This window comes from Podarcis cretensis (genome assembly GCF_951804945.1).
Source record: "Podarcis cretensis genome assembly, chromosome: 7".
Taxonomy (NCBI): Eukaryota; Metazoa; Chordata; class Lepidosauria; order Squamata; family Lacertidae; genus Podarcis; species Podarcis cretensis.
The window spans coordinates 63,207,744-63,339,766 of record NC_137176.1 but is presented as its reverse complement, the minus strand read 5'-3'; the positions used below and the strand labels follow the sequence as shown (position 1 = coordinate 63,339,766).

General features: G+C 42.4%; 3 long non-coding RNA genes across 3 annotated transcripts; 1 reads left to right on the top strand and 2 right to left on the bottom strand.

Annotated features, from left to right (window-relative positions):
• Positions 1 to 50,729: 50,729 nt before the first annotated feature.
• Positions 50,730 to 93,026, bottom strand: LOC307219795. The gene is made up of 3 exons (XR_013840567.1): positions 92,988 to 93,026; positions 51,198 to 51,294; positions 50,730 to 50,749 (listed from the first exon to the last, which is right to left on the bottom strand). It is a non-coding gene; the product is annotated as an uncharacterized lncRNA (long non-coding RNA).
• A 48-nt stretch (positions 93,027 to 93,074) lies between these two features.
• LOC307219787 lies at positions 93,075 to 123,348 on the top strand. Its single transcript, XR_013840557.1, has 3 exons — positions 93,075 to 93,878; positions 94,213 to 94,584; positions 121,126 to 123,348. It is a non-coding gene; the product is annotated as an uncharacterized lncRNA (long non-coding RNA).
• LOC307219790 lies at positions 108,660 to 110,347 on the bottom strand. Its single transcript, XR_013840561.1, has 2 exons — positions 110,259 to 110,347; positions 108,660 to 110,210 (listed from the first exon to the last, which is right to left on the bottom strand). It is a non-coding gene; the product is annotated as an uncharacterized lncRNA (long non-coding RNA).
• Positions 123,349 to 132,023: the final 8,675 nt, after the last annotated feature.

The following is a 132,023-nucleotide window of genomic DNA, read 5'->3' as shown; positions in this document are numbered from 1 at the left end:
AGGTAGCTATGATGAAAATGATTGGTGGGAGGGATTTTTCAGGCACCCACTGTGTGTGTGTGTGTCATGTTAGGATTTTCACTCTCTAATTTTAAAACACATCTCACCTTTGTCTCACTTGAACACCCAAGGCAAGTTGTAAGAATATCAAAAAGCCAAAAATGCTAAAATCACATTATTATGATTTAAAACAACATCATCCCAGAAAATCCAGTAGAGAACTAAAACACTATTTTTTTTAAGCATCAGGGCAGATTTCATTTGTCATACTCCAAAAAGCCCCCCAGAACACCTGTGCCTTCACAATATTCTGAAAACCAAGAAGGAGCAAAGCCTTCTCAGGAAGGGGGTTCCAGAGTCTGGATGCAATTGCTGAAAATCCCCGTCCTTCTTTTATTATGGGCTCCAAAGCACAAAAGCAGCACTTTGAATTGGGGCCGGAAGTAAATTGTAAGGCAGTAAAGATGATGTCATATTGATGTTATAGGCTCCATACAATGGGTCCCAGTTAAGATCCTCTCAGGTGCATTTTGAACCAATTAAAATTTCTAAGCAGCTATTACAAGCAGGCCCACATAGACAGTAATCTGGTCTGGCTGTTGCCAGGGCATGTACAGCTAGGACTAGGTGAGATGTTCCCGGAAAAGGCACAGCCAGCATATCAGCCAACACTGAAAAAAGGTGTTTGTGCATTCTAGCAGAAGCCCCAAATTGTAGTCACTGGTATATTGGTTAAATCTTGCCCAAATGTTCAGACTGGGACAGCAGTTTACAGTATGATGTGAGGACCCTGGAATTTCTCTTCAAGGCCTTGAGCTACAACACTGATGGAGAACCCTTTTCAGCCCGAGGCCACATTCCCATCTAGGCATCCATATGGGAGCCACATGCTGGTGGTATTCCCTGGTGGGGAAAGGATTGCACAGCCAACACTGTCCTCCTGCCCATCAACTAATATCAGTGTATGCATGGTTTGGGGGGCAATGGCCACATGATCCAAATTGGACCCTCTGGTGGGCCAAGATTAGCCCACAGGCCAAAGCTCCCCCCCCACCATGTAGCAGGTATGATTCTCATATCATATCCCCACTAAGATGTTGAAAGTCCCAGGTTATTTGAAACAAATATTAAAACAACCATTATGGTCTTGCTGAGAGGGCAGATGGTTGATATTTTCCAGACCAAAGACAAGGCTTGCTGATGCACTGCGAAGTCTTGCGGGAGAGCACAGGTGCTGCTTGACTTTGAATGAGACAATGTTAGCTGTACTGAAGTGAAAAAAGGGATTCATGTGTTGAAATAAAAGGACAGCTCTTGTAGCAAGAGCCCCAGACACTGATAACTTTCTTTGGATTTCCATGAAAAGGTTCTAAAATCTAGGCTAAGAAACAGAAACCAACCCACAATGAGGATGCAGATCAGAATAGTCATAATTATCAGCTTGTGGCTGCCTCGCACACAAGCTTTGTCCAGGACTTCGATGCTCAGCAGGCAAGCAAGAACGCAAGTGAGCAGCAGCACTGGAGCTGTCCTTGGTACTGAAACACTCTGCAGCTTTCCAGACTGTTACATTGCCAATCGAATCACTTAGCTGAATCATAAGAAAGCTTCCTTCAACCACAGCAATGACTGGAACTGGGGGGGTGGGGTGGGAATGAATCAGGGTCTAGCTTGGGGACCCCCCCCCGTGTGTATCTGTTGCTTCCTTTCTTTTCTTTTCTTTTCCTTTCTTTTGAGAGCCAGTGTGGTGTAGTGGTTAAGAGCGGTAGTCTGCTAATCTGGGGAACCGGGTTCGCATCTCCGCTCCTCCACATGCAGCTGCTGGGTGACCTTGGGCCAGTCACACTTCTTTGAAGTCTCTCAGCCCCACTCACCTCACAGAGTGTTTGTTGTGGGGGAGGAAGGGAAAGGAGAATGTTAGCCGCTTTGAGACTCCTTAAAGGGAGTGAAAGGCGGGATATCAAATCCAAACTCTTCTTCTTCTTCTTCTTATATGATATTTTCTCCAACATAAGAAATCAGTAGTTTCTGTCAGTACCTTGCCACTTTCATTATACATTATGTTTCATTATATTCTCACTCTGTTCCTTTTGTCTGGCTATAAAGCATGAAAGCTAAATCCCCCCTCCCTCCCATCGGAGCTGGATTAGGATTAGGAGATGGGATGTAGAGGATGAATGGGTGCAAATGGCTGACTTCAGTTAACTCTTTGTGTAGCACAATGTGGCCTCTGTAGATACAGCCATAAAATAATCTTTACTTTTTATCTTAAAAAGCAGATTATCTCTTCTGAAACAATTTAAAAAGCAAAGCTCAGTAGAGAGGGGGTGTGGGGAAGGGGTTGATCTCTCTCTCTCTCTCTCTCTCTCTCTCTCTCTCTCTGTGTGTGTGTGTGTGTGTGTGTGTGTGTAGTTTTCATTTACAGAGAAGAGAGAGAAAGGTAATGGCTTCCTTGAGTCATACTCAGAGGGGATACAAGAGCATTAGGGTATTGTCTTTTCTCCAGTGCAGGAAACAGTGGTTTAGTGGTAATTTATGATGTGTAGGAGCTCATCATGACAGGTACACACACACACACACACACACACACACACACACAGAGAGAGAGAGAGAAACCTATAGTGCTTGATCAGTCATGATGTGTACTGGGTGACTTCAGGCCTGAGTCTACCCTAGGCTCATGTGCCAGATGAGATCTGTCTCTGAATCCCCACAAATGCCACTCTGGCAGATGACATCATAGCTCCTACTGTGAAGACGCACATGCATTGCCCTTCCACTACACCATTGCTAGGGACTCCTCCTTCAAGCATGAAGTCCACCCAGCCCTAGGCCAATCCTTTCCTGTTAGTCAGACACTTTCCTGAAATGAGGCAATATGTGATGGTCACTTCATCTGGTGCATTTATTAAGTATTAGGGCTGGTAGAGTGGGGGACATCATGATGTTTCCACAGGATAACTTCCTGTTGGAATTTTCCTGTTGGTAATCAATGTGTCTATGCCACTTGATTTTTCTGCATAAGGCATCCAAACATTTAGGAACCTTTTGGCTGTTACTGTAGAATCTAGAAGGTAATTTTCTTTGCTGGCAGATTTCCTCCATTGCACATCTGTGAAGCAGCTTGAGGCTGAACATTTACAGAAGAGCATAAATGAGTCTCTGTTTGACTCATTCATTTCCCTCTTTCCCTTACTGATGTATCTGATGAGTCTAACCCCAGATAATGCTAGTGGCCAATCACTGCACAGTAAATCTCGTAAGTTAATGATACATTGTATGAAGAAGTACCTGATTTAATGTTTCCTGAATCATCCTTATTCTAAGAACACAATATGTAACATTATTAAGGTATGTAAAGCAGAGCACTCTAAGACCACTGCTATCTGCAAAGCCTAATGCCATTCTGTAAGACTTCATGATGATCCATAGACAGCTTCTTTGTTCTCTGGGATTTCACTGGGAGGAGTAGAAAGGGCAACTTGAGCCAAAAGGGGGAAGGGTTTCTTTCATTGTGGCTTGCTGCACAGATCGAGCATTTCCATATTTGAAAAGAAAATGTGGCAGAGTAACAGGTCACATTATTAACTTGTCAGGGACATAAAAATCTGCCTGCCCCCAGAGGGAACAGGGAGGAGACTGTCTTGAGTACCATAGAGATTTCCATCACCAAAATCTGGGCTCAAGAAATTACATGACAATCAATGTCATGTCAAACCCTTGGCATATCAGTTATTTATGGGGAGCAGTTATCAGGCCGTCAATGGAGCACTCGGGGCTACAAATTTTTTATACTGTACTGAGTTCACACAAATTGTAGAGAAAAGTTGGGGGGATGGGAGGAAGCTTAAACCTTCAGGATTTGACATTAGAATTTGCCTCTTTTTAAACGTTCTCTTCTAGTAATTCTCTTCAGATGTTTCAAGAGCTGAGGGGCTATATGAAGCGTTTGTTGAGTTGAAGTACATATATGACTGCCCCTGAGTTTTGCGTACATTGTCATTCATGGAAATATAGCTCTCTCAAACGTTTGTTCCTGAACAGGGTAATATCTAATAGCTTTTAAGATACCACATCCTTAGTCAATACACTGTAAATGGCATCTCACACATTGCATTTTGCAAATGGAGAGCTGAGAAACCTCTTGCAGGTGTAAATATTTTAGCATGCTAGATGATTCTATGTACGCTAGAAAATAAGAAATTGAGATAATTAGGAATACATGATTGTATAGACACAGAACATATTAGGGATTATGTTGCTGGTTCAGATGATCAGAAGGTTTGAATCAGGGTTAGGTCTGGCTGAATTATTAGTCCCACTAGCACAATGCAGCCTTTCCTCCTCTGCTCCCCCTGTAGCCCCCCCATCAGCTGGGGAAATCAGGAGAATCCCCAGAACAGCACGGGGGGCTGGGGGCTGGGAGGAGATGGGAGAGTATTCCATCAGGCAGGCAGGCACGCTGCCTTGCCCCTGCTACAGAGGGTGCCTGGGGTGGTGACTTGCACACATTGTGGGCCATGTTGAGTGACATGCAGACACCCCATATTGTGTGTGCCCTGCTGCATAGAAGTTTGAGGGGTGGCCCCCTTCATTGAAAAATTGTGGGTGCCTGGGCCCCCACAGCCCAACATCTGGCAAGCAGAGATGCTTATGCTGATGGACTTGCTGAGATTTCCATTCCACCTTAAGGAGCAGACATGGAACTGTTGCGTGTCACATGTCTGTTTACATACCAGCACAGCTTGCTGGGAACTTCTATTGTGAATATAGATTTTGCTTTTCTCTGTCTCTCTGGGAAGACAAAGAGAGAGACGACATGTTTCTTTGTCCTGATTTATGATTAATAAATCAGTAGTTGTAGTATGCTTCCACAAACCTCATGCCTATTCTGTGTGTGTAGTTCGCTCTGCTGAAATAGTGTGCCCTGGCTTTGTACACTGATGTACATCGGAGCAGAGGCTGATGCATCTTCGCAGTGGGCCAGCTGGAAGGAGACGACTTAGCTGGGGCTAGCCAGCTGGCCTTGCGACCCTCTGCATACCAACAACAGGACTGATCTCCTTAAGGCTACTTTATATTCCATCCAGAATATTGGGGAAGATGACCCCTAGGTTTGATTATTGTCTACAGAGGCTTTGAACTGGATTCCCACATTGAAATTATTCAGCAACCAACAATAAAGAACTATAAAATACTAATCATGCAAACAACATAAAATATGTTTTATGTGTGTGCAGTAAAGCCGTATACACACACCCACCCACCCACACACACCCACACACACCAGAACTGTATCCAGACCTGGTTGGAACCTTACAGGAGAAACCCTGTGAAAAGAAAAAGTCAGAAAGCATTTTGCAAATACTGTGAATGCATATTTTATAAATTTTCAGGACTAGAAGCTTGATTACTTTGTAAAAACTGAAAGCTGAATTCCTTAATGATTTAAAACCCTTAAGGGGAAAAAATGGCTATAATAAGTCCATTCTGATACTCTTCTATACAATTTTGTGTTGAAAAAAGAATGCACAAGGATTATACTAAATTAGAACCTAATTAATTACCAGCACTACATGATAGAGAATATTGCTTCCTGCACTGGAATTTGAAGGCTTAAATTTGAATTTAATAATAATGGCCAGGAGGAATAAAACTGCTGCTGTAAATCATAAGAAAAGAGACTCCTTATTAAACACCAAAAGTTGAAAAAGACTGCAAGCTGTTATTAATATGTACCAGCTCAGAAAAGCCAATTAAAACAGTAGCTCACTGCTGGTAAAAAAGAGAGAGAATCAACCCCTGTCCAGCATCAGGGTTTATATGCAGCAAAAACAATTACATTGCAGTCATGTTAAGATTCTCATTTCAGAGTGAAAATAAAGAATGTCAAAAGGCTGTCTCTCTTAATTATTTACTTTCTTGTGTTTAGTCAACACAGTGATAGAACTTTGAACCTCCCTGTAGCTTGTTAGCAGAACATTGCTGGGTAAGGATAAATTTGCCTTCTCTTTTCTCATTCCTCGTTATTCTTGGGTTGTATGGCTTGGGCTGTGGTTGGCTGGCTGTATCTCAATCCAGACCTTCTAAGGTCAGTGTTTTGAACTTGGAGGATGCAGAGAGCAAAATATATAGCTTTGTTGACCCGGCAAAGAAACACACCTAGGTTCCAAGTAGACTACTGCTAGACCTAATCAATCCAGATATTCCTGCTGTCTTCCAGTCATGTGGGGAGATGTAACGTGAAAGCAATAGCTCAGAATTGGAGCATCTGCTTTGCATGCTGAAAGCCTCAGGGTCAAGACCCACCATCTCCAGATAGGACTAGGGGAGAACCTGGCTTGAAATTCTGGAGAGACACTGCCTGTTAGCGTAGACAGTACTGAGCTAGATGGAGTTTGCATCAGGCAACTCCCTGGGTACACATTTGTCCCCTTCTGCATCTGAAGAGGGCACTGAGGTCTCAGGAAATGCAGTCCACAGTAGCTTAATAGGTTAGGACCAAGGCTTTTCAGACCCTGAAGGTTGTTGCTCATGCCTGGAGTCTCTGCCAGGGGAAAAGCAGCAGCTGGATATTAAATTGAAAGGGCAGTAACAATTGGAGTTCCATTTTTTGGCAATGTGATTTCTCATTATGAGGTTTACAATGCATTTTTCTAAAACTTCTTTTTTTTATGTGTCTAGATCCAGCCCTTGTCTTCAGAGCAGACTTTCCCAACCTTGGGTCCCCGAGATGTTGTTGGACTACCATTTGCTTCTGGCCTCACCCACCAATGGCAGATGATCCAGAAGCAAATGTAGTCCTCAGGCTGAGAAAGGTTCTCCACCGTGGATTTATTCACGCATTCAACTTCTAAGCCATTTTTCATCAAACTAGACCCAGGTTTACAAAACAAAAGTCCTATCTAAGGGTTCATCTGGACTTCCTTTTGCACCACACTTTCCAGGCACAGGGTCCTTTGTCTGAGTGGGTTTTTTACTGCTGCATCACAGTAAGTGGTAATCCACAGAAAATCTGATTGCCGTTTGTCCCAATTTAGTGCTAAAATGTAGGTTTTCCTGTGGGGGCGTGAAAGAAATGCTCAGACACTGAGCTTTGAAGCCTAGAAACACAGCAGAAAAGGGAGTCTGGATGAGCCCTGATTTTCCTTGCCTTTTATTGGTGCTGCTTTCTTATTTGTGTCTGAGTCTCTGCGCTGCTCATTGAATCTGCTCTGTTTTGTTATGCTTGTCAATGTATGCTGGCCTTGAACACCTGAAAGGCAATGAATAGATTTGTTTAATAAAAAATAAAATAAAACCATGTGCTCTGTACATCATACATCTGAAGGTCTTGGTGATCACCTGTGGGCCATTCCTTTGAAGTGACAACCAATTGTATGTTGCTATCCATTAACATCATAATGTTGCAAACTGCATTTCACTATTGAAACTAAGTTGTCTTTGGCTATCTTCTATCTTCACTTGGTCAATGCAGGTATAAAGCATAGCTGTCAACGTTTCCCTTTTTTAAAGGGAAATTCCCTTATTCCGAATAGGATTCCTTGCAAGAAAAGGAGAAAGTTGACAGCTATGGTGTAAAGTTGCTTTTATCACTCACGATAGTTAACAGGTACACACCTTCCATATTGCGGAACCTCTCATCTCTTTTATTATTGTGGGTGTTACTTCAGCGCTGACCTAAGCTGTATATAAGGCAAGTTAGCTTCTCTCTTAAGCAGGATTTGAAGCCAGCTCCATATTTTTAGTGATTCGTGCTTTACAATTTTTTTAAAAAACAAATTACTACACCATTTCTACAGTTGGTCTTCAGCAGCTAATTTATTGACATGCAACTACTTGTTTACACATAAATGTTAAAAGCATAAAATATTTAAAAGCAGACTTTATAAAGAGCAAATATCAAAAGAAAATGGTAAGCAGACAAGACAACACAGTTGTAACTAGCTAAAATTAAATGATTTGCTCTAATTACTAGTTGTTAGAATTGAGCCATCAGTTTACCAGTGAAAACCAAATCTTGCAAGACAGCTTAATCACCTCATTAATATCTCCTATCAAAAATGTTATTTTACTATATGGGATTCCTGGGCTTTTCAAATGAACACTTGATAAAGAACATGTATAATGAGACAAATACATTTATTAAATGTCAAAACCCAAGGCACCACTTAAAACTATAATTTTATGGTGAAATCTTATTTGAATAATACACACTTGCAAAATTTCTAAAATGATAGAAGGATAAAGTAGATCAGCATTTTAATTATTATTTTTCTCCTGTTGACGTTTACCTGTTGGCCTTGCATTTATTTTAATATTTAAACATCTGCCCAATTTGTTGATTTAGTGGAAATGAAAAACGATTCCACACGCTGATCCCTAGGGTAATATTAATCACCTCCAACACTGCTTCCTTGCACAGGAGATGGGAATTTGCAGTGACAAATTGTGCCAGGCTGAAATGAACTATTGCAGACACCCCCAAATGTGATGTGCTTTGAAAAATTCTGATTGCTGCAATGCACTGTACATGGGGCTGACTTTGAGCACTGTTCAGAAACTGCAGCTGCTTCAAAACACAGCAGCTAGTTTGCTGACTGGAGTCACTGGTTTCAAGCACCTACTACAGTAGCTCTTGGTCCATTTCTAGCATGTGTGCTTCTTTTCATTTTGGAAGGTGTCAATGGCTTGGGAGAAGTGCAGTGTTGCCATGCATCTTACTTTAACAGAACAATCATTTCCTTGGAGGGTTGCCTGCTTTGAATCCAATTTAATGATAAATTTCCTTAAGAAGAAAGAGTGGAGGTCTTTGAAGTTCAGCTAGCACCTAGACAGCAGATTGATTCCTATCAGTAGTGTTGATGCGTTGCAACCTGGAACACCAACCTGACAATATGGATGGGGTAGAAGACCAGGCACACATGTCTCCTGGTCGCATTCTTTCCCCTGATGCTGAAATGTATTGTCTTCTTATTTAAATTATAGTCATTATTCTAAATTCACATCTATGTGTTTGCAAATCTCTGCCATGTTTGTGTGTGTGAAGCATTTCTTTCTTTCTTCCCCTTAGGGACTGACTTCTTCTGCATGGATCTGCATGGATTTTCCTCTGCAACAGCACTCTGTCTACGTGTGTTTCCCAGTGACTGGCGCTCATAATAATAATAATGATAATAATAATAATAATAATAATAATAATAATAATAATAATAATAATAATATTTTATTTACGCCCCGCCCATCTGGCTGGGTTTCCCCAGCCACTCTGGGTGGCTTCCAACGAAAGATTAAAAATACATTTAGACATCAGTCATTAAAAATCTTCTCTAAACAGGGCTGCCTTCAGATGTCTTCTAAATGTGAGATAGTTGTTTATTTATTTGACATCTGATGGCAGGGCGTTCCACAGGGCGGGTGCCACTACCGAAAAGGCCCTCTGCCTGGTTCCCTGTAACTTGGTTCCTCAGAGTGAGGGAACCACCAGAAGGCCCTCGGTGCTGGACCGCAGTGTCTGGGCTGAATGATGGGGGTAGAGATGCTCCTTCAGGTATACTGTGCCGAGGCATATGGCTTCTTGACAGTGGAGGTAGGGATGACACATAGAATGTGCATGATCTTCTGCCTCATGCAATGGGAAACACTTGAGGGGAAATGCCTAAATAGGGCCTGTGTATGGCAGGAAAGCAAGAAATGAGCCTTAGGGTAAGTCCAGGCATCCCCACCAAAAATAGCCAATCTGTTGAAGTGAAGGAGTGGGCCCATAACCTCTGCTGCTCTCTCACATCTTTAGATCAGGGCCATTTACAGGCAGTTAAGTCATGTTCCCTGTTTGTGAAATGTCATGACTAATCTGCCTTTTAACTGTGATGTCAGGCTTAGGTAATGATCACACTTATTTAATCATATTTATCATATACACAGCACGGTTTGAGCACTGAAAGCACTTTCGCATCCATTATTGCTGGAAAGCAAATGGGCATTTTATTATCTCTAGCTGAAGCTGAGGAAACAGTGGCTAGCCTAAAACCCTTTGCTGAGCCTGTGGCTGAACTGAGATCAAATTAGAAGCTGACTGGCTTGAACTCTCTTGGGCTGCAATCCTAACCACATATACCTAGAAGTAAGTCCCAATGAATTCACTGGTGCTTGTGCCCAGGTATTGCATTCATTTGTATCCCACCTCCTGAGCAAAGCCACCAAGAGGCTGAGAAAACTTGTATAGAATGCAATGGCCCCAGTAAATAACACCACTATTTTAGAAATTTAGAAACCATAAAAGAAATGGGCTGATGGGGGAAGGGAAGGGAAGCAAATGGGAAACCAGGTTGCATACGAATTGTTAAACTGCTGAGCTCAAAAAACAAGCCCGAAACAAAGCTAAACAAGGAAAAGTCTTACAAGCAAAAAAAGACCTAACTCTTTTGAATACGAAGGATGGCAGTAACAAAGAGGTAAACTCTGACATGAGAGCAGGCCCAAGATAGTGAGTTGCTTGCCTCCTCTAACACAAGGCAGTTGGCTAATCATTCTGCCGCCCCCTTCATAGGTGGTGAAATTGGAGGGAGGGCAGCGATTCAGGGGGTGAGGCAAAATGTGGGTGAAGGGGGGCTTAGAACCAGCAGTGCCATTCTTCTTGGCACCTCTGGCCCACGGCTACCATTTCCTCCCTCAGAACAACCCTCAGAAGAATGCAACATATTGTCAAAGTGTCATGCCAAGGGGGATCCTACAGGCAAATATGGCCACTTCCATCACACAGGATCAGTGCTGCCACAGCATAGCAGATGTTGGCAAGAAAAGACAGTCTGCCTTAGATGGATGAAGTCTTTCTATTTTGGTCCCCCACCCCTCATTTTTCAGATCCTAAGTTCATTTCTTCACATTTCCGCATCGTTTTCCGTTTTCTTTTTTCTTTTAAAAAAAAATCTTATGAAAACTCACCAGCATTTTTATGTGAATTTCTCCCAATGAAATGCATTTTTGAATTTCCCTTTACATCAGTATGTGTACCTTTTAATGCACATTTTAACATAGCACAAGCAATTTTGTACACATTGTTCAGCTGGAGAACTGCATCACAGTATTTGGAGAAGTGCATATTTTGAAGGTTGTATTTTGGTTTGCATTTTGTTATGGAAATGAGGTGGGCTTGTCTTTAAATGAAACTGAATCAAACCTCTCTCCCATTCCTACCATAGTCTTAGCTTCTGTTTTGATCCCCAGCCTCTAAAATTTCAACTCGGCCTTAAACTCTTCTAGGGCCACCAGGCATGTGTGAGGGGGGAGATTTGGTTTAACTGAAGCAGAAGCAGGTGTGAGGGGAGGTGATTGTTTCTCTGCCTGCCTGCCAGCCTGCCTCTCCCTCCCTTGGCTCCAATTAACCACTTCATTGCTTTGATTTACTGGCACATTTGGCTTTGGAGTTAAAATGAAACATAAAAGCTGTAACTACAAATGATTTAAAATAAACTCAGAAAATATACAATTGGAATATATTGCAATTTTAAAAATTAGGTTAAGAGTGGATTTTCAGCAGTGCCACACACTACAAATTCCAGGAGGAGATGCTGGCATAGATTTGCTATAACAAATTACTATAAACCAGACCTGCATCCTACTTATTCACAAAGTTATTTTTGGGTGACAAAGTGACAACCTTGCTTTTTGACAGGATGTCTAATTCTAGGGATTAATTTTATCCAAGATGTCCTTCCCTTTTCCTGAGTTTAGATTTACCATATGCCAGTCATGCAAAACGACTATCATTTCATATATTTTTTGAAGAAAATAATTATAACTTTGTAATCTTTATATTCATGTTCTGGGACAGAGTTTTGGAGACCAATTCAGCTAGTGTGTATATATTTTCCCTGGAGCCCAAGGCACTTGATCCTTACAGCAACCCAATGGGGTAGGTTAGGCTGAGAGTCAGTGGCTGAGTGCGATTTTGAACTTGAGTCTATCGAGTCCAATTCTGGCACTCAACTCTCCAACAGCTATTTTATTTTAATCAATCTGCTGATTTTGTTTCATTCTGTTGCCAATAAGCCCTTAGAGCCTTCACAGAGTTTGAAAAAGAAATATGGTCAAAGGGTAGTAACATGGCAGCTGCTGGGGAAAATTACTGTAATGGGGAGTATTTTTGCAAAGCATCATGAGTCAAAGAAGATGGCAGAGATCGTACTCAGGAGGGGGAAATAATTTTACCCTGCCCTGATTGTGCTTTCCAGCACCCAGGAAACTCAACAATATAACTGGAATGTACCTCATTTTTAGGTGTCATGAATAGTTGGATGTGAAATACTCCAACAAGCAATACAAAACACAGCATTTGTTCATTAACAATAATAATATCTCTAGCATGGTACATAATATTAACTGAAGTAGGGAACTGACTGTGAGATTAACATTAATATTTCTTCTGGGGGAAAAATATACATTTAGAAACAGAATTACATTATAGCACTAAGACTTCTTCCCCTCTCTTGGAACTGAACTCTGCTGTGTGAGTAATCTCATTACAGATAATCCATCTTTAGAGGAATCCTCTTTGCAGGATAATCTTGTCTGTTTTTCTCTGTGATCCATTAACTAACTGGATTCATTTCCTAAATACTGCTGCTGCCTGTTCTGTTTAAAGATTACTTTCCTTGGGAGTTCCTGACACATAAACTCATTCTGCTAGGAGGCATCTGAAATCTATTTGCAGGTTTCACCTTTGGTTGGGACATAGGAAGTATCTTATACTGGGTCAGATGGATAGTCTATCTAGATCAGTATTTATAACCTTGTGGGCAACCTAGCAGCAGCGTGCCAACAGTGGGCAGGACCAGGCAAAGGTGCCGCTACTGAGAACACACTCCATGAGTTGCCGCATATCAGACACTCAACAACTGTGGCACCATTGAGAGGCTGTCCTCGCCTGATTGTAATGTTTGGGAAGCAGGTGGTCCATCAGATGCCCAAGCAATCACCTTGACTTTGGCAGCTGGTGCCATTCTTTCAGAACTGGTATTGTATGTTCACAAATTTTGTGGCTTCCAATGTGCCCATTGCCACATATCAACCTGCAGAGTAGTTTGGGAGACAATTGGACATGTCCCTGTGGAAATAAGTGACAGCTTGGTGTCCTAGTGTGGCACATTTGCAAGACATTTTGCTGATAAGATCCCTCCTTTCTGGTGAGATGTGAATGCCTTCTTGATCTGTGAAGGTATTGTGAGGCTCTTGGAGGAGTTATTTCAGCCAAAGGACGGGGAGAGGAGCCTTGGAGCTGTTTGGATGACAGGGCTATATCCTGGCTCCTTGCCTGTCTGAACAGAGGGTGCAACTTGCACCAAATTTTGAGTCTGCTACCTTCCAGTACACTTTTAAAAATTATTTTATTATTTGCATTTATTCATCACTTTAGGCAAACAAATGTCTCAGGGACATGTACAACTTCCTGAAATGCAAAACTGAAAACAACAAACTATCCAATATTTGAGTTCAATAGACCTGGTTCTTTGGCTGCCATACTTTGCCCTGTGTTCTCTGCCTGATTTTGTTGTATCTTCAGCTCAGCTGACCTCCCAACCCTCTGAACCTGGATTATGTGACTGCTGTGAGCCTTTAACTTTTTTTGGTGCTCATCAGAGACACCTACTTCTCAAAAACATTGTGGGGTCCCAACACAAGTTTCTGACGTCACGTGCATGATGTCACATGGAGCCAGGGGCTGGAGTCGAACACGGCGGCAGAACGGTCCCAGTGACCGGCAGCCCCCATCCTCCTCCTCCTCTCGCCATACAAGGGAAAGATGGGGAAAGCTACTCCTAGACAGTAGTGTGGCGGCAGCAGCTATTGACCACTGAGCCCTGCCCTGCCTGGCTCCATGTTCACCCTCTGAAGAGACAGGTTTTATATGAATAGTAGCATGCAGCTTTTTAAACAATGCTGTGCCTGAGCCACTGCTTGTTGCATCAGATTGGCCTACACTGTAACTGACTGCAGAATTTCCATGCCACTGGATGTGCAAAATGTCTTGTTGGTCTGGAAAAATACCCCAGGGTTCAGTTTCCCCAGTGATGATCTCGTTCCCTTCATTTCACTCCTTTTCTGAAATCATTCTCCCCTCTAGGACTGGAGGGCAGTTAGCAAAGAGAGAATATAGTTCTGCTAATGTCAACGCTCGGTGATTCAGCCAAGAGCACAATGACAACTGTCTGTGACTCTGCTCTGCATCACAATGGCCTTTGGTCATTGACAGATGCCACATGTCACAGATGTCACTGTTTAGGAACAAGGTTCTATACATTAATTGATAGATTAATTAGCCAGAAAATGATGTTGTTCCGACAGAACAATCTGGCTTGTTAGAATGTAAGAAAATGGGCAGTATAAAAACAAGGTCCCTTGTTAACATTGCAGTCATGCTTCTCCTTTTGTCTTGCAGCATTAAGGCTGATCTCATGGACTCCTTTTACAAAGGCTGATATGCAAAGGTGCTTTTCTCTTGCCCCTGGCTGGCCTTCCTTCTCCTTCCAACATTTACAATATTGAACTCTTAAATACATTGCAGAAAATAATTGTGGAGCACTATAGGAGCCAACTTCTAGGGGGGTCAATGTCCCCCCCCCCCAATATTTCAGGGATCAACCTCCTCCCCAAAGTTGATAGGCATTGCCATTCAAATGGTGTGCACGTGCTGTATCATGTGATTGATTATCCAGGGCGGGGCTTACCTCCCCCCCATATTTTATTCATGTTTTATGCACCCCTGTGTAGCACACTACACCAGTGAGCACAGTAATACTAAGCAGAATGAGTAAGTACTGTGTTCAGCAGCAAACCTCCTTTTCTTCTGAAACTGCCTGCATTAATTTGTCTTTTGCAGTGTGGTTCAGTGTCCAAATATATCTGCTATGCTTTGGCAGAGTAGGGCCAGTCAGCAGATATCTCCACGTGCCTTTCTTAACCAGTGCTATTTTTCTAGAAAAAGAGGTGCCGGAATTCACAATGAACGTATCACGGTTTCTCTTAGAATGGCAATGGCACTCACCTGAGAGGTTCCAGAACCCACCTAAGAGGTACCAGAACTGAGTTCCTGTGCGTTTCCCCTGAAAAAAGCCCCATTCTTAACCCCAAAAGGTCTGCATCGCTTCTGAGATTTAATACTTACCCAGTGACCAATGGTCAGCGATGATGGGAGGTTCTCAAGCCCTCTTTTAGGGCATTGCCATTGACTTTAACCAGTCAATGGATGTGGAGAACAATAATATCAATTATCTGATAACATGATTCTGATTGTTAGATTGTTGTGTAAAATGGAATAAAAAGTAGGTACAGTAGAACAAAGGTCATAGTTTTGTTCTTTTAATGAAAAGTTTTTGATTTAATCAGAACCTTGGCATGGTTACCTTTTGTAACAGTGTGAATAAAACTGATAGATGAATAAAAAATTACTTAATTGATTTTCTGTTTTTGATTATATTGGAGCTAATTTTCTTTCCACTTAGAAGTCAGCAATAATGCCAAATAATTCCAAATGCAGCAAGGCAGTTCTTTCAAAATTATGCTGCTGTTTTTTAAGAAACAAAATCCAATATAAATTGTTCTCCCCCCCCCCCCGCCCCAAGAATTGGATTGGGGAGAGAAAGGAGGGAACAATATCAACAAAATACATAGGTGGAGGGGTAGCCGTTGGGAACTAGGAAATGCAACAGATTGCAGAAAGAATGAAATTGATTAATTTCTTATTTCTCCCCCCAAAGTCAAGAAAATGCAAAGTGGAAGAAAACAATGGTATACAAATTGAGACAGTCCCAGCACATGAAGATTATACAAATAAGATGAATTTTAATTCATTACCAGAACATTTTATAGACCTCCTGCTATTGTCTTGAACAAGAGAGAGGTTACAGATAATGAGACATTCCTGCACAGGCTACAAGAGCACCTTAGCACATTTCCATTTGCAGTTCTTAGCATTTGTTAAGGCTGTGAGTGCACTTCACCTCTGAAGCTCATTCAAAGCACATTCTGTCCCTCAAAGAATTCTGAGCACTGTAATTCACCCCATACAAATTTACAATTCCCAGCAACCCTAAGCAAACTACGGTGCCCAGAATTGTAGGTATTTTCCATGAATTTGTTCAAACCTCTTTTAAAGGCATCCAAGTTGGTGGCCACCATTGCCTCCTGTGGGATTAAGTCCTGTAGTTTAAGTTTGTGCTACATGAAGGACCTTTGTTTGTCTGTCTTGAATTTTGCAGTATTCAGCTTCATTGTAAGTCCATGAGTGTTACGTTATGAGACAGAGAAAAATATTTTTTTATCCAGTTTCTCCATGCCATTCTTAATTTTATAAACTTCTATCACTTTTTCTCTGAACTAAACTGTCCCAATTGCTGCTACCGTTCCTCATAGGGTAGTCACTCCACCCCCTTGATAATCTGGCTGAGATTCTCTGAAGCTTTTCCAGCGCCACAATATACTTTTTTTGTGATGAGGTGAGTGAGAAGTGGGGAGTCCAATGGTTTGAGTATACTCCAGCCTTTCCTCATGGAGAATCTTAGAATCACATAATTGTAGACCATGAGGTCTTGTTGGGTTTTTAAAATAGGCTATGTAGTTGATTTGTCCTTTTGACAAATCATCACTTTGACATATTTCCGCGCCTTGACTGACTAGCTACCACAAACTATTTAGCTAGTTTCATATTCCAATGATGTGTTGAAGAATCATTCAAAAACAACACTGCCTGATGTGCATAGGTAGAGTTCTCATCTAATGGAGATACCTTGAAGTTTTGGAATGGCATGAGGGATACAAAATTTCTTGAAGGCCACAGACTTTTTAATATCAGTGTTGTTTTTTAAATTCAATTATTTGATTACAGTGTTAATAGTTTTTAAGCAGTGTACAATGAGGTTATGAAAGATATACGAAAAGATAGAAACAGTTAAGATTAACCCTAAACTCAGGGGCAGAGCAGTCTGCAGCAACTTATCATTGGGATATGTTAAGAGAAGACATCTGACAGGACATCTCTGCAAAAAAAAGCTAGGAATTTGGGACAGGGTTAGTTCAAAGTACTAAAGGTAAAAGGTAAAAGACCCCTGGATGGTTAAGTCCAGTCAAAGGTGACTATGGGGTTGCAACGCTCATCTCACTTTCAGGACAAGGGAGCCGGCGTTTGTCCACAGACAGCTTTCCGGGTCATGTAGCTAGCATGACTAAGCTACTTCTGGCACAAGGGAACCAGTGACAGAAACCAGAGCGTACGGAAACACCATTTATCTTCCTGTCACAGCGGTACCTATTTATCTACTTTACTTACTTACTTACTACACTGGTATTTGAAGAAGAAAATGAGTTTATTAACATGTTAAACTGAATTGATTATAGTGATCTGGTGGCCCATATTTGATGCTGACATTGAGAATCTGATCTGGGAAAGATAGGTTGATATAACTTCTGAACCTAATCTTCTTATTGGTTGAAGAGCTGCTATGATGATTTAGCCTTAAATCTGTAGTAGGTAACTTTGTGACCAGGGTCTGAATATGGCTTCTGTATTTGCCCTCTCTGGAATCTCCCCAGCATGCACCTGCTCCTCAGGCCACAGTTTTCATCCTCCTTGTGTACTTTGAATGGTGGAATGTGTCCTTGGAACTATGATAGCACCTCTCATCGGCATCGAGATGTGGGTTTCCAAAACTCTGGCTTTTGCATGGTATGGTACAAAAGTAAGAGCAAGACTTGTACTCCACCCACTTCTGCCACTTCCTGTTTTGCCAGGCAAAGCATTCTGCTTCTCCCAGGCTTTTGACTAATTAAGCAATCTACATCCTTTTAAACTGTGGTGTGTGTTATTGTTTCGTTTCGTTTGTTTTTATGTTACGTATTTTTGTGTTTCACCCTGTGATCTTTGGATGAAGTGCAGTATAGAAATTTAATAATGCATACATATATAAAGGTAAAGGTAAAGGTAAAGGTACCCCTGCCCGTACGGGCCAGTCTTAACAGACTCTGGGGTTGTGCGCCCATCTCACTTAAGAGGCCGGGGGCCAGCGCTGTCCGGAGACACTTCCGGGTCACGTGGCCAGCGTGACATCGCTGCTATGGCGAGCCAGAGCCGCACACGGAAACGCCGTTTACCTTCCCGCTGGTAAGCGGTCCCTATTTATCTACTTGCACCCGGAGGTGCTTTCGAACTGCTAGGTTGGCAGGCGCTGGGACCGAGCAGCGGGAGCGCACCCCGCCGCAGGGATTCGAACCGCCGACCTTTCGATCGGCAAGCCCTAGGCGCTGAGGCTTTAACCCACAGCGCCACCTGTGTCCCGCATACATATATACATAAGGGCATAATTTTCTGTAGAAAACATTCAACAGGAAAAGACCCATGGCCCAAAATCCAGTTGAGAGCTAATGATGATGCCAAGATATAGCTCCAGACTTGCAAACATTTGCTGCCAATTTCAAATCACATCATTACATAAATCATGAGACTGTAAATGAAAATACCTTGAGGATTATCCAGTTCCTTTCATTAACAAATCAGATTGAGGTGTGTGTTTTGTTCTGTTCTGTGGAAATGGTTTGGTGCCCCTCTTTTGATGATTTCTTTGTACGTAATACGGCTGGTAGCTGCTGCAGAAGAGGTGGAGGTAGGAGTGGTCTGTCACCATGGAAGGAACAAAAAAACACAATGGAGAGAGAGAAAGGAACTGGGAGCTCAGAATAAAATATCACAAGAAGGATAATGGTGGGTGAGAGAGCTGACTATAGGGCATGACATAGATGGCAATTTTTAATGGCAAGCTCAGAAAATTAGCAGATGGTGTCAAAATGATTGTGATGGAATCTTGGCACTCCAATATTCAACACAACACAAGTCTCCATGGCGTAACTGAATATTTTCCTCTCCCCATCAAATTTCCATATTTCTAAAGCTTAGAAAGCAAAACATTAGCCCCAGGAAAATCTATTACATCAAATTCTTCGCTTTAGATTACCACTATTTCTACAGCTCATTTCTGAGCCTGAAATGAAAACTTGCTAGCTCCTGTCAATCTTGCTTGGATCAATTCCTGCTACTTCTCTGTATGTGGAACGTTTGCCCAGGGGATGTCAAATGACATATAAAGGACTGCAGCTTCTTAATCCGTTGAGCTTTCTACAGCCCAGACATTAACTTGTCATTCAAGGTTTATGCCCTAGACCTTGATCCTAAAAATTTCCCGTGTAGCATTAATTTAAGGAGTGTTTGGTTGTATTTATTCATGTATCTTGCCACATATATGATGATTTGCTTAACATTGACATAACCACAAGGTGAGCGGCTTCATACAAACCGCTTGCTACATAGCAGTTGCTATGTGAGCAGTCACCTATGCAATTGGCTTCTTGTGCAAATCATGCCTTATTAATGGGTTCTGAATTAGGATGCTAGCAAGGGGAAAAGAAAGCTTATTAAAGCATAAAAGCTTATGCCTTCAGCTTTGCCCTTATTAATTGTTAATATGCTACTGCCCCTTTAACAGAAGCCAAGTGGGATTATGGGGAAAGAGGAGAGGGAAGCAGACTCCAGGACAGAATTTAGAGTTGTAAAAGAGTGTCGCTGTTCATGTATGCTGAGTTTGAGAATGTTTTCATATTAACAATAAATAACTAGTAAGATACTTATGGTTGCAAGAATTCTAACAGTGATATATTGGAAATCCTTAGAGGGTGTAAATACAGAGAGATGGTGTGACCAGTTATGGCCACTGGCCACAGTAGAGAATGGCAGCTTACCCTCTTTCCTGGGTGGGTGGCAATTGCAGGCCTTTGCTATTGGCCGCCATCCCAGTCATCACTGGACAAGCAGGCTCAGCCATCTGCTTAAATTGCAACTCAACCACAAAACTCACAGGGTGACTCTGGACCAGTCACTGTCTCCAAGCCTAACTTACCCCAGAGGGTTGTTGTGAGGATGAAATGGGGAGAAAGAGAACCATGACCACAATCTTGAGCTCCTTGGCTGAAAGGCGGGATAGAAATGTAACTGAGAAATAAATGATCACAATGACTAAACTTGATTTCAGTGGAACATACTTTTGGATAAGTGGACTTATGAATAGGAGTACAGAATTAATGGATCAGAACTGAATCATGTTAGACACAAAACCCAAAAAGACTCTTTCCAATGTTGTGTCTTGTGCTTTTCTTCCTGCCACTCCCCCCTCCCAGTCCCCATCCTCGTACATCTAATGCCAGAACAGAAATACAAATGATACAGACATGGTTTCTTCCTTCCAGTTTCCACTAAGACCCTTGGGATGGCATTCCATTTACTATGTAATTTAAATTAAAATGAGCACCTGGCTTAGGCCTATGTTAATGGAAGTAGAAATTAGCTAGCCTATACATGGTCCAGTGATTAGATAAAACTGACCGGATTAGGGTGGGGGGGGACCCATTCTCCCTTTAAGCTGTGTTGTCTTCTTACCTGATTTAATTTTATTGCAAGGTGTTTGTCATACTGTCTCAGTGTAGACTCCAAGGAATTTAAACTGAACTGTACATTTCTGTGACTCTGGACACTAAACTGTGAAGCAATGCATAGACATGGGTCCTATTTCACTGTATTCTTTTGAAAAAAAATACATAGCACTTTTCATTTATATATCACAAAGCACTTCACAGTAAACATACAAAACCATTAAAATCAATCCATCACCATCTCTGTGCATTTTTCTGCATGTGGCAAGAAACCTAATACATGAGACAGAGACAAGAAGGAGATGAGGATCCACATTGTCAAAAAAGAGGACAGCCATCACCATTAAAGGCAACACATTTGCGTAATGCTTGCATTTGTTAAATTACTGCATAGATGCAGATTTAGAAATAAGTAGTATAATTTAACTCAAAATACAAGACACCTCACTAGACTTGGGAAGACGGTGGTCAAGAGACCTGTGTGTTGTATTGCTCTGCTGTGCAGCTTGATGGGAAATGTCAAGGGCCCTGCTCTCTCTTCTTATGCTGTTTTATCTTTAAACAGAACTTGAAGCAGAGAGCCCTTCAACTGGAGGACCATCCTCTGACAGCATCTCAGTAGAAGGCTGTTCTCTGTAAAGTAGGACAGCGGCCACCCTAGCAACTACCTCTCCTGCCACTACATCCCTGGGCAAATGTAGGGATTCTGTTCTTTTCCTTTCCTGGTGCTTCAGTGAAGAGCCTCAGTTGTCCCCTATTGTCCCTACACAGGAATACCTTATTTAATAGGCTATTCATTTCCTTTCGTTACTGCTGGAGCACCCAGGACCAGACCTACCATTAGGCAGAGGGAGGAAACTGCCCTGGCTGATCCTCACAAGCCCCATAGTCACACCCTTCTGTTGAAGGACATAGCTGTACATTCCACATGGTCTCTCCTGCGCCCCATAACTAGCTTGCTGCCTTTGGAAGTTGGAGAGGACACTATCCTTTTGCTAGTTTTGAAGCAGTCTTTTATATCGTAGAAGGACAGGTGGAGAGATGCCATCTTGCCCTTTGCTGTCTTCTACCTCTATAGTAGTTGAAAGAACAAAGGACAAAGAAGATGTTCACACCACAGAGGAAATAAATGAAAGAGCTGTCTTGGCCTTAAACCTTCAGCTTCTCTCCAAAAAGAGCTGCTGCTGCCCCAATGAATACAGGAGGGAATCGTGGTTTGTCAAGGTAAAGGGGAAAGGAAAGGAAAGGGACAGATTAGTGCAGGGGCAGGCAGATGGTAGACTGGGATTGATCGTTAGAGTTCTGGTAATTAGCAAGGTTGTCTGATGCAGGTGTGTCTATGGGTAGGAGAGGGACCTTCTGCGATTCAGGACTCAGACTGAGCCATCATTATATGCTCTTTGGAAATGGCAACAAAACACCAGAGATAGGGATCTGGTGTTCCTAGATGTCACTGGATTTGATACCCAGCAGCCCCAGCCTGCATGGCCAGTGGTCAAGGATGTAGGAGTGATATATTTTGGCCACATCTAGAGGGCCACAGGTTCGCCACACCTGCTTTACAACACAGAAGGTTTAAAAGCACCACAGGGCAGCAGGCTAACTAGAGTAATTGCTCACTGGCAGAGACCTAAGTGGGTACACATATTCACTAACTGAAATCCATGTTCTTTGCTCTTTAAAATAAAGATACCTACTATAAATTAATAGCTAACAGAAGAGCAACTGAGTTGCTGTTCAAATTACCGTATTTTTTGCACCATAACACTCCTAGAAAGTAAGGGGAAATGTCTGTGCGTGTTATGGAGGGAATGCCTACGGGTGGCGGGGGGGATCTTCTGCAGTCGTGAGCAGAGGATCCATGGTTCCCCTTCCTTCCCTCCTCCGTGGCTCGCTTTGAAACAGCAAAGCAGGAGAAGAGCCGCTGAGTGGGGAGGAGAGAGGGACAGAGAGCCTGCTTCTTTAAAGGAGCAAAGCGGGAGAGGAGAGGAACCGCTTACACAAGTGTAAGCAGCTCCTGTCCGGTTGGTTCCTTTAAAGCAAGCAGGCTCTCTGTCCCTCTCTCCTCTCCACTCAGCTTGCTACATAGCAGCAAAGTTTTTCAGCTCGCTAAGCCGGGGATGAGCGGGGAGGAGGAAGAAAAGCAGAGCCTGCTTGCTTTAAAGCAGCAAAGTGGGAGAGGAGAGGAGCCTTCTCCCCTTATACCCCTCTTCTTCATTATTAGCAGCATCCTTCTCCACCCACCCCGCACGTGTTCCTTCTCTCCTTAAACCCCTCGCCTGCATTATTAGCAGCATCCTTCTCTACACACCCCATGCGTGCTCCTTGTTCCTTGAGTGCTTTTCCTTCCCTCCCCACTTAAAACGTGGTTACAAAGCACGGATCCTCAGGATTTTTGCATTGGGCTACTCCAGACTCACTGTCAGATCACATGTCTGTGGCCACAGCATGAACCACAAAAATCATACATCCACTGTTTCGTTTAGAATTTTTTTCTTCTTGTTTTCCTCCTCTAAAAACTATGTGTGTGTTATGGTCGGGTGCGTGTTATAGAGCAAAAAATACGGTATATTGATTTCTGTACTTTGGTTTCTATTCTCAAAAAATGGGTAAGGCATGAAATGAAATGAAATGAAATGAAAAGAATTACTGGCAGGATTGTTGTTTCCATGGCAGGAAAAGCTTGTGCAACTATTTTTCTTCCTGGCAGTCAGCAAATTTACTAGCAGTTGGCAACCTTGCTTAAGAAACATGTTCCCCTTGGCCAAAGTCCCTCTAAGAATGCTGTGAGAGCAGAATTGAACTATTCTAAAATCAAGATTTTCATGCTATCTTTCCCACGCTGCAGCATAATGTTCAGTTCTAATATTAGAAGTCACAGAATCCTGAAAATGGGGGAATTGTATCTCCAAATTATTCAGATTTCACACCAAGGCCCAGGACCTTTTAGCTTCATTTTCAGAAGCTTGTTTTGCCAAAGTGTTGCCTAGAGAGACTTGGTGCATGTGGGTTGTATTCAGTTGGTACCCCAACGCTGATGGAAGACTATGACCCAGCAGAGCCTTCCACCAGCGGAACACAGTTCAAGATAGTCTGCCATTTCCCTGCAGTCACCCTTTATGTCTGCCATAGCTGTTCTGGAGTGTTGCTGGGGCCTTTCAGACAGCATGGAAAGTGGCATGGGGAACTGCAGTAGAAAAGGCAAATCACCATTCCATTGAGAGAAACCTCCACTGGATCTAAAAGCCTTCCATCAGTGGACAGACACCAGTGGGATTCAATCTGTTCTTTTAAGCAGCTCTGAGACACCATGAACATATTATTCAGTGGGAGGTAGATGAAGGAGTCAATAGACTACCAAGACTGCTGATGTTGTAAACAGTATCTATGTGGTTTTAAGGGCCTTTGCACATTGTCATGGAAGGCTTACAGGACATCAGTCATAGCGATGGGGAAGAAAGTCAACTGAGTTTGTATTTAAAGGTGAACCTACAAAATCCACACTTTCTGAGACGTCTCTATTCCTAGAGGAATAGGGAGTCTGGATGTACTTAAAAGAACGGCACACAGTTAATCTATGGTGCCTGAATACAAAACAGAAAGGATTTCTGTTGCTAGGAATGACAAGCTGGCACTTCTCTTTGAGTACTAATTTCATTTGAAATTTATAGCTTGCACTTCTGAAGCTGTGTTGTTTTTTTCTTTTTTTACAGTAGGAGTCTGAGAGAAGAGATAATTGCAGCATGCAGAATTTCTGGAAGCTTGATTGTCGTTTATAGTTGCAGACAGTTTGCTCAGAAATATTTGCAGTGAAATATATCGTTTGACTACCAGCCTCTGTGTTGCTTTCATGATCATCAGCAAGCTTGTCAAGTCAGACTCTTCCCCCCACTATTGCAGTTAGACTCCTGATAGGGATGCGCAGAAGACACAAGCACACCTTACTAGTGGAACATAGGAAGCTGCCTTATTTTGAGTAGCACTGATGGTCTTTCTAGCTCACAATTGTCCACACTGTCAGTGTCATGGACTGGTTGGATGCAGAGGAATGGTGGGAGGAACCAGCTGGGGAACCACCAAAGAAAGAAGGCTCAGAATTCATCAAGAGGTGGTGAGACTACAATGAGTGGTCAGAGGGAGCAGAGGGAGAAGACTGGGAGGAAGAAGTGTCAGAAGCTGAAGAGGGAACAGGGCTTAGTGAGCTGGGAGAGTCTGTGGCAGAGAGAAGTGCAGAATCAGAGGCAGAAGCTGAAACAGGTGAGTGTGGGGGGGGGGAGAGGCCAAGAGGCAGAGATGAGTCAGAGTGGTCTCTGCCTCCTGCTGTGACAAGTCCCCACCCACCCCCGGTCTCCCAAAACCAGAAGAGGCATGAAAAGAGCAGAGGCACAGTCTCTGATTATTGGGGGAAATCCTGTAGAGGAGGGGACGCAGATGGTGGTGGGGAGGCAGGGACTTTCAGTCTCGGCAACTAATTCCATGGAGCAAGACCACCAGGATTGAGCTGCTGTGCTCATTACACCTGACACTCAGCCAAGTCTGTGAAGATCGTGCTTTTGCTAATGAAGAGTTAACTCCAACTTTAGTGATTTTAGGGACGTGGGTGGCACTATGGTCTAAACCACAGAGCCTAGGGCTTGCCGATTAGAAGGTCAGCGGTTCGAATCCCCGTGACAGGGTGAGCTCCCGTTGCTCGGTCCCTGCTCCTGCCAACCTAGCAGTTCGAAAGCATGTCAAAGTACAAGTAGATAAATAGGTACCACTCCGGCGGGAAGGTAAATGGCGTTTCTGTGCACTGCTCTGGTTCGCCAGAAGCGGCTTAGTCATGCAGCCCACATAATCCAGAAATACTGTCTGTGGACAAACGTAGGCTCCCTCGGCTAGTAAAGTGAGATGAGTGCCACAACCCCAGAGTCGTCCGCGACTGGACCTAACGGTCAGGGGTCCCTTTACCTTTACCTTTTTAGTGATTTACTGCTGACTCGCTCTGTGACAGTCAGTGGCTCTCCAGGTTTTCCAAACAGGATTCTCTCCCAGCTCTACCTGGAGATGCCACGGATACTCTGCCACTGAGCTACAGCCCTTAACTGGTGATTGGAACACTGAAATGGGTTATGAATTCTTTGTACTGCATTTTACAAATATTCTTTGTAAACATCTTGTGATTGGCTAAGTGAAAAAAGTCAACGGCTGGAACCATTGTTCTTTGTGTACAAATTATTCCATTAAATTTTGTTATTAGGTAAAAGGGAGCATAAAAATGCATATATTCATGAAAATAACATACAAAATTGGAGGTGCGCTATACTAGGAGGAAATATGCTTTGCAAAAATATCTATATTAGCCAAAATGGTATACAAAACTGTGTTCATTAGGAGAAATTTGCACCAAAATGTTGATGAATTTTCATGTGGATTTTTTTTTTTTTTTTAATGAGCAAATTGCTGCAGAAATGTGGAGGACTGGATTTAAGAAAGATTGGAAAAATGAAAAAATGAAATTGACAACTTTGCCCACCTCTGGTCACAGGTCCTTCTCTCCTAAGCACCACCACATCCCCAATGGGGCTCTTGCCAAAGAGATAACCACAAAATCATAGAATTGTTGAGTTGGAAGGGACCACAAGAGTCATCTAGTCCAACTGCAATGCAATGCAGGAATATTTTGCCTAACATGGGGCTGGAACCCATGGCCATGAGATTAAGAGTCTCATGCTCTACCGATTGAGCTATCCCAGCCCGATTTCCCCTCTGTATGTATTATGTAGCCCAACCATGTGGAATCATTTGTTTAATAGCTATCACACTGCCTAGATAATGTGTGAATTAGGCCTTAGAGCCCCATTCTCGAATATTTTCCCGGTACTGACAACACTTTCCTCATCAATAACATTAGCACCTAGAGAGTACATTAGAAACTGGCTTGCGGATTTTTATATTTATTCTTTTTGTTGAAATGATTCTTTTTTTAAAAAACGGCCATTTAAGAGCTTATTAAAATATACACACATCCACAACTTACGGACCATTAATAATGATGAAGTCGTTTTGCAAGGTGGCAACACTGTTCATGATGAAGGTTATGGATGTGTTGCAACTTTAAACAGATCAGGACACTAAGAAGAAGAAAACAGAAAAACAAGCAGATAGGAAATGGGTACCTCCACATAAGCCATGCTCAGAGTATATCAACTGAAATAAATGGAAATGACTATCTTAAGCAGATTGATTTCAGTGCGCCTACTTTGAGTATGATTTAGTTGGAAACAACCCAGCATTATTATTATTTTTAAGAAGGCAGTGGTGTGTTGTGAGGCTAAATGTGGTACTCAAAAATACAGGGGAAGGAATAATGTACTGGCTGACAGATGGAAGAGATAATGAAAGAGGATGTATTCAGAGCATAGGAATATGCACCTAAAGACAAATATATCTTTATTTTGTGCAAATCAGTATATTTATATTAAAGCAAAGAATGCTCTTCTGGTATATGCTAGAGGTAAATGCTAATGATGCTGCTCCTATTATGATTTTACATTTATATACATGAAATAACTTGGAGAGGGGAAAAGATAGAAAGAAATAGGTTTACATCATCTCAATCCAGATGCAGTTAAGCATTTTTTTAGTCCTTCTGTGGAACTCTAAGGTTATAATCCTGTGTACACCACCAAGGGCCTTTTCAGTGGCTGCTCCCAGACTGGCTCCCTCCTTGTTGTCCTTGCTCTGGCAAATGAAGACAGGCTTTTGGGAACTGACTGCTTTTAATTAAAGTGCTGGTGCTGTTCTGCTTCTAGATTTTGTATATTTATATATAGTCTTAATTCAAAAAATTCTGGACTCACAGCTGTCCATGGAGGCGCAGGTCAATTTTGTGTCCAGGGCAGCTGTTTATCAGCTCCATCTGGTACGCAGGCTGAGACCCTACCTGCCTGTGGACTGTCTCGCCAGAGTGGTGCATGCTCTAGTTATCTCCCGCTTGGACTAATGCCATGCGCTCTATGTGGGGCTACCTTTGAAGGTGACCCAGAAACTACAACTAATCAAGAATGCGGCAGTTAGACTGGTGACTGGGAGCAGCCGCTGAGACCACATAACACCGATCTTGAAAGACCTATACTGGCTCCCAGTACGTTTCCGAGCACAATTCAAAGTGTTGGTGCTGACCTTTAAAGCCCTAAAGGGCCTCGGTCCAGTATACCTGATGGAGTGTCTCCACTCCCACCATTCTGCCCAGACGCTGAGGTCCCGTGTACCTTGCAGCTCTACAATTCTATGATTCTATGACATCAAAACGTAACTGGGTGAAAAATTCTCACAAAATGTTTCTGTGCTGTGCCTCTCTCCAAATCAAGTGGTAATTTTGTCCTTGGCCTTCTAAGGAGCTAGGTAAAGGTAAAGGGACCCCTGACCATTAGGTCCAGTCGTGACCGACTCTGGGGTTGCGGCGCTCATCTCGCTTTATTGGCCGAGGGAGCCGGCGTACAGCTTCCCAGTCATGTGGCCAGCATGACTAAGCAATTTCTGGCAAACCAGAGCAGCATACGGAAACGCCGTTTACCTTCCCGCTGGAGTGGTACCTATTTATCTACTTGCACTTTGACGTGCTTTCGAACTGCTAGGTGGGCAGGAGGAGCTAAGGAGCTACAAGGCTGTTGTCAGGGGCTCAGGAGCAGAGGCACAGGGGAGAGAGGAAATGGAGAGCGAAGGGGAAGAATCTGAGGGCAGCGTAGGGGAGTATGAAAGTGGCCCGAGAGACTTCCGGAGGCGGCGCGAAACAGCAATGGCGGCCCTCTTCGTGCTCTGAAGAGGGGCTCCGCAGAAAAGGGTCGTTCGCTGCGGCATAGCGGCGACCCATCAAGAAAAACCACGGGCAGAGTGAGCTCGTGGCCGTGGGACTCGGCGGGTGCCAGAAGCCCCCCCAGAAACAGAGAAGGAACCCCGTAAGGGGCTCCGGAACGTGAAAGGGGGAGCGGCGCTGTGAGTTCATCGCTCTTTCTGCGGGAAGCAAAGCCGCGCGGCTGCTGCTGATGAGCGCCAACCTTTCTTCTTGGAACATCAGATTTGCAACTACAACCCGTGAGTAAGGGGACTTAAAAATTATCGGGACTAAAGTATTTAATTTGGCTGAAAACGGGAAACGTAACCAGGAAGTCCGTTTCCCGACCGTGCTAAAGAGATCAAAGCAAAGTTTGACAAGCGGGAAGCGCTTTGAAAGAACTCTAAAAAAGATTGGATTATCGTGCAGACTATTGAACTTTTGGCAGGGATTAAAAGAGACAATTTCGGAGTATCTATGCTGATTTTCTGACTGGATCTTCCTTCTTCCTTTGGGATTTATAAATAATTGAAGAAACCAAATCTGTGGGCTGCCAGGGTAAAGAAGAACTGTCAAACTGTCAAACTGCTGATATTGTTTTTAAGGTTGAAAGTGTTGCATGTAAACGTTACACCATAGAAGAAATAGGGAAACTGTTTCTTGCACCCTCTCTGAGACTTTGTATTAAGTTGGGAAAAGCATAATGCTAAAAAGAAACTAAAAGACCTTTTAGAACTTCAGTTGTTTCTTCTTTGGATTATTGGGACTGTAAAGAAGGAAAAACCTCTTTCTTTCGGTTGAACTTTATTACTCCCCCTAGAGGACTTCGGATTTATAATTCTCTGGGAACTATATTTTGTTTTGATTCTCTGCTGCCTGGTTGTTTATACTTTGGAACTGTCTCTCTCATGGGAACACATACAGTCTGACCTTGATACACAGACGGGATTGGAATGAGTGACGCAGGGAAAACAAGGCTGGCTAAAATAAAGGCAAAACAATTGGTACAAACAACTTTGACTTCCCAACCACGTAGATCATCTGTCCCAGCTGTTCTAGAAATACAAAAAGGGGCTGTTGAGCAGACATCTACAGGGGATATGGCTTCAGGAGGATCTGAAAAAGTTTTAAATCAGATCCTAGAACAACTGGCAATTCTAAATAAAAAGGCGGATGAACATTCGACTAAAATTGATCAAGCCACATCCTCAATAAATAAATTGACTGACCAGGTGGCTCAACACACACAAGCAATTGGGAATCTTCAAGAAGCAACAGCAGAGAATCACAAACTGGCTGAGGAAGCCAAACAAAAAGCAGAGGAAGCCAACTTGAAAGTTGAGGCATTAAAGGTGGAGGTGAAGCCGTTGCATAAACAGATTAGTGAACAGCAGGCCTACTGGTCGATGACTGAACTGAGAAATCGGGAAAGCAATCTTAGACTTAGAGCTATTCCAGAACTTGAACAGGAAAATCTGATTGGTTATCTGACATTAGAATTTTCAAAGTTCTGGGGTATTGAAGAGGATAAGGATTTTAAAATTGTGACTGCTTTCAGATTGGGAAGAGTGACGAGGAGGGATAAACCCAGAGACTGTTTGATCATTTTAAGATCTAAGCAAGAGAGAGATAAAATATTAGGCCTTCATTTTGGAAAATCACTTGACATCCACGGCAACAGAGCTGAAATTTACAGAGACATACCAAAACAGCTTTTGGATCTTAGAGCGACGTATATAGAACTTGCAAAATTACTGAGAGGCAACTCAATTCCTTATAGGTGGGAGTTTCCTCAAGGACTATCTTTTAATTTCAAAGGAAAGAAAGTTAAAATTAGAACAGCAGAAGACCAACAAAAGTTCTTGAACGACCACGAAGAGGATCTACAGAAAGGGACAACAGGAGCCTGGCCACTGCCACCACTTACACCTATACTGGCACCTACACCCTCGGGACCAGAGGACCAAAAGAAAGGGACGTCACCACAGGACCAATAGATTGACCCAGGATGTCTCTGCAGCTTCTTAGTTGGAATATAAATGGCGGAAATTCCCCAGAGAAAAGAAGAAGAATTTTTCATATATTGAAAAAAGAACAATTGGACATCATCTGCTTGCAGGAAACACATGTGACCAGGCTCCATAGAAAAGTCTTGATTAATAAAAGATTAGGCCAAGAATTCATCTCATCGGATAAAGTAAAGAAAAGAGGAGTGGTGATTTATGCAAAGGAGAGCCTGTCACCAAAATTTTTATTCAAAGATGAGCAAGGAAGAGTTTTGGCTGTTGAAATACAGGCCCAAGGAGAAAAATTTTTGCTATTAGGAATTTATACACCGAACGAGGGGAAATCAGAATTTTATAGGAAACTGCATGAGACAATCCTGGACTATTTGGACTACACCAACATCATTATGATGGGAGATATGAACGGAGTGGTCTCTACAAATATGGATAAGTCACAAGACCTAAGTCTAACAAAAGATGGCAGACTACCCAAAACTTTTTTTGAACTAACTGACAATATGGACTTAATCGATATTTGGAGGACTAAGAATCCCTTAGGTAGAGAAGGAACTTTCTTTTCTGAGGCTCATCTGTCATGGACAAGAATAGACCAAATATGGACAACTAGAAGGCTGGCACCTATGATTAGAAAAGTGGAAATCTGCCCAAAAACTTGCTCCGACCATAACGCTATGAAAATGGAATTAAGACTTACTCCAATCGGCTCCTTTAGATGGAAAATGAATGACACCCTATTAAGAGATCAGGAGATTGTGAAGAAGGCCCAAAAAACATTGAAAGATTATTTTGAAATAAATTTGAATACTACGGTGGAAAGGAGAACAATCTGGGATGCAAGCAAAGCAGTTATGAGAGGGTTTCTGATACAACAGAACACGATAAAGAAAAGAATCTGGAATGGGAAAAAAGATAAGATTTTAGAGAAGATAAGAGATGGAGAGAAAAAGTTGAGATCTAAGCCAAAATCGAAGGAGATCTTGAGAGAAATTAAATTTTACCAAGCACAGTACGCGAAACTGATAAATCAAGAAGTTGAGTGGAAAATTAAACAAATGAAACAAAGATCATTTGAATCAGCTAACAAGTGTGGGAAACTATTAGCATGGCAATTGAAAAAGAGACAAAAATTGAATACAGTCACCAATCTAGAGATTGAAGGGAAAGATATCCAGAAACCCGAAGAAATTAGGAAGTGTTTCCAGAGATATTTCAAAAAGCTCTATACTCAAGGGCCACAAGAGGAGAAGGAGATAGACCAATTTTTGAAAACAAATGGTTTACCAAAACTTGCCCAGGAAAAGAGAACAATCCTGAATCATAAAATAACACAACAAGAAATAGAGGGTGCCATCCAGAATATGCAACTAGGCAAATCTCCAGGTCCGGATGGGCTTACCTCCAAGTATTATAAGATATTGAAAGATTATTTGATACAACCATTAATGGAGGTATGCAATCAGATTTTGGAGGGGAAGAAGGCACCGGAATCGTGGAAAGAAGCCTTCATCACATTGATCCCTAAAGTGGAAACTGAAAAGACTCAACTTAAGAACTACCGTCCCATCTCACTCCTAAATGTGGATTACAAAATTTTTGCAGATATTTTGGCAAGTAGATTTAAAAAAGTATTAAATGAAGTAATTCACAAGGACCAGGCAGGCTTTCTCCCAGGAAGACATTTGTCTGATAATACTAGGAATATTATTGATATTTTGGAACTTTTGCAAACCAACATTAATACAAAATCAGTGTTAATTTTTGTTGATGCGGAGAAGGCCTTTGATAACATTTCTTGGAGGTTTATGAAGAAAAATTTGGAAGGGATGGGAGTGGGACGGGGGTTTGAAAATGGAATAGAGGCAATTTATTCAGAGCAGAAAGCTAAACTGATAGTAAACAATGTGGTGACAGAAGAATTTAAAATTGAAAAGGGAACACGACAAGGTTGCCCCCTATCCCCTCTGTTATTTATTTCTGTTCTGGAGGTGCTTTTGAACATGATTAGGGAAGACCGGTTGGTACAAGGAATACAGGTCGGAGTGAAACAATTTAAATTGAAAGCTTTTGCAGATGATTTGGTTTTAACACTACAGGAGCCAGAATCTAGTACGAAGAGAGTGTTAGAATTAATTTATGAATTTGGTCAGGTAGCGGGGTTCAAACTGAACAAGCAAAAAACCAAGGTTTTGGAGAAAAATCTGACACCTTTGGAAATAGATGGGTTTCAGAAAGAGACAGAGTTAAATGTTGTTAAAAAGGTAAAATACCTAGGGGTAAACTTGTCTGCCAAAAATTTGAATCTATTTAAAGATAATTATGAAAAATGCTGGTCAGAAATTAAGAAAGATTTAGAGATCTGGTCAAGATTGAAACTTTCCTTGTTGGGTCGAATTGCAGCTATAAAGATGAATGTATTGCCAAAGATGTTATTTTTGTTTCAGACCCTACAGATCGTGGACAGAGTGGAGTGTTTTGGGAAGTGGCAGAAAGATATTTCTAGGTTTGTCTGGCAGGGCAAAAAGCCCCGAATAAAATTTAAAATATTAACGGATGCAAAAGAGAGAGGGGGGTTTGCCCTGCCAGATTTATGGTTATATTATGAAGCTGCGGCTTTCTGCTGGATGAAAGATTGGTTACTCCTTGAGAACACTGACGTCCTAGATCTGGAAGGGTATAATAATGTTTTTGGATGGCATGCATATTTGTGGTACGATAAGGTAAAGGTTCATAAAATGTTTAAAAACCATATTGTCAGGAAAGCTATATTTATGGTCTGGACAAAATACAAAGACTTATTGGAAGTTAAGACCCCGAGGTGGTTATCAGCAGCGGAGGCCAAGGTTCGAAAAAAACCCAATATGGAGGCCGGATGGCCGAAATACTGGGAAATAATAGAAAAAATTGGAGATAATTGGAGGCTGCAGGGCTTTGAAAAATTAAAGAATAGGGTGCAAGACTGGTTTCATTATGCTCAAATTCAAGAGGTTTTTAAGTCAGACAAAAAAATAGGATTCCAGGTGGAAAAATCGAAATTAGAGACAGAACTGTTAGAACCTAAGACCAAGGCGCTTTCGAGAATGTATAACTTGCTGCTTAAATGGAACACCCAGGATGAGATAGTCAAATCAGCCATGATAAAATGGGCTCAGGATATTGGGTACAACATTATGTTAGAAGACTGGGAAAGGTTATGGACCACTGGAATGAAATTCACGGCATGTAATGCCCTGAAGGAAAATATTATGAAAATGATATATAGGTGGTACATGACCCCAGTCAAACTTGCAAAAATATATCATCGGTCTGATAATAAATGTTGGAAATGTAAGGAGGCTGAAGGGACATTCTTTCATCTTTGGTGGACTTGTCCAAAAGTGAAGGCCTTCTGGGAAATGATCTATAATGAGTTAAAAAAGGTGTTTAGGTACACCTTCCCTAAGAAACCAGAGGCCTTCCTCCTGGGCATTGTGGACCAAAAGGTGTTAAAGAAGGATAGAACTTTTTTTATGTATGCAACTACAGCAGCAAGAATACTCATTGCAAAATATTGGAAGATACAAGACCTTCCCACGCTGGAAGAGTGGCAGACGCAGTTGATGGACTATATGGAACTGGCTGAAATGACTGGCAGAATCCGAGATCTGGGAGAAGAGACAATGGAAGAGGACTGGAAGAAATTTAAGGACTATTTACAAAAACATTATAAGTTGTATGAATGTTAAGAATCTGCATGACTTGGAAATTGTAGCTCCTGCAATTAGATTAGGAAAATAGAAAGTTAAGTTATAAGTAAGAAAAAGTTGAAATTTAAAGTTATTTTATGTATTATCTTAAGGTATAAATATTTGACAAAAGGTACTTTAAATTTAGAAGTAAAACACTCTGAAAGATATAAATAAGATACGAAACAAGGTAATAATTTGCTGATATGTTTATTGTAAAGAATGCAGGGTGAGGGAGATGTGGGGAAGTCCAGTTAGTAACCTAAAAATGTATTTTGAAAGTTGGATTGTTTTTCTTTCTTTCTTTTTTCTGGTTTGTCCTTTTTCTTTTCTGTAAACTGAAAATGTAATAAAAATTTTAATAAAAAAATAAAATGAAAGTGGCCCGAGAGATTCCATGAGCTTCTCCAGCGAATCAGAAGATTCCCAGAGGGGAGCGCCGATGGCCAGGGCAAGGGGGGTCCCAGGGGGGACACACCAGAAGCAAGGGGCCAGCGGGGACTCCCAAAGCAGCAGCGGGAGATCAGGACCAGCTCCTCCACCAGAGCGTAGTGGGGGGGAAGAGTCCCATGTATCAGGGCCAGCTTCTCCTCCAGCAGGGAGAGAAGATGAATCAGGGCTGGCCATGCCTCCATCGCAGAGTGAGGGAACGGAGGGGAAGTCAGGTCCAGCTAGCCTCTCCGAAGGGGGAAGCAGTGACAGGAGCAGTGTAACGGTCAGGAGGAAGGTTGTCGGTTGGGTGTGCGCGCCAAGTTCAAATGTACAGGCACGCGGCACAGCAGAAAACCCGGATTGGGAACCAGGTCCTAAAGCCCGCCGGAGGCAGGGGGAAGACTCAGGGGACTCAGTGTCAGAAGAGTCTAGAAAGGGCAAGACCCCAGCGGACAGGCGGACCCAGAGGAGGAAAGAGCAAAGGAAGAGGTGGAGCAAGGCTAGAGTCTTAAACTGGTGTCTGGGGGGAGGAGATTCAGACGGAGCTTCAGCGGTCTAGAGTTTAAGACGTAGAGCTGCGCGCCGCGGCTTTGAAATCGAAACTGCACTTCAATAAAGACTTTTATATATAACAACGGACTGGCATTGGTCCTTTGTGAGCTGGGACCTCGGGCAGCTCTGACAGCTGTTATTGGTGCAACGGTATTATTACTGTTATTTCAGTATTAGGATTTCTTTTCCAGATATTTCTTTTATTTTCTTAAGTGTCTTCTTGCTGTATTTATGACCGCATTTGGTTTAAGAATTAAGAAATACTTTTTGGCGAGGGGGGCAAAATCCCAAGACCTTTAAGGCAAGAAGCTAGGTACAGTATAGCTGGGTTTCAGTCTTCTCTCTCCTGCTATCTCCAGTCCATTTAAACAAAGCAAGCCTCCTGTTGATTGTTTAATGTTTTCTGCTAAGAATGTGAGCCTGAAATTGCTCTGATTTTTAATTAAGGCAGCCTTTATATACTGTCTATAAAATATGGGGACAGTGAGTCAGAGTTTGGACAGCTGCTCAATAATAAACCACAGGTACCTGGATCTTCATAGACAGTAAGTCAATCCATTTTACCATTTTGAACTACCAGGGGACTTAGGCAGGTAAACAGCAATGGCAAACCAAATTAAATTTTCCTTGTGACAAGATGCAACAAGAGGGTGGAGTTTAGCACCAATGGAGGCATTTGGGTAGAGTAGCCTGGCTGGTACAAATAAAAGGCAAGGTTCAGTAATGATCAGAGAAAGTAGCAGTTCTAGCTGAAGTTGGGTGGAGTGGAATAGCAAGGGACCTTAAATGAGGTTCAGGAGAGCCTTGGGAAAGCATGACGGGAGCCAGGGCCAATGGCAGAAGTTGGCATCTGAAAGAAACTGAAGCTCCAACCTAGATGCTGATATCATTCCAGTGAAGAGCTCAAGGAGGTCTACTAAGAAGAGAGCAAGGCTCTATGCTAGACTTTAAGAAAGTGCTGAAGCTAAGGACTCATCTAGACTTCTCTTTATTCCATGTTTTCTTTCATTTGCCCTTTGATTTCTAGGCATGGATTTCCTTTCAAACCTGATGCAACAGTTGTTGCTGAAGTAGATTGAAGACCACAGTTGTAATCCCAAGAGAAGCCCAAAGGACTCCAGAGTTAAGGAAGTGAGGATCAACTTGAAGATTGAATGTGAAGTCCTCTAGGGGTAGTGAGTTGTGTGCTAACAGGCCAAGGGGAGCGATAGGGTAACTGGCAAAGGTTTTGTTAGGGAATTTGAGCTTGACACATGAGATGTGTTTTCAGGTCTCACCCTATTTCCGTGATTATAATTTGTTTTATCATAACTCATTCAGTAGAACATGAAACTCTTCATCTCTGGGTTGTGGGTTTGAGCCGCATGTTGGGCAAAGGATTCTTCCGTTGCACGTGGTTGGACTAGATGACCCTTGTGACCCCTTTCAATTCTACAATTCACAGATTCTATGAATATTGAATTTTAAATTGTTGTAATCTGCCCTGTTACCTGCCCTGTACTAACAACAACAAAATGCTAGCCATGACCCAACTACAGTGTGATAGTCTGGCTGCAGTGTTTCATGTCTTGATAGTCTTCCCTCCAGATTGCTGCAATGCATTGTGTTTGGGGCTACCTTTGAAAATGGGTCCACAAACTGCAATTAATATGGAATATGGTGGCAATAGTACTAAATGAGACTGAGTGATATGAGCATTCTAAGCCAGTTCTTTATCATTCTCACAGGTTCCCAGTTTGCTTCAAGGGACTGACTATACCCAAAATGCCTAAGCCCAAGATATCTCCTATGATCCCTTTTTTTTGTCCATTCCCCCTTTTTGCATTACTAGGGCTGCAGAAAACCACATTTACAGAAGCCAAGGGACTAAACAAACCAATAACAGTAAATAATTAACGAGATGGACACGAGCCTTATGAGTCGACATTTCATAGAATCTGCTGACTCTACAAGATGCATTTCCTTCCCAAGGAATGCCTTTGGATTCCTGTAAGAAGATTCTCACCACAGTGACTTCATAATGCCAGATAACTAGGCTCAAAAGTGACTCTGCAGTGAGTTAATGGGGACTTAAAATGACACAGCAGTCAAGAGAGCTTTAGTATTCCTTAAGGCTGCATTATAGCTTTGAAACCCAGAGATCTAGCCAAATCATATTTATAGTGCAATCTTATTCTGGTTTTCTTGAGAGCTAGTAAGTGTATTCAGAGCTGGTCTCTTCAATTAAGGAACAGAAGCAAGTGAAGAAAAGGCCAAAAAAATAAAAATAGCTATTTTTGAATGCAGTTTCTGAAATTACTAGAAGTTTAGATCATGCATGTAACATGCTTTTTAGAGATAGGCCAATTATAACTTGTCATTAGGGGTCTTTGAATAAATACAGTGGAAATAGCTCCATGCTGGTAACTAGTTATCAGTATTGTGCAGCTGTCAACCACCTACACATGTGCCAAAGAGAGAAAGCTTTGATAATATTCTGGGGATGATTTAGGAAAGACCAGACTTCAGGGAGGCTTATTTCTTCCCTGCCGTTCTCTCCCACTCCCTGCCGCCCCTCTGTTGTTAAGGATGACTTTATCACCAGCTTGCTAAATGTGTCACAGAAACACTTCAGCTGCCAAGCTTCAACAAATGCTTATCATATAGAGATACTTTCAATATCCATTGCCCAGAAAGCAAAGCAGTTCGTTAAGGACATGGTTTCGGTCTGTTGTTTGATCCTTTCCCATTGTACCCACTTTGGTAATTTGTTTGTATGTGAATAAAGGGGTGAAACGCTTGTCTAAGACACTTTACATGTACAGTGGTACCTCGGGTTACATACGCTTCAGGTTACATACGCTTCAGGTTACAGACTCTGCTAACTCAGAAATAGTACCGTGGGTTAAGAACTTTGCTTCAGGATGAGAACAGAAATCGGGCTCCGGCGGTGTGGCGGCAACAGGAGGCCCCATTAGCTAAAGTGGTGCTTCAGGTTAAGAACAGTTTCAGGTTAAGAATGGACCTCTGGAACGAATTAAGTACTTAACCCGAGGTACCACTGTAATAAGAACGGCCAACCCATAGCTGGACAATTAGCTATGATACTTACTATGATGGTCCTAGACAGATGGCTGATGGCTCTAATTAAAGTCCAAAGCATGGAAGCTCATAGGAACAGCTAACAAAACCAACCCCTTACTATTAAAAATATGATAAAGAAGTACACATGCATCTTCTTTTGCCATCTAATGTCCCTTGGTTGTAAAGTACAGTATAACAGCTCAGTGGGAAGCTGTTATGTATAATTGTTTAATTGTACATTGAAAATGAAAATGACTCTGTATATGCCTGTATGTGTATTGCTAACTGTTATCTTGCATTACACATAGGCTGAACTATGTGTGACATTAATGACATGATTAGCAATCACATCTTTAAAAAACAGGCTTGTGGGGTGTGTGTGGAAGGCTAGGTATCAACACTGCAGTGCATGGGGCAGTCTAAGTCTTCCCTCCCCAGCCATGATCTTAGTAAAACATCCTCTTCTTGCAACAATTGACACTAAGAGGGGAAAGCTCCCATTGAGGACAATAGTTTTTTCCCTAGTGCTAATTGCTATGTGTTGCCCCCATTATTACTAGGAAGGGTTAAACCTGCCTTCCCTGTGTGCACTAACACTATCTTCCCACTCCACACTCCTGGTACTTAATTTTTAAAAAACAACATATTTACTAATCACTCTGCTAACATCGCATGTAGTTAAGATTCCGAGTGTCCTATTTTTCTGTCTATCTCCGGCCACAAGACTAACACAGCTGATCTATTGCACTGAATGCTTGTTTTCCCACCGGAGGTAGGAAAAGGTTAAGCGTATGAAAAAAACGTGCCACAGATGCTTCCAGTTTGAAACGGAGGGAGGGTAATTCACGTGAAGGCCTTTTAAGCGTGGCACTTTTTCTTTTCCGTATTTTAATAATGCCCCATTAAATTATAATGGCCCGTTGCTGAAACATGTCATGCATTTCCTGCTTCTTTTATGGGGAGCTTTTCCTCTAAAGGAGCAGCCTGGAATCATGCAGGAAACAACCTCCCTGAGAACTGATTGCATCTCTGAAAGAGTGCTATTGTGCTGTATCCCTGGAGAAGCGCCGCATGCTGCTAATGGCTTATATTTCTCTTGGAGCTGCTGAAACATAATAATTTACCAAATTAAAGTAGAAGCTACTATACTGTAGGTTCTTGTAGCTGTAAAATCCCAACATGTCTACATTTTAAAAGAGGAATCTGATCCCTGGACATTGTTTGGGGCATTTTGAAAGATACCCTTCCGAAACAAAGGCAACTAGACTTGTCTCCTGCAGATCTAGTATGAGGTTATGCTTATAGCTTCTGAGCCAAGCCTGTGGAGCTGCAGCTCATTTGCATGATATTTCAAAATCCTGATAAAATGGTATGCACAGCACATTAGTTGTACACCAAATTTGGATATGTGTGATAGACAGGTGACTAATGTTGTGACTGCCTATCAGATCTGTTCATTAAAGACAGAAATTTATTCTGTTGGATGTAGATTGAATTCTCCACCACCACCACCACAAAGGTGCATGTTTTTTGATCGGAGAACTATCTCTAGAAGCAATGATAAATGTGATTTGTGGCTGTGGGTGTGAGACAAGACTTTTGTGTGAAACTAGTGTCTTAGATATTACTAGTTTTCCTTAGCTTGATTTTTCTGGAATTTATTCAGTAGTATAAAACACATTTGATAGTCTAAAAACTACTTTCCAGTTTAGGTAATAAGTAGGCTGTTTTTGTTGTTGTCATTTTAAAAACCACAACCCAGTGGTATCCTCCCAAATGCTTGGCATTTGTAAGCATGCCAGATGTTTTTAGCTCTCATTTTGTTGTTGTTGTTGTTAAAATTTGCATACCCCCCCCAAACCTGTAGATTTCAGGGTGGTTCACAACATAAAATCACAATATAAAAAACAGAAAATACACAATACATAATAAATGCAATCGATTACATCATTAAATATGGGTCCTGACTATGCAAATGTGCTTTGACATTACCAGTGACAGCTGCTTTTCATTTTAAAATCATGATTACAAAACAATAGGATGGACACTACCTGCCTTGTTGTTGTGGATCATTTAAACCATGTAGGAGTATAAAACTGCGGCAAAGAAACACCTTGAGGACATACAAAACGCTTGTCACTGAGGCACAGAAGGAGGCGTATCATGATCGCCCTATTCCCGAAGATATCTGCTCCTCTGTTGCTATGGATATATGTCTGAATTTTCAGCCAAGAATCAAAAGACAATGCCAAATACCCATTTGCATTGGACATCAATCATTCTCTTAATGCCATGGTTAAAAATCAATATTGCAAAACAGTCTTCGAAGCACTACCTGCTCCATTTCAACCCCAGCACATGCATAAATTAGTATGGCTGAACCACGATGGCACCAGCATTATGAACCACATAGTATCAGATTGTTTTGTGGGGGAGAAATTATGGTGAACAAAGGAAGCTCTTTTGCTTCAGATTAGAGCATTGGTCCATCTAGCCTAATCTTGTTGACTGTTAACAAATATACTTATATTTATTTATTTAATAAAGAAATATAATTCAGTGACATACAAAAATAAAGAAACCGAGAAGCTATTATATATATATATATATATATATATGAATGAAAATTACACACTTACACGATACAATTTTGGGTTATTTGATTCACAACCCATGGGGAAAAGAATTACCATAATTAATATTGAAAGGTAGTAATATATGATTTATTTCTTAAAGAAAAATCTACAGTCACCCTTAGAAAAATGTATGCACAGCTTGACTTGTTTTAAATTTCCTAGCCAAACCTGCCCAAAGGCTGGGCTAAAGGTTAAGATGAAGAAGAGTTTGGATTTGATATCCCGCTTTATCACTACCCGAAGGAGTCTCAAAGCGGCTAACATTCTCCTTTCCCTTCCTCCCCCACAACAAACACTCTGTGAGGTGAGTGGGGCTGAGAGACTTCAAAGAAGTGTAACTGGCCCAAGGTCACCCAGCAGCTGTATGTGGAGGAGCAGGGACGCGAACCCGGTTCCCCAGATTACGGGTCTATCGCTCTTAACCACTACACTACACTGGCAAGGTAGTTTTCTTGTCACTGATATAGCTTCAAGAGTGGGCGGCACACCTCGCGCCTAGTGGCAGCAGCTCTTCTGACCCAGGGACAGAGAGCAGTCCTCCTCTGCCGTGGCGAGGCACACCCGGCCGCGGCAGCTCCGTTGCCAGGTCATGTCTAACCCTGCTGCAGTTGCTGCTCCTGCCAACACCATACCTGCTACTGCAGCCGCCAGCACCACTCTCTCTGCTGCCACTGCCACTGCTGCCACCTCACAGTCTGCCACATCTGTCACTGGCGGAGAAGCACTGTCAGCATCGACGTCGATCTCAGGCAAGGTCTAGCTGATTTGGGGTGAAATCTCACCCAAAATGGACACAATCTCACCCCAATTCAGCACCAATGCATGTGTCACTTCTTCACTGCCGCCGCCACAGGGCTTCTGCCGCTTGAGGCAGCAGCTGCACTCTGCCTAATGGCTGGGCCGGCCCTGCTCCAACAACACATGGATGGCCACAGGTTCTCCCTCCCTGTTGTAAGTAGTGGCCTTTTAGGATCAACTCTGGCTTTGATATAAGCTGAAACAGATTTTATTTACCTGTGTAAGACACTGCATCAACTTCCATTCTTAAAGAGTTAACATGTGTAAACTCAGCAGCTGTTCACACTGTTGAAAAGCAGCCTGTTTCTCCATGTGATGCCATCCCTCTGATTATATCTGCTTCAAAAAGTGCTGTTATGGTAACAGAAATGGCTGAAGAGCGAGAGCGTGGACCTCCCATGTACACAACCAACAGCCTGGGATTTTTCACTTTCATAATTAAGCAGCCAACCCCCATATTGCATCAGAAACTTTTTGAAAATTCCCATCCACTCGAAGCTGTGACTTAAGATTTCCCAAGCTCTGTTGAGCGTACACAACTAGTAGCATGACGCAATGGACCCCAGCCGCCATGCTTCTCCATGTGATCAAACTTACTTATTTTTCGCCCACTTTCTAGGTCACATGGATGTGAAGTGAGAGGCACAGTCTAGTCTAGAGATTACAGAAGACATGTGTGCATCATGAAATTCAATCTGAGATCAGAGAAAATATTCTACGTGTCAAAGTTGGTGGTGCACAGATCGTCCAAATGTTTTGATATCCATGCATGGAGCTGCCCATCTTTGGAAAGGTCTGCTCCAGCTGTGAAAGCTTGCGGAAGGACTATGATTTGCATGCTGAAGGTTCTGTGTTAAGTTCCCAATATCTCTAGATAGGGCTAAGTAGGCCTTTGCCTGTATTGCCACTGCATTACTGTGATCAGTACTAAGCTGGGTGGACCAGTAGTCTTAGCTTAAGGAAGCTTACAATGTTGCTACATTCCCAAGCTTTGCAGTCTGCTCTTGCATTCATGAATGTAAACAATTTAATTTGAGCCCATGAATGCATTCACGTTTCCTAATACACTCATTATTTATTTCTGTACCACATGCGGGCAAACCATTTTATAGCCTAACCCTGCAGTTATGTAAAGTGATAAATTCTCTGGATTCATAACGCTGAAATTTTGCTTTAAGTTTATCGTTACATTAGTTGGATTTTTGTGCACATAGAGAACAACGTCCCCATAAATCTGCACATCGAATAGAGCTCCCCTTGTTCCTCCTTGCGTCGATTTTGCTCCAGCATTCCAAAGCAGAACAGCAAAAGGTTCTGTTTATTATTTGGTATTCGTTCATTATTAATGTATAATTTCACATGCCTCAAAGGTTTATACTTTGTTTGTGCTTCTGCTACAGGGGCCAATAAAGTCTGCTGTTTAGCTGGAAGCGTTCAGCAGCAGAAGCTACTAGGGAAATGCCTTTAATATTATTAAAGCAAAATGTTTTATTTAGAACATGATCAATATATAGATTTGTGGTGCAAATTAAAATCAGACCTTCGTAACCTTTTGCGTTCCCTTCCACTTAGAAGCATCCTGGCTGAATTTAAATTAAAGTAATATTTAAATTTGTAAACGGGAGCATCTAAATGGCCAGAATAATATGCTTTTATTGGTCCAGGGTGACGTATATACCACCCTGAATATATGCATATATATTCAGCAGTGAAACCTTTAAGAAGAGTATAAATTGAAATATTTGTCATACACTTTGAAAATAGTTAGGCATACTAGTAGGATTTTTCTGCTTCTTGTAAAATACTGAAAGCATAGCTTATACCTGATTTTGCACATTGAGCTGCAGATGCTGAATTAATATCTGTATTAATTATTTATCTGTATTAATTATTTATTTACACTCGTGATTTCTGCCTGGCGCTCTGTACCAAAGTGTGCTCAAGGCCGCTCATGGTAAGCCAGAGCTGGTTCCTGGTTTGGGAGGACCTGGGGCAAAACGGCCCCCTCCAAAGATTCCTGCCCCCTGGTGGATTTCCTGGGAGATGGGGGCAGATGGATCAGTGGCAGTTCAGGTGCTGTGGAGAGCAGTGTTATGGAGCTGCTGTGAGGAAGTTGTTATTTTTAAATCCCTTCAACGTCCCCAGCATGGAGCGCTGGTATATTGGAGACAGAGAGCAAGGATTAAACCGGTGGTTCCTTGGCTCTGTAGCCACTCAGAACTCTTATCAGTGCCAAGCAACAAGGAAAAGTTTCTCTAAGGGTCCTGGTGAAGCTGTCGGGGCCCTTTAAATCCATTCCTCCTCTTTCTGCTTGGAGCTGATGGGAGCTCTAAACAGGCACATCAATCGGATTTAACAATCCTTCCTCATGGCCCCTGATGCGAGGTAGAGTTGAGGGAGAAATGTATTCTGTTTGCATTTGTATGAGAACCTGCCTAATTCACACATCCAGAACTTATACATGAAGTGAAAAGCAGCTGTCCTTCGAAATTTGCACTGCTATATATTTGGCGATGTGGTTTTCCATTTTTTAAAAAAAGATCCATGGAAAAGTGGAATGGAATTCTTCGGACAGTTGTGGACTCTCCTTCTTTGGAGCTTTCTTCCATCAAGACGTTTCTGAGCTTGTGCACCGTTGCCTTGCCTCTTATCTCTCCACGTCCTCTAGGCAGAAACATTCAGAAGCCCGTTCTTACTCAAGTCCCCATGCACAGCTTTGGGGAAGAGCCATGGCTCAGTGCTAGAGCATCTATCTTGCAAGCAGAAGGTCGTTGGTTCCATCTGATATCTCTATGTGGGGCTAGGAGAGATTTCTGTATTGAGCTAGATGGGCCAATGGCCTGATTGGGTATAAGGCAGCTTCCTATTTTTTCTGTTTGCTGGCAGCACCCCTATATAGTGGTACCTCGGGTTAAGAACTTAATTCATTTCGGAGGTCCGTTCTTAACCTGAAACTGTTCTTAACCTGAGGTACCACTTTAGCTAATGGGGCTTCCTGCTGCCGCCGTGCAATTTCTGTTCTCATCCTGAAGCAAAGTTCTTAACCCAGTGTGAGAGCCAGTGTGGTGTAGTGGTTAAGAGCGATAGACTCGTAGTCTGGTGAACCGGGTTCGCGTCCCCGCTCCTCCACATACAGCTGCTGGGTGACCTTGGGCCAGTCACACTTCTTTGAAGTCTCTCAGCCCCACTCACCTCACACAGTGTTTGTTGTGGGGGAGGAAGGGAAAGGAGAATGTTAGCTGCTTTGAGACTCCCTAGGGTAGTGATAAAGCGGGATATCAAATCCAAACTCTTCTTCTTCTTAACCCAAGGTACTATTTCTGGGTTAGCGGAGTCTGTAACCTGAAACGTCTGTAACCTGAAGTGTCTGTAACCCGAGGTACCACATTACGGGGGCACAAGAGAGGAAAGGGCTGCTATAGATGCTCAAAGCTGGGGTGGAGGGGAGTCAGTGTGGTGCCCTCCACACTAACTGTAATCCATTTAAGGAAAGGAAGAGATATTATGATGGTGATTTATAGCCTGCCCTTTTCCTAGGCCAGGACTCAGGACGGCTCATACAAATTAAAACAACACAGATGAAATGCAAAAAGGTAAAAGCATATGATAGATTAACAACCTAACTCGGATGGAATTAAAAAGTTATAAAAACTCACTGCAGTCAACTGAAGGCAACAGACCATGCCCAGGGCTCTCCCTGCCCCCCCCCCCATTGCCAATGAAAACTAACAAATTAATAGAGAAACTACCCAAGTGATGCTGACACAAAGCCTCACACATACGCTAAGTAAAAGAATGCAAATTTGCCACCCCCTCTTCCCCCTCTCCTCACCTCGTTTCTCCCTCAACCTTCTACTGTATATAACATTAATGTCTCACATCGAATGTAACTGATCTGTAGAAAAGACTCTATGACCTGAAAATAGAGACAATTTTTGTAACCCAAGAAAACCTTTAATAAATGCTATTTTAAAATAAAATAAATAAAATGATGTGAAATATATAGCTGCCTGTTACACAATAAATAACATGTAATTTCACCATGTTATCAAAAGAAGAAGATTTTCTAGCTTTCCAAATGGTAAGGATGTATACTATTTTTAGTTAAGAAATTACCAGTTACCTACACAGCCTTGAATAATACACCCACCCCAGGCTAAGATATTGTCAGATATGGGACTTCCGGGTTGGCGCCATCGCCGAATGGCGGACTCCCTCCGAGCTCCGGAGGGAGTCTGCTTGGCAGGGGCTGGGTTCTACCGCACCGGCGACGCGGGGACCCTCAAAACCATGGGCGCTGAAACCCATGGGCATGGTGACTCGGCTGGCACCGTTTGCGCCCCCCCGACCACGCGAAGGAGCCTTTTTAAAGGCTGCGGAGCGGGTGACGGGGGGGGGGGGTGCTGTGAGTCCTCTGCTTCCTCTGCCGAGCGAAGCCGCATGCCATTTGGCGGAGAGCGCTGACTTCTTCCATTGAAAATCTGGACTTAAAAGAACAACCCGTGAGTAATTGGAACTTGGATTAAAAAGGGGAATAATTTTTTTCTTAAATTCGGAGCGAGCGGGGGAGGTATAAAAAGGAAGTCAACCTCCCCCCTGTTGTAGAGGAGCTAAAGCAAAGGACCTGACAACTAAGATCGAGCGCAACCTTTTCTTTTGATAAAGATATTAATTTCGCGATGGGAAATTATAAGCTGGGCTGGAGGAGAAGAGTGGAATGTGAATTAAAATACAACCCTCCCCGGAAGCCCCGGGAGCGATCCGTGAGAGCGCCTGGAGAGGAGAAATAGAGGTTTTGACAGCTGTCAAAGGAGCTGCCAAAACTGAAGAACAAAAAGAGAACTTTGTTATGAGGACTTTGCTGGTTACATTTGTTATAAATTGGATATAAACTGTTTAAAACAAGGAATAATAAGTTACTTTGACTGGTGGGTGAGATCGGGAATGAAACTGAGTTACTATAATCCCTCTAGAGGAGCTGTGGGTTATTACAAGTATCGCTGGCATGGAATTTGAATCGGACATTTTATCTCCTGGGAAACTGCAGAAATGGAACACTATTTTGTCTACAGAGGTCTACACACTAAAGGAGACAATAGATTTATCTATTGAAGAATGGAAGGGACTTGACGTAATGTTTTGTTCCTGAATAACAAAGCCTCTGTAGAGGAATTACAAGCTTTTTGGAATTAGAACATTTGTGCAGGAGAGCAGGGGGAAAAAAAGAAAAAAAAAAGAGGAGAAGAGAGAACATCAAGAACAACAAGAAAAACAAGAACTGGACAAAGTTGGAAGATAGACCCTTTCTAAGATTGGACATTTGAAATTAAAGATGATTAAAAGATGGTAAAGATTACTAAAAAGACGGCAAAGCGGACTGGTGAAGGATTATGGCTTAGATTAGGGTTCAGATGTGGGAGCTCCAGGAGACAGTGGATTTGATGGACATTGGGAACGCAACCGGGAAAGGGGGGAGGGAAATTTGGAATCCAAAGGGTGTTAAATTATATTTTATTTTTTTTTAATTCTTTTATGTTAATCTGTATCTTATATTAAAGAGGGGAACTTGTGGAAGGGAACAGGTCATTTTAGGGGATGGGGAAATATTTTTTAAATTGGGTTAATGATAATAATTTTAAAATTTGGGGTAAGAATTTGTTGAATCTATTTGAAAGAATTGGAATACAAGAGGGGGTGGGGAGGGGGAAGTCCTGGAAAGATGATATTGAAAATAAGGCCTTAAATTTGGATGTTTTTCTTTTTTTTGTTATATTTGAAAATCTTTAATAAATATTATTTTTTTAAAAAAGAAGATATTGTCAGATATGAATACCCCACTGCATTTAAATCATCCAGCTAACATTATGAAGTGGACAATTAGCAGATAACACCCCCATAGGACTGCTCGGTTTTTAAATTCTCCATTAATTTCCTCAGTGACATTTGATCTCTGAATAGGAGCACATTATTGGATTTTCCCCTTTGGGTACCAGAGGATGCTACCCGCCCCCCTTTAAAGCTTCCTTTGTTCTCCTTTGTGGTGCAAACTAGAAACTTTAATCATATCTCTCTCACCTCTTGTTCAAAATTTAGTTATTCACATTTTTTCACAGGTTTAGAAACAAAAATATCCACTTAAGTTTAACACCCCCTAATTCTCCCTATGCCACGTGGCAGAAGGTACAAGCCAGCTGTGTGAAAATATTGAAACCCCATGAATATTGTTTTGTATGAGCTGGCAAGCCTCTTTTCTCATAAACTTTGTCTTTCAAGGCAACATAGCTCTGATTCACCCTGTTCTAGAACATTCTTATTAAAATGGCAAATTCATCTCTGCTATAAAATCCCCTTTGGGGGGGAAACCACCACCTTGAAAACAAGATGCCCATTGTATCCGTAGCAGAGAACAAGAGGGCAAATGGGAGTCACACACACACACACACAGCTGAGTGATATTTGGCTGTAGATTTCTTGGTTTATCCATCTTCCTTGGGTCACCAACAGATGGTAGAAAGGGTCAGATGGGATGAGATGGAATAACCCATGTCAGGGGTTGGGTTCCATTGCTTTAGCTTCTGCTTCCTGCCTGATGTCCTCTATGGGCCACCCAGCCTGGCCCTCAATGCTTGGATCCATCCAAATAAGCCCAATTTGGCCCAGACCTTGGCTGAATCCAGTGCAGAGCCCTAATATTTGACACCTTAGATTTAGCATCAGTAAACTGTATTTAGCACCACAGATGATATTTACCACCATAGATTTAGCAACATAGATGGGACTGTCTGAGAAGGGGAAGGTTGCTGAACATGTCTTCACTATGCCACCATAAATAAGAACATAAGAAGAGCCTTCCGGATCAGGCCAAAGGCCCATCTTAGATCAGGATCCTGTTCTTGTGTAGAGACATTTTTCTACATGGGTATCAGTTGGTGACTGTGGTATATTCGTCTGAAGAGGTAGCTCATCTTCCTTTGACCACAGCTTTCTGCCCTTTCTGTTTTTAGTGCACAGGTTGCAAATTGAGTTGCAAAATCATGAAATCTACATTGCTTATTAAAGGATGAGTGGAGTTAGAGATTACAGTCAAGCCTCTGTAATATTTAAAAGATCCACTATATGCCTAGCTGCACTCCTAATATTTACAGGGTTCGTAAATCTTCCATGTGACACTGCCAAGAAATACTCTTGTATAAAACATGAAGATCAATCCCTTCTGTCGCTACTAAAATGCATTTTGTATTAGGTTGGAAGATCAGTAATCGGAAAGCATCCAGCTTTGAGTGATCAACTATTGATATGTTAATGTTTGGCTTTCTGCTGGACAGTCATGTAATTTAACTCTTAAAGTGGATGCCATGGGTATGCATATATTGTGTTCAATCATATTACAAAATATGATTCGCCATGATCATTCTTTGATCAATGAGGTAGGAGAAGCTTCTACATGGAATGCAAGAATTGTGACAGGATAGAACTGGAAAGGGGATGACTTTGAAGCAAACACCAAGAGATGCTCAGAAAACTAGTTAGCACCCTAAAAAAGATTAGCTTTATATACCTGCTAACCTAAGTCTAACAGTAGATATGGGAAACAGGTCTGCCAAATTCTCTTAAGCATGGCAGCTAAATGGAAACTTCAGGTGCAGAGCAAGTATATTTCTGAATGCTATATGCTGGGGAGAAAACACATGAGATGATCATTGCCTGGGTGGTTGCTGTTGGAGACAGAAGACCAGTCTGTATGGTTCATGGTCTCAAGCAGCAAGGCAATCCTTGCAGTTCTCAGAAAGTCCAACTGCCTATAGCTAACTGGCTCTGGGTGCACTGGTGGAGGAAGGCAGGTGCAGGGTGTGTGGTGCACACCGGGTGTCAGCCATGAGGGTGGGTGACATTGCCGACCCCTCTTGCCATGCGGGTAGTGCCCCTGGACACTTGCTGCGTGGGTGGTGGGCTGCTAGGGATGATGCTGCCGCAAGCAGCGCCCCTCTCGACGCTTGCCACGTGGGCAGCAGGCAGGCGGCTAGGGACTCTCACTGCACTGGCTGCTAGCAGCGCCCCCCCCCCACTCGCTGCACAGGCAGTGAGCGGCTAGGGACGCTCACTGTGTGGGCCGCTAGCCCTGCCCCCATGGGCCGGCTAGCCCAGCCCCACTCCACTCCGGGTGCCGGGACAGGTAGCTCCGTCCCTGTCTGCATGCTGTCACCATACAACTATTACTGGGATGGCTGCTCCCCAAATGCCATCTCAGTTTAAGTATTGATACAAAGCACACCATGCTTTAAAGCCTTAAAACACAGGGAATCACACTGCAATCCTTTACATATCTATTCAAAAGTAAGTCTTACTAAATTTTGTGGGGCTTACTCCCAGGTAAATATAGGTTTTAAGTCTTAACTTTGCAAACATGCTATTCATTCATTCTACCTGTGCAATTAATTCCCTGATGCTGAAATGCTTTAGAATTGGTGCATTGATATTTGCATCTGTCCTGTTAGCAGTTTAGATTCATAATTTTAACCTCATACTTTTTTTTTGCTAGCTGACTTGTGAAATGAGATATCAGAAAAGCATGCAGAGAGGTGTTTAGGAAGCACAGGCAATGAAAAACGAAAATTCAAACACATGCCTTCTGTATCCCAGAGAAAAATAATAATTCCTCAAGGCCGTGGGGAATATAGCTACCAACTCATTTACTCATACAAAATGTGCTTTCCAAGTCCTGTTGTGTGAATAGGCATCACAGAAATGATGAGAATAAATGAATATATATATTTGCTTTAAACTAGCTGCATGGCAGCTGTAGACGATTGTTATTCTGCTTTTTCTGCCATCATCATTATAAAGAGATGACTAGATTTTGTGTAAGAGGCTGATTAAAGCAGCCATGGAGCATATGTTGTCAATAATAATCTCTCTGCTGCCCTAATATTGACATATTATATTTGTCCTTGGTGAAAGCCGATCAGAAAATGAATCCATGTAAATAAGAGCAAAATTGCGAGCAGCAAATTATCAGCACAAGGTGAAAGGTTAAGAAGCTATCTTCATTCACGGTTTACATCAGGGGCAGCATCCAGCATTTGTTCTCTGCTTCTGGGTGTATTTAATTACCTGTTTGTAAGTCTCTAAATGCCGGGGCCCTCTTCTTCAGTGTTACCATGACAACATACTTGCCTTGAGCACTCTGGATGCTTCTGTCTACATTCAGAGGTCACCTGGAAGCCATGCATGTGGCTAAAACAGAAAAAAAATGGGGGGGGGGGAGCAAAAGGAACAGAGTTCATTTCGACTTCCCTTTATTATTGGTTGCTAATGGAGTCTGTGTGGCTCTGAGCTCCGCTGAGAACTATGCTGACAGTAAGAAAGCCTTGAATATAAATGAAGGTTTTTGATGGGTGCAAATCTTAATGGTTGACTTGGCTGTCTTTTTGAGTGATAGAACATTCGGCAGTACACGACTTGTTAGATATCTGTCAGGCTTGTAGTGTAATGTCACATGGATAAACAAAACAGAGGAAAATAAACAGCAAGCTAGTTAAGTGTATTTGGCTGAATCTGCAATGAGGAAAACATTTGCAGCCTGAGGCCCACATTAGCCTCTGGGCAAGCTTCCAAGGGCCACAAACCAGGGGTGGACAGGGCTAGAAGCAGAAATGAATGGAACCATAAATGCAAATGTTACCTTTGCACAGTAGGCTAGTTGGTACCCATGCTCACACATCCCTCTCCGTTCTCCATCCAGACAAATGAGAGGCACTGCCAGAGTTCAAGGAAACATTCTAGTTAGGCAAAAACATTTGTGGCGTGAAGCAGTACAGGAGGCACGATGCGAGTCAGCCCTGGGAACTGAAACAGGCAACACATTCCTCCAGCCTAGGTTTTATCAGCCAAACACATTCCCTCAATAGGCTGGACCTGGCTAGGTAGCAATGGAACAAAGGGACTACCATTGGTTTATTGGTTCAGTATTTTGTGGGCACACAATAAATAATGCGGCAAAGAAATTATTGTGCAGCCTGCACATCTGTGCCTGAACAGTTGTGTTCTCAAGGATATGCCCTCAAAACAAAATGATCATCAATTTCTATGCTGGAAAATATTCCATTTTGTGCCTGTTTCCAAGATATCTGATTATATTTGATTTAGTGTTCCTTTGCCACCCTTATGATGATGACTACACTTTGATGTTTGCTTTAATCTTGAAGAGTAAATAGGAGTATCGAAATCTGGTGGAACATCAGTGCCTAAGCGCAGCATATTTGTTAGTTGTTTTTGAGATAAGGACAGCCTGTGAGGTCTGAGGTGCCATGGCAATAGCACATTTTACATGGGTTTTAAAGCAGAGTGAGATAATCCTGTAGTAGTAATAGTAGTAATTATTATTATTTTTATTATTTTATTATTTATACCCTACACATCTGGCTGGTTTCCCAACCACTGCGAGTGGCTTACAGCATATACTGTATTAAACATAGTAAAGTGTGGCTTACAGTAAGTACTGAAAGACTCTCACTCCTAACAGATGACCATCTAGCATATAGCACATAGAAACAGATTGTCTCTAAAGAAGACTAAGAGCTTAGTTTTATCATAATTTATAACCAGCTTTTCACTATTCTGGCATGAAGAAAATCACTTAAAACCCCTTCTAAGATTTACCTTTGTTAAAAATAAAAATACAGCACAATCTGCACACAGCAATATGAAAACTGCCATGCTTCCCAATTTGGAAGCATGAATCTCAGGTGAACTGAACTTGAGCACCAGATCATACAAATACAGATCTAAAAATAGGGAGACAAAGTGCATCCTTGATGAGTTTTGTTTCGTTCCTATGGATGCTCCAATGCAGAAATAACTCTTATTGCAGTTCAGTTGAAATATATTAACCTTCTTCATCCATTATGGGATTGCAGTCCTGGTTAATAAAGTACCTTTGTCAAGGCACAGAAATTGCCCATCATGTTCAGAGATAGATACCCACCTAAATCTTAACCCAATTGAGGTGTTGCTCAAACAACCTGTGATAACAGGTATGATTTCACTGGGTGCCAAATGCTCAGGAGAATCTCAAAGGGGAGGGCATTCCACAAACCTCAGAACAAGTTCTGTTTTATTTCTCTGTATATCTTTTCTGCATCCTAGCAGAGTCTTTGCCCTCCACAACATGGAGCATTGTAAACCAAATGAGATTTAATCTGAGGACAATTGATTTTTCTTCAGATCTTTATTTTTATTATTTCTCTAAATGTGCTAGATGAGTTCTTATACAAGTTCTTGGCTACACAGTTGGCTGTTTCTATTTTTATCCAGACTTGCTATAGTTATTTTGGGGCCATAGAACTCTTTATTTACATCAACCAGCTGAACATGTATTCTCAGTTTGTGAATAAACAGCTAACATTTTCGTCCAGACATTGTATGGCATATTGTCTGCTGCTTAAACAAAGATGCTTAGGTTGTATTCAATGGTTACACACGTGCAAGGAATCTCACATTACTGATATTCCCATTCCCACCCTGCAGCTCCCTGCAGAGACAAACAGTATTAGGAAGACCGGAGAGCAGTGCAGCCCTGCTTGTATAGCCTCACTGGTCACTAGTCCTCAGTGATTTCACGGGTGAACACCTAGTATAAAGATGCTTGTGTTTGGACTGTTATTATTTCTTCATTGCAAATTGTATTTTTTTAAACATCAGACAGAGACCCTGGCTAGGAATGGGGGATAAATTAAATACAGTTTACAAACCTGTCTGATTTTCTCTTATTTCCAAGAATTATTTTCAGATTTGTCAGTTTTCATTTCTATACAGATTTTCTTTTTTCCTTTCTTTTTTTTTAAAAATAGTAGAGCAGTGCTTTATTGCAGCATTTCACATCTCATAAATTGATCTCACATACAATCATATGTATATTACTATTCAAAATAGTCTCCTACTCCTACCTATGAAGGGTTTCCCCTCCTTCATACACACCTACAGTTCTTTGAAAAGTTTTGAATAGGGATCTGTCACTTATAGAGAGTTCATAGAAGCAAACAAGTCTACTTTGTTCACTTTGCTTTTTTGGCAGTCTTTTAAAATGTCCTAATAAATTATTCTACACCCCCCCCCCCCAAAAAAAAAATATTAACGTGTTCCTTTTATCCTGTGCTGTCTTGGGCAATGTGTTGAACTGCTTAGGGGAAATAATATGAGTAACTGGCAATGTTACCTAAGGAACTCTTTTAAACTTGACTGAACCTTTATTGCAGATGTTCTTCAGTATTGTACACAACACAGAATTGTGTCCTGTTCTATGGTGATACTGTACAGCAGTTAATTTGTCAGCAGTGGGATACCACCTACAGAAAGGGCAAATCAGTTTTGTTTGAACCACGTGAAGACTTTGTGGTGTTTCTGCTGGAAATAAATAACATTTATACCTTGTAGAGCACCTTAAAGCATTCAAAATGCTTCTCAGACATTCTCTCAATAATCTGTGCAACAACTCTGAAAATACTCTTCTTCTTATTGCTATTTTGCAGGTGGGATGAGGTTGAGTTTTACAAAGGTAACAAGGTTTTACAAGTGGAGCGAGGTGGTGTTTTGGTAAAGACGAGCATCTAGTGAATTCTTGGCAAGAGACAAGAGTTCAACAGAGAACTTCCTGCTTCACAGTTCAGTATCATATATAAAGCTGGATCCAGAGATTAACCGCTCACCTGTCCGACGGTGGGCACCATTTGTGGACTGTCGCACAGCACTCCCAATCTCCCCTGAGACATGCCGGTTGGCCTGAGCTGGCCTGCCTTCCCACAGCTGTGGACTATTGGGGTTCCTGCCAAACACCTATTTAAACAAGGCAATCTGCAGCTTCACTGGGGGCAGGGCCAGGTGAGTGGACCGAGAGGTTTGCGGGCATTGCTATGGTCTTATGATGGTTGCTGTTGAGCTGGGAAGGAATTTTCCCTGCTCCTCAGGTTTCACCTTCCCCCTAGCAATTGTCACAACTTTGGCGGTTTTAGGCCTTGGGCGGAATCCTTTAGTCGGTTATTCTTATGGGGGGTGGCCGTGAAGTGGTGACTCACCCCCCCCTCACAATGGCATTTTCAGGTTCCCTGTTAAAGGGGCTTGTGTGAAGGAAGTCACTGGCCATACGTTGAAAGGTTGTCAATGAACTTCCTAAAGTTGCGTGGAGAGGGGGGGGGCTGGCTGTGTAAACAGGCATTTTGCAGTGCCCCCCTCTGATCTGATTAACCCTGCTGTGCCTCAGTTCCCCTTCTGGGGGGGGGGGCTGAGAGGGATACACTCCCAATGCCTAAGCCAAGGTTTCCTACATCTGAAACTGTTAATAAAGTTGTGGCCATTTTAAATCCCAATACACGTTGCCATGTGTGACTCATTGCTCTCGGACTGTCTCCCAGGGGTTAGGGGTCTCCGCCTGGGCACACAAATGTATCTGCCGAGTGCTGCTCAGCGTGCCAGGCCAAAAATAAAAATGAAAATAAAGGGAGAGCAGCTCAGGCATTGTCAGTGGACCCCACATAGGTGCTGGTGCCCTGGCAGAAGCCCAAGGATGTATGGAATTGCCCATATGCAGCAAATTCAAGCAGCTCATTTGAAACCTGCTCATTTGGGTGGGGCGGTGGGGGGCGGGAAAGATACACATATTGCAATCCACAGTTGTTATCCACACTGGAGGAAAGGGAGAGTATCTGTGAACACAGTGAGATGGCAAGCTTTCTAGTCCTGAAACATAGCAATGTTATAATGAAGGTATTGTTGCAGATCTTTTAATCTGCATGCAGGGAGCATACACAACTTAATTTTATTAATAAATAAATGCGCATTTGTTTCATTCTGAGTTCGTAATTATTTCTTCTCTAGTCCCCATTCCACACGTTTGTTAAACAAATCAATAAGCTACTTAACATTCTGTAGCTTATTGAAGTGATAGCAATGAATTGCTTTCTGTTTTCCCTTTCCTCAGTACCGGCTGTAAATATGCATTTGCACATGTTGCATGCTACATAGGCAAGCTAGAGATTTATCTTCTGGTAGATGGTAATTTATTTTTCTTTGCTGCTTCACAAAATTTATGCTACCGTAGTGTAAATCTAACACATTGGAGTTGATTTAGGAAACCTTGCAGTATATTGGTATTGTGTGGCTCAACACCATAGACACTGTTTATATTTTCCTTTAGATTGGACTATCGTGACTACTTTTGTGGATATGACATGATATGGTGGCAAGCAGTGGAAAAATACAAGCAGTGTAATTCCTAGACCAGTTCTGCTTCTTCATATAATATGTCATTCCAACATCACTTGTTGATAGGTTTAAAAAAGTCACTATTACTAAGTTATTTCCTAATTATCTTTGCAAAATTAACGATTCATCATGTGTTTCTGTTCTTGTAGTATTGCCAGCAACTGTGGGCTAACAGTTAATAACCTTTGGATACATAACAATCTGCATATATTTTTATCTATATGTGGTTGAATGGCCTACCTGCACGGGCGTAGCTAGCTGCTCTGGCACCCAGAGCAGTGAGGGCAGGAGCGATCCGCCCATGGGAGCAGCGATCCGTGCACGGGGGTGGGGCGATCCGTCCATTGGGCACCATGACAATCCACCCAGGGTGACAGCACGGCGATCCACCCAGGGAGGTGGCACGACGAGCTGCCCATGGAATCCACCTGGCGAATGCAAGCCCCACGCTGCCATTTTGGGCAGCGCGGGGCCCTGAGTCACCGCGGCACTCCCAAGAGAGATGCGTGGCTTGGGCGCGCTGCAGGCCAGGCCCCACGGTAAGTGCCACGGTAAGTGCCATTTTGTCACCTTCTCAGGGAGGACACTCGGGGCAGCCAGCACCCCCCACACCTCCCTTCCTACGCCCCTGCCTACCTGTGCACAGGTACTGAACTGCAGAGCCCATCAAAGATATTGCCACATTCAACGCACCACCAGTTCATCCATGAAATGCTTAGAATTTATTTTTTTGTACATTGACCTACATTTTGCATCTGTGAAGGAGCACTTAGAGAATCATTCTGCAAAAGAATTATTGATCAACATGGTTACAAAGCAAATGGAACTGTAAACACCCAAGGGCTGTTTGAAACAGCTTTCTGCTAGAAATTGATGTTAAACTGTCTGTGACGAATTGATGTAATCAGATCCTTGCTGGGCTTAATGCATGCCTAGGTTACACTAGACCTCACCTGCTATTTCCAGGACTGACCTGGAATCTGTCAGAATGTGTTACATTATTTTTGATGTTCTAGAAAATGCTGTGCTCCAACTGGTAGACAGGTTCTGGTTGGATAGATTTACCTCCATTCCTGCATTATACAACATCATTGATACCCTATACCATTCTCAGAATCTTGTATGATGGTTATTGTTGTTGTTTTTAAAAAACTGACTGTTTCTGTGACAAAGTTTTTGGCAGGACTTGGAGAACTAGTCTTGAGAAAAGACAGGCATGCTAAAATATATTATAACATTTACTTGCCTCTTGGTGCAAATTATGGATAGCTGTAAGTTACAGCAAGAAAATGAGAAAATTTCTGGGAAGAAATCCAGATGAATTCACAGCAGCAATGATTGAACTATAATTCCCATCATCCCTAATGATGATCCCATCAACAATGTTGGGTGCGGCTGATGAGTGAGTATCAACCACGAAAGCCATCTAGTCCAACTAGATTCCAATGCGGGAATCTTTTGCCCAACATGGAGCTTGAACTCACAACCCTAAGATTAAGAGTCTCATTCTCTACTGGTTGAGCTATCCCAGCTATTGATCAAGATTTCTTCGGAGGCATTGAAAATATTGCCAATTGGTGATACCATAAATTATAGTGGTACAGGTTCAGGAAACTAGGCAAACTAGGCCATCAATTGAAGTAAAATCATGTGGATCAGATCCTATGCGGCCCACAACTGAATGGCAACATGACCAAGTAACCAAAGAAGGCAAATTGTATGCTGAAACATGTTTGATTAATGGTGTCTACGAGACTACTCTTTCAGCAGAGACTGTAAATGTGGCACGTGTCAGAAGGCTGCAGAACCAGATGCTAAGGGTTATGGATCAATATGTGGATTTCTCTTTATATTTGGAAATGGTCCTGCTTTCTGGACCAGTTGGAAACAAAGATTTGGAGCTTTGTCTTCCACAGAGTCTTAGCTGCAACTGAGGCATGCAGAGAACTGATCTGGATTGACCAAATATTAGATCACATGGGGCGCAGCTGCCAAGGTCCCAGCAGATGCTGATGCCTACCTTGGGTGCCCTATGCCAGCTAGGCAGCTAGGTATGGGAAACTTCCATTTTTAATTTCCCACAAAGCCCCAGAGTGCTCAATGATGCATTGCTCTGAGTCTTTGCAGGATATTTTAAGACAGTGACTTTCTGGCTTCCTTCTAGTGCAGGCATAGGCAAACTCGGCCCTCCAGATGTTTTGGGACTACAACTCCCATCATCCCTGACCACTGATCCTGTTAGTTTGGGGTGATGGGAGTTGCAGTCCCCAAACATCTGGAGGGCCAAGTTTGCCTATGCCAGATGTTTGTGTGTGTGACCCACTGATGCAGGAGATGTGTATCAAGACTCCACAATGCTAAGGACCCCCTCAACCTTGGAGCCCACTCTGAGACCTCATGAGGGCATGAGGAAGAGGTCACATGGATTGGGTGAGGAGGGTAACGACTGCTGGCATTGTGCCAAGTGGATTTGTGGAACCCCTATGTCTTAGGGACAGTGGCTTGAAAGTGATCAATGGTCTATTTTAATTTATTGGAAGAAAAGCTATGGAGTGGGGGGGGATGTTTGCCAGCACATAGTCAGTTGCCCCAGGAGCTATTACAAATGCAGTCCACGTCATATGAAGGATTGGAGAGGGAGGCAATACATTATTTTCAGTGGACTCCTTCATTAGTCAGTGTATGTGAGAATGAGATAGTTGAGGATCTAGATGGTCTGAAATTCAGATTAGTGTGACAGTGACAGACGATACTGGTCTCCAATCATGACAGATATCACCTGAAATAAATGGGCAAAAGATTATAAAGATCTTGCTGAGTGATAGAAAAATATCTCTGAAAACAATATTCAGTCGGGACAGAAATAAATTCCTGTAGTAAGAGGGTGAAAGGCTTCTGTCTGCAAGCAATGTTAAGTAAGATTTAATAGCTGAGCTTCCCTCCATGCCCAAACTGGCATGTCCTATTAGCTGGTATTTCTGTCAGCATTATATTCAATATGGAATGTCTTCTTTTTCTTCCAAAACAATCTTCTCCTTGCTCAGGCCATATTCGCACCATACACTGAAAGTACTGCAATACCACTTTTAACAGTCATGCCTTTGCCCAAAGAATTATGGGAAAGAATTCTTTGGGTAAAAGTTGTTAGGAAATCCCAATTCTGGTCACAGAACTACAATTCCTAGAGTGGCTTAACAATTTATTCTCTTCAAATGGGACTCTGGGAATTGTAACTCGATGAGTAAAATAGGGGTCTTTGAATAAATCTCAACACCCTTAACAAACTGCAGCCCCCAGATTTCTTTATGGAGGAAGCCATTGCTGTTTAAAGTGGTATCATAGTGCTTTAAATGTATGGTGTGGATGTGGCCTACTTTTTAGGTGTAATCCATAGAATAGCTTCTTGCATGGAGTCCGACTATCACATTATGAATCTCCATGTTTCCTCCAACACGGAAAAGAGTCTCAAAGGCTCATATTTTGACACGAGTTTCAAATATAAAATATTGTTTATGAATTACAGATAAAGGAGAAGCTTCTTTTGTCATTTCCCACTAACTAATGTTATGTATGCTCTGGCTTTAAATCAGGAGTGGGGAATGTGTCTGTCTCTGGATATTGAACATATGCATAGGAATAACACTTTTGTGGGGTGTGTGTGTGTAATGCCTAGTATTCTAATCTTCTTGGGGATTAGATGAAAAGAGGTTAGACAAGAAGAACTACATGTGTCTATTCGAGCTGTGGCTTGTCCTGGAATCCAGGAATTCAGAAAACATTTCCTTAGGGTATGCACCCAGGGAATTCTTTAAGGTGAATATTTATTGAATGTTCAATAAATTGCATACTGCTTCCTACAATGGAGGCAGAACATAGACAGTAGAAATTGGCCATAGCTATTCTTCTGGACAGGAATCTTCCTTTATTCCTTGCATTACTCTGCCAATACATATTAGTGCTTTTGTCACAATGGCTATAAACATGCATGTTTGACTACAAAATGTATCCATTAATGGATACCACTGTAGTTTGGCCACATTCCCAGAGATTAGAGTAACTAGCTCTTTATACCTAGTACATTTTAGAAGTTGCATTTCTTGAGCAACAGCCATAAGTAGCACAAGCAATATGGCTTGCTGATTTAGTAAACAACATAAAAACTAAAGTAAGTCATTGAGGACAACTATAGTAACTCTCTGGATTGTGTGCCCAGATTACCTTCCTCCACTAAAATGAATGGAATGGAAGCTCTGTTTTGTACTTGAAACATCTGTGCTCAGTACAGAATGCTAGATCAGAGAGCCCCTAGCTTTCATTGTTCTGTAAAACTGCTACATATTTTGTCCACTGTGGACAAACTGAAAGGACAAATCCCTAGCTAACCATGTAGTATGTTGTTATCCTGCCAATGGAGAAAAAAATCAATAGTTAATGAAATATTCTAAGGACGTGCATCTTTGGATATTGTATTCTTAAAGCCCTTGCTGAGAAGTCTTTAAGGCAGTATCATGTGTCTTCCCACCCCCATTAAGGACCATTAAGGTTAGGAACTCTTTTAGCATGTTGTATTCAACACACAATTTGCAAGTGTTCTAATTTAGCAAATTTATTTCTCTGCAAAACAATAATGTTTTAATCAATGTCAACTAGCAGTGGAAAACAACATGGAAGAATGTTAAAGTCTGTAAACGTAACAGCTGGGAGAACAGTAATGTTATTCCATTTCTCCACCTTGGGCCTGGGGGCGGGCCCCAGACTCCACCTCAGCATAAAAGACTCCAAGGAGGCCTCGGAACATCGCTGCTGCCGCTTTGCCGTGCGTTTGTGGGGAGGGCTCTTCCCCCTGCAGGCCCACTCTCCATCAGGCCAGGGGGCGGGGCCCACGCTCACCACCGCCGCAGCTTCGGGGACACTGGTGCTGCTGCAGCGGTTGTTTGAAGTGTTCTTATATGTTTTAAACTGTTTTTATTTTTTTGCTTTGTTGTACCACCATAAGCGGTGGTTTTTATCCATGTACTTTTATTTTGTTTTGATTTATCTTGGGTTGGGGTGGGGTGGTTGGGGAGTGGGGTGGGGATTGGTTTGTTTTCGTGTAATTGTTTTTGTTTGTTTGCTTTTATATTCTGTAAATGGAGGCGAGTATGAGGCTTGGGATTGCTACCGTGGTGGGGCGAGGGAGGTATGGCGGTGGGGGCAGATGTCATAGGCAAAGGGGATCGAGATACGGATATGCTCGTACCCCTTCCAATCTGCGCCCCATTCCGAGAGACGAGGGTAGGGTGAGCAAGGATTACTCACCTCCGTCACTGGTGTTGTGCAATGCCAGGTCTATAGGCAACAAAACCGCCACCCTGCGAGATTTCTTCACCTCGCAGGGGGTTGACCTGGCATGTGTGACTGAGACCTGGGTGCGCGAAGGGGATACTGTTACCTTACGAGAGATGGCGCCCCCGGGTTTCTCCGTCCTTCACCAGTCGCGGACTGTGGGCCGGGGGGGAGGGGTGGCGTTATTAATCCGGGAAGATTGTTCTTTCAGGGCTCTACCATCGCCATCGATCCCCGGCATTGAATGTGTTGGCCTAGTGTGGGGCTCCGAGGTGAGCTTGGCTGTCTGGCTGCTGTACCGGCCACCTAGCGCACCAGCAGCCGCCCTGTCAGGCCTGCTGGAGGCGGTGGCCGGCTGGGCCTTGGAGTTCCCTAACCTATTGGTATTGGGGGACTTCAACATCCATGCTGATGCCACTCCCTCCTCACAGGCTCTGGACCTGGTGTCTTCCATGGCGACACTAGGGCTCTCCCAGTTTGTTTCGGGCCCCACACATCAAGCAGGCCACACGCTGGATTTGATCTTTGGCGTCGGTATAGATGTGATCATGTTTCCTTCGATGAAGGTGCCATGGTCTGATCACTATGCTCTGAAAGCCAGGATTGACGTTCCACCCCCACCCTGCTTGGGTGGCGAGCCAATTTGGGCTCGCCCGCAGAGGCTGATGGACCCTGATAGATTCCGTCAAGCCTTGCGGGACCTTTCTCCCCCTGGCGACTCATTGACTGAGCTTGTTGAGGCCTGGAATACCCAGCTCCTGGCAGCCATCAATGAGATCGCACCTAAGCGCCCTCTGCGACCCCGCAGAAACCGGGCTCCCTGGTTTACCGAGGAGCTCCGGAAAATGAAGCGGGACCTCAGACGGCTAGAGCGAGCATGGCGGGGTGCCCGTGACGGAGCTTCAAGAACATCTTATAGGGTTTTTATGAAAACCTACGAGATGGCAGTGAAGGCCGCTAAAAAGTCCTACTTCTCGGCCTCCATTGCATCCGCTAGCTCTCGCCCGGCGCAATTATTTAGTATAATTCGGTCTTTAACGTCCCTCGAAGGACAGCCAAATTTAAATAACAATCTGACACACAGCTGTGAGGCATTTGCGAGCTTTTTTGCGGAGAAGGTCTTGTTGCTCCGCCATGACCTCCCTGCCAATTTGGATACAATAAAGGAACTGGAGGCCCCTCGACTGTCCTCGGGTTCAGTATTGGACCACTTTGACTGGATATCCCCAGCTGATGTAGACAGACTCCTCCAAGCTGGAAAGCCCACCACCTGTCCTCTCGACCCGTGCCCGTCCTGGCTGATTAGAGCGTGTCCAGACGAGGTGCGGGCCCCCCTGGGGGATATCATCAATCTGTCCCTTGGCACCGGGACATTCCCAGGGGAACTGAAGGAGGCAGTGGTGCGCCCGCTCTTAAAGAAAACATCATTAGATCCCTTAGATCTATCCAATTACCGCCCGGTTTCGAATCTTCCATTCCTGGGTAAGGTGATTGAGAGAGCCGTTGCTGAACAGCTTGGTAGGTTTCTGGATGAAACATCAGCTCTGGATCCATTCCAGTCCGGCTTCCGCGCTGGTCATGGGACCGAGACGGCTCTGGTCGCCCTAACAGATGATCTCCGCAGGCAGCTGGATCGAGGCGGGTTGGGGCTGCTGATTCTTCTAGACCTGTCAGCAGCCTTCGACATGGTCGATCACGAACTCCTGGACCACCGCCTTGCCGACGTGGGGATCCAGGGCACAGTCCTTCAATGGCTGCGCTCGTTTCTCTCTGGTCGGGGACAGAGGGTGGCGCTTGGGGGGGAATTGTCATCCCGCCACTCCTTGGTGTGTGGTGTGCCTCAGGGTGCAATACTCTCCCCGATGCTTTTTAACATCTTTATGCGCCCCCTCGCCCAGCTTGTCCGGAGTTTTGGGCTGGGCTGCCATCAGTATGCTGATGACACCCAACTCTATTTGTTGATGGACGGCCACCCGGACTCGGCCCCAGACACACTGATCAGATGCTTGGAGGCTGTGGCTGGATGGTTACGTGGGAGCCGGTTGAAGTTAAATCCTTCGAAGACAGAGGTCCTCTGGCTGGGACGGGATGACATGGGACTGAGGGGGCAACTCCCATCTCTTGCGGGGGTGCAATTAGTGCCAGCACCGTCCGTTAAGAGTTTGGGTGTAATCTTCGATACCTCCCTCTCCATGGAGGCGCAGATTGCAGCTATAACAAAGGCGGCATTTTTTCATCTCTGCCAAGCTAAGCAGTTGGCTCCTTACCTCTCTCGCCCTGACCTAGCCACTGTGATCCACGCGACAGTCACCTCCAGACTGGATTATTGTAACTCGCTCTACGTGGGGCTGCCCTTGAGACTGACCCAGAAACTCCAGCGGGTGCAGAATGCCGCAGCGAGACTCCTTACGGGGTCTTCGCTTAGAGATCACATTCATCCGGTGCTATACCAGCTGCACTGGCTCCCGGTGGAGTACAGGATCAGGTTTAAGGTGCTGGTTTTAACCTTCAAAGCCCTATACGGCCTAGGGCCCTCGTACCTACGGGACCGCCTCTCCTGGTATGCCCCACAGAGGAACTTACGATCTTCAAATAAAAACACCTTCAGGGTCCTAGGCCTCAGAGAGGTTAGGCTGGCCTCAACTAGAGCCAGGGCTTTTTCGGCTGCGGCTCCAACCTGGTGGAACGCTCTGTCACAAGAGACAAGGGTCCTGCAGGACTTGACATCTTTCCGCAGGGCCTGCAAGACAGAGCTGTTCCACCTGGCATTTGGTCAGGGCGCAGCCTGACCCCCTCCTCTGGCAATCTTTACAAAACTTTAGTTTATGGTTGCCATCAATTTTGATTTTAATTCATTTTTATAATGTTTTATAATGTCATACTGTTTTAGTGTTGTTAGCCGCCCTGAGCCCGGCTTCGGCTGGGGAGGGCGGGATATAAATAAAATTTATTATTATTATTATTATTATTATTATTATTATTATTATTATTATTATTATTATTTCAGATTCCTAATGTGTTTCATTTTAAATTAGGTCAGTGTGAATTAACATTTTGGATCAACAAGCAAAATGTGATTAGCCAAGTAGCCTAGACTGCATTTATCACACTGTACATTACATGCAATTTTTGAAATATTTAATTTGTAGCACTTAAAAGACATAAATGCAAAATAAGAAGAGACAAATAAGATTACAGGCATTTGTGATTGAATGAAGGAGAACTAAAGTATGTTTTTCCTCCTAAACGAGTATACAACATCTCAAGAAGCTTATAGATCAGTTGATTGCTTTTCTAAGGAAATAATAATAAAGCTTTTTAAAAAGAAGATGTCTCTACTAGACACTAGTAGGGAAATCTATTGTTATTGAATTAGGAGTTTTGCTAATTTGATTGATGTGCATGTTCTTTAACAATATTCTAGAGGTGTAAGCTGGAAGGAGGATTGTCCAATCAGAACTCAAAAGAGCACCCAAGAGGTTACCATAGCCAATGCTCTGAGCAGGCCTCATGAGGCAGTTCCAAGGGTGTGACTATACATTATTTTTGTGTGTTTCTGTCATCCCCCATAGAACCCCCATAATAGATGATCAATTACTGTTTTGTTTTCAGACAGAAAACAACAGCACTGAATACCAATATTTACTGGGTTGATTTCCATTCTGGACATGGGATGAATAAGCAAACACTGGCAATTTCTGCATCAGAATTCCATGACATCCTCACCTACCCCTGGTTAGTCTGTATAAGATTGAAATCCTATTCCACTTATGTACCTGAGAGTAAACCTCATTTAAATCAATGGGACCTACTTCCAAATACATAAGACTGTATTGCAAGTCTGATGCAGGGTTAGTCAATGCAGTGCCCTCTGATGTATTTGAACTCAGCCCCAGCCCAAAGTTAGTGAAGATGAGAACTGTTGATCAATAACATCTTGAGGGTACCATACTTCTAGTCTGATGTTCCTGAATGTGGCATTTGGCAGTGCAGATATTCCTAAGCTACTCGTTTTGCTTTCTCTTTCCTTAGTAAGTGACTGGTTTGGCTGTTCATGTTTGTGCTTTCAACTTACTATCACTGGCGGAGGAAGAGGAGTGCGGGGGGAGTGCACTGCCCCGGCAGCGCGATCCCAGTGGGGTACCATCACGGCTGCCCCCCACCCGCATTGGGCACCACGCCCCCAGGACACATGCCACGCCCCTGTGGGCAGCACACCATGTTCCCAGGGTGCGTGCCAGCCCTGCCCCCACCTGCTCTCTGCCCCCCAGTGCCAGAGCATGAAGCTCTGCCACTGCTTACTCTTCCATCACTCATGTGATGCTGATTTCAGGGAGCAAGAAACCGGACTTGGGAGCACAACTGTGGGGTGACAGGTAACATCAAAGGTGGCAAAGACAGGTGTACATAATCTGAAAACATACCTTCTCCAGATACATGAGTTCTTTGTGTAATACTGTCTGTGTGGATTATTATTTCAGGAATCAGCAGCTGGTAATTTAACAACATTTCTGGTTTTAAAGGGGATAAAGATGTCTGGAGGTGGTCACCGCATTTCAGTATCTGGGCCAGATGATAAGATTGACACATGGGCAAAGAAGATGTTCAGCTCCTTCGCTAACACATCATCAGCATTAACTGTGTTCCTCGTATTGCCCTTGTAGTTGCTGCAGTGCCTGCCACACTTGTTTCATGTTGTTATTGGCTAGGCAATTCTTCACTTTAAGCTTATTTAAGAAAATACACCAAACCCCACTGACAATGGATACACATGTGAGATCCTGCTATCATTTCTGAGGCATTTTGATCTGATGTTTTGATAGTCTGTGAAAGGCATTTGGTAAAAATAAATAAATAACACATATCCTATCAAATTTCAATTAACTGCAATGGATGATGCTATTTTTGTTGGTTTATGATGGCTCTGTGACCTGCTTTGTAAAGTCCTTCTAGGCATATACATTGTATCTTTTCCTTCCTTCTTATTAATGATGTTTTTCCACCATTAACTTAAAAAAGGGGACACAATTTATATTTTAAGGCACATGAAGAAGAAAAATAATAAATCATTGTGCAGATGGCCAGGCAAGTGGATGGTGATAGCTTTGTAGACCTCATCCAGGAAGAACTGGAAGAGCTAATTGAGGGCCAACAGGTATTGACTGTGGAATTGCTGGAGGAATTGGTCAAATCAAGTTTAGAATGTGCAGCAATTTTCTCAACTCTTCCAAGTCATAAAGCACACAAATGATCTGATTGCAAACTTTGACCTCTCCATGGAATGCAGTCGCAAGATCATTCGTGGGTTTACAGACATTCTGAGACCATCCATGGAAAACGTTGATGAGTTCAAGAGATTGGCAGCTGCCAATCACCTCTAGATCTGAACCACAGTTAAGCACTTCATCTGCCTACCAGTCAACCCCACCTGGTCTTCATACCATCTGCAACAGCATCCAGCAAAAGAGACAAGAAGGAAGACTAAGTGGAAGAGTGAGAGCCGCGTTTGTCCCTCGCTGATAAGTGCAGTGATTTTTAAACAGCTTTGCATGATTTTGCTTATATGCATGATGACCAGGAATATAACCCCTGCATAAGATGTGAGTTACCTGTATAGTAACAGCACTGCTGTTCTCAAAACAGAGAAATAAATATATGCTGGGGGGAGTTTCCCTCAAAAGGAAGATTCAAGTAATTGCTATGAAATTGTTCAAACATTGCATTTAATGTTTGCAGAGCCCTTCACTGATCAGTATCCTGATCCTCAGAGTGGTTGAAGGATCACAGTTGGATCTATTTTAGGTCTTGATCAATTTGCACAGTAACTCAAACTTCCCAGAATATTCAAAATTAGATTTTGTCCTCTTATGCTGTACCTGGAAACAGGCTCATTGAAGTTAATGACACCTGATTACATGATAACCCAGCCCAGTGTCAGTGATGTGATACTGTTTGTTTGTTGCATTGAAATGGTACTTTTCCTCCTTGGCATTCAAGACAGCCAGTCTTGGATTCTGAGGCATGACATTTCCCTTTCAGGTACTTCTAACCTGGCATTCAGGGACACGGGTGGCGCTGTGGGTCAAACCACAGAGCCTAGGACTTGCCGATCAGAAGGTCAGCAGTTTGAATCCCCACGACAGGGTGAGCTCCCGTTGCTCGGCTCCTGCTCCTGCCAACCTAGCAGTTCGAAAGTACGGTATGTCAAAGTGCAAGTAGATAAATAGGTACCGCTCCTGCGGGAAGGTAAACGGATTTCCGTGCGCTGCTCTGGTTCACCAGAAGTGGCTTAGTCATGCTGGCCACATGACTCAGAAGCTGTATGCCGGCTCCCTAAGCCAATAAAGCGAGATGAGCGCCGCAACCCCAGAGTCGGCCACGACTGGACCTAATGGTCAGGGGTCCCTTTACCTTTACTTTTAACCTGGCATTCACTAAATCTAGACCTGCTTAGCTTCAGCAAGGTTCTTGCATTGTGTGCTTTCAGACCACCCCCTGAGACATGGGATATCCCATCCCATCTCTGCATGTGTAAAACATGTAGATGGGAGATCTTTGTTGAAGGGAATTGGTTACATTCACAGAACAACCAAGAAGCAGATTGGATATTTTTTTTAAAAAAGCACAGATACAAAGGGCTTGTGCACATCTCTAATAGATACATGAATCCTGAAACGCCAGCAGCACACTGAGAGGGGGAGAGGAATTTGGCACAGGATGCTGGACACAAAATTTTTAGAGCTTATTATTTGCATAATAATTACAATGAGCAAAATATTTCTGACACACGAGTATCTCGGCAAGCTATGCTAGATGGACCAATGGCCACTTTTATTTGTGCTGGTTCTATGTTGCAGATGCCCTTCTGAGACTGCCTTTTCATAGCCATCCCTCGCCATTATTTATCTCTTTCCTCATTCTTTAGACATTAGTCCCACTCCCAGGAATAACGTTAACCAGCACACTGCTTTAATATTTACTCTGCGTGCCAAGAAGATTGTTTTCAATGTTTTGTGCAAAGATTAAAGCATTCAGTCAGAGCACTTGCCTCTCGCTGCTTAATAAGGGGTGATATTTTATCTCTGCACTGCAGTGCAGAAATATTTTGCTTTCCCCCAAATGCACCTTCCACCTGGGTAATCTTAAATTCCTTCATAATGGAGGCAATGGAGGCAACCACAAACTAGATAGAGGCAGACCACTGGTCTAGGAGGCATTCAGAGAGGATTCATTTTGATAATTAATGGTTCTCCAATCCCAGGGGAAACTTATTATGTCTGGTTCGTTATTCTGTAGATCACTTTTGAGGTTGTTGTATTAAATAAGGAACAGCAGCAAAATACAAAAGAGGCTTATATTACACAGCGAGTCAACATAATAGAGGAAAGCTAGTTTGTGATATTAGAAGCAACCCTGCATTTAAGGGTTGAGCCTGTGTTATATGAGGAAGGAATTCTTAAAGGAACAGAAGCAAAAGTGGGTGGGACCATGGATGTGACTCTTCCCTTTTAGTAGGTTACATGGCAGCCATGCCAAAACATGAAGTTTTCACACACCTCCCTACACCCTTTGTCCAGACAACCAAAAGACACACATAAAAGTCCAAGGATATATTGCAGCCAGGAAAAATCATTTGAGGAGCGTGCGGAGCTGTGCTGGTGAAGGATATTGCCTGGAGAGGATCCTAGGGGGTTGGATTGACAAACCCGGTGAGCTACAACCTGCCCAAAGGCAAGATGTCTTTCCTAGTAATGACATTTGTAGTCCCTTTCTATTAAATTGTAGGAATTCTGCCTTAAATGCCACACACTGATCTTGGGTTTTTGGGTCTTTCCCAAGTTACCCATATGTGTGATTAATAAAGCACACATTCAATCCCAATCCAGTATGATTAGGACTGTAGCATGCAATTGTTTAGTTAGATTGAACAATTAAAATATTTGAGCCGTTAAAAAGATAATATCAAGATAAATCACCTTTGTCTGCTTATGAAATTACATTATACTAAAATGAATGGAGGGAGGTGCAGACTTCTAAACCTTGCATTGAGATGTTCCAAAAGCGCCAATTAACTTTTGCAATCATGAGAGCAAAGAAGGGGCTGGATCTGATCAAATAGTTGGGACTTGGTTCTCTCTGGGCTTTGCCCTTTAGTTTGGTCAAGCTAAAAATGCTTAAAGATCTGAGTAATCCCTATTTCAAAACTACTTTCTTAATATGGCCACCTTGGATTTCTCCAATTTGTTTGGAGAGCCAGTGTGGTGTAGTGGTTAGGAGTAGTAGTCTCGTAATCTGGTGAACCGGGTTCGCGTCTCTGCTCCTCCACATGCAGCTGCTGGGTGACCTTGGGCCAGTCACACTTCTTTGAAATCTCTCAGCCCCACTCACCTCACAGAGTGTTTGTTGTGGGGGAGGAAGGGAAAGGAGAATGTTAGCCGCTTTGAGACTCCTTAAAGGGAGTGAAAGGCGGGATATCAAATCCAAACTCTTCTTGTTGTTGTTGTTCTCTCTTAACCTCTCTGCAGAGCTATCTAGGGATATTAGATGAGAGTTTGAAGTTGTAACTTGCGCACTGGGACAAGAAGTGGTACAGTCGTACCTTGGATCCCGAATGCCCTGGAACTCAAATGCTTTGACTTCCGAATGCCACAAACCCGGAAATGATTGTTCTGGTTTGCCAACGTTCTTTTGTAACCCGAACGTCCGATGGGGCTTCCGTGGTTTCTGTTTGGCTGCAGGCCCTTCCTGCAGCCAATCAGAAGCCAGGATTTGATTTTCGAACATTTTGGAAGTTGAATGGACTTCTGGAATGGATTCTGTTTGACTTCCAAGGTACGCCTGTATTTCAGATTGAAAGATTTCTACTGAATGAAGGACCAGTGACCTTAGAACAAATTGCCACTTGCTTGGTTTCAGAAACATCAGCATTTTCTTAATTATCCTAAATATTCACTTCCATGCACCCTGATTACTGACAAAGTTTGAACAGCTGCTATTCCTACTGGGGAGGGGGGAATGGGAAGAAGATACTGCCTATGTTCCTGACATATTTTTATTGTTATTTTTTCATGGCTTGAACAAAGATGTACAATCTGAACAAATTATGTGGCTTTAGTTAACCTCTGCTCATCAAACTGTAGTTCAACAATGAAATTCCTTGAACAATTTGTCTTTACCAATTTAGTATAAGAACATCTGGCCTCTTGCAATATTGGGGAAAAAATTACCCATAAACTATGTTTAATAAAGGATAAATAAAAACCACAGTGGTTTAGTGCTGTATGGTGGAATTTTTTTCAACTTGCCTGAGTTGGATAGACAGGGCCACTTGTCAGACACATCAAAGGACATCTATGATTCTATGATGTGTTCTGCATAACACACTCTTCCATCTGTGTAACAGATGGACTCCCATGATCTTCTTTAAGTTATATTCAATTTTGTTGTAAAGTGTTCTTGACCTCATGTTCCCCCTGTTTGGGATGTACTCTGTTGTTTTCTTCCCTTTGTTGTGCACTTTTGTTTTTCTCACTTCTTTGTACAATTGCAAAATCCAGTTTTAAAAAGATGTCCCAAATTTTCTTACTTTTTTAAAAAATGGAAGTTAATGGAACACAGGAACTGTGGATTGCAGGTGTCATCTCACACAGGAGGGAATACCTATTTTAAGATGGTAACTTGCTACAGCTGCTGCAGTTATTATCTAAAGGAAAGTATGCATTTTCAGCAGAATTAGAGATCAGTTACCTACAGCTTTACGCAGATTTGCAGTGCAATCCTAAACAGTAAGCCTTATTCAATTCATTAGGGCTCACTCCCAAGTACGTGGGTTTAGATTGCAGCCTTAATTAATTAATTGAGCAAAACCCATTGCATTGATTGGTTACAATATTTTTAATTGAGTGATGGCCCTAATTATAATAAAGGGTTATTTGTCATTGATTTCAGTGGAAACTAGATCACTCAATAGGAAAGCAAAAAAAAAAAAACCATCAAAAAACAAAACCCTTCTTGACAGCTCTTGTATAGGCTATTAAACATGCTTACATTAAATGAGACTTCACAGCATTATAGTAAATCATGCTATTAGAATTAATAACAGAAAAATAAAATAACCGCTACCCGCTTACTCTCTGATTATTCTGTTGTTTAACCTTCCTATTTACTTCTTAATTCATATGGAAATATGATGAGGTAAATTGTTCAATATAATTACAGACTACAGGAAATGATTTCCTAATAGGTTACAGAAACTGAGGTAAATAGGGACGATGATTATTCTGAAGACTAAAAGCACAGTTTTCGATGTATAAAAGAGAATGCCATTAAAAACCACACTATCTTTTAAAAAGCTTATTTCATGGACTCTTACTTAAGTCTTGATGTTGTCTAATTAACATGGAAACATATTAATGGTTAAAATTGTAATTCAATACTATAGCGTAGCACTAAGTAATTTCATAAGTAAGTGCAAGGATTTCTGCTTGTGCAATGGAACAGCCACTGTGCCCCTCCCCCATCTTCCAGCACATCCCCTAAATCTGTTCTAGGGATTCCCTAATGGATGGATGGATATATATATATATATATAATCTCCCCCACTCGATGAATCACCTTGTTGTGGTGAGTGGGCTTGCACGTTCCTATGATCCTTGTGAGCGAAGCCGTTCAGCATCTCATATTTCCAGTAGGGTTACTCAAGGCAGTAAGGTCAAGGGGGAAGAGATAGACAAAGAATGATCCAAGAAGTCCTCAATGACAGAACAGGCAGAAGATAACATGCGGTATGTTACGATGGCTGTGAAGGTGGTTGAAGATTGCAGCAGATAAGAATCTACTGGTCGTCATGATGCTCATGCCATCAGAATATAGAGCCTTTTTCCTATAGGATTTTTACTAAGCACCATTGATAGAATTTCATAAAAGGCCAATACAAGTGGAGACCATTTTAGGCACGTCCAAATGATACCCGCCAATGTGTGGGTCCTTTTGGACCTGGAAGAGGGAAGAACAGGGGCAGAGCAGGAGGAACAGACCGGGGGGTGAAACAGAGTCCCGCTGAGGGGCACGGGGAAAGTTGCAAAATCTTTTCTAACAGCAATGCAAATCACAAGAAATTTTATGTTGGCTTCTTTTGGGGTGGTGAATGTTTTTATATATTTGTTTTTAATAGTCTTAATGTATCTAATTTTATTAGTCTGTGACCATAATGTGCAATTTATCCACAATTATAGCATTTGGGTCTAGATAATGAACATTTTTTTCTATGCATTTGTTTTGGATGGACAACTGCTACACAACATTGAGAAAAGTGTGATTTTTTAAGCATTTTGCTCTGCATCTTGGTTCAGATGCCTTTTCTAAGATCTTTTGGTGAATCACTGAAGACTAGGTTCTGTAAAGACTGTGATGCAAGTAAATATTTAGGGTCTCAGTCTTACAGCAATAAAGGTAAAGGTAAAGGTACCCCTGCCCGTACGGGCCAGTCTTGACAGACTCTGGGGTTGTGCGCCCATCTCACTTAAGAGGCCAGGGGCCAGCGCTGTCCGGAGACACTTCCGGGTCACATGGCCAGCGTGACATCGCTGCTCTGGCGAGCCAGAGCCGCACACGGAAACGCCGTTTACCTTCCCGCTGGTAAGCGGTCCCTATTTATCTACTTGCACCCGGAGGTGCTTTCGAACTGCTAGGTTATAGTGTTAGACAATTTCCCCTCACCCTTGGTCCTTGAAAAAAAAAGGAAGTACAGGTTTCTGATCTGTCTTTATCGCCAGCTGTTCAGCCCTATCAAACTGCAGTGAACATTAAACTCTCCTTGGTGATTAATATTTCAGAATCTGCATCTACGACCAATTCCTCTCTTTTGAAATTTCAACAGAAACCCTGACTTTGTCACTGCTGGAAAATCTTTTGAAGCAAAATATTTCCCCCCCACAGAGATTATTTTACAGCTTTTAAAATAAATAAATATTCAACATCTTTTGGTCTCTGCATACCCCAGGCTTAGTTCTGGGTTAGTTTCAATTAGGTCTTTAGGTTAGGTAAAGCTAAAAGGACCCCTGACCATTAGGTCCAGTCGTGACCGACTCTGGCGTTGCGGCGCTCATCTCGCTTTATTGGCCGAGGGAGCCGGCGTACAGCTTCCGGGTCATGTGGCCAGCATGACTAAACCGCTTCTGGCGAACCAGAGCAGTGCACGGAAACGCCGTTTACCTTCCCGCCGGAGCGGTACCTATTTATCTACTTGCACTTTGATGTGCTTTCGAACTGCTAGGTTGGCAGGAGCTGAGACCAAGCAATGGGAGCTCACCCCATCGCGGGGATTAGAACTGCCAACCTTCTGATCGGCAAGTCCTAGGCTCAGTGGTTTAACCCACAGCGCCACCCGTGTCCCTCCCAGGTCTTTAGGTTAACACTGATCAAAGAGGCTAGTTGCTGCTTCTGCTGGTTCAGGAGGAAAGTACGCCATCAGTGAACTGGTCTCTTTCTGTTCTTTTAAAATAATGCCAGGCAAGACTGTATCCCTTAAATGACATTGTCTTCCAATACTGTCTTCTCCCTTCTTTTTGTTTTTCCCTCCTTATAGTGGACCAGTTATGTAGAGACCACACGAAAATCCTGCTGTTTCATTAAGGAATGAAGGAAAGAAAGTCTAAGTCTCTGTTGTCACATCACTATGCATAAAGTTCACACCTCACAGAAGACTCAGGGCAAGAGATGGGGGGTGGGGAGGTTATATTAACTATAAAATATTGGAGGGTCTGCAGCTGAACCAATTAGATCAACAGAAACAAAACATAGTCCATGAAGGAACTTCCGTAAGGTAGGAGGGGTCAACTCCTTCCAAGATTGCTGGCTCCTGGGGGCTGGAGCACTATGCCCCCACAATCTTTTTTTGAGGAGGACAGGCACACATTGTTCAGAGGGCACCCGGTGTGATGTTAGGACATTGCATGACTTCAGAATATCGTGTCTAGCCCCCTCACTTCTCCAGAGAAGCTGGCACCTCTGACTCCCTCCCTGCTTCTGGGCTCATATAAAGGCCCCTCCTGTGGTTCCACCACAAAGCATGGGAAGGAATTCTTCCACCTTGCAATGAAAAACTTGGGTTTGTCACTTGACCAGCTCACTGTGGCCCTGCTGGTTTGGAGTTCACCCAGATGTGCAGGCCATGCTTAAAGGGGCACCCCCCAGGGCCCCAAAGCCAAGCTGGCATTGGGTGACCCAAGAGTGCCCCCAACCCAATAGTATGACAGATAAAAGCCCAAACACTTTGTTAATCACTGTGGGTTAAACCACAGAGCCTAGGACTTGCCGATCAGAAGGTCGGCAGTTTGAATCCCCGTGACGGAGTGAGCTCCCTTTGCTCGGTCCCAGCTCCTGCCAACCTTGCAGTTCGAAAGCAGGTCAAAGTGCAAGTAGATAAACAGGTATCGCTCTGGCAGTAAGGTAAATAGTGTTTCCATGCGCTGCTCTGGTTCGCCAGAAGCAGCTTAGTCATGCTGGCCACATGACTCAGAAGCTGTACGCCGGCTCCCTCGGCTAATAAAGCGAGATGAGCACCACAGCTCCAGAGTCGGCCATGACTGGACCTAATGGTCAGGTGTCCCTTTACCTTTTTTTGCTCAGCCTAAGAGCCAATTAAACTACTCAGAATGTGGCTCTAAGACAAGCACTCCCAATTGTATGGAGTAGGCCAAAAGAAGAGTGTGCAAGCCTGAGTCTCATCCTCAAATGATATACCATAATCAGAACTGATTTGCTGCTGGTCTCCCCAGCCTCTAGGGCAGAAAGAGACCAAGCAAAGCTCTGAGGAATGCCTTCCTTCCTTCCAAGATGGTGAGAGGGGAGGTGTTCCACCGCCTAGCTTTGCAGCCAGGGCTTTGTGCCGGCTTTTAATGAAGAAGAAGCTGATGCAAAGCCCGGGGGGGGGGGGATCAGGAAAGGAAGCACCTCAAGAGGTTCTTGAGGAGAAGCCCTTACAGAATTTGCCCCCATTCATCATGGAGGTAGCAGCTGGGCATTTTGCCTTGGATTCCAAAATGCCTTGAGCCGCCCCTGACCAGTCCAAAGCAACTCATAGCCAACTTTGGATGACATTTTATATAACTGCATTGTTTGCTCATGTTAACATTTAATGGGTTAACCAATATAAGCAAAATATGTGGATACTGAGCTTGTTCTGAATCTTCCGTTTATAAAAACTGATGTGCAGGTGATACAGAATATATAAAAAATTATCCTTGAAGATCAGAGCATCCTGAGGCATCAGAATCTGAAACATGAGACTCCTGTTGTGCGCAGTTCTTTTGTACGGCATAGTGAGTTACTAGATAGTATCTGCTTGAGGCTACACATAGATCATGTTTCTTCATAAAGCTGTTTGGCAAGGCTCCTTTGAATGCTGGAGCTATTAAATATATACTGCAAATGCCTTGGCAAATTAAGGAATTAATTACAATTTGTTTCCATAGGAGAAGCAATTTCATTCCCTCCCCCTTCTTCTGCTAGATTAGCTTTGATAGTTATGGATTCTGATACTCTTTTGAAGCCATTAGGAACAATTACTGATTTGTTTCTATTATTTTTAGATGGATCCTGCAACATCTTTCATTCACTGTGCTAAAAGCATATGGCTGCAGAAATGAAAAACAGGAGGCCATTTTCACAAGAGCCATTTAAATCGTTATGGGTTTGTTTGTTTGTTTTTTCACTTCTCACATCTGCACAATATCACCCTGATCGTTCTGCATGTTTGGAGAAGGTTTTTGCACCTCTTAAAATGCCACATCCAGCATTTGCAGTGTGGGGAGGGCCATGACTCCAGACAAAAGAGTTATTTTTCTCTATAATTATGAAGAGCGACGTAAAATGGAAATTGGTATCTATTTGCAGAGAAAGGGGTTGGGGGAAGCATCATTCTCAAGATCACTGGAAAGTGACATTTCTAGGAACTGTTGTTCTGATTTTTTTTTAAAAAAAATGCAGTTTATTTCATTACTGCAACAACTTCATTGCTATTCAGTGGGGAACTAAAAAGGGGGGAGGATATGTTCAAAGTAAGTGGCACTAATTTAAGGTTCTTTCCCCTCTTCATCTTCAATTTCCTTCACAAATCTAGTCCATTCAAGAAAATCACTCTCCTTCCTTGGAGATTTTTCAGCAGAGGTTGGTTGGCCATCTGTCATGGATGCTTTAGTTGGACTAAATGACTCTTGGGGTCTCTTCCAACTCTACAGTTCTATGATTCTTTGAAAATCACATGCGCACCACAGGTCTGTTTGGATTTTTCCTATGTCACAGCCTAGCATTAGATACCCTGCACAGAGCACGAGTCTTCTGTGTTCTTCTGAATAGCAAACTGTTCCTTAAGAGCAAAAGTGATGTGAAAAATGTTTATTCTCAATGTGAGAAATTGTCTCTCTCACTGACCAGCAGACAAGAATAATGAGTGCAGGAATCAAAGAAAAAAGGAAACACCAGAGCAGAAAATTAAGAGCATCTTACTATGGTACGCCGAGACCAAATAACAGCGGTCTTGAAAGACCTACATTGGCTCCCAGTACATTTCTGAGCACAATTCAAAGTGTTGGTGCTGACCTTTAAAGCCCTAAATGGCCTCGGCCCTGTATCACTGTATCTCCACCCCCATCATTCAGCCCGGACACTGAGGTCCAGCACCGAGGGCCTTCTGGTGGTTTCATCACTGCGAGAAGCCAAGTTACAGAGGACCAGGCAGAGGGCCTTCTCAGTAGTGGCACCCACACTGTGGAACACCCTCCCATCAGATGTCAAAGGAAAAGACAACTACCAGACTTTTAGAAGACATTTAAAGGCAGCCCTGTTTAGGAAAGCCACTTCCAACGTAGAAAGGAGGTGGGGTTCCGGGCTTCACCCTCCCACCATGCGCGTGGGGGCTGGTTCTCAGCCTCCCCGCGATTGAGGGAATCCCTGATCGCGTCATCCCCTGGCCAGCCAATCGGCTGGCCTGGGGGGCGTGGCCTGCTCCATTTAATGCAGGGGAGGCCTGGGATCTCCCTCTTTGCTGCTTCCAGCTGCTCCTGTTTAGCAAAGCTTTTAATATCTGAAGGACTATTGTATTTTAATATTTTGTTGGAAGCTGTCCAGAGTGTTTGGGGAAACCCAGCCAGATGGGCAGGGTATAAATAATAAATTATTATTATTTCCTAATTTTATATGCATACACTCCTTTTCTTCATTCTGTTTCATTGTAATGTCTGAGCCAAAAGTCATGCTTTTTTAGTTTTTAGAATTTATACTTTGCTTTTCACCGACTGGTTCCCAAAGTGGGTTGATAGCTCTTTTTTCTGCTGCCAATTAAAATTTCAAAAAACAAAACTCAAACAATTCACAGCCAATGGCAAACATTTTGCAAGATTTCTAAAGAAGGTTTTGCTGTTTTCCACCAAATTGGTTAAAGCTTCACTGTGATTTCTATTTTGTAATGTGAACTAATGCCAGTGCAGTGCTTTCTGTTACATCTTTAATTGACGATTAATGGCAATCCTTAAAAGCGTGCATTAGCCTTTATGTGCACACTACTCAGAAACATTGACTGCTGCGGACACATCTTGCACATGCTGAAAATCAAATTTGAAAACACTCTACCAAGAGAGTAATAGAATCTATTCCTCCCAAGATTGAGCTAAAAGTCTAAATCAGCCCATCAAAATTTTGTTCACAGGGCAATCTGTTTTCATAAGCATGATCACCATTCTACGAAAACATCTGGTATGTGCTGTATGGAAGCAAAAGGATCTACCAGCATCTCTCCCCCCTCCCCATTTCTCGTCCCACCTCCCCACCCCGTCTCACACTCACTGCAATGAATTGCAACTTCTATGCAGAAAAATATCGATCCCACAAAAGTACAGAGCTGATCGATAGATTCATCAATCACATATTGATAGTTATTTGTAAAGCTGGCAGGAAGCGTTCCATTTTCCAAGTACTAAGTGGTTAATTACTGAAAATCTTATCTTCTGATGAGACTTTTGATGTTCCATTTGTAGTGCCATTTTTTCAATATTGTCAACTTCTTGATTAAATTCAAAGCAGAATGTATTTATTTATTTATTTGCTCATATATGTGTTTGGAAACTTCAAAATAAATTTCAGGGCCAATATTCAACCCAGGTGATATTGGTGGGTGTTTTTGTTTTGCGTCAGTGAGTGAAATTCAGTGACACAGGATTTCACGGTATGTTTTTGGTGTTAAGATGCTATTGAAAGTGGTTAGCTGCCCTGCTGGGGCTTTTTTGTGGGGAGTGGGTAGAAAGGAGAAATAAGGTTTTCATGAGGTTCATATGTGTACATTAGAATCCATATTAATTTCTTATGAGCCAATCTTTTTTTAAAAAAAGCTTTTTTGGAACATCTTTTAGGTTTTTCACACAAAATTTTTTCAGCACATCTTAAATACATACGCCAGTAGAAACATGACAGCAATAATAGCTATTACTTAAAAGTGAAGCAAAAGCCAGATGAATGATAATTCTTACAACAGTGTCAAAGCTATTAATTAAACTATAAATGAGGAACAATGGACTCATATCGCTGCGAACACACAATGCAACAAGGCCAATTTCAGAAATGGTTAGGAGATAGAAATAGAATGTTTTGCCTTCCTTTGTTCTATTTTACCTTCCTTTTAGAAATGGGGCCTACAAGAAAAAAGAGCTGTCACCTTCTTCTCTGCTTGAAGGTCAATATTTTTCAAGGCTGGTTTAGACATTGCTGTTTCCCCTTTCATATGAATAATTTTTGCCACTGCTTACCCACTGAAGCAAATGTGATGCGTGAGTCTAAAGATTATGTTTTCTGAATGGCAGCAACTACTGTGATCTGGGAGAGACTAATCTGGCATATAGGCAATGGAAGTTAATGCTAGCCAATACCTGTTGACAATCAATAGCTGGTTGACTGACTAACTGCAGTCATCTGACTTACTCATGATTGCTTAGTCAATGCACACAACAGTTGTGTTCACATTAAAGCACCATGAAGTTGTTCCTCTCCCCTGCATGTCTCACAGTGTTTCCACCCCCATGTTCACATCAGCACAGCTTCACTGGTGTCAGATTTGTTTCTGGCTGTGTTCACACCAAGGGGTGTTGATGGGGCGGCGATGTCCTTACCCCACGTGAGCTCAGTGTACATACTCATTTGTTGTGTTGTTTAGTCGTTTAGTCGTGTCCGACTCTTCGTGACCCCATGGACCAGAGAACGCCAGGCACTCCTGTCCTCCACTGCCCCCCGCAGCTTGGTCAGACTCATGCTGGTAACCTCGAAAACACTATCCAACCATCTCGTCCTCTGTCGCCCCCTTCTCCTTGTGCCCTCCATCTTTCCCAACATCAGGGTCTTCTCCAGGGAGTCTTCTCTTCTCATGAGGTGGCCAAAGTACTGGAGCCTCAGCTTCACAATCTGTCCTTCCAGTGAGCACTCAGGGCTGATTTCCTTCAGAATGGAGAGGTTTGATCTTCTTGCAGTCCATGGGACTCTCAAGAGTCTCCTCCAGCACCATAATTCAAAAGCATCAATTCTTCAGCGATCAGCCTTCTTTATGGTCCAGCTCTCACTTCCATACATCACTACTGGGAAAACCATAGCTTTAACTATACGGACCTTTGTTGGCAAGGTGATGTCTCTACTTCTCAAGATGCTGTCTAGGCCTGTCATTGCCCTTCTCCCAAGAAGCAGGCGTCTTTTAATTTCGTGGCTGCTGTCACCATCTGCATGGAGCCCAAGAAAGTAAAATCTCTCACTGCCTCCATTTCTTCCCCTTCTATTTGCCAGGAGGTGATGGGACCAGTAGCCATGATCTTCGTTTTTTTTGATGTTGAGCTTCAGACCATATTTTGCACTCTCCTCTTTCACCCTCAATAAAAGGTTCTTTAATTCCTCCTCACTTTCTGCCATCAAGGTTGTGTCATCTGCATATCTGAGGTTGTTGATATTTCTTCCGGCAATCTTAATTCCGGCTAGGGATTCATCCAGCCCAGCCTTTCGCATGATGAATTCTGCATATAAGTTAAATAAGCAGGGAGACAAAATGCAGCCTTGTCGTACTCCTTTCCCAATTTTGAACCAGTCAGTTGTTCCATATCCAGTTCTAACTGTAGCTTCTTGTCCCACATAGAGATTTCTCAGGAGACAGATGAGGTGATCAGGCACTCCCATTTCTTTAAGAACTTGCCATAGTTCTTTAAGAACTTGCCATAGTTTGCCATGGTCGACACAGTCAAAGGCTTTTGCATAGTCAATGAAGCAGAAGTAAATGTCTTTCTGGAACTCTCTAGCTTTCTCCATAATCCAGCGCATGTTTGCAATAGGGTCACCTTATAGCGCAAGCCTAAATATTGCTGCTCAGAGTAAGTAGCACTAAATTAAGAGAACTTACTCTCAGGTAAGTCAGTTTAGTGTTGGTACCTTAGTGCCCTTATGCTTACTCAAAAGTATAGACCTTGGTTGTCAAATATAATCTGTTCCGGGAGTCCGTTCGACTCCTGGAACCATTCGAAAACAAGGCGTGGCTTCCGATTGGCTGCAGGAGTTTCCTGCAGTCAATTGGAAGCTGTGGAAGCCAAGTCAGACATTCGGCTTCCAAAAAGCGTTCACAAACTTGAACACTCACTTCCGTTCGACAACCAAGATACCACTGTACCAACTCCAGGTGTGGCATGGACAGCACAAAATCTCAGTAGTAAAACTAATAGTACTAATCACCACCATAACGCAATGACAACCTAAATTGATATCATGCCCTTTCTCTCAAAGGAGGCCTGAATGGTGCCCCAAATTCCTCAAGCATCACTGCTTGGCACTGTGAAGACCCAAGTGAATGTCATTAAAACTGGACCAGTGGACCTCAGGAAGTCATAAAGCCCTTTAGCTGAGAGATCTGTCTTCTCTTACATAAACAGTGGGGGTTTTGCTACCTTTATACTTCAGCCTCAGGGTGTTTGCTAGGTGTCTAAGTTAACCGCATAGTCCCCAATGAACGAGGATATGTAACAGATAGAAAAACATGCACCACTCCATACAAACAGTCCTGGAAAACAAAGTCAAATTCTTTCACACCATGCATAATTGTATAAACTCTTGCCCTGTCCTCTCCTACTCACTTTTCCCCTAAAGTAAAAAAATCCCAGACTTTATACCTTTCATTTTAGTGGAAATTTCACCAGCCCCTCCAACCACTGTTTTCCCTTTTCTGCACCTTTTGCAGGTGCAGAGTATTCTTTGTTATTTGCAAATATTCTTCGTTATACAGAAATGTACAGTATTTCAAGTATGGTCTCATCATAGATATGTATCACTGTGTTACAATATTGCCAGCTACCTTTTTAAATGATCTCTATTTTACACTGCCCCACCCTGAGTCCACAGCTTCATTTTGCTTTCCATTACAGCCCTAAGGTTCCTGGTGTTTTTTTTTTTGGAGCCGATAATATAACCTCTGAAAATCAAGTCAAGATTATGAGAAGACAGAAAGAAAACCCAGCAGGCTACCTTACAGTAGGACGGAAAACTGAAGAAATATAAAGACTCCAATAAAAGTCATCATGAGTCCTATAAAAGCTATAGATTACTTTGATCAAATGAAAAAAAAAGTACACTATTTTGTGGGCAGGTATATAAAGCATAACTGGTGCTTTTGTATACATTATTTATTTGTGTAGGATAAAAGAAATGCCAGGAAAATAGCAGTAAACACAAGCTTGCCTATTTGTTTTGTGTTTATGGTGCACATGGGTTGCTTTTTCATTTTGGCTTTATATGCATTCAGGTTCTCAGGGGGTTGAGATGACACACATGGATGTCCAGGATGAAAATGTAAACTCTTTTTCCTTTGCTGTGCATTTGGCTGCTTAAAGAAGCACAGAATATATTTCTGGTATCTGCTCCCCTGCCCTGCTTTTCTGCTACTATTTTGCGTGTTCAGACCCAGAAACCTCTCCCCTAAATAAATTCACACTTGACTCAAATTTTGGTTTTGGTTTTTGGCAGAATTTAGGCCACAACTTTATTGATTACAGAAAGTGTAGGGTCTGGTTCGACTAGCTCTCTGCCATGCAGGTAGTGCTGACCCAGGGTTCCAGCACAGGTGAGCCAATGGTGAACACCTGGATAGGTGGAAAGGCAGGAACAGACTATGTCCGCCACCCAGATGTCCCCCTGGACTCAGGCACAGGCATAACCCCCTCTCAAGGGTTGACCAAACCATTTGAGTCCCTGGATTCCTTTAACAGAATACCCTTCACATAAGGATGGCGAGAGCGTTCTCCCATCCCTATCACCTGAACCAGAGCCTATCCGCAACCTTACAAGTTGTGATGATTTGCTACGCGGCAGACGAAACCCAAATGGCAACAGCCAATCAGCCAAGTGGGGAAAATTCCTGCCGTGCCCCTATCCCAACGACAGATGATACACGATGGCATAGCAAGGTCAAGCGCAAAAGCCCTAAAAGTAGGGAGAGGTGGGCGGGTGTTTTAAATGCACATGCCAAAAGAGGAAGCTCTGGGTCACGTGCATGGGTATATAAAGGTCCCTCGATGGACTGCACCCATTGGCCAGATTGAACCCAGCATCGAGGGACCTACCAATCGGGTGTTGTGGCTGACCAATCTTACCCACCCACAACACAGGGTTTTGGTTTCCAGGTCTCACTGCAACATGTGCCCTCTTTAAGGGAGGACACGATTTCTTCCTCTTACATAAGCTATTCTTAGATTATCCAGAAACTAAGCTTTTTCTTTTCTTTATCCATGCCAATTGTTCTGCATGTGGGAGTTAGTAGCAATCATTCCAATATTCCCCATCACATGAGAAATTAATCTTCATGCCTTATACCCTAATTTGTTTATGCACTGATTTCTAACCATGCTCCCCCCCCCCGCTTTGAGGAAGACTTATCTCAGTACTGCTTGCATTTGTGGCTCTTTTCTTTCACGTCCCATATAAATCTGATCCACAAGGTCATTATGCAGGAGCATGTCCATTTAAGCTGATTAATATCCATGCATTTCCATAGGATTAATGGTAAGTCACCCCAGGGAGTGGAGCTGTTGCATCCTGCCCTAAACCCATCTGGTAATATTGATTTTACCACTGGGTGTCAAAAAGCTGGTGTAAAATGGTGTCACCCCTGGTGAAAGCCTCTCTCTGACCATAATCTTACTAGATAGGTAAGCCATTGTTCTCTCAGCCTCATCTGAATCTGCAATATGGGTATAATAATTGTGCCTACTCAGGGGTGGTTAGACGTTAGGTTTGTGAGATCTACTTAGGTTTTTGCTGGAGCCCCAGAATCCACCAGCTGGAGCCAACTGCAAAAGACAACAGCTCATGAAACTGGGTCATGGGCAGGGCTGGTCCGAGACAATTTGCTGCCTAAGACAAGGACAAAGTAGCCCCCACCATTCTACACACAGACCTGGCCTGACCAGCTGCTGAGTCTTATTTTGACACTGGTGATGATGAGACTGCATCTTCTATCCCAGCTGAAGCAGCAAGGTAAGTTAGGAGGTGCAGAGCAGGCTAGTCAAGGTGACTCTGAGGGGAATAGTTGTGGGGCTGTTGCTACCTTCCTTCAGCACCTGCCACCCAAGACTGCTGCCTCACACTGCCTAATGATAGTGCCGGCTCTGGTCACAAGGCTTATTTGTGACAGCGTTTATGCATGGCCTTCAGCATACTTTTCTTTAAGTCTTGCTGTCCTCATTTTCTGACACATATTTACAAGTCCCTGAGGCTTTGCTGTGCTCATAGATGTTTCCAGAATGGGGTCAGTCTACAGTGCCAAGTGCTCACATTTTCTTCAAAGTGTCTGAATACTTTGAATTCATTGGGATTTTATTGGAACAGTACCAAATACACCCCCTCCAGCATTCATCAGGATGTCATAAGAATCACCATGGGAATTATTCACATTTATTTGCATTAATAAGAAGGCAATGAGTATGAAATGTGGCCTAGTAATGTGATCTGTATTAGAAGTTAGAGTTATCATGCAGGCTCCTCCATCATTTATTTTATTCATAACCATGCATAGCCCACATTCATTCTTTCATTCTCTTAGTTCCAATTCCAATGCAAAGGCACATCATACTCAAAAACGCCATATCACAAAATGTCACATTTTTCTTTTTGATTCTTTGATTGGTTTTGGTCTCACTTAGGTTTTTGCTGGCTGATCAAATTCTGGCCCAAACTGGAAGCAAAGCTCTCTTGCAGTTTTGAACTATACAGGTACTATGATTATTATTTATTTTACATGCATCTCAAGTTGATGTACAAACAGATCATAAACACAACTAAAAATAGTTTTTTTAAAAAAACAAACCTGGCTCTTCCACTCTGATTGCCACTTCATAGTGGTGGCTGAAAAGTTCAGACCGCTCTCTGACATCTGCCGTTACTGATACAGTGGTACCTCAGGTTAAGAACTTAATTCGTTCTGGAGGTAATTTCTTAACTTGAAACTGTTCTTAACTTGAGGTACCACTTTAGCTAATGGGGCCTCCTGCTGCCGCTGCACCGCCACCACATGATTTCTGTTCTCATCCTGGGGCAAAGTTCTTAACCCGAGGTACTATTTCTGGGTTAGCGGAGTCTGTAACCTGAAGCGTATGTAACCTGAGGTACCACTGTATAGTAAAATCACACAAAACCTAGTCCAGAGTCAGAGCTGGCTCAAGCATTTTTCAGCCTGAGACAAGCTGGTGCCTCCCTCTTCCTATTCCACATACAATAACCTGCCAAGTGGGTAGTTTGGGACATAGAAATTGACTTTATACCAGCAGTCTTCAACTTTTTGAGATTTGTGACCCCTTTTTGACCCAATCATGCATCTCATCTCTTCTCTTCTCTTCTCTTCTCTTCTCTTCTCAGAATCTTTATATGGTGATAATGCTGCACTTTTACCCATTTTACACCAGGCCATAGCCCAGTAGTGGGTGCTGACCCACCAGTTGAATACCAGTGCCATATACGAAATCAGTCCCTTGGTCCACCTAGCTCAATATTATACACTGATTGTCATGGCACTCCAGGATTTTGGACAGAGTTCTCTCCCAGCCCTACCTGGATATGCCAGGGATCAAAAGCTTCTGCAGTAAAAAACACCAAGGCCTAAGCATGCTTCTGACCTTCTGTAGTTGAACCTTGTTTCCACACTGGGGACAGGTCAGCACCCCCCACTACCCCTGAGGCTTTACAGGGGGCAGAGTAGGTTTCAAAAGCACACATAGCTCCCTCCTCCAACACTTCTATGCCTTCCCAAGCATCTGCTGCCAGAGGCAGTTGCCTCACTCCATCTAATGATAGGGCTGGCCATGGGTGCTTTGGGAAATGCTCTGTATGATTTCATAGTCCAGATCCATTTCTTCTGTAAAGGCATCAATCTACACCATGTGGAAGTGGATAACAAATGTTTTGTGTGACTGAAGTGGCAGTATGCATTTATAGTACCATCGTAATGAGAGACTCTGATGCTGTTAATGCATTTGACTCTGTTTTATCATGGCTGATGGCTGTAATTTATTTCCAACCGACTTAATGGTGTGGGGTATAAAATTATCATGTCATCACTGTGCAATTGTGATAATGCTGGTCTGAGAGCTGGAAGCAATTTAGCAGGAGCAGCTTCTACAAAGATCATTATTGTCGGGTGAAACAGAAATAAAAAAAAGTATCATGACACCATTGCTATTCATAAAGTGGGGAAAAGAAATAAAATAAGAATAAAAAGTCTAGACCAGTATTTTGTGATGGGGTTCCAAGTGCTAGATTTAAATATTTTAAAAGAAGACATCCTGACATGTTACTAAATAGAAAGTCGATCAATAAGCTGTAATGAATAGAAAGGATGAAATCATTGTGAAAATCTGTATCATATTGACTGAAATGTACCAAGTAAATTAGGGGCATTGCTTGTAGTGTAACAATAAGCCTGTGCAGTGCTTTTTTTCTGGAGGGATACAGGGGAAGGCAAAACCCTAAACATTTTGTGAATCTAAGTTTGGCCTCATTGAGGGGCAGTATTTCAATATGAGTAGGAAATGAGAGTACCCCTGAACATTTTTTAAAAACAAAAAAGCACTGACCTTATGACCTTCAAAGGGGTTGACCGTGAAGTTCTCAGGGAATAAAAAAAAGCATCTTGAAGCCTAACTACACATGATGATAACAACATAAATGACAACCATGTATTTCATTTTTCAAAATTAAATACCCAGTCTCAGTCCCAGAGCCAGTGTAGTGTAGTGGTTAAGAGCGGTGGACTCGTAATCTGGGGAACCGGGTTCACTTCCCCACTCCTCCACCTGCAGCTGCTGGGTGACCTTGGGCTAGTCACACTTCTCTGAAGTCTCTCAGCCCCACTCACCTCACAGAGTGTTTGTTGTGGGGGAGGAAGCGAAAGGAGATTGTTAGCTGCTTTGAGACTCCTTCGGGTAGTGATAAAGCGGGGTATCAAATCCAAACTCTTCTTCTTCTTCTCTCTGTGTGTTGTCAGGGTATGTCATCATCTGCACTTCAGCCAAGGGGTGGTGAAATTTAAAATTCCTCTCCCTCTGCAATCCTATCCATGAGGAACAATGAGCATTAGGGGTAAAAACATTGCTGGATTTCAACCCACATTGGTGGGCTGGATTCACTGTCCACACTGTTAGATCCCATTGAAATTGATGTGAAAAGATGGCCTAGGCTAACTAACACTGCAATCCTGTCCCCACTTGCCTAGAGTTCAGTTCCACTAAACTCAATGGGACCTCCCTCTCAGTACACATGTGCAGGACTATACTCTGAACCCCATAGATTTCAACGAGAATGAAGTGTGATTTAGTTTCAATTGAAACAAACAACTATATCTGAAAACCAGATTGAGAAAGAAGACATTTCTTTTACACTCGCTTCCTGGTGTGAAGAAGAGCATGCATTAAAAATTAATCACAATGAGCCCAAGCATTCTTGCCACAATGGTATATGTTTCAAAGTCATAGAAATGAATATCAAAAAAATAAATAAATAAATTGTACTCGTAACTGGAGCAACACATAATTAGAATTCCTTGCTGATGAAACAATTATAATGTTTATTTTATTTAAAAAATGAAATAAAAGAGGAAAAATAGACAGAGGGTGGGATTCAATTAAATAAATGTGGGCGCAGAATGACTTCTCCTTATGCAACTGGACGTTTTCCTCTCTCCTCCATCCTCAATGATTCAGAGAGATACGGGCTCTCTGCTTGAAAAGACATTCTCCAGAGTCAGTCCAATCCCCACCCACTTTAGATAACCCTGATGTTCCCCAGATCCTTGGCTGGGGACTGGGAGGGATAAACGCCTAATGCCTAAGCCAAGGTCTTCCTACATCTGAGAATTTAATAAAGTTGTGGCCAATTTTAATCCCCAAAGCATGTTGTCAGGTGTCATTATTCCTCCCGGGGGTCACCTGGGGCTTGGGGGGGTCTCCGCCTGTCCATGCAATGACAGATGTGATTGAGGTTTTGACCTACCACTCCTCAGTCTCTTTTCAGAGGGCTTCAAGACCAGATCAGATGATCAGTGATTCAGAGAGATACATTCTACCCCCTGGCAGTGGCAACCCAACAAGGAAACCTACTAAGATAGGCTATTCATGTATAAAAGAAAGAAAGAGAATAGCAAATTGCATTCTGCATTCAATCTCAAAGAGTTAAATGTTTACTTCATAAATATTAAAGCCAAGTATTTAACTGCTGCCTTGCTGTAAACGGTGGTGTTCAAGAGCAGATGAGACTGTCTGAGAAGATGCTGGAGAGGATCAATATAGTTGCCTAGCAACAGACCTGCATGCCTGGGGTTCTTGTGTCCACAGGGACCATCCATTCCCTGATCTGACCCACTAATCAAGGCAGCATCTTCTCCTCTATTTCCATACTGCTTGAGCAGACATTTCCGTGGATAGCATATCTCTCAGATTTAATTGATGACCAAATAAGGGAAAGAGATGGTGCTAATTAATTTATTCCCTTTAAAGATAATGATTTCACTGAAAAGGATATTACTGAAGTTGAAATGGAGGTTCATAAGGAATGCATTTTACAAGGTGAATTCTAAGGTTAGGCGGAATATAGAATTAAGATTTCTTTTTTATCACCAAATCATAACAATTTGAGCAGAGGTTAACTTAGCAAGGCTTCTGCAGGGTCGCCATTATAAAATCCTGATGTAAAATATAACCTTTAAAAAATGCATGTGCTTATCATCCTTCTTGATCTCCTCTTTCTAACGTGGGGCTGAACTTTATAATTTAATTCTCAAGGACCCAAGAACCCATTTCTGCATGTAACCAGGATCAATGAAAGAGTATATTTTGCTTCATGGTTTTGTTATTGTTATTCTGGACAATTTTTTATTATTTTTTTCTATATTTCGATTGTGTCAGACCAATACGGCTACCTACCTGAATCTGAAATTTATCAGAAGTAGGTACAGGGCGGCCAAAGCAAAATATTCTGAATACCAGAACAAAGACTGGAAGAATGCCCCTTTTCTTACTTGTGTCTTTCTGGTCACGGTTTAAAGGATGATGTTAGATCAAATGAGACTTATTCACATAGTAGATTGAACACAGGTACAAACTGTCCCTACACAAATGTTTGTGTGAAAGTGGGTGCACTTGTTGATTTGTACAGCTCAACTGTTGGGTTCACAGATACTATTTAGGTGTATACAGGCACACAGATTGTACACTCATTTAATATAACACACCAGCAGCCAAGCGGACACTTGTTCTGAACCTGCAGGACCCATTTTCCATACCCAGGATGCAGACGTCCATAGATAGTTAAAATGTAACCTTCATTCAGCACTCCTTTTTTAAAAAAGGGAAATGAATGATAGTATAAAACACGAGCTGGCTGAGCTATCCAAGGAGCCTCTGCTAAGCAGCAGAACTCCCACGCTTCAAGAATTAATTGGGGAAAAATTGAGTTCATTGAAGTGTGGCGACATAGCAGGAGAGTTCTGCTGCCATTCTGCAATGTGTGACAACTTCTTAAGCAATGCCTTTTGTTTTAGTAGGCTTCACTCTACTTTATAGTCTCTCAACGCTCAGGGTAGCACCGTGATTCCATTTGAGTATATACGAAGCTGAGCAGCCAAGTGGATTTTTAACTCCCACAACAATCTGGAGATGTTAATATAGTTTATAAAATAATGAGACACCTGGATTGTTCCTAGAAACTTTTGACTGGTGCAGGTGTTCCTGGGTTTGCCCACTCCTGTAGCTCCAGCACTCACCGAATCCCACTGCAGAAACCACATGAATGGGGTGTGCCTTAGTCCCAAGATTTGTTGTGTATACGTGCTTAAAAATATAATTCCAACCTGTTTCCAAGTTGCTTTAAGTAAAGAATGCACAGAACAGATGAGAGTACAGAAGCAGATCAACATGAGGCTTCTGGGGGCTCTGATCCAACTTGGTGCATCTTGGGTAGGGTAAAATCACCCTGAATCACCCCTATCCACACCATTGTTTGGCACCATCACGGAGTGACTACACACATCCTGCACCATCTATAGTCTCCTCTGATCTGGCTCCAACTGGCCTTACTTACAAAGAGTAAAGAACATCCTCACTGTCAGGAATGAGCCAGCTCCAAGTGATGGTTTGCAGCCAACTGCAGAAAGCAGCCAGGAACAGAGAGGCTTTGATGTTACTCAGGGCAGGGGAAGCCAGCAGCTGCAGACTTCAGCTCTTCCTGACCTTGACGGGCAGGCTGTTAAGGCAATAGCTGAGAGGAGGCTAGAACACAGCCAAAGCTCACCAGAAGCACAAACAGGCGCGAATGGACTCAGATACAGACTCTCAGAAAAGGAAGAGGTAGGAGCAGATCCACTAAGTCCAAAGAGTCGGCGAATGGGAGGGCTACTAGATAGGAAGCAAGGTTCGTAAGTGCAATATCTTTTGTCGACGCCAGGAGTCTTCAGAAGGGTCATCTTGAGAAATGGTGCGGGTGGCTTTGTTAGAGCTGTCCAGAGCTATCTAGTTGTTTTTTAAATAAATCCACCTTTTTAATTAGCTACGCTTACTGTTATCAAGCTGGGAACCTGGACTCCTGACACTCACTGACACTAACTCTATGGGAATAAATCACAGAGGGATAAAAGTATCTAGTTCTCTTCAGCCATTCTTAAACTCTATCCATGGATGGCTCACATGCACTTCCCCTGCCCCCTCCACCTCTCTTACGTGCGCAAGAAGGTCTAAAAAGAGGCTGAAAGCATGTTTGGCTGAACATATACAAGATCCTTGACCACACAGTGTTCCCAATCATGGAGAGGATTATAAGTGACCCTTCACACCTTCCTGCTTATCACTGGAGGTTTTGGGACTGGAGGGATTTGGGCTGGTGCATGTGGCCCTGCGTCCCCTCCACAGATAAACTTTGTTGTGGCAAAGCCAAGAAAGAGTTCTGTGTCACCTCAACAAAGTTCACGTAGTATAAGCTTTCACAGACGAGAACACATAGCATGTTCAAATACAACCATGAATGCACTGGCATATTTAGGATTCATGAGGGTATCCATCAAAGGCACCGTTGACCTGAAGATTCAAATGTTGCTCTGCTAAACAGAGCAGAAGATCAGAGTCTGGTGAGAATAGCATCTTCCACACTTTGCGCTTCAATCATATTTGCTGTGGAGACACAGGCATTGCACTAGGATTTCTTGAAGCATAGACATAAAGCTGGACAACAGAATGCACATTATTCAATATAAGTCATGGACCTGCAGCCAAACCAGGGTCCCAGAACCATTTAAACTATTTAAAGACTCAATGTGTCACAAACATCCATTTAACCTGCTCGGTTTTCAAGCCTATAACTGGAAACAGGAAATGCAAGCCAGCATGCAAGGGGAAAAGAACCTTTAGTTTTACTCAATATGTTTATTTTTAGCTGCTTTAAATCACCAAGGCTGACTATTCCTGCACTGAATAAAGTTGGCTAAGGATTCAGCAGAATCCCCAACCTCTGTAAGTAAGACAAATAATATCTTTCAACTCTTTTGCAACATCAGGTCCCCTGGTTACCCACAGCATCCTCAAAATGTTCAATGTGTAATTCTAAAAAGAACCCTGCTGCTCTGTCTTAAAAGGGATAAAACCACTGCCTGGCAGTGGAGAATAAAATGCCCTTTCTTCCCACATCAATTGTTTGTTAAAGCCCATTGTGATTCCTGGTGCTCCTTTGCATGAAGCTCTGTCATTAATTATTACTTTCCTTCTGCAGGGGAAGGTTTACCTCTGAAATCATCCTTGTGGCAGTGAAATGGAAGATAATGCCAGTAAATGACACCTTCTACCTTTACTTAAAAGCCACTAAGCATCAGCGAGCAATTATGCACACTTGAGGACTGGTTAGCACTTGCCACGGCTGTCATGTTCCTACTGAGTGTAGGCATACCCTGATTTTTTTAAAAAGAAATGGAACCAAGAGAAGAAGCAGTGAGATACCAACACATTATATTTAAAGCCATTCCATTAAGAAGAAATTACCGCTGTGAAATGTCAGCACTCCATTTCTAGAAAGATTGTGCATGCTGCAGAATGTGATCCGATCGAAGGAAAACACAACTGTGTTTTTTAAAAAAACAAAAAGCCTGAGGCTTTCAGATTACTGCTCAGGGCGCCGAATTTGGCATCCTGGGTGGAATCTACACACATTAAAAAATGTTCAGGAAATGCTTTCTTTTTTTTAAAAAAAGAAGTGTTTTTAAAAATACATTGAATTTTCCATAAGGCTCACCATTGCCATCTAGTGTCACATTGTATAATGCACTTAAAACACACATAAAATATTTTATTTGCAGCTGTATAGCTGAGTGCCAGGTTGCTCACAGGGGCAAGATGGTTTGAGCCTATTACACTGATCCTGGGCTGACTGAACTGGCTGCCAATTAGTTCACAGGCCCTATTCAAAGTGCTGGCGTTGACCTCTAAAGCGCAAAACAGTTCAGGACCGCAATACCAGACCTTCCAAGTGCCTCTATTTTCCAGTGATGTTCCTGATTTAGAGAAGCTGTCCTGGTTTCTGATTTGATCCTGGAATGTCCCAGTTTTCCTTAGGATGTCTCTATTTTTATTGGAGAAATGTTGGAGGGTATGGAGTTATCTGATCCCCGAGCTGTCCGAAGGCAATCCTGAATAGGGAAGGTTTTTTTAAAAAAACAGTTTAGTGTTTTATTATGTTTTTATATGTGTTGGAAGCTGCCCAGAGTGGCTGGGTCAACCCAGTAAGATGTGTAGGGTATAAATCGTAAAATTTTCATTATAGAATGAGACGTCCCTATTTTCATCGGAAAAATGCTGGAGGGTATCAATACCTCAAGAACTGCCTCTCCCTATATGAACCAATCTGGACCCTACAGTCATCATTGGAGGCCGTTTTTCGTGTGCCTCCTCCACAAGAGGTCCAGAGGGCGGTAACACGAGAACGGGCCTTTTCCACAATAGCTCCCCATTTGTGGAATACTCTCACCAGGGAGGTTTGGCTGGTGCCTTCATTATATATCTTTAGGTGCCAAGAGAAAACATTTCTCTTCAACCAGGCCTTTGGCTAATTAACACTCTGTGTCCTTTTAAATGTGTTTGCGGGGGGGGGGGTTATGCGTCCCCCCCCTTCTTGTTCTTGTTTAATTATGTATTTGTGTTTTTATTTTTATGCTGTAAACCACCCTGAGTTCTGTGGATGAAGGCGGTATACAAATTTAATACATAATAATAATATCACCATCAGGTTATCAAAACGCATCAGTTCAGGATAACTTAAACCTGTGACACAGACCCGGAGTCAAGTCAGATTTTACACTTACCATTTTTTAATCCAACCAGAAATCTGACAGCCATCTTCATTGTGCATTTGACCTTTTTCATTCACTTATTGGTGTCAATTACATTGTTAACAGTGATAAATAATATTATTTTGAATTATTTCAATGGTGGTGAGAAATATGTAGTGTTTCTGAAGTGATTATAATATGTAATAGAGAATATTCAAACACTCATCTCAACTAATTGGTCAGAGTGGAGAAATAATGTGGAAGCTACACATTTCACAAACCTCCCCCCCCCCCCCCCCAAATTTAAAAATGTAGAAAGTTACATTTGTGAGTTATCATTTTGTGTATTGCAAGCTTTATCTTTCTAAAACCATAGTAGATCTGGTTACCTTCTAATATGCTCCTGCAAATATATAACATTAGGTCTTTAGCATCACTAGCGAGTAATCTGGATAACTGTGAATTTTGGATTATGATGGAATTTTTTTCAGGAGATCGAAGCTTTAGAACGTGGTGTATGCCATTCACCCAACAAAAAGAATCACGAATGCTGTACATTGCATTCTGTAAAGCTACGTTGATAATCTCAGCATTTTGTTCATTGATTATGCCATTTCTTGTCATTTTATATTTGCATATGTGATTTCAAATACACATAAAGCACTGCAGTGCAAAAAGCCTAGCAGTTAAAATTGACCAGTCCCTTTTATAATTACCATGGATCAATCTTCAGTCATTCTAAAATTTGCTTTATCCTTATTAATGGAGTTAGTATATTATACCCATCAACAGATCTATGCTTGTGCAGATTTAGACTGTTTCTTAATGGCTCTGTCCCAGCTATAAAGCTTCCCTGTTAGTACATGGACCAGGCCAGTGTATAAAACAGGTAAAGAAGTTTGATTTAAGGAAGCAAACATTGTTGTTGTTTAGTCATTTAGTCGTGTCTGACTCTTTGTGACCCCAGGGACCAGAGCACGCCAGGCACTCCTGTCTTCCACTGCCTCCTGCAGTTTGGTCAGACTCATGCTGGTAGCTTCGAGAACACTGTCCAACCATCTTGTCCTCTGTCATCCCCTTCTCCTTGTGCCCCCCATCTTTCCCAACATCAGGGTCTTTTCATGAGGTGGCCAAAGTATTGGAGCCTCAGCTTCACGATCTGTCCTTCCAGTGAGCACTCAGGGCTGATTTCCTTCAGAATGGATACGTTTGATCTTCTTGCAGTCCATGGGACTCTCAAGAACATAGAAACATACAGTCTACAAAATACAGAAGTCTACAAATGTGTTATTTCAAGGCCATACTAGATGCGACATGGGAGATCCATAATCAGTGCTCCTAACATACTTTTCTTTGGTTAAAGGAGCCATGGGGGAGAGGGGATGCACATTAAATACAAAACACATTTTACATCATGTCTAGTTTGACCCTCAGACAAGCTAAAAAGAAGAAAAGGCAAGAATACAAGGGTATGATAAATGGAGGGGGAAAGGTCGAATCTGTCAAGTACGGCTCCAATATTTCCATTGGCAAAATATTTATCTAGATATATTTTAGATTCCATCTTCCTGCACAACATCCTTCATTAGCATGGCTGTATGTAGCAGTCACATAAGTCACCCGATTACCTGTAATTAGCAAAGTAATGAGCACAAAGAAAGGGACAACAGGTGAGATAAATAAAACTGGGGGGTTATCTATGAGTCTAGACATGAATAATGGGCAAACACAGCTTGTAATCCTTCTAATTATTTGCAATTTCCTGCTAGTTATTACTGTTTACATAGCTATCGATATAAATCTTTCCAGGGGCAGAATATTGTTTCCATTAAAATTTCGACTCATGTTGCCATAATCCTGTCTTCATAAATATATGTAAGATGAAGGACTGGTTGTTAATTTGCTTCTTCATTGAGAACAGGAGGAAGCAAGAACCATGAAAATTAAATGTGCTTTGGCCCGTTTGACCATGCTAGTATTTCATATTTGATTGCAAAATGAGATTAAAGAAGCTGGAGAACAACAATATGTGACCAAACACAGTTAGAGCATATTATCATGCCTACACACTCAAGTCCTGCTTGTATGGTTCCCATAGGCGTCTCATTGGCCACATTGAGAACATGCTTGCTATGAGTATAGATGGACCTTTGGCCTGATCCAACAGAGGTCTTCTTCTGCTCTTATGTGCTACATGGTAGTGAGCAGAAAAAGAGTGTTTGGCTTCCTCCATTGTATCCTCAAGAAGTCACCCAGTTGCACTTTTCTGGGGGGTGACTGGACTGTCTTTCTGAAAGAATATTTGAACCCTCGGTGGTCTTTTGTGACAAATTTGCAAGACATTTTCATAATAAAGTTGCGTGGCCAATAGACAGAGCTGCAGTCCAGCAACATCTGGGGGAACTCTTCCCAACCTTTGCCTTAAACCCTTGCCTTAATACAGACAGTTATGCTAGCACAACAACTTTTAGCTGCACAGTAGAACTTTGCTTCCCTCTCTGCTCCCCATCTGCCCCTATCATTTCCCATCTGGCTTAGGGAAAAGGTTGTGGAAACCCCCAGAGCAGATTCAGGAAACTCAAGGGCATGTGGGGAGAAAGAAAGGCAGTAAAGTTACATTGTACAGCTACAATTTGTTGTTCTAGCCTAACTGTTTAGTTGGATACCCCCAAGGCTTTTTAGCAATTATTCTAGACTCTACAGATATAAGTCATTTTAGCTATGTTTGCAGTTCAGTAGCATCACAATCTAGCAGGAAGATCCAGTGAAATGAATGGGAGGAGTCCAAGGCTGCAGTTGTGTCTTTTACCTCCTTTCACAACATTTTTGTTTTATTTTCTGCACACCAAAGCCACTCTCTCCTAGAGATGTCAGAGAAATTCTATTCTGTTTGCATCTTAATGAGAAACTGCACTTCTTGAACCTATACATGAACTGAATCTCAATTATCTTTCAAAAATTTACACTTCTCCGAATATTGAGATGCTATTCTCCAACCAACCAACGTGTACACAAATGGATATCAAGTGAAACGGGACATAAAAATCCATGCATACATGAAAAATAGCATACGAAAAGGTGTTCGCTCACAGAAAATGTGTGCATTAGTCAAAACTGCATATGTCGAAAATATGTTCATCGGGAAAGATTTGTGTGAAAACGCTGACAAATTTTCATGAAGATTATGCAAATTGCTATAGAAATCTGGAGAACTGAATTGAAGATAGGAAAAATGGGAAAACAAAATTAGCCTTCTGCCCGCCCATACTCACTCCCAAGTCTTCAGACAAATGCTTTCTGCTCTCCCAACTCTTTCCTGAGTCCCTCTAACTTTCCTTATTTGCCTCTTTACTGTGGGCTGACTCTTCCCTTTTGTTCCCCATGATAGCCATTCCCAAATCTGCTTTGCCTGCACATCAGCAAAAGGTCTCCAAGGTGTAGCATACTCCACACACACACACACACACACACACACACACACACACCTTTTTTAAACTGTGTTCATAATAAAAAACAACTAATCTTCCAATATTTGCAGCAGACACCATATCAAAATGAGAGGTAACCAGGAAGCAAATTATCATTGTATATAAAGATAAAGTACGCATACATGGATAGAAGTGTTCTTCTATAGAGAAGTGCTCTCTATATACAAAAGCCTTGGAAGGAGGGAGAACATTTGTCTATAGATACTAAACCCTATGGCTATAAAAATAAAAACCTAGAGAGAAATGTGTAACAGAGGGCAGGTTTGCCAAATTATATTATCAATGGAAATAGCAATTTGCAGAAAACTCATTCTGCATCAGGATTGAATTTGCTAAAATAGTTTTATCAAAAGAATATGCAGCCTTGGGATTATTTCAAGCTCGTTTAAAAGGGAAGAACCTCATTTAAAGAAAAAAAATTCCTCTCAGTCATTGTATTATACTAAAATTAGACATGCATTACTGGAGAATATCCTGCTTTATGGAGGGTTCACTTGATATATATTATGATATATTGTGGTGCTGAATTATTGGTTCCCATAGTAATCATCATTACTTTGCCCTCAGGGTCACAGAGTGTCTCCCAGCCAAGGCAATTTGACATGTGACCCTCCATCCTTTTTGAGTATATCCATTACCACAGTTTCCTTCTATCCTTCAGCACCACAGTCACATAATTACAACTGAACAGTTGCACGGCTACCGCCAAGGTTATATCAAAGAATTCCTCTCAGATAAGGGAAAGTATCTTAGGCACCGCAGAAGCAAGCTGAAAATGTCATTAAAAAGTTCAAAGGAAGCTTAACTTTTTATGCACAGAGGGCTAAGCTATGGCCTTTTAATCGGCCACCTGCTCCGTAAATACATTTGACAGTTAGGCACAGAGATTTAGCAGAACGCGGTACATACATGGAGCTGTGGGCGGGCAGCAGAATAGCTGTCTGAAGGGATATTTTCGCAAAATCGATCTTTCAGCATGGCAGCACCTACATCCTGGAACTATCTGCCCATTGGCATTAGGCAGATGTCTTCCCTGTACTGTTTTCAGTGCCTGCTCACAACTTTTTTGTTTAGGTAAGCCTACTCATATGCAAAATTCAAATGCATATGCATATATATATAATGTGTTTTATTTATATTTTGATTTGTGTTTAGCTTTCAGCTTTCTCACTGATAATTTTAATGCATATTTTATGTGAACCACTTAGATGTAGGGTGTATGGGAAATAAAATATTTTTAAAAATCAACCTCCGCAACATTGCTTTTTGCTGAGGTTTAATTTTCTTGCTAAAGTTCATAGAGTTGAAAGGCTTTTCAAAGCCACATGTTCAAGGAAACAGGTTGCATTCCTTCTGAAGCCCATTACCCATCAAATAATCATTTCCAGAGAGTTGTGGGGGCACGAGGGAAGAGGATGATCTGAAACTGTGCAGAAAAATATTGCACAAGTGGCCATCCAGTGGTTCAACATTCCTCTATCCAATTTCAGACTTATTGTTTATTTTATTTATTTATGGCATATATATCCCACCTTCCAAGGAGCTCAAGCTAGTGAACACTTCTCTCTGTCCTCATTTAATTCCCACAACAACCTTGTGAGGTAGGGAAGGATGAGGCAGTGATTTGCCTAAAGTCACCCAGTGAGAGTTTCATGGTTGAGTGGGGATTTGAACCCTGGTCTCCCAGGTCTTAGTCCAATGACAGCACTACACTATGCTGGCTCTCAGATTGAGTCCTCTCTCCACCACAGCCCCATACAGCTCTTGTTGTTCAGAAATGTCCCCCATCCCTCTGAAAAGGCTTTTCAAGAGTCACAGAAGGGAGGAAGGGGGGAAAAAGGTCATTTGCTGTCTTCCACTAATGCAATTTTTGGACACTACTGTATACACGGATTTACTTATTTGAGATCATTCTTCCTCCCCTCACAAGGTGGTTCACAATAAACAATAAACAAAATAATTGACAAAATAAAAAATAAAAACAGCATTCAGGGAAATCATACAAAATAGGGCAGGGGCGAGGGGAAAAACTTACCACAACAATAAATAGCTTAGCAGGTTTAAAAACACCTTTTTAAGATATTTTGAAATACAAGAGAGGGAGGCATGTGGTGTTACTGGGGGAGAGAATTCCACAAGTGTGAAGCCACAGCTGAAAACACCCTGTCCCTGGTACTCCCAAATCATGATTATCCTTAGCGGTGGGCGACAAAGGAGGGCATTAGGATGAAAGTATTTTCCCTTGCATGCGTGTGGAGGGAAAGAGTGGGAGAGCTCTATAGCGCAAGGAGAAATCTTTGCACTGATTGAACAGTTTTTACTGCTGTTTCCAGAGGATTGTTGTCCTTTTGGACCAACAGAACTGCCAATGCTCTTAATGAATATACAGGTTCCTTCTTCAAAGTAGAATATACAGGTTCCTTCTTCAAAGTAACCTGCCCACATAAAGGGGTATGAAGCAATAATATTATTTAATTAATATTAGCCAGATATCTAATGTAACATTCCTAGGATGGCTAAGTCCATGCTCCCTAGAGATCAATGAAACCAAATGAAGAACAAATTGAACTACAAAGTGATCAGATTCAGTTCCACGATAGTAGTCACTAGGGGACAGAGAGATCATGGTGTTATATATAACATCGCGCAAACAGAAAAGCCTTCCATATTAAATATTTTCATTATATGGTGTTTTAAAGTGTCCATGGGGATAATTCAGGACTGTGCACCATGTACATGTTTTAAATGGTAAAATGCTAATAGAATCTAATTGAGATATACCATGTGTTAGTAATTCAGAAAATGAAGGCCCATAAAAATTAATGGTCAGGAAAGAATGGGTTGCCATAAATCAAGAGCTGAATTATTAAAACAAGTGCAAATTCAATTCCACACATGTGGCGAATATTGCAAAATAACAAGACAAGAGTCATTGCACTATTTAAGCCAGTTACGATTTTATGATATCACCCCAGACTTCAAGTGTCATTGGTGGGCGCTAATATTTTCCCCACAGGACTGGGTTAATTGGTTCTTTTGTCTTTGGTTTTGTTTTGTAACCCAGTGTATTTACAATGGCTAATTAACAGGAACATTGTTGGCCTCTGCAGATAGGACATATTGTTCAAAGATGTAATGCTCATGGGAAACAACTTGTAAAATGATGGCTGTTGGTGGAATGTAGCTCTTTGTTCAGCAACAAAGATGGGCTACTTTCATTATCTAGATTAGGGGTAGCCAATACAACACACTCAAGATGTTGTTGTTATTGTTTTGATTAATTTTTTTCTGCTTCTAGCATTACTTGTTATTCAGTACATGTTGTTCAAGCCATATGGAGGCCACTTGACTTGAATCAGCTTATATGCAGTGAGCACTCATACCAGTGATGCAATAGAGATGGTTGCCACATGGATCTCCTCAATCATATAGAGAATTTTCCTGCCATGTTCCAACAATAGTATCTGGTGGCAGCTTCTAAACTGTCCATATGGTGTGGGGAATTCGTTTCATGTGCTGCTTTACATATCCATGGTGGACTAAGATGAGCCACATGGTCCCTTCGAACTCTACAATTCCATGATTCTATGAAGTTTATACATAAGGTTATCTCTCCCAGGTCCAAGTCTCATTCTCTGTTCACCACACTGCAGTACGTGAATTCTTATTGTACAATGGCAGGATTTGTTAAGGCTTCCTACCATTTTCACATTACACAAATGGCAAGATGTTGTGTATCTGTGATGTACCAAAAGGCAATAGGTACAATTATGCCTGACTGCAAGTATAATTGAATTTGGCTGACTTGGAGGAGAACTTGCTAACTTGGATTTGTACACCAATTTTGCACCAGTTGCATAGGTTATGCCAGAGCCCATGAGTGCATATGCCACCTACAGAGGCCCTCCCTAGTGCCCACAGGGGCCCCACTGACATTAGACTTGAAAGAGGTGTTCTGCTATAGCCAATAGAATAGGTTGTGGTGTGTGTGTGTGTGTGTGTGTGTGCAGTTTCTTCAGTTTGCAAGTGTGCCCCTGGGCTCAAAAGGCTTGGCAGTTCCACATTACACACTGGTTTCACAGCTCAGTTTAAAGTGTCATTACTACCTTTAGATTTATCTGGAACCAGGTTTGAATGATCGGGAACCAGTTTAATTGCATCTACATCCAGATAAACCTGGCCCCAGAGCTTTTTCTTTTAGCTGGAACTCACCAGAACTCAGTTCCATCTCCCCTCATGTAAGCCTCATTGCCATTATAAGAGAACAAGGGAGGTGTTCCTGGTGAGTTCTTTATCTAGAAAAATAGCACCCATTACAGCCATGCTGTGAGATCATCCATGGAAAAGTAGCTTCCATAGAAGACTTGTAATGCAGTCAGCATTGTCTGATAGTTATGTAACACACATTCCACCCCTAATCACACAGGAGAAAAGTTCCCACAAGATCCCAGGGGCATGGGAGTAACCTCAGAGGTGACAGAAACCAGGTCCAAGATACAGAGAAGACCAGATTCACGACCATATTCATTATTTCTAAAAATATATTTTAAAAAATAAAAAGAATCAAAAAAATAAGATAAGAGATAAGAATCCAATATCTCTATTCAGACCAGGTCTCTCCATGGTTTTATTTCTAAGCACATCTACCTGAGACTCAAACCCTATACATGCGTCAAATATGTGCCCATATTGCACCCATCTATAACAGCTGTATGGGTTACTAACACTTTCCAGGTGCAAATCAAAATGCCAGTTGTTACCTATAAAGCCTGAAATGGCTTGTGTCCAGGATAGCCGATAGAGCAACTCCTTCCATACCATCCTGCCTATATCCTGACATCTGATGGAGAGGAACATCTGGGCATTCCAACATTTGTTGCAGCAAGGCAAGTTCTTGCAAAGGTCTTTCCTTCTTGTGTAACTGCCCATCCATTTGGGCCCTGCATTTTTAAGCTCACATCAGCTGCTTAAGACATTTTTGTTTGTAGATTTTTTTAAATTTAAAAAGCCTGTGTAGTTTTTGGCTGACTCTGTTGCCCTGTCACCTTGGTTTTCTTTTTCTTGTTTTTCTTGTTACTGATTTATTATACTTGGATTAAAATGGAAACAAAAAACTTCTAAGCTGCTTTGAGCACCATCTGTTTAGTGAAGCAGTTCCCGATAGTGTGAAAGACTGGATGTATGAAGGTTCCCCAGTCTTTCAAACATTTGTGTTCTGTGTGCAAATGCTGAGATTATCACGAGGGGTTCTGTTCTAGGTGCCCCCATCATCACAAGTTAGCCACTGGAGGCAGGGCATTTTCACTTGTGATGCCCTAATTGTGATGCACTCCAAAAGTACAACTGGCACCAAACAAAAGCCATATTATTTGCCCCTGCATTTCCTGGTTGAAGTTTTCCTGTATGAATCTTGGATGGATTTATGGATTTATAAATATTATGGTTTATCTGAGGTAAAAGGTAAAGGACCTCTAGACAGTTAAGTCCAGTCAAAGGCGATTATGGGGTTGCAGCGCTCATCTCGCTTTCAGGTCGAGGGAGCCTGCATTTGTCCAAAGACAGCTTTCCTGTCATGTGGCCAGCATGACTAAACCGCTTCTGACTCAACGGAACACTGTGTTGGAAACCAGAGTGCACGGAAACACTGTTTACCTTCCCACCACAGTGGTACCTATTTATCTACTTGCACTGGCATGGTTTTGAACTGCTAGGCTGTCAGGAGCTGGGACAAAGCAATGGGAGCTCACCCCATCGCGGGGATTCAAACCACTGACCTTCTGATTGGCAAGCCCAAGAGGCTCAGTGGTTTAGACCACAGCGGCACCCATGTAAGCTGCCATGGACAATTAACTGGAAGGTAAAGTATAAATGTATAAAATAAAACAACACATACAAGTGGGATCTGCACCCAAATGTTTTGGGGTAGAGTGATGCTCTTCAGGATTCCAGCCACTCCATTGTCCATTCACACCACAGATTTCCACACGCCTGCAACAATCAATCAGCATTCAGTGGCCACTGAGCATGCAAAGTCCTCACTGGGCTATATAAGGGAGGGAGCATTGGGTTTTTGTTGTTGTTGTTTTGTATTTCTGCAAATCTTGGGTTTTACCCAAGCTTGCAGATATCTCCCTCCTGCACATGGGTGGTAGTGTTCTGGCTGCGTAAACAATACTTGCAGCCTGAAGAACAGAAATAGAGGGTTTGAAATAAAATAGTAAATATCCTCCCCAGTTCTGCTTAGCACTTACTGTTAAGTGGAAAATTCTTCCTCAGATATTTGCCCCTTGTCAGTGCCCTACTTCTCCTTCTCTGCCTTTGACCGATTGCAATAATTGTAATTTGTGCAAAGAGAGCCTCAGCTAAATGGTTTGACCCAATGTCTGGCCCTTTCATTTTGCAAACAAAGATCCAGTTGGAAAACAGAATTGTTTGTTTTTTTAAATTAAGGATCATGAAATAGGTCATACTTTTTAACTCCAGACATGCTCAACATGCTGAGCATGGGACTAAAGATAAAGAGGAAACGAGGCAAAAGATTAAGTGGCATGATGTGGAAAGTCCTGACACGATGTGTGAATATATTTGTTAGCTATTTAAGCATAGCTTAATGTAGAAATTGAAGGGCAAATGCTGCCGTGAACATTCAGAAACCAGAAGACAACTGTGATTTCTAATCATCATCATTGTTAGCTTTTACCTGCCCTTCACCCTAAATTCCCAGGGCAAGTTACAACATTAAAAATACAACATCAAAATACCATATTAAAAACAGTTTAAAGCAACATACAATTTTTATTGTTGTCGTATTAATCAGCTTCTATACAGCTGTCTCAATGAGATGCACAGGAGAACCAGCAAAAAATAATAATGTAAAAAAGACAAAAAAGCAGATACATTTAAAATATTAAAACCTTACAAAATAGACAGTTGTGGCAAACATCCATTTATCCAGCTGAGAAAGCATGGGGGGGGGGGTGTCTTCAGTTGTTTCCAGAAAGTGTGGAAAGTGGGCATCTGTTGCATCTCAAATGGAATAATATTCCACAGAACAGGGGCAGCCTCACTAAAACTCAGTGCTGCTCTCAGTTACTGTGGAAGAGGCTTCTGAGGTTGTTGGAACCTTCAGGAGAAACTCTCCTTCAGAGTGCAGTAATTTGCTGGGTATTTAGGGGATAAGAGATAGCTCAGTCAGTGAATCATGACACTCTTAATTACAGGAGTCTTGAGCCCCACAATGAGCAAAAGATTCCTGCATTGCAGGAGGTTGGGCTAGATGATCCTCATGGCCCCTTCCAACTCTTTGATTCTAAGGCAGCTTCTCAAGGAACTTGGTCCTGAGCCATATAGGGGTTTTATATGTTAGTAGCAAGACCTTGAACTTGGCCAGGTACCAGCTTGGCAGCCAGGGTGAATCCTGAAAGCAGGGTGTTATATTCTGATGGCAGTGGCCCAGTGGGTAGTCCCACTCTGAGTGCATTGCAGATCTCTAACCTTTTATGATGTGCAGTGTGTCCTGGTCTATATCTATCATCTATCATCTATCATCTATCTATCTCTCTATCTATCATCTATCTATATCTATCTATCATCTATCTACAGTGGTACCTCTGGTTAAGAACTTAATTCGTTCTGGAGGTCCATTCTTAACCTGAAACTGTTCTTAACCTGAGGTACCACTTTAGCTAATGGGGCCTCCTACTGCCACCGCACCACCAGAGCACGATTTCTGTTCTCATCCTGAAGCATAGTTCTTAACCTGAGGTACTATTTCTGGGTTAGCGGAGTCTGTAACCTGAAGTGTCTGTAACCTGAAGCGTCTGTAACTTGAGGTACCACTGTATATACATAGCTAGGAACATTCTCTTGCACTTACTGAGTTCCTCATGTTCTCAGTGTTTAATTTAAGCAGTACAACATTGGAAAAAATGAAAACCCAGAGGCCAATGGAAAAAAATGTAATTAATGTAAATATAATGTGAATGGAAATGGTCATCTTTTCATAAACTAAAAGCCTCTATATATATTTATTCCTTGCACATCCTAGCCTTACTTCAGCCAATATCAGGCTGATGTATATGAGGCTTTTCTGTTTTCCTCTTGCCTGACAAATGTTGACTGGCTCAAGGTCACCCAGTGGTCATCATGGCTGACCTCTGGGCCACTGTGGGCCATATTTTCTGCTCCAAGATCAACCCCTCACGGCTGGAATGTTAATAGTTCCATTTCAAACATTCTCCTTTGATCATCCACATTCCACAAATTTCATTCTGGGTCCATTCTAAATAGAAGCCTCTTTGTTAACAATAACAGCAGCTGTTACCTAATTGTAGAAATGAGACTGAAATTAACAAAGCTTAAATGAATCAATATGTTCACCGACAAGCTTACAACTCAAATGCTCCCTTTCCGTAGTAGCTCCACAGTCCAGCAAAGAACAGTAATGCCTCAAAATAAGCTGTGGAGAAAGAAACACACACAACTTTAAAAAACACTGTGGATACAAATTATCTATAGACAGGTCAATAACCTGAGATAAGGGGAAGCATTTGTGCAGTTGCCCCTATCCAGAGATGCTTGCTCACAGTGATGGGCTGCGGAAAGTCTCTCCTTCTGTGAACAGCCACACACATAAGAAACATTTGCAAACAGAGTTTGGAAAACTCACTTTATTTACTTTCCCTTGGGCGGGGATGAAATAACTCACTTTGGCCACTACGGCATGGATTAATGCTACAGTAGAAGCCAACAGAAACATGACTGAAAACATAAAAAGAACAGCTGCAGATAGCTGCAGAGGTCACATTCATGTGCACTTATTGCAAAATTCTCCACCAGCCCAACTCAGCCTATCCTAAGCAGGGATGCTTTGAGAGTGATGTGAACCATGGACCCCACCCTGAGCTCCTTGTAGGAAAGGTGGGTTAAATATGCAATACATGTAATTCTCAAAGTGAGCACAGCGATCCTGTGCCTTATTTTACATCTAAATTGTTTTTATACTGATTTATTGAAGGTGCCCAGAAAACACTATATTATGGGACGGCATGCAAATACCAACCACGACAGTTTGTGCCTAGGAGACAAGGGCTGAAGCTCAGTGGTAGAGAATCTGCTTTGTGAGCAGAAGATCTCAGGATCAATCCATTTCTTTATTTTATCCATTGCATTTCTACATTGTTTTTCTGCCAGGGCACTGAAGGTGGCTTACACTTTTAAAGAATTAGACAAATGATGTGAGTTGTAAAATGGAGGGGGAGATGGCAGCAAATCACATCATCCACAGATAGGACTGGCTTTACCTGAGAAGTGTAAAAAGTAAGGTAAAGGTAAAGGTACCCCTGCCCGTATGGGCAGTCTTGACAGACTCTAGGGTTGTGCGCTCATCTCACTCTAGAGGCCGGGAGCCAGCACTGTCCGCAGACACTTCTGGGTCACGTGGCCAGCGTGACGAAGCTGCTCTGGCGAGCCAGAGCCACACACGGAAACGCCGTTTACCTTCCCGCTAGTAAGCAGTCCCTATTTATCTACTTGCACCCGGGGGTGCTTTCGAACTGCTAGGTTGGCAGGCGCTGGGACCGAGCAATGGGAGCGCACCCCGCCAAGGGGATTTGAACTGCCCACCATGCGATCGGCAAGTCCTAGGTGCTGAGGTTTTACCCACAGCGCCACCCGCGTCCCCATGTAAAAAGTAAAGGTAAAGGTAAAGGTACCCCTGCCCGTACGGGCCAGTCTTGACAGACTCTGGGGTTGTGCGCCCATCTCACTTAAGAGGCCAGGGGCCAGCGCTGTCCGGAGACACTTCCGGGTCACGTGGCCAGCGTGACATCGCTGCTCTGGCGAGCCAGAGCCACACACGGAAACGCCGTTTACCTTCCCGCTGGTAAGCGGTCCCTATTTATCTACTTGCACCCGGAGGTGCTTTCGAACTGCTAGGTTGGCAGGCGCTGGGACCGAGCAGCGGGAGCGCACCCCGCCGCAGGGATTCGAACCGCCGACCTTTCGATCGGCAAGTCCTAGGCGCTGAGGCTTTAACCCACAGCGCCACCTGCGTCCCTATGTAAAAAGTACCTAGGCCCAAATTGAGGGTTGCATTCCATTAACTCCTCCTCAGAGTAGACCCATCTTAAGGCCACTGATTTGAATGGATTTGCTCTTAGTGGGGTAGCACCCATACCCTCAGGGTGGGAAAGTTTTTACATAGGGACGTCCTATTCCATAACAATACCGGTAATATCACTATTTATACCCCACCCATCCAGCTGGGTTGCCCCAGCCATTCTGGGCAGCTTCCAATATATATAAAAACATAATAAAACATTAAACATTTAAAAACTTCCCTATCTATACAGGGCTCCCTTCAGATGGCTCAGGGGAGCTTGGTGGGTTGGGGGGGATATCAGATAATTCCATATTCTCCAACATTTCTCCAATGAAAATAGGGACATCCTACCACGCCCTCCAACATTTCTCCAGTGAAAATAGGGACGTCCTATGGGAAAGCGGGACATTCCAGGATCAAATCAGAAACTGGGACGGCTTCTGTAAATCCAGGACTCTTGGTTTTACCCTGATCAGATGCACTTGCCTGATGCTGATCAAGCCCTTACCTTTCTAAAAGAGTCTTGTCTGCAACAAAATTCCCCACATGTAATAGCAAATATGTAGTGGCATGTCAGTATTGGAATGTAGTTACATTTGAGAGAAGCAGTGTGCCAGGCTCACTGAAATATCATGGAGTTGCTCTAGTCACATCATGACCTATTTCCCATACTTGGCTGCCACTGACACACATTCATATTAGGCATTTGGATTTTAAACTAAGATAACATGTTCCGTGATGAGTGGAGATAGCTGTAAACAGTCTCTTTACATTGTATGTCGGTTGTATATTTGGCTCTGCCATAGCAAGAGCTTCGCCGTTTTGCTCTTTTCGAAAACTGTTGCCTGAGCTATTTCTCAGGGTCAGAGTTAATTTTCTTTCTCTGCCCTCAATAAACCCTATCAGCTGCAGGTAGAGGCGATGGATAGCATCTGATGCTTTTCTGATGCAGTATATCCTACAAGACAGAGCTGAAACCTAGCCAACAGATGTGCTGGATAAAAGGCAAGGTTTATTTATTGTAGATTCCACACACACATATATATATATAGATTATAAGCCCCTGGCTACAATTCAAGCAAATAGGTGTGCTTAAATGCGTTGAGAGCAATGGGTGTAAGCACATCGAACTCTGTAAAATATGGCTGGCATTTTGACTATTCAGACATGGTAACATAGGAAGCTGCCTATGTGGTCCATCTAGTTCAGTATTGTTGACACCAGCTAGCAGTAATTTTAGGGGGTACAGAGGCCCAGTGGGGGTGGGGAGGAAAACCCCCATCATGAAAGCAGAAGTCCTTGCTCAGGGCGTCTGTTGTTTGGGGCATGTTAGGTGAATCGGGCTCTTTGTCCATAACTTTTCTGGATAGACCCGAGTGATTATTGCTGTTCATGAGCTTTTGCTCTGCATCCAGTCAGTGCACTCTCATTGTCAGTTTGGGAAGCAGTGTGCACACAACATCAGCTACAATCCATATCTATCTTGTCATTTCTTATGAAATACTGCATTTTGATGAGTCCCCACCCCCAAAAAACTATATTTGATCCAAATTGAGAAAAAGAATGGCCTAGCTGCTTTCTTTGTTTATTTATTGAATTAATAGTCTGCCCTTCCTTCTGAGGGGGCCCAGGTTGTTTTAAGCTGGTAATGTGTATACAGCCTGTGTGTGTGTGTGTGTGTGAGAGAGAGAGAGAGAGAGAGAGAGAGAGAAAGAGAGAGAGAGATATTTCATTTTTGTCATGGGTAGGATGTTAGATATGTAGCTGAAAAACTAAATTTTCAATGTCAGCTCATCAGCAGACTGGTGAGTTGTTAGGCAAATATTTATATTTTTTAAAAATCCTCAGATTTCTATTTGAAATATGAGGAGAATTACCTAACTATGCTGACATGGAGACAGGGTGATTGTAAAGCACACTGCTACATCAAAATGCATCTAAATTAATGATCAATGTTGTTTTTCTTAGAGAAAAGCTTTTCTTCCCCAAGAATATACAACAGCTGTGTAGGAACCTTGCAGGGAATATCAGCTGAAAGCAGACGACACATTAGCTATTCAACGCGAAGGGAGACTGGGGGAAATTAAAGTTTAAAAGAGCAGAAAAGACAAAGGGTATGAGACAAACATTTCATTCATTCATTTTAAAAATATTTACAACCCACCCTTCATCATTTCAGATACCAGGGAGGAGTACAAAACATATAATAAAAAAGACCAAGCAAATCATAAAATAAATAGCATCAAATATTAAAACCCACCATCAAACAAAGCAGCTGGAAAAAACAGAGGAGGCTGAACATCCATCAAGTTACAAAACTTGGTGCTCCAGGGCAAAGCAATAAATCTTAATCTGACACTGCACGGGTGATAACGCTGCTGCCAATTGTTCCTCTATAGAAGGATGTTTCACTGTTGGGACACTGCTGTAGAGAAACCTCTGTCCCACATCACCACAAAGTGAGATCAGAAGAGCCTCCTGTGAAGATCTCAAGATGCAGGCTGGTTTTGGGAGAGGTACTCTTTCAGGTATTTGGGTCTCAATCCATCAAAAGCCAGCTGTTTGGATTGGGCTCAGAAATGAACTCTCTTAGAAATTGGTGTGAAAAAGGTGCTGTTGTGTTCCAGTTCTGTTTGTGGGCTTCCCATGGGCATTGGGTGAGAAGCAAGTCTTGGACTAGAGGGGCCTTGGTTTGATATAGCAGGAGGGCTCTTCCTGTGTTCTTATGTTTATCTGACTGTATAGAAAAAAATCTGGCAGCCACATTCTGCATTAATTGAAGTTTCTGGGATGTCTTCAAGGGCAGCCCCATGTACCATGCATTACTGTAATCCAGTTGGGAAGTTACTTGAGCATGGGTCTCTGTGGGCTGACTATGCCTGTTCAGAAGTGGCCATTATTCAGAGAATGAAGTTTATACAGATGAAAAGGGTGGGGAATAGAAAGGAAGTCAAATGAGCCAATCTAGACTAGGAATTCTATAAATGTAATGATTTAGCAATCCATTTTGTTACCTTTATTTCTTCCAAACAGAAAAGTCATTGTGACAGATTCTTCCAGATTAATTATTGAAACCATAAAGCCTATATCGCATTGTGATTAACTTGGGAAGAAGGTAATTAGGTTCGTATATTAACTTCCTTCTGATGTATTAACTTCCTTCAGGTAACTTTTTTTTTCTGTCAGAAAAAAATTCATCTTGGTAAAACATGATGTATTTGTCTACCTATACTTCTACTTGAGAAACCAATAGTAACAGTGTGCACTTCATCCAGCTATTAAACCCTTTGCTTTCATATTAAACTAGTAGGATGGTTGCTAGAGGAGTCCCTCAACACATGTTCCATATCAGAAAGTCCAGTACAAAATGGATTGGAAAAATATGTGAAATGTTTAGAGAGGCAATACTTACAATTGCTATCACTCCAATATATTCCAATCCATTGAGGTGTATGAGCTGAGTTGCGTGTAGTTCCATTAAGTCCTGCCTTTTCAAAGGCCATCTAACCCACTGTGGATTGGTCTTTCCCCTTTTTCTTTTTAGTGAACTACTTTAAATTCCCTTCATCTCAGAAAATGATGTCTAGTAAGAATATTAGAAGACCCTGCCAATATCAGGGGTAGGGATCTTGTTCAGCCTGAGGGACTCATTCCCAAGTGGGCAGCCTTGCAAGGGCCACATGCCAGTGGATGCAACTTTTATCTTTGTACAGCCCAACCACATGACAACAAACAGTTTCTGTATGTTCCTCTCTCTATACAGGCAAGCAAGCCACATTCCAGCCAAGAACTGGAGGAGTGTGGCTGCAGAAAAGTGTTTTGACAGAGTCCCAAGGGCCAGATAGAGAGGATTGAAGGGCTATATTTGGCCTGAGGTTCCCCACACATGTTCTATAATTCTGTGTCCAATTTAAAGTGCTAAATGGTTTGGTACCAAGGTATCTGAGAGGATGCATTCTCTTCTTATGTACCACCTGGACCTTAAGGTCCTCTTCAGAGGCCCTGTTTTGAATGTGCCATTCAAATGAAGCGAGATGGGCGCAGGTGAGGAGGAAGGGGGGTGCGGTGGGTATGATTTGCCCCAGGTGTCACCACTGAGGGGGGTGACAAAATGCCAAGTGGCACTCACCACGGGGCCTGCAGTGTACCCGAGCCATGCGGCTTGGGTGCGCGCAGGCTCAGCCCTGCCCAAACAGTCCACCTGCTGCCTCCCCCAGTGGCGGAATATTCTTCTCAGAGATGCTCATCTATTCGTTCAGGCCTTTTAAGTAGGCTTTCTGGGTTGCCCAAAGAACTCCTGTTTTATAACTGTAGTTTATAAAATAAAGTGGTCTTAACGCCACGAGCTGAGGCCTGCTTTTGAATGTTTGCACCCGGTGATGGGGACTAGGCACAGGATAGGGATTCTGCTGGTATTACAACAAGTCCACTAGCTATGTCTAGTCATGTGGTCTGCACATTGTGCTCACCTGAATTGTTAATTGAATGTGTCAGTCCAAGTTTTCCTAGACTCTGACTCTAATGATGGTATTCAACTACCACATCCTGTCAGTGCAAACATTTCTGCTTGTCAATGGGACTTTTCTCCTCTCCGTTCTGGCCCACACCTCCCCAAATCCCACACATGGTCCCAATCTGCTCTGGAGGGTAGGGCAAATCAGATTTAGGGGGTATGTTCCTTGCACAGATGGAACAAGAGATTGAGCACCACACCCTAAATGTTTTAATTTTGTTTTGTTTTGTACACTGCTCAGTTTTATTTGAGACACACAGTTGCATTACGTTTTTATCTCATCTTATGTCACTTTTGAAGATATTTTATTGCATGCTGCTATATTTTCATCACTTTCTTGCAAACCAGTTAGAGATTTTTATGATTTCTAGTGGTGTAATTCTTCAAATAAACACATAAATATTCTCAAATTCATTTGTTGCCTAGTGAAGGGATAAGCACAGCCACATCCAAGCTCTCTCTTGCCCCCTGGATAACTCTCTGAAACCAGTCTCTGCTGGAGCTATTCCTTAAGGTTGTCTATTGAAAGATGATAAGAAATTCTGTCTGTAAACATCTGCCAATGCTTGCCTTGCTAAGAACCAGTGTGGCAGAGGTCTCTCTACCTGCTTTCCCCTTCAAGATGGGTTTATTCTCCACATTTATTTCAGAATACTCCCAATTAAAAAGGTTCCTGATTTTCATTCATTGCACAGAAGCTTTAGGAGCAACTTCAGAGTTTTAAGATTAATATTTAAAACTGAACAAGGGAAGATCTAACATACATTTTATTTTTTATTTTTTTAAAAAAATAATATTTATTAAGAGTTTAAAGATTACAAAAAGAAAGAAAAAGAATTAAACAAATCAATATAATACAATACAAAAACAGAGACAAAAACACTACATAAAACATTGAATTAACAAAACAAAACAAGAACAATTAAAAACACTTCCAATATTTTCAAGCTTATCTTTCATTCACTTGTTTCATTGACTTCCTCACGCCTCCCTTTTTGTATTCCACTTCAATTAACTGTTTCAGCAATTCCTTTCCATCTTCCTTTGTTTTCTGTCCTGTAATTAATCTTAACATATTCTAACCTTGTTTTTTCCCTTTAATACATTAACAATCTATCTGTATCTAGTTCCTTATAACATTTCTGCCAATGCCATATAACTTCATTCCACCATTTTTCTAAAGCTCATTAATTTTACAATATTTCTGTAAATAATCTTTAAATTTTTTCCAATCTTCTTCCACCGACGCTTCTCCCTGGTCTCAGATTCTGCCAGTCATTTCCGCCAATTCCATATAGTCCATCAACTTCATCTGCCATTCTTCCCGGGTGGGTAAATCTTGTGTCTTCCAATACTTCGCGATGAGTATTCTTGCTGCTGTTGTTGCATACATAAAGAAAGTTCTGTCCTTATTTGGCACCAATTGGCCGACCATGCCCAGGAGAAAGGCCTCTGGTTTCTTCAGAAAGGTATATTTAAATACCTTTTTCATTTCATTATAAATCATCTCCCAGAATGTCTTAATCCTTGGGCATGTCCACCAAAGGTGAAAGAATGTACCTTCAGTCTCATTACATTTCCAACATTTATTTTCGGGCAAATGGTAGATTTTTGCAAGCTTGACTGGTGTCATGTACCACCTGTATATCATTTTCATTAAATTCTCTCTTAGGGCATTACATGCCGTAAATTTCATATCTGTGGTCCATAACTGTTCCCAGTCAGCCATCATTATGTTATGTCCAACATCTTGTGCCCATTTAATCATAACAGATTTCACCGTTTCATCCTGAGTGTTCCATTTCAACAGCAAATTATACATTCTTGACAAATTCTTAATTTTGGGATCTAACAATTCTGTTTCCAATTTTGATTTTTCCACCTGGAAGCCAACTTTTTAATCCAAATTATATGCCTCCATTATTTGGTAATAATGAAGCCAATCTCGCACTTTGTTTTTTAATTTTTCAAAACTCTGCAATTTTACCCTGTCTCCATCTTGTTCCAAAAGTTCCCAATATTTCGGCCATTTGGCCTCCATATTGAGTTTTTTCTGTGCCTTTGCTTCCATTGGTGACAACCATCTTGGGGGTTTATTTTCTAACAAGTCCTTATATCTTATCCAAACATTAAACAATGCTTTCCTAACAATATGGTTTTTGAATGCTTTATGTGCATACCACAAATACATTTTAATGCTACAACACAGCTTTAGATTGCCTGAGATTCAAATCTAGCTCTCAGAAACAATGTACGGCTACTACTGCTTTGATAGACCGTTACCTCTAAAGTGAGGGAACAATGAGAAAAATTCAACAGCCAGGGATTGTAAATACATGCATCTGACTGAATTTCAGCTCAGGAGGAAGTAGAATAGTAGGGTGTTGGCATGGAGCCAGTCTCCCATACAAAGAACTGTTACCAATTAAACAACTAGTAAAGATCAGGAACCACAGCAAAGAAAAAAAGAAGAAGTATCCAGTTACTGCTTATTTTCCTCATCTCTGACTTTCTCTTTGCTGATTAGTCACAAGCAAGCCTGCAAGCCTCATTATCATCTCATCCACTTGCCAGAGCAAGGAAGGTCCCTCAGCCAGTAGTGTCTTATATGGTAGGGTAGAGCTTTCCCCTTTCACCAGCATCTTACCTAGACTGCAGTAGGATGGAGGGATGATGAGGTTGAAGCTGTGCATCCACAGCAGTGGAGCCAATCCGGTGCATCCACACAACCCCGATGGCATTGCTGCCCTGCACCACTACCATATGGGAAAGCTGCAGTGATGCTACTGATGGAAGTCGAGCTCCATGTCTCTGTTCCACCATATCAGCCATCACTTTCCACAATTACCCTGGCACTCCAGCAGAGTGAAAAAAAAGTCCTGGAGCTACACTCCTTTGCATTCCATGACACCACTGCAAACAAGGAAGCCATCCACAGTAGAAAGCCACGTCAGAAAATCACATTGTACACAGAAACTCATGCCAAGTTAATGTACAGAGAGTATGTTTTCTGATTTTTTATATTCCTGTTTGAATATGTGCATACAAAATACGCAAGCAGCAACACTGAAGTGCAATATGAATGTATTTCGGTTCTGCTCTTCCTTAAATTCACACCAAAGGGTGATAAAACTTACATATGTGTACAGTTTTAGGGGGAACATAACCAAAACCACAGACACAAAGACACATTTTGTATATTCCAATCAGAATACAAACACAAGAAATCTTGTAAAAGCCTGCCTTTAAGTACCTTGGACAGATGCCATTTAGATGTTAAAGTCCAATAACACCAGTATCATATTTGCCACCCTCTGAAAGCCTTTGAGCATTGTTGTTCATGGAGCTAGTACTGAAGAAACAAGTAAAAACAAAGGTTATTCATTCACAAATCATCTATTGTATTCTGTTGTTTTATATTAGATCAGCCTTCTGATATGTATGATCAATTATTTCATCAGTCACCTTTATTTGTTTATTCCTTTTTCATTTCTTTATTTGCTATAAGCAATACTGTGATCTATGTATTCAGTGTTGATATTTGCAGATATGCCATAAAATTCAATAGAAATTATTCAAAAAGCATACAAAAACAATCCCTCTCTCCCTCTCCCTCTCTCTCTCTCTCTCTCTCTCTCTCTCTCTCTCTCGTGGGTGGTACTAAACAGGGACTAAAGAATCACACTGATATGTAGCTTTTGAGTACCGTACAGAATAGATCTGCCAGGCTACTAAATGTAATCCTTTATTATTACTACTTATTATTAGAATTAATTCTATTCTTGGTCCCATAAAGCAAACAGGACTTTCTTTCAGATTCCCAGAGACTATTTAAATCAATGCATCTTACTTTCTGCTTGTATGGATTATAACACTGATTATGTAAATTGGCTTTCATTTCTTGATTGCACAAGCTCTGTGAGAAGCATTAACTTGCTGCTGTATATAATGTGCACTATCTTATTGCTAAATACTGCTGTTGCAGGCGGTTTTGTCAGTTCTATCATGTTCCAAAAAGAACATCAGCTCAGCTTTGTGCTTTTGGCAAAACCTTGGCTGAAAGCAAAACTACTAATGCCAGCTCAGTCTTACATTCCAGCCAAAGTATACAAACAATTCACTGGAAATATTATTTTCCTGTGCAAGCCTGTACACAACCCTTCCCCTTTGCAGGGAGTTGGGACCAATTCAGATGGTCTGCCCCTGCCACTTAATGGATCCAAATGGTTTCCAGAGAGTGGTAGGGGATGTTTTACCCCATGTTGAAAATTTTAAATTTATTATTGTACATTGTTTTAAATGTTTGCTTTCCTTCTGGGATTGTACCCCCAAATGTGTTTTATAAGCTGGTCTCTGTAATCTATCTATCTATCTATCTATCTATCTATCTAATCTATCTATCCCATGTTGATGGCCTTTCAGCTGATTCCCTGGTGGCCTACTGGAATGTGGAGTTAACCAGGGCTCTTGACAGTTTGGCTCTGAAGCACCCTCTCTGATTGCATGGAACCTGGATGTGAGGGCAATGAAACAATCACTGAGACGGGTAGTGTGCCAGTGGCGGATAACTCATTCTGAATCTGACCAGACACAGGTTAGAGCTCAATGTCGCGCCTACCAAGTGGCGATAGCGGCAGCAAAGAGGACCTTCTTCACCCCCTCTATTGCATCTGCAGAAAACAGCAGGAGGAGACTCTTTCAGGTGGTTTGCAATTTAGCAGAACCACCTGCTCCATCAGGGCCCTGTACAGGCCACATGATCTCCTGCAATGATTTTGCAAAGTTTTTTGCAGACAAAGTCGCTCAGATTCGGGAAGAGGTAGACTCCACTGTGGGGGCAGGGCTGGGGCAGGAGAGTGCTGGAGTCCTGTCTAGTCAAGTTGCGTGGGATCAGTTCCAATCTGTTACTCCCGAGAATGTGAACAGGCTGCTTGGATGAGCGAAACCAACCACCTGTCTCCTTGATCCTTGCCCATCCTAGCTTATAAAAGCTAGCCAGGAAGGGCTGGGTGATGGGCTTCGCAGGGTGGTGAATGCTTCTCTCTGTGAGGGAGCCTTCCCAGACCTGCTGAAAGAGGCGGCTATCAAACCACTTCTTAAAAAACCATCATTAGACGCAGACAATATGGCCAATTAACACCCAGTCTCAATTCTTCCATTCTTGGGCAAGGTGATTGAGCGGGTGGTTGCTGAACAACTCCAGGCATGCCTGGAAGAAGCGGACCATTTGGATCCCTTCCAGTTGGGATTCAGGCCTCATCATGGGACTGAAACTGCCTTGGTCGCACTGGTCGATGATCTCCGGTGGGCTAGGGACAAAGGCGAGAGCTGTTTCCTACTTTTGCTGGATCTCTCAGCAGTTTTTGATACCATCGACCATAACATCCTTCTGGACCGTCTAGAGGGGCTGGGAGCTGGGGGCACTGTTATACAGTGGTTCCGCTCCTTCCTCCTGGGCCGTGTTCAGAAAGTGGTGGTGGTGGGATGAGTGTTCAGACCCCTGGGTTCTCACTTGTGGGGTGCCTCAGGGTTCCGTCCTCTCCCCCATGCTTTTCAACACCTACATGCAGCCGCTGGGAAAGATCATCAGGGGCTTTGGGCTGGGTGTTCATCAATATGCAGATGATACCCAGCTCTACCTCTCTTTCAAATCAGAAACAGTGAAGGCAGTAAAGGACCTGTGTGAGTGTCTGGAGGCGGTTGGAGGATGGATGGCGGCTAACAGATTGAGGTTGAATCCTGACAAGACAGAAGTACTGTTTTGGGGAGACAGGAGGCAGGCAGGTGTGGAGGACTCCCTGGTCCTGAATGGGGTAACTGTGCCCCTGAAGGACCAGGTTCACAGCCTGGGAGTCATTCTGGACTCGCAGCTGTCCATGGAGGTGCAGGTCAATTCTATGTCCAGGGCAGCTGTTTACCAGGCTGAGACCCTATCTGCCCGCGGACTGTCTCGCCAGAGTGGTACATGCTCTGGTTATCTCTTGCCTGGACTACTACAATTTGCTCTATGTGGGGCTACCTTTGCAGGTGACCCAGAAACTACAACTAATCTAGAATGTGGCAGCTAGACTGGTGACTGGGAGTGGCCACCGAGACCACATAACACTGGTCTTGAAAGACCTACATTGGCTCCCAGTACGTTTCCAAGCATAATTCAAAGTGTTGGTGCTGACCTTTAAAGCCCTAAATGGCCTCAGTCCAGTATAGCTGAAGGAGCGTCTCCACCCCCACCATTCTACCCGGACGCTGAGGTCCAGCTCTGATGGCCTTCTGGCTGTTCCCTCTCTGCGAGAAGACAAGTTACAGGGAACCAGGCAGAAGGCCTTCTCGGTAGTGGCACCTGCCCTGTGGAACGCCCTCCCACCAGATGTCAAAGAGAACAACTACCAGGCTTTTAGAAGACATCTGAAGGCAGCCCTGTTTTGGGAAGTTTTTAATGTTTGATGGACTACTGTATTTTAATATTTTGTTGGAAGCTGCCCAGAGTGGCTGGGGAAACCCAGCCAGATGGGCGGGGTATAAATAATTTAAAAAATTATTATTATTATTATTATTATTATTACATTTCATTTCAGTGTGCCATGAAGTACCCAGTGTCTGATACCAAACAGATGCATTCATTATTCATTTTCTCTCTTTCTCCTCCTCTATATTATTTAAGCCTCTTCTTCATATGTCAGCTTTACATCCCAGTCCCAAGCAGATGTACTTGCAAGAAGTAAAGCTCCAGTCATAAGTGGGCTTGCTAGTGGGTAAACCCCACTGTATTGGGTAGGATGAACAATTTAGGAAGAATGCACAGGATTCCATTGCCCATCTCATTCCTGTAAACATGATTGACTTCCACAGAAGCATCCTAGGGATACAGCATTAGGCACCCTCCAACAAACCATGCAGCTTGTCTTGTAGCCACAAAAATGAATGCCAAGTTTCCATTTGTCTGTTTTATTCATAAGTGGGCATGGAATCCTGCCATGAAATTGCATGCTATTCTGCACAAGAGTTGTCTGCATAGTCAGATTTGCCAGGCACTCATCCAGGTACCTTAGGCTAGGCAGGAAGGCAGCAGTCTGGTATTCAAATCAGCCAGGGAGTCAGCCAGACATCAGACAGCTTAAATTCCAAGTATGCACAGAGAAGATTAAACCTGTGGATATCAATACATTATTTCTGAGAAAAAATTCTCCCAGTATTTTGGAAATGTGAATTTTATAGGTAAAAATACAAAGGACCCCTGTAGTCAAAGGTGACTATGGGGTTGCAGCGCTCATCTCGCTTTCAGGCCGAGGGAGCCAGCGTTTGTCCACAGACAGCTTGCCGGGTCATGTGGCCAGCATGACTAAACCACTTCTGGCACAATGGAACTCTGTGACGGAAACCAGAGTGCACAGAAACACCATTTCCCTTCCTACCGCAGTGGTACCTATTTAGCTACTTGCACTGGCATGGTTTCAAACTGCTAGGCTGGCAGGAGCTGAGACAGAGCAACGGGAGCTCACCCCGTCGTGGGGATTCAAACCACCGACCTTCTGATCGGCAAGCCCAAGAGGCTCAGTGGTTTAGACCACAGAGCTACCCACGTCCCCAGTGAAATTTATATTATACAGTGGCACATGATTTTTCTTTTGGTGCCATTTGATTCCCTGCCACTAAAGGTTTCTGGGCTGTTATGTGAGTGTTCTTGCTGGGACTGCAAGCCTAGATAGCTCAGCTGGTTAGAGCATAGTGCTGATAACACCAAGGTTGCAGGTTTGATCCCCGTATGGGATAGCTGCATTGTAAGGGGTTGGACTAGATGATCCTCATGATCCCTTCCAACTCTACAATTCTATGAAAGCATCTTACTATGGGGACTTCCGGGTTGGCGCCATCGCCGAATGGCGGACTCCCTCCGAGCTCCGGAGGGAGCCTGCTCGGCAGGGGCTTGGTTCTACCGCGTCAGCGTCGCGGGGACCCTCAAAAACCATGGGCGCTGAAACCCATGGGCATGGTGACTCGGCAGGCACCGTTTGCGCCCCCCGACTCACGAAGGAGCCTTTTTAAAGGCTACGGAGTGGGTGCCGGGGGTGTGGTGTGGTGCTATGAGTCCTCCGCTTCCCCTGCCGAGCGAAGCCGCATGCCATTTGGCGGAGAGCGCTGACTTCTTCTATTGAAAATTCGGATTAAAAGAACAACCCGTGAGTAATTGGAAACTGGACTTAAAAAGGGAAAAGATTTTAAATTTTAAATTCGGAGCGAGCGGGGGAGGTGCAAAAAGGAAGTCAGCCTCCCCCCTGTCGTAGAGGAGTTAAAGCAAAGGATTTAACAACTAAGATCGAGTGCTACCTAAGTTTGATAAAGTTATTAATTTCACGATGGAAAATTATAAGACTGGGCTGGAGGAGAAAAGTAGAACCTGAGCTAAAATGCAACCCCCCCCCCCCGGGAACCGGGAGCGGACCGTGAGAGTGCCGGGAGAGGAGAAACAGAGGCTTTGACAGCTGTCAAAGGAGCTGTCAAAGCTGAAGAATAAAAAAAAAAGAGAACTTTGTTACGAGGACTTTGCCGGTTACATTTGTTACAAATTAGATATAAATTGTTTAAAACAAGGAATAACAAGCTATTTTGACTGTTGGGTGTGATCTGGAAGGAAACTGAGTTATTATAATCCCTCTAGAGGGGCTGTGGGACATTACAAGCATTGTTGGTATGGAATTTGAATTGGACTTTTTATCTCCTGGGAAACTGCAGAAATGGAACACTATTTTGTCTACAGAGGTCTCTACACTAAAGGAGACAATAGACTTATCTATTGAAGAATGGAAGGGACTTGACGTAAAGTTTTGTTCCTGAATAACAAAGCCTCTGTAGGGGATTTAGAAGCTTTTGGAATTGGAACATTTTTGCAGGAGAGCAGGAAAAGAAATTGGAGAAAAGTGAGGAGAGAGAATAATAAGAATAATATGAACAACAAGAATTGGATAAAGCTGGAAGTGGGTACATTTGGGACATCCAGATTTGAAAGGTCTAAAGAAATAAAATTGGAGTTTTTACTCTTAAATATAGAGATCTGGATGGAAGAAATGGTCCTTTTTGAGATAAAGTCTTTCCAAGATTGGACGTTCGAAATTAAAGATGATCTAAAAGACGGCAAAGACTATTAAAAAGACGGCAAAGTGGACTTGGCAAGGATCTCAGCCTAGATGTGGGATCTCCAGGACGACAACAGGCATTGATGGACATTGGGGAACGCAATCGGAAAAGGGGGGAGGGAAATTTGGAATCCAAAGGGTGTTAAATTATACTTTATTCTTTTTTCTATTTTCTTTTAATTTAATTTGTTCTGCATATTTAAAAGGGGAACTCGTGGAAGGGAGCGAGGTCGATTTTTAGGGGAGGGAAAAACATTTTTAACATTGGGTTAATTGTAATAAGTTTAAAATTTGGGGTAAGAACTTGTTGAATTTATTTGAAGGAATTGGAATACAAGAGGGGGTGGGGAGGGGAAGTCCTGGAAGGATGTTAATGAAAATAAGGATATAAAACTTCTTTCTTTTTTCTTTTTTTTCATTTTTCTGTTATATTTGAAAATGTTCAATAAATATTATTTAAAAAAAGAAAAAGAAAGCATCTTACTATGTTCTAAGAAAGCAGCCCCTCTAATGCAAGGAGGAGAGTACCTGATGAGCACACTTTGTTATCTAAGGTCCCCTGGGCAGCTGCTTTATTGTCGGCTGATTACAATTATCAAAGGGACATTATGAAATCTGTGAGGAGTCTACAGAATCCAGTTTGTGCATAAGAGGTTAATGAACTTCTAACATTTTGTTCCCAGCCCCTAAAGGAATTAGGACTATGGGGAAAATATCCAGGGTATATCAATCAGACCTGCTTTTTAGCAAGAAGCTTAGAGTTTATTTTGCAAACATTTACAGTTTCACAAGCCAAGAAAAGGCAGCAACAGGCATGATGAATGTTCAGAAATTCATTCTCTGCAGTTGCTTTCCTTTTGTGTTGTTGAAACTGCCTTTAATCTAGAAGCAGATTACATTTAAATCTCAACATATAAGGAAGATTACCTGCATGCAGATTTGCAGGCACAGGACTTTTGAGACATACTTCTGTACTGAAATGGTTCCTCGCTTCTTCAAAATCACACCTGTATCCTTCAGTCGTGAGGCTGCATCTGGAATCATTCAAGATGCATATGCAAATTATACAATTAATGCTGCAGAATGTTAATAGGGCAATTAGAGATACTGTTCAGTCTCTCTCATTATAGAACCTGAAAAATCAGGTTGCTTGTTACATCAGACTTCTTTTTATATACCGCATAGACTACTGAAACAGCAACAGGAATTTTGATTGATTTGTGGCACTTTTTCCTCCATCACAAAACGGGCATCCCTTCCAACTTGTGTCAGGTAGAATTGCCAGAATACTGCAGTTGGAAGCAGTGTTCGAGTGGAAATTGCTGAAATGTCCAGGAAAACCCAAATGTATGGCAACCAATATTGGAAGTCTAGATTTTGTCGAATTCCATTTAAAAAAAAAAAGCTCAACAACTTTGCCAAAAAAGTTTGTGTCTGGATTCTCACTTTCTGAAATATGGCAACCCTAGAGTCAGGGGTCTTAAATTCAAGACGATAAGAAGCCTTTGTGCTGGAATACGGTAGCTTCAGATTTTCCCAGAGTTATAAAGGCCCTGCTCAGCAAGAGTAGACAATATAAGGTTCAGGATGCTTCTAGTTTTACTCTTCATAACAAAAATATATGTATTAGTGACAGGATGGATAAAAACCAAGTGGGAAGCAATTGACTTCCTACTTCACTGAGCTGACAGCAACAATACTACTCTCTGCTAGTCTGGAAGTTGTGGCAGAGTGATGAAGAAAATAAAAATTTCATAAAACTATCATTTTGATTATTTCATTCATTTATTTTTTGAGACTATGGCCTAGCTGTGCCTGCCTACTTTTTATAGTACAGAACTAGCTGCTTTTAGGTACTGTATGTAGTGAATGGTCGCTCTGGAACACTGAAAAGAACAAGCCATTAGGATTTATGGTGGCCATTTTGTATGCACGGAAAGAGAATTTGTTAGGCATGGCAACTGTGATTAATCTTCAATTGTTTTGTAGACAAATAAAAGAGGATATTGGGAGACATTTAATGAATAGGAAAATTAGTCAAAGTCTTAATGAAGAAAGGTACTGAAAAATGATTATATGTAATCACATGATAATATGATGAGGGCTGATATGAAGAGCAAATGAGTTGCTGAGACCACTAGGCCTGAGCTGTGGTATGTTTCCTTGAATAAATATTTAGATTTAATGACCTTGAGTGACTTATTATTTTTGCTGCGGACCTATGCCTGACTCCAGTGCTGACAATTAGGGTTTTAAAAATAAATACATAAAATATGTTTCGGACATGGCTGTGCTGGCTGGGGCTGGTGGGAGATGTAGTCCAAAACAAGAGGAGGCCCTAGGCTGATGAAGACTGATTTAGCCCATGTCCCTGGGATGGGAATAACAGTTTGGGAGTCCTATACCCAAATCAACACACATAAACCTACTAGTCCATTTCCATCATTGCAGACATCGAGAATATCTTTGTTTTTACCAGCTGTGAGTCTTGATGAAATAGCTATGGGTTTTTGCTATTTAATTTGCATCCATTCACCTTTCCATTGCATGAAAGTCATTTTTAAATTGCTTTTCACGACAGGACGCCACATGCACCCTGTCGCCGTTACCCACAAATCAGGCCTTGCTGCCTTCCTAAATGTTCTGAATAGCAGACCTTCCCAACACTGTAAGGAGAAAGAACCTATTTTAATTGAGAAGATAATATTTAGTGAGAGGAACCAGACTCAATTTTAGTGCATTTTAACAAGAGCTAGCTTGTAATTGAGAAGGAATGCCTGACAGGTTTTAGTTCCTTCGGCTGCCACACGAATCTCAGCCCTGAAACGCTTGAAAAGGTTCTGATTTTCTACTGCTGAAAGCTTCACTATTCGTCATTATTTTCAGGGCATATTATTATAAATACTGCTGCAGAGAAAGGCAAGGGTTCAGCCAGTGTACAGTGAGTGGAACTTCATGAGGACCAGTGCAATGACACTCCAGCGTTTACTGAGTATTAAAAGGCCGGAACAGGTCAAGTGAAAGGCTTTGACATCTATTTAAGATCACAGGTCAGGCCTGTCATTTGATATGACGAACCAAATGATGTGATGTTCAGATGCTCTCTGCCAAGTCTCAATTCACCTCTTCTTCACTTCTGGAGATTATGGCTGGATCAGACCAAAAGCCTATTGAGTAAATCAGTAAAACATTGTTTTCTTACTGTGGCCACCTAGATGCCTATGGGAAGTCCACAAAGAGGACACGAGAGCAAGAGCTCTCGCTGGTTCATATATTGGTAGAGCATGACTCTTAATATCAGGAATGTGGGTTCAAGACTCATGTTGTGCAAAGGATTCCTGCATTCCAGGGGGTCGCACTAGATGACCTTCGTGGTCCCTTCCCAATCTACAATTCTATGAATCTTCTGCACACTTTGCAGCTTGCCAATATCCTTTTTAAATTGTGGAATCCAGAACTGGACACAGCTTTCCAGGTGTGGTCTGACCAAGTCAGAATAGAGCAGTACTATGACTTTCCTTGTTCTGGACTCTATACTTCTGCTGATGCAGCCTAGAATAGCATGAGCTTTCATTGCTGCTGCATCACCCTGTTGACTCATGTTAAGCATGTTAAAAGCCTCATATCTGCTTTAAATTAGTTCCTAATGACTGTTGTGTGAAAAGTGCTGGAATTAGCTAAGAACATGTGTTTTTGTAAATCATGTCTTGGTCTCTGCGGTTTTAGGATATTAGTTTTCATTTCCTGTTTTTAGACAGTTTGTTTATTTTATGATGGGTTGTATATTGTTTCCATTTGTGGGTAATCGCTCCTTAGTTCTCATGTCTGTCCAACTGTGTGTGTGTTTATTGAATGACAGTGACAGCAATAATAATTGAAAGCTGCCCAACAATGAGGATGTTGTCTTATAGGGCAGCTAGAAAGATTTTAAATATTATTTGTTTAAAAAAGTATTTCTATACTGCCTCATCATAAAATATTAGGGTGGGTGTGCACAACTGGAAAATATTAAAACCATGAAAAACCATACAAGCAAATCTTAAAGCGATTTGTTACAATAGATTTTCATCATAAATAAATAATGTAATAAATAAAATGAAACCCACCCTCCAGTCTTTCTTTTGTTTCCATTTTGTTTGATTGTCACAATTAATAGCATAGATGACAGTTTCAGGAATCCCCAACACTGGAGAATTCTACATGTCAGTCTTTATCTATGTTTAAAACTGCACTGTAAATCTTACAGAGGCAGAGGCATATTCTGGTAGGAACAGCTCAATGCACACATTAAAACAGTAGTAGGTGACCTGTGCTCCACTAGATGTTGCTGGACTACAGCTCCCATCATCCTTGACCATTTCCCATGGTGGCCACGACTGCTGGGAGTCCAGCTGCATCTGAAGAGCCACAGGCGCTCCACTGCTGTGTTAAAGGGGAACCAGATGTACAAATACAGAGTTTCTTGGTATGCGAACATATCATTCTGGTTGCCTGTAAACATACCACAGAGTCATGATGTGCTACAGATTTTTAATGTGCATGTTTTCTTTGTGTCGTTTAAACCCAGGACGACTAAAGCAGGATCTATCTGTGTGATAACTGCAAAAAAACAAACAAACAAAAAACAGGTCAGGGGTCTGAGGAGCGCAGCTAAAACTTGTTGTTGTTGTTGTTTAGTCGTTTAGTCGTGTCCGACTCTTCGTGACCCCATGGACCAGAGAACGCCAGGCACTCCTGTCTTCCACTGCCCCCCCGCAGCTTGGTCAGACTCATGCTGGTAACCTCGAAAACACTATCCAACCATCTCGTCCTCGCAGCTAAAACTATCATCTGCCAAAAGGCAACACGGAGGAAATGAAAGGAGGGCGAGGGGAGAAAATACCTTACTTGCAGCAATGAATCACTTTGAAGCAGAACTGAAGTCACTGAGCTGTGGACCATTTTTCACTGCAGTCAGACAAGGAGTTTGCAAGTTGCAAGTGAAGGCGCTGCATAAAAAAGAAAGTAGATAACCACCATTAACATGCTTCAGCACACTGACTTTTTAATGCAGAGGAATCTGGGCATCTTTCACATTAGCCTGGAGCAGAGACACTTTTCTACAGTGGGTAACTAATACATGTGCCCATGTTTAGCAGTGCCCTTTTATGAGACTGGGTGAGGAATAAAATCATTGGGATAGATGCCTGGGTTGTCCACTATCATCCATAATTCATAAGACAGGGGAGGACACTCAGAGGGCAAAGTCTGAGAAGAAAAAGCTTTACCCATTGGATTTCTGCCTACAAGACTACTCTTCAAGGCTCTGATAGAAGTCACTTGCATCTGTACTCACCCAAATATACTTTTCAGAACTAGTTGATAACTATGATTTTACCAATATAGTATCAAAGCTCTTCCCACACAAAACTAGCTGTATGAAAAAGGAACTGAAGAATGTGCTAAATGGTTTAAGTAATGTGAGATTCTGGACTTAGGGCTCCTCTAGGCTGCTGGAGAGTTTTTGTGCCATTGACAAATCAATAGTGTATGCAAGGTGGATTTCAACCAGACCGCCCCCACACTATTCCAGTTTATTCATTGTTCTGCAATGCTTTGTTACTGCTTTGATGCCACGTGGAACGCATTCTCATAGCACAACAAAAGCAGTATCAAAAAAAGAGAACACTGGATGTATGAAAAGCTGTAGAATTAAAGTAGGAAGCTATGGGACATGAACCATATGGAAACAAAATAGTATGAGCACCTCAAAACTTGAAAGTGAGATCGCATACAGCCACCCGCAGACCATCAGCAGCACAAATCATCATGTACGCACAATAAAAAAAGGATACCTTTATAAAGGATACCTTTATAATTTTAAGGGCACACCCTATAAGCCAACCATATGCTTTGTTTTATTTGTGAAGTACAACATTAACATTTCTCTTCTCTCCCCCTGCCCACCCACACTGTCACTCCATGTTCTAAAACTACATCTATATTATATTCCTGATACATCAGAGGAAAACAAGCAAGCAAGCAAGTTTTCCACCCCAATTAAATCTGATAAACACTATAGTGGTACCTCCTGTTACGAACTTCATTTGTTCCGGAGGTCTGTTCTTAAGCTGAAACGGTTCTTATCCTGAGGCTCACTTTCACTAATGGGGTTTCTTGCTGCACACGCGCCTCTGGCGTGCAATTTCCGTTCGCATCCTGGGGCAAAGTTCGCAACCAGGAGCAGCTACTTCCAGGTTAGAAGAGCTCATAAACTGAAGTGTTCGTAACTAGAGGTACCACTGTATATCACACCCTCCAACATACTGAGTCCCAAAACCAGGACATGTGTTTTCCCGCCTATGCTCTCACACGAGTCATGTGACATGCATGTGATCATGGACTCCAAAAGATGCAGTGTATGAACCATACTTATGCCCATCTGGTCCCTCCCTAACTATAAAATAGTTAGGATACAAAATAGGATGGATGGATGGATGGATGGATGGATGGATGGATGGATGCTGCAGGAACTGGCCAGTCCAGGTGCTGCTTGTTTGCTGCTGCTTCATCATCTGCCATTGGGCCGCCTCCTGGCTGTGGATTTCAGCCCTGAGGGCCAGGTCTAGCTGCACCATTGTCTATGCTTGTGTTTTGGATGTCCATTGGACAGCAATAATGAAAGAACATCTTTGCTCCAATGGGATTAAAACAACACTGTACTCTAGTGATGGCCTCAAAGCAATATACAAAGACATTTCTTTCCAGTTAAGTGATGTGAATCTTTTGAGAACATCTGTAGAATTTCTAAAACCTGGACCAGAATTCTTCCTAGACTTCAGGCTAGTTAGCTCAGGAGGGCCACACAGATGCCAGCATGCAAAGAATGTTGTATTTCCACCCAGCTCCCTTGATTTAAGTGTAATTACAAGAAATACCCTGATCACACTTTGATCTCATTTGCACCTAGACAGTGGATGGATATAGATGACTATTTCACAGAATCATAGAATTGCAAGAAGCTGGAATAATTTTACTGAAAGCTGGATTTGACTCCACTAACCCAGAAATAGTATCTTGAGTTAAGAACTTTGCTTCAGGATAAGAACAGAAATCATGCGGTGGCGCGGTGGCAGCAGGAGGCCCCATTAGCTAAAGTGGTGCTTCAGGTTAAGAACAGTTTCAGGTTAAGAACAGACCTCCAGAACGAATTAAGTTCTTAACCAGAGGTACCACTGTAGTTCCTAATTCTCCCCTGCTTTCTGAATTTTTGCAGACTTGCAAGTCCAACGCGATGGAGAGATTCTTCCCAGGAGCCTCTTGCTTTGATTATTTTAATGGATGGACAGTGACCATAAAAGCTCTATGTGGATGCCCAACTAGAAGGCTTTGGGTTTATGTGTCTAGAATTTATAGCAATGATTTGCAAATGTTGCTTCCTCATTCCCTTTCAGTCCACTGGAACTATCCTTGAGGCTATGGTGTGTGAAATATTCTTAGTGATGGTGATTTATGGGAAGTGATGTACTGTATTTATGTTGTTGAATGTGCTCTATTAGTTGTTCTGCTGGCCCTTCCTTGGTTCATGGCATATAATTGTCTTCTGCTTATGCTGTATTCTCTTTCCAGCTGCCTCTACTGATCTCATTCCCAGTATTTAACCTTCCGTACCCAAACAGATGAGTCTCTATTTGCTATAACATAATTACATGTATCGCTCTTGATATATTAGCGAAATATTTGTTTAAGGAAAGCTCTGGAGTGAGCAAAAATCCTGGGTTCATTGCACAATAACTGAGCCTTTGCTTGCCATTGTGTGGCATGACTCAATAAGAAGACAATGTCAACAAAACTTTGCTTCTAAAGGAATGCCCCTTGCATTATATTTTACTATATGTACATAGCGTAGGATCAAGGTGATCTTTACAACAATCACAGATCAACTAGAGGCACTGGCCCTTTACAAGCTCAGGGGGAATGAACATGTGAAAGGGAGACAAGGGATCTGGATTCCACCTGATGCCATTTGCGTCCGATTTCCTACATTTCCATCCAAGCATTCCCCGCAGTTTATGCACACACAAGCTATCTTGTTTAGGCAAGCCTACCCAGGTGCTTCAAAATGCTGGTGTGAATTCTAATCTCCTTTAGTGTTCTTAGCTTTTCCTAAGTTTCAAAGTATTGTAATTTTTTTCTGGGTTTCATTGTTTCTATCTTTTTGTAAACTGCTTTTATATGTGTGTGCTTTTTACAACCAAGCGGTATATAAATCTTAAGAAATACAGTTGTACCTTGGAAGTCAAACAGCTTAGTTCCTGAATGCTTTGGCTCCTGAACGTCACAAACCCGGAAGGGACTGTTCTGGTTTGCAAACTATTTTTGGAAGCTGAACGTCCGACGGGGTTTCCGCAGCTTCTTGCAGCCAATCAGAAGCTGCGCTTGTGTTTTTGAATGTTTTGAAAGTCAAATGGACTTCCAGAACAGATTCTGTTCAACTTCTAAGGTACGACTGTATATAATTTGCATGCAAGCCTGGTTCTAAAAGGACATCTCCCCCAATATCAGCCATTGACACTGATTCATGACAGGACATTCTTGGTGGTGGTTTCCTGTTTGTGGAACACCCATCCTGGTGAAGTGTGCCTTTCACCCTCTCAATGAACATTCAGTAGGAATTTAAAAGCATTCCGCTTTGCCCAAGTATTTGATGGCTGAAATATACTGTTCCTGGCATTGTTGAAATTTTTAGCTGTGAGTAAAAAGATTTTTAGCTGCTCTAAAAAAAAAGGGGGGGGAGATTAAAATTAAATTATTTATATTGTTGCTACTTAGTTGTTTGCCACCCTGGGATCCTTTTGGAGGAATGGCAGGATAGATATAACATAGATATAACATAAGATAACATACATAACATAACATAAAACATAATGCATTATACACTATTTCCACTAATGTAAGCATAAGAGCTGAATTTGTCAGTTGTTTTTAACCTCCATTGTTGAATCCACCAGCCAGATCTAACTACCATAGCTGTAGGCTGGCTTCCTTTAGCATCTCTTTCCACAACTCAGTTCTCCCGCTGTGAGCTGACTCCTTCCCACGGAAACCCCCAAGGCACCTGATACTATTTGAGCACCAACTTGTCTTGCTCCCATACTGAGCTCGCAGCTGCTTCTGTTGTTTTGCTTGTTGCCTTGAGTGCATCCAATGTTTCTGACAACTTTTAAAACTTGATCAAGTGACATCCTGACACAGTCGAACTCAAAACGTTCCAAGTTCATAAATCTGCGTCACAAATGAGATACCATCTTCATAGAACAGTGTGCTATTAAATGGCTGGAAAATAAAATCTTACATGGAAGTTCAGAGTTTTAGATCGCATGCCAAAACATGTCAAGTTACTGGCAGGGTACATGGATTCCCACAGCTCACCCCACCCCCCACCCCCGGTCTTGAATTGACAGCTAGACACAATCATTGATCTTGGGATGTTGCAGAACTTGTCTCCATCTGAAGTTCTCCCTGCATATGCAATTCCAGATTGTCTCATCTGCTTTACAAAGTGGAAATGATGCATTAGGAGTCCTCCAATCTACTGGTTTTGGTTTGTTTGTTTTTTATTTCCAGGAAATGGGAGGGAGCGTGTGCATTTTACTCACAACACTCCCTCTGTGGTAGGGATGGGGAACTTGCTGCCCTCTGAGATGTTGTTGGACTCCCATCAACCACAGCCAGCCAACCTCAGCCATTGTGGACAATGGTCACAGATAATGGAAGCTGAAATCCAGCAACATCTGAATCCACAGATTCCACATCCTTGGTCTCAAGGTGAAATATAAATCAAATAAATAGGACCCATTTTTTCCCTTCAGCCCTCTGTGAGCTACAGATGATATTTTAACCAACAGTTGAGATGTCTCACTGCTGTCTTGTGCTGTAGCAGGATTATTATAAGTTTAGTTAAAGCACTATAGGTTACTCTAACTATATAGTACCTCATCAGACATTCAGTCAAGCAATATGCTCTTGTGTATGAACCGGTGCTGAGTTACTCATATGCCGCCACCAAACAATAGAAAACAAAAATCATAGAATGGTGTAGTTTCCATAGCAACTGTAATTTAATAATGTGAAATTTCTAGTTTGATAGAGCTGAGCAACTAATAATGTCAGCGTCCCCAGTGTAGTTGAAGCTAGGCGTGAAGAGGGGTTGGCATAAAAGACAAAGTTAAGGCTACAACATTTATCTTTGTTGTCAGGTTAATCCTTTAGAAGCCACTAATAACAGTGATTTAAAATATAAGCTGATTTTTATTCATGCATATATTTTATTCATGCATATGTGTGTGTGTGTGTGTGTGTGTGTGTGTGTGTGTACTGGGACCTGTTTCTAAATTTGAGAGGTGGCTAACAAATGACTTCCAGATGTGGCAGCTAACTTTCAGATGTGGCAGGTACTCTATCCCCGAGCTATGGCCCTTCCCCAGCTACAGCCCTTACCCCAAGATGAGTTTGCCCTCAGTCCTAGATCTAGTCTGAACATCTACTATTATTATTTTTTTTGGGGAAAAATGCCATTACTAAAGTGGACTCTAGTAGGTTAGGTTTTTCATTAGGCTTGTTAAATTTGTGCTTTGCTTCATACTTAAAAATAATAATAACCCTGAAGCAATTTGCAAATAAAATAAAATCATTATTAAAAACAGATTTATATCCCTGATATTTCCCATACCAGCATTCCTTTTTCATATACACTTTCTTGGTTCAACTCATTTGACTGCTGGCTTTAATACCTACTTCAAGTAGATATTTAAACATAATTAAAATGTAATCAGTCCTGCATGGATGATGGTCATGATTATAAATGCTCCTGGATCAGTGAAACGCCATTGACTTCAGTAGGGCTCTGCCAGTGGAAATGCAGCTCTAGCCCTACTTTTCCTGATGATGCATTAAGTAATTAAAGATAAAACTGTGGCCAAGCATCAGCAACAAGGCATAAAGCACCCAGTAGTCAGCTCAATTAGTTGGCCCTTTCCCACTGAACATAGCTTTACTTGTTTAATGTTCGCTGTGACAAACTGTGCTCAAGGGGATCAGATACATCTGGCCAAAGGTGGAGTTTAATTTGGGAGACTTAACACTACGTGAGAATTATGATCAAAGGATTTTCTGCCTCTGGAGAATTAGATCCACTAGGGCTATTGATCAAAGTAATGTTTAAATATTAAGCACATGTTAAATATCTTAGTCCTGCTTCAGAAGAATGACAAGACTCTCTAAGGGAAAGGGATGGGTCCATGTCTGTTGGAAGCCCTTTGCTCCATAGGGATTTGATCATGGCAGAAAAGATTGAGACAGGCTAAATAACATGGGAATTGTGTGTTTCTATCTTCCTTAGAAGCACCTCTCTAACCCACTTGAATGTTCCACAGAACCCAACTTTTGGCCTTCCTGATTACGGGTCCCTTCCACAAGATCTGACTCTTCTTGAGGCACTGACACCTTCTCCCCTACACCCACCTCCAGGCTGATCTCCCCCACTTCTTCAGGATCCTCACACGCCTTCCATGACAGCTCCATGGGGCCAACAACACTGGATGCTGCTTTGCCAATGCATTCCCTGTGGGAAACATGTGGATGAAGCAGACCTCTGCAACATACAGGACTGCACTCTTGGTGCATGGTTCCCCTGGTATTGCTGGACATGCTTGGTTGCTGTGTCAGGCCTGCTTGGGCCCATTCTGCCATGCCCCCTCCAACATTGTTGTCTTCAATGTGTCTTGACACAGTGCCATTCAGAGCCCAGCTGTCCCCACCACAACTACAACCAATGCTTCCTCCTCCTCCTCCTCC